The sequence below is a fragment of the Onychomys torridus genome, chromosome 2, assembly GCF_903995425.1.
Source record: "Onychomys torridus chromosome 2, mOncTor1.1, whole genome shotgun sequence".
In the NCBI taxonomy this organism is placed as follows: Eukaryota; Metazoa; Chordata; class Mammalia; order Rodentia; family Cricetidae; genus Onychomys; species Onychomys torridus.
This window is the reverse complement of record NC_050444.1, coordinates 2183569-2327747: the sequence shown is the minus strand read 5'-3', so window position 1 is coordinate 2327747 and position 144179 is coordinate 2183569. Positions and strand designations below refer to the sequence as shown.

General features: G+C 38.5%; 1 protein-coding gene, 1 non-coding gene and 1 pseudogene across 4 annotated transcripts; all 3 read left to right on the top strand.

The window, feature by feature from the left end:
* Positions 1–48355: 48355 nt before the first annotated feature.
* On the top strand, positions 48356–123161 carry Rb1cc1 (RB1 inducible coiled-coil 1). 3 transcript variants are annotated; one of them, XM_036177535.1, is made up of 24 exons: positions 48356–48717; positions 68884–68986; positions 70800–70920; positions 74242–74368; positions 74513–74683; positions 78768–78970; positions 80693–81119; positions 85458–85628; positions 93951–94135; positions 94348–94534; positions 94615–94696; positions 94791–94852; positions 96860–96963; positions 97615–97741; positions 97826–99714; positions 108776–108941; positions 110590–110698; positions 110905–111025; positions 112479–112527; positions 114102–114149; positions 116432–116490; positions 118795–118931; positions 120836–120906; positions 121607–123161. In XM_036177535.1, the coding sequence occupies exons 3-24, from the start codon at positions 70850–70852 to the stop codon at positions 121682–121684; spliced, it is 4644 nt and encodes a 1547-aa protein (XP_036033428.1). In that variant the 5' UTR covers positions 48356–48717; positions 68884–68986; positions 70800–70849; the 3' UTR covers positions 121685–123161. The 3 variants fall into 3 exon arrangements, with proteins under 3 accessions (XP_036033428.1, XP_036033427.1, XP_036033426.1); XM_036177534.1 differs by having other exon boundaries at positions 110785–111025; positions 118795–118922; XM_036177533.1 differs by having other exon boundaries at positions 110785–111025.
* LOC118579014 lies at positions 61639–61772 on the top strand. The gene has a single exon (XR_004944386.1). It is a non-coding gene; the product is annotated as a small nucleolar RNA SNORA8 (small nucleolar RNA).
* On the top strand, positions 114912–116425 carry LOC118577374 (annotated as a pseudogene).
* Positions 123162–144179: the final 21018 nt, after the last annotated feature.

Below are 144179 nucleotides of genomic sequence, written 5' to 3'. Positions count from 1 at the left end.
AGTCATTAAAAAGTTTGTTTTTTTTTTTTTGGTTTTTCGAGACAGGGTTTCTCTGTGTAGCTTTGTGCCTTTCCCGGAACTCACTTGGTAGCCCAGGCTGGCCTCGAACTCATAGAGATCTGCCTGGCTCTGCCTCCCGAGTGCTGGGATTAAAGGCATGCGCCGCCGCCACCACTGCCCAGCCAAGTCATTAAAAAGTTTATAACCAAACCTTATTATGTCTTAATACCATCATAGGGAAGCAATGGTGATTCATGGGAAGAAGGGTAGTCTGTTTAAAATTCTTTGCTGAAGAAATTGGATTCTCATGTACTGAGAAAGGTAAACACAGACCACAAACTGTATGCCTTTCACAAATACTTAATATAAAACATAAAATATAACTTTTAGAAGGATCTTGGTCTTTTTTTAAAGGCAACACAAATTTTATCGTTTATTTATAATAAAATTAATTAGGATAAAAAAAACCAGTATATGCAGCTGTACATAGCCTTTAAGTTATTTCTTTTGTAGAAGTGAAAGGTTAAGACTAAATTTAGACAGACATTTAAAGGAAAGCCATTCAGCTTTAAGAATCTGAAAAACAAACTGTAAGTAGTTCATTCTATAAAAAAGTTACTTTTGTAGGACACATAAACAATTTTACATTATAAACAAATAATGCCACATGTTTAACTTAGAATTCTGTTTGTCTTGTTATACCCTAAGTACAAAAAGACAAAAATAAATTCAACTGGCTTCTAGTCTCAGAAAAGCTTTGTAGCTCTAGCAGACATGGAAAGATGGTATTGAGTCTTTCCTTTGGCTCAATTAGCTAATAAATAAATTCAGCAAGCTTACAAGGACTCTATCATGTTTGCACAAAGAACATACAAATCCTTACTTTTTAAAGATCATCTTGAACAGTAAACAGAACTCAACACAAAATCTTTAGATAAAAAGAGCCAGGCTCCTTGGAGAAATACATGATTCTGGAACTGGGACAGGAAACACACAAGGTAAGTCTGATATATCAAAAGTGAGGAGGTGCTTTTAAAATGCAATGATGTGAAGGCATTCCCTCAAACAAACAGAGCATCCAACTAGGAAACCTCCCAAAGGCAAAAGCTAGAGCTCTGGGAGCAGCAAGGGAAATGACATGCAATTTGATTATAGCCCAATTCTAAAGTAAATGCCTGTAAATCTGAACTGGCATAAATCATTGTGGAGTCTGTTCTCTCCTTCCACCCTTACACAGCATCTGGAGATTGAACTTGGATCAACAGGCTTATACTTAAACACTTTTACCCATGGAGACATCTCATCAGCCCTTAAGTGAATAATTGAATCTGTCAATTAGGAGGAAGTAAGAGACAAGCCTTTGGTGATGAGGAATTTGTCATCAAACACAAGGACAGTCAGAGAAAATCTACCAGCCAGGAATGCCCTGACAAGCACAGTGGCCAGATGTGGGATCCTGGGTAGAATCTGAGAGCAGAAAAAGGAGCATCCTGTGAACACCAGGGAAAGCAGAATAAAGTTCAGACTATAGGCAATGCCTATGTTTTCAGTGCTATTGATTCCCATGTGAATATGTAATATTAGTGACATGGGAAATTGGATACAGGGCCTATGAGAACACCCTCTACAGTGCTTGTAATTCTTTTGTAAATCAAATTTTCTTAAAATAAAGGCTGTAACAGAAGCATAATTTATAAGTCAACTCTAATGATCCATACATATACTGGGCCTACTTTCCATATATTGAGTAATAATCTAAAGCATTATTGTGATTTCACCACTTTCTTCCAAAGACTATTTAATTATTATTATTGAATTACTATCCAGTTAATATCAATATGTGCCATAGCATTTTGAAAGACTTTCAAGACTTTTCAAATGGAGCTTGATCCAAATCTTTACAGGAAGCATATGATAGTGAGTTATAATTAACACATTGCATGGGAGTTACTGTTGTGGAATTTAACCAATATTAGTAAAAACACTTTTAAAAAATCTCACAAATTAAATGTCAGTCCTATAACATGAATTATTTTCCTGCTCCAGAAATGCTTCAGGAACTGGGCACAATGGTATGCCACTGTAACCATAAAACATGGGACATACAGGCAGGAGGGTCAGAAGTTTAAAGCTATTCTGGCTACATACCAAATTTAAGACCATCCCAAGCTACATGGGACTCTGTCTCAAAATAGGTGGTGAGGGGTGGGAGAGGAAAGACCTTAGACAGAATTTTCAGGTATATAATCCTACCAAGAATCTCATTTTTGCTCTTCTTCATCCTGGTTTTTACTGCTTTTACATGTTGAGGTTGCTCTAATATTTTTCTTATTAAACCCTATAAAGTAGTGAGAATAATCACCTCACTGTTACAAGTCAGTAATGGAGGAAGAGCAGATGTTTATGGCCAGAAGCCAACCTATCCTAATCTCATTTTTGTCTTTTTACTGGAAGAAAGTAAATGAAATCCTGTTTGGAGAAATCCCGTCAGTATGTAACTGAGTTTCACTGAGCCTCCTTCTGTTCTGGTAGAAGGAGACCCTGGTGCTAGTCAAAGGTAAATTATCTTATTCTTCCTCTTGCTCACTGAAAAAAGCATGGAGATTAATTATCTTAAGGCAGATTTGCATTGATTATTTGTATTTGATGAAGACTAACAAAGTTATTCATATTTGATGAGTGCAGTGTTTTGAATAAAAGTGGCCCCCAAAGGCTCATATATTTGAATGCTGAGTCACCAGGGAGTGGCCCTCCTTGAGAAGGATTAGAGGGTATGGCCTTGTTAGAGTTATATAGCCTTGTTGGAGGATGTTTGTCACACTTCTACATCTGAATCCAGATATGGAATTCTCAGCGCCTTCTTTAGCACCTATGCTCCCCACCATGATGAAAATGGACCAAACATCTGATACATAAAGGAAGCCCCAAGTGAACGCTTTCTTTTATGAGTTGCTATGGCCGTATGTCTCTTTGCAGCAACAGAACAGTAACCAAGACAATGGGAAAATCTAAATATGGTGTTCATCTTGATTTACAGCTAATTCTTACATCCAGGGGTCCATTCTGCCTCTGCTTCACTCTTAAAAAGATAAGATGACAATTGAGCTCTGTTTATTTCTCTTTTTATTGTTGTTTATTATTTTGTTTGTGTGGGTGTTTTATCTGCATCTATGTCTGTTGATCACATGAATACCTGATGCACATGGAGGCCAGAAGAGGGCATCAGATTCCCTGGAGCTGGGGTTATGAGTGGTCATGAACTGCCTGACAGGCATGCAGCGAATTTTGAACTCAGGTCTTTGGATGTAGCAGTAAGCTCTGATAACTGTTGAATTATCTTTCTAGTCCCTGCTTCTCCCTCTGCTTGTTTTAATTTGCAGTAAATTTCAGAAAAACTTCCAAAGTAAGTTTTCAAAATAATGCTATCAACAATAGAAATAGACAGAATTTACTTCACAATGAATAAGTTATATTTCTATTTCAGAAGAGATTCTTGGTTAATTTCATTATGTGATCAGTATAGGGTTCACGCTATGCCATGCTTTGTTTCATAAGTTGTTTTATTTTGCCAAACTCAGTTGCCAGGCCTGCATAGTTATCAACTTTACCTGCTGCACTATCTCATCAACCCACAGGAAGTACTTTGGGATTGTTGTGCCCATGTCACCAGACCCTGAAGCAAGACCACCACAGAGCCGATATCCAACGTAAAACACACAAGAGTATTGATAACAAGCAAGCCCCAGGCTTGGTCTGTGTCCAACACTCTGACTCAGCGGGTGAAGGAAGACGGCCCTGAGGTCTCAGAGTGAGGAGTTTTTAAAGGGAAAAATCACAAACAGGGTGGTACAAGCCTTTGCATCATATGATTGGATGAGGGTGTGTAACCTTTGAAGTTACTGGTTGAGGGTTACAGTTATCATTTTTGGGCAGGCCTGGCTTTGTCCCAGGCTTTGTCCTTGAGCTGCCATGGAGATTAGCTAGCCTAGCACATTCACAGTGTCCCATGCACATAGCTCTAAGTTGGTGAGGTGTCCCAGACAATAAACAATCAAATGAACCTTGAGTGGTCAGAGTATGTGCAGAAAGGGAGCTACTGCAAGGACTATGTCTTTTGTTCTTGGCCCTCCCAGAAACTGCTTGCTCAAGGCTCAGGAAACTGAAATTGAAGCCTGACCTCTGAGAGAAGACTGAGCAGCCTGTTATGATGAATGCTTGGTCCTTTTAGAATGTAGCAGAAAACTTCTTTTGACTACAGAATACCATTACATCTAGGGAATTATTTAGTAAATAATTTATAATTTGTATGAAAGATTATAAGGACAGATATCACTTTCTTATAATAGCCTTGTCATAGAATATAAAACATGTGAATGATTAGGCCTCCATTTTTTCCCATGATACATCTCAACCCACATTGTAAACATTTGTGGGATTTGTTTTACTCAGGAATAGTAAAGTACTTAGACAAGGCAGGAAGATGTTAATCTTCCCATATAGATAGAAACAGAATGCATGGTGCATCATGAAGAGCCCAATGGAAGGAGCAGGAGGCTGAGAGGTGGAGGAATGTGGGCAGGCCTTCCCTGTGAATTTAGGAGGGCACAGGGAAGTGGCTTCTGTTTGGGACTGTAGATTTTACATCCTTTTCTTTCCTGCCTGCCAGTTCCCAAATAACTAACATTTAATATTAATTAACTGAAACTTAATATTAAATAACAGATTTAATATTATAATTAATATATTCATGATTAATTATTTATTATTTTAATAATTAGAGTAGTATATTAATTAATATTCAACAGATTTCTCAGACTCATTACTAACTAGCTCTTACAACTTAAATTAACCCATTTCTTTTGGGGGGATTTAAAATTTTTCATTTATTAAATAAGAATGGTATTTGGTTACATATTTTTATACAATGTGGATAGTTAGTGTCTTCCCAGAAAAGTTTAGCATTTTGTCAAAGTTGTCAGTTACATTGTTCATTATAATTGTATAATCCATAGCAATGGTCCACTTCTCTTTCTGACTTCCTGAAGGTTATGACTTTCCTCATTTGCCTATGGCTGCAGAAGTATCAGCTACATTGTTCTTCTCAATAAGGCAGATTCTTGTATCACAGTTATTTCTGTGATCTGGCTCTTTTCTATTTCATTTATTTTCACTATTACAACCTAACTTATTATTGCTTTTAGCAGTGATGAAGTATTTACTTCACTTTTTTTATTTAAGTAATTTTTAAAATTCATTTTACATACCAACCACAGATCCCCCTCTCATTCCTTCTTCCACTACCTCCTCCCCCACCCAGTTTCCCTCTCAACCCATTCTCATCTTCTCCTCCAAAAGGGTAAGGCTTCCAATGGGGAGTCAGCAAAGCCTGGTACATTCAGTTGAGGCAGGACCAAACCCTCCCCGCTGTGTCAAGGCTAAGCGAGGCATCAGACCATAGGGGATGGGCTCCAAGAAGCCAGTTTATATACCAGGGATAGATCCTGATCCACTGCCAGAGCCCCCTTAAATTGACAAAGCTACACAACTGTCTCTCATATGCAGAGGGCCTAGTTTGGTCCCATGCAGGCTCCACAGCTGTTGGTCTAAAGTTCCTGTGTTCCCACGAGATTTCCCCATCATGATCTTGACTCTCCTTGCTCATATAATCCCTCTTCCCATTCTTCAGCTAGATTCCTGCTGTGGATCTCTACATCTGCTTCCATCAGTTAATGGATGAAGGCTCTATGCTGACAGGGTATTCACTAATCTGATTACCAAAGTATGCCAATTCAGGCACCCTCTCCACTATTGCTAGTAGTCTAATCTGGGGTCATCTTTGTGGATTCCTGGGAATTTCCCTAGCACCAGGTTTCTCCTTAACCCAATAATGTCTCCTTCTATCAAGATCTCTTTCATTGCTCTCCCTTCCCCCCAGTTTATTCTGGAGATCTCATCTATTTCCCCTTCCCAGGGTTATCCACATGTCTTTCTTAGGGTTGTCCTTGTTAGCTAGCTTCTCTGGAGCTGTGGGTTGTAGTCTGGTTATTCTTTGTTTTACATCTAGTATCCACTTATGAGTGAATATATACTATTTTGTCTTTCTGAGTCTGGGTTACCTCACTCAGAATATCTTCTAGTTCCATCCATTTGCTTGCAAATTTCATGATGTCATTTTTTTTTTACAGCTGAGTAATAGCAGCATTATTCATAAGAGCCAGAACCTGGCAACAACCTAGATGCTCCTCAACTGAGGAATGGATAAAGAAATTGTGGTACATATACACAGTGGAGCATTAACCCATTTTTATTCATCTATGTCCTGCCACATGGCTCATGGCTTATTATCTCATATTGTACATGTCTTCATTTCTTCCCCTCTGGGTGATGACTCTTCTGACTCTGCCCTACTTCTTCCAAGCATTCTCTCTGCCCCTCAAATCCTGCCTAGCCATTGCCAATCAGTTTTTTAATAACAATGAGAGCAATACACATTTACAGTGCACAAAGATTGTTCCACAGCAGTTTCCTAGTATAGTTTTTGGAGTCTGTTATATACAAGATTGTGTCATCTGCAAAGAGTGATTTCTCTTCTTCCATTTCTATTTGCCTCCCTTTCGTTACTTTGTCTTGCTTTATTGCTCTAGCTAGGGTGTACAGGACCATAATGAATCCGAGTAGAGAATGTGGACATGTTTATCTTTTCCTTATTTTAGTTGAAATATTTTGAGCTTGTTCCCATTTAATTTAATGTTGGCTATAGGTTTGTCAGAAAGGGCATTATACTGAGGCATGTTTTCCTCATTCCTAGTGTCTTCAAGAAAGGAAAAGAATAGAGAGAGATTGAGCTTTTTGAAGTCCTCTTCTGCATCTGTGGAGATGATCATGTCATTTCGGTCCTTGAATCTTATATATTTGCATGTTTTTACCCATCCCTTGCATTTCTGGTGTGAATTTTCTTGGTAAATGGTTTGTTTGTTGTGAGGATAAATTCACTTTCCAAGGATTTTATTGAAAAATTTTATAGTCATATTTAACGGTGAGATTGGTCTATAATTTTGGTCTCTCTCTCTCTCTCTCTCTCTCTCTCTCTCTCTCTTTCTGTGTGTGTGTGTGTGTGTGTGTGTGTGTGTGTGTGTGTGTGTGTGCCCATGAGTCTTTATCAGATTTGGGTCTCATGATAAAAATGGTTTTGTAAAATTAGTTTGAGAGCATTCCTTCATTTCTTATCTTATGTAGTGGTTTGAAGAGTATTGATATTAGTTCTTTTTAAAGGTATGGCAGAGGGGTTGGAGATTTAGCTCAGTGGTAGAGTGCTTGCCTAGAAAGCACAAGGCCCTGGGTTCGATCCTCAGCTCTGAAAAGAAAAAAAAAAAAAAGGTATGGCAGAATTGAGCAAAAATACATCTGGACTGTGCTTTTTAAATTAGGAGGCTTTGTGTTTCTCTTTAATTTCTTTGCTTCTTACTATTTTGGTTTCTTATATTTTCTTGGTTGAGTTTTGGTATGTCAAATAGATCAGAGAAATTTATGTTTTTAGATTTTCCAACTTATTAGAATATAGGTTTCAAATACTATCACAACAAATCTGTCAATTTCATTTGTGTCACTCTTTATATGTATTAAATTTTAATTTTTAGTATTTTGAGATGGGTCTCATTTTATAGCTCAGGCCTACCTTGAACTCACTATATAGACAGCTAGCCTTGAGTTCACATCAATCCTTCCTTCAGTGGCCTCCAAACTGCTGGAATTACATGTGATTACCATCATGGCCTTTGGGTGGTCTGTGTTCATTTTATTATCTCACAATTTCCCTTTGATCATATTAACTCCCATTATTCTCTGCTTTTCCTGATCCTTTCCAGCTGAACCCATTCTTTCTCTCTATAAGTCCTGCTTCTATTTGCATATCTTTTAAAACATTCTTTCACACTCACATAAAAGTATGTCATAACTTTATACACACATAAACTACTTTGATCATATTCATTCTCTTTGTGCTATCTTTCCTTCCTTCTACTCCCTATTCTTCTCAACAAGTCTCCCTCCTACTTTCATGCCTTTATTTTAATGGTGGAGCAAATGAGGTAGTTCACTGGGTTACAGTGCTTGCCACCAAGCCTGACTGCCCAAGTTTCAACCGTCATAGTAAAAAAGAACTGACTTTTATAAGTTCTCCTCTGAGCTTAAACTCCAGACATGGCATATATACTGTCCCTTCCCTCCACATATATGCACAAATAAATAGATAGATAGATAGATAGATAGATAGATAGATAGATAGATAGATAGCTTAAAAACTTCATGGCCTACTTCATTTAATGATGGTTTGTATGAGCAAGGGTTAGGGTTTATCTGAGCAAATTTAACAGTGGCTATACCACTGAAGAATATGTCTCTATGAATTGTCAACTTCACAGAGGTCAGAATCACTGGGAGATGGGCCTTTGGGCATGACTGCAGTACATTACCTTGATTAGCAAAGATCTATCATTATGGTCTTTTAATTCCCTAGGTAGAGGATCTGGGATTACATAAGAATGGAGAAAGTAAACTGAGCACCAGTATGAATGTGTTCACTGATCTCTGTTCCTGATTCAAGTTGTAATGTGGCCAGCTCCTTTAATATCCTGGTGCTGTGACTTCTCTGTGAGGATGGACTATGTTCTAGTTTCATGTCTCTTGTTGTGATAAAATACCCTGTCCAAAAGATAGGAGAGGATAAGTGTTTATTTGAGCTACACTACCAGTTTTCACATCATAAATGAGAGGAAGCCAAGGCAAGGAACTCACAGCAGGAATTTATATACATCCATAGCTGTAGTGGTTTGAATAAAAAATGGCCCTTATAGGTTTATAAGTAGTAGCATTATATAAAAGCATTAGGACATGTGGCCTTGTTAGAGTGCATATGGCTTTGTTAGAAGAAGTGTGTGTAGCAGGAATCTTAAAGAGTCTTATTAATAAAAAACAAACCTGGCCAGTTATTGGGGTGAATGCTAGAAGATCAGAGAAGCAGAACAAGCCATAGCCAGTTCCTCAGCTGATCCTGTTTCCTCAGACTGGAAGCTTCTGAGTCCTCATCCAAATGGATCTCAGCTGAACTGTGTTGCTCAAAGCCTAAAAGCTTAACCAGCTCTAGTTCCTTGTCCTCATACCTTAAATACCTTTCTGCTTTCTGCCATTACTTCCAGGGATTAGAGGCGTGAGTCACCATTCCTGGCTGTTTCCAGTGTGGCTTTGAACTCACAGAGATCTGGATGGATCTCTGCCTCCCAAATGATAGGATTAAAGGCGTGTGTGCCACCATTTTCTGGCCTCTGTATCTAGTGGCTGTTCTGTTCTCTGACCCCAGATAAGTTTATTAGGGTGTACAATATTTGGGGAACACAATATCACCACAAGTGTATTTCTGGGGCTTTGAGATTTCAGAAGCGCAAACCAGGCCCAGGTAGTCACTCTCTGTTCCTGCTGCCTGCTGATCCAGATGTAGAACTCTCAGCTCCTTTTCCAGCATATCTGGCTGTATGCCATCATGCTTCCCACCATGATGATAATGGACTAAAAAACTCTTAACCTGTAAACCAGCCCCAATGAAATGTTTTCCTTTATAAGAGTTGCCATGGCCATGGTGTCTTTTCATAGAAACAGAAACCTAACAACGTTACATAGTATATAAAGCTTGCTTAATTTGCCTTACTTGGGGTGGTATTCTTTATTCTTGTTCAGTGAAATCAACATTCTTGGAGTCCTCAGTAAAACCAGATCCCAACCCAATCTCAGAGATCATTCCCACCAGTCCCTGGGATAGAAGAGACACTTCCCTTTGGGGTGCACACCTTGACGAAGTTCTGAGGCCCAGGGATGAGTTCTCAATCCCACAGACTATTGAAGTGAACTACCGAGACAATAGGTGATCGCAAGCACCTGTCTGAGAAGGCCTCGTGATATCAGTATGTCATAATAATGTATCTCCTTCTCTTACATATGGTACTGGTTCTGGTGGCATCCTGTGTGTCTGGTTTGTTTGTTTGTTTGTTTGCAGCTTGGCTCTTGGTCCCCCATGTCTTGTGTGTTTGCTTGTCTCTTCTGTTTCCTTGTCGTTAATCTTCAGTGGTCTGAACTTGGGGCAACTGGATAGACAGATGGGATAACAGAACTAATGAATCTCCACTCCTTTTAAGCTGTGTTTTAAGAAACTTTGACAAACTTTACTCTCCTATAATTAAGCAGGATTATGATTATTTTATCACCCTGATCCTTTTGTGAGCTGGAATGGCTAACATTGGAGATTGACTAGCTCCCAGAGGGTACCTTTGACACCTAGGTGGCCTTGGCAAATGACCAATGTTATCCTTGGTATCTCTAACCACCTTGACTAGATTAGGTATATTCTACTCTGCACAGAACAATGTCCAATCTGCCCCTATGGCAGGTTGTATGGTCCAAAATGGGCAAGGTGGCCACTTCTAGGTCATAGCAAAGAAGACTCCCCATAGACTCCTGGCTAGAGACCAAAATCCCTCCAAAATTCCTGTCCTATAAGACTCACAGGAGGACTCTTTCTTTCCCCCATATATTCTTCTTTACCCACCACTGCCCCCACCTCTCCTGAGCCCATTGTCTGCTCCTCCTCCTCTCCCACAATAATCTCATTGTCTATTTCTTCTGTCCTGACTAGTGCCATTTTCTGTCTTTTCAGGGCCAGCTCGACTTATTTCCATGTCTGTGTCTTACCACCCTGCCCCCTGCCCCGGCATGCTACTTCAGTCTCTGCCCTCCATTGGCCCATGGACTGTTTCCACTCCTATCCCCAAGGAGAAGCAACTCCAGATTCATTCTCCTCCCCAGATTGGCCTGCTGTTTCTGTTTCCACAGCAGAAGCAACGCCAACCCCAGTCCTTCCTTTCTGCCAGGCCCCTGAAAGATGACACCTGTATGTTCTATTTACTACAATGAATTTTTACAACTGGAAAATCAAAATCAGCACAGACCCTAGTTCTCTGATTTCCCTGATTGATTCCATTTTCTTTAACTATCTCCCCACCTATGATGACTGACAACAAATTCTCAGCTCTCTCTTCACTGTGAAAGAAAGAGAGCAAATCCTAGCAGAAACTGCAAAGGCACTACCTGAATTAGGCACTCTTGATAGTGACCAGAGAACTTAAGCAACTGACAAAGCTCTACCCAGGAGACCAGATGGAAACTATGGGACAGAAGGAGGTAGGAAGTTACTTGCTGAATAACACCAGATTCTACTGGAGGGTTTTAGGTGGGCAGCTCATAAACCTGCTAACCTGTTTAAAGTATCTGATGTTAAATATGGCTCAAATTGCCTTCAGCATTTCTTGAGCACCTCCTGGAGGCATGCTGTGTATATACCTATGGATCTGGAGGACTTAGGAAAGCTGACCTTTGTAGCCCAGTCTGTAGCATGAATCTTAAAAGTTCTTATCAATAAGATCAAACCTGAGGCCAGTTATTGGGGTGAATGCTGGAAGATCAGAGAAGCAGAACAAGCCACAGCTACCTCACCTTGCTAGTTCCTCAGGTGATCCTGTTTCCTCAGGCTGGAAGCTTCTGAGTCCTCATCCACATGAATCTCAGCTGAACTGTGCTGCTCCAAAGCTTGAATGCTTAACCAGCCAAATGCTAAACCAGCCAAATGCTAAACCAGCCAAATGCTTCTAGTTTCTGGTCTTCACACTTATATATCTTTCCACTTTCTGCCATCACTCCCTGGGATTAAAGTCTGGATTTCTGGGATTAAAGGCGTGTGTCACCATGCCTGACTGTTTCTAATGTGGCCTTGAACTCAGAGATCCAGAGGTATTTCTGTCTCTGGAATGCTAAGATTAAAGGCGTGTGCTACCACTGCCTATCTTCATGTTTAATATTGTGTCTGTCTTGTTCTCTGACCCCAGACAAGATTATTTTGGGGAACACACAATATTTCAGGGAAACACAATACCACCACACCAGTCAGCCCCAGATTTACATACAGCAGTTCTAAAGAAGGATGGGTTTTCAGGAAAGAATAGCTCAGAATTATGAGAAACAGCCAAAAAAAAAAAAAGTGTTTGACAATAGAGACAACAAAGAAGATTTTCTACAAAGAAAATAAATCAGGCCACTGTGGTAACACTACATGCTTCTGGCACTTTCAGCCCTAGACAAGCCATCTATAAGAAAAAGAGTCCTGCCCCCACCCCATCCCCAAAAGGACAAATGTGCTTAATGCAAGAAATTGAGACAGTCAAAAAATGAATAACCTAGCAGAAACAGGTAGGCCCTCCCCAACCACAGATGAATGTTCCTCAGCCAAAATGAGTCCTGACTCTGAATTACAGAGGGGAGGCATGGCCCTTTACTTTAGGCCCCTGGGATACTATAGTAACCTTTTCAAGTGGTGGCCAACCCATTAATTTTTTGGTAGATATAGGAGTGTCATAGTCTGTGTTACTGAAACTGCTGAGACTCCTTGATAAAAGAACAAGGGAAGTACAGGGGGCTTTGGGGAAAATTAAAAAAAAAAACATATAAGTAGACTAGAAAATGGACTGTTCATTTGAGAAGAGGAACTGTGACTTAATCTTTCATTGTTATTCCTGAATGTGTGTTTCCCTTGCTGGGGAGAGATCTTCTGAATAAGTTCCAAGCAACTGTCTCATTCTCAGGTTCAGGGGAGATGCTTAAGTTACAGATAGGCAATGTAGCCAGAGCCCTGACTGTCACCTGACCCGTAAGAGAGGAATATAGTCTCCTCCAAGGCCTAACCCTAGACCCAGAAGGGGAACTAAAGGAAAAATTGATAAAAGATGTTCCTACTGTCTGAAGATAATTCTTCTGGCCTGGCTAAGCATGTGCCCCAGTAATAGTACAACTGACTTTCAAGGCTATGACCATCCAGATAAACAGTACCCTATTAGTTCAGATGCTAGAGAAGGGATCAAGATCCATATCAGATGCCTCCTTGAGGCAGGCATGCTCAATCCATGGCAGTCGTTTATTACCAGTAGAAACCAATAGACTAGTAAAGATTTCAGGGCAGTGAACAAGCAGATAGAAACTTTTTACCAAACTCTTCCCAGTCCCTATACTCTGCTCAGCATGTGACCACCTGCATGCATATAAGGTTGATTCTGTGCTAGGTCTTTAAAAGATACATTTTTCTCCATCCTTCTGTCAAAATTAAATCTTTCCATTCTTGCATTAGAATGGGCTGATCCTGAACTGTGAATATAGGAACAACTGGCTTGGTCCCAGTTACCTCAGGGATTCAAGAATTGCCCTACCATCTTTGATAAGGACCTTAACCAGGACTTAAGCTAATTTCAGAATGAATACCCAAAAGTTATCTCACTCCAATATGTGAATGATTTATTACTGGCTGCCAAGGATAAAGATGACTGTTAGAGTGTTAGAGGCTACTCAAGCACTTTAAAGGAATATTTGTACGTCACAGGTCACCTATTTGAAATATGAATTAAAAGAAGGGAAAAGACTATTGTGAAAGGCCTGCATAGAGGCTATAATGAGAATCCCTACCACAATCACAAAGAAACAAATTAGGGAATTCTTGAGGGCTCTCAGATATTGCTGCCTCTGAATACTTGGCTTTGCTGAGGTTGCCAGACCTCTGTATTCAATCACTATGGAAGGCAATGCCCCCTTGGAATGGGCTGGGGAGCAAGATCAGTGTTATAGAATATTATTTTAAGATGTGTTACATTTGTTTATGCTGAGGAACATTTGTTTAATGATGCAAAGGTGTTTTTCATTCTTTTCTGTTGCATTTGTTTAACTCTGTGAAGCTGCATTACTGTCTAAAACTGTCTATACTGCATATACCTGTCTAAAACACATGATGGTCTAACAAAGAGCCCTGGAGGGGTCAAATAATCCTTTTATAGTGGTCAGCTAAGACCATTGGGAAACACAGATATTTACATTACAATTTATAACAGTATCAAAATTACAGTTATGAAGTAGCAATGAAAATAATTTTATGGCTGGGAGTCACCACAACATGAGGAACTGTATTAATGGGTCACAGCATTAAAAAGGGTGAGAACCATCGCTTTTAACATGAATTAGAAATTATATTGTGTGTGTCAGCCTCAAAGTTCAGGAAAATTAGAAAGGATTAGTAGAACTATGAATGAAATATTAACTAAATTATACTTGAGACTGATGGTAATCAGGTTGATCTCTTGCCTTATGCTCTCCTGAGGGCCTGTTGTACCCCATACAGAATGAAATTCACCTTATATGAAATAGTCTATAGGCAGTCCAACTCCCCTACCCCCATGATCCTTGGGTACACCGAGGGCTGTTAACAGATTGTCCTACTCCAATCTCTGAATCCTTAAAAGCATTGCAATGAAGTTTGGATAAGATCTTTCTTCAGGTCCAGGCCGCTCAGCCTATTGGGTACCATCCACCTGACCATGTATTTCAGTCCAGAGGCACTTTATCGGTCCACTACTTCAGAAATAACCAGCTTGAATCCAGATGGAAAGGGCCTTACATCATGAGTCTCTGGATGCCCACTGCTGTTATTTCTGGCTTCATCACTCTCAACTCAAGAAGGCACCCGAGGACCCTACAAAAGGAGAAATGGGCCACCAGAAATAGACAGGAACTGAATGTGGCCTTCTTAAAATGAAGATTTCTAAGGTTTAATGTTTTGTTACTAATTTGTTCCTGTTTTCTCTTATTGTTTTGTAAACCACAATCATAATCCTAACCTGTTAGATTGCATTTATGCCCTTAAACTCTAGCAATGAAAATCCTAACAAGAGTCTTACAGGAGAAATTTTGGCTAAAGTCAGGACCCAGGATCAACCCAGGCATCTATTCAGCCTAGGCTGTACTGTTGATGTTTGTCCTAGTTATGCATTTGGCATGGATCAAGTTGCTTGGCACGGTGCCTGCCCAAAAAAGAACATACAGGTACTTGTTACTGTAGCAATCTTAGTCAAGAAAGAAGCCTGCAAGGCACCCAAATTTATGCTTGTCCAGCTCATGGAGATTGCTCTCATACTGAAGACAGTAACTGTGAATAGCACTGTACTTCTTAGAGCTTTGTAACTATTGCCTCCTGGGAAAACCCCCAAACCCTACTGAGATCAAGCCCAATCATGAACAAGGATCATGCACTCCTGTAATCTTTATGCACAAAATGCACGCACTCCTGTAATCTTTATGCACAAAATGCAGAACATATATCATTCTCCCTGGAGTACCAGAGAAACCTGGGGACTTAGGTTATATCTCTCTGGACATGATCCCTGTACCTTAGTTAGAATGCAAAGAGAACAAATTCAACCAGAATTACCAAGCCTATAGGTCCAGATAAAATTTTCCCAGTACCCCAAATTCTCCCATCATGTTCATGTCCCATCATAACACACTCGCAGCCTACCACAGCACACACACATCCTAAGGACCTGCGAACTACTGTCAGGCCTATTTCACTTTCTACTAAGCTACCATTACATATGCATACACTTTCATACACCTTGCCCCCACTTAAAATTCAAAGGACTCCAATACTCACATCTGCTCTTCCAACAGAGGTTCCCCTTTATCTACACTCTCAGCAGCCTTTTCCTTTCTTAATCATTCTGCACCTAACCTAACACAATATTGTTGGCTTTGTCTGGGCCCCAAAGCCCTTTATTATGTGGGGATGGCTTATAACCTATCTATTACAGCATTTCCATAAGTTACTGCTGATACTTGGTTTTGTTCCCAGCCCAAATTAACACAGGTGATACACAGGGACTATACATTATGTCCAATGCATCAGATCACTTGGCATTTCTTTATTTGGCAAATTGTGTGACCATGTATGAAACCTAACTGTCACCAGCTTTGAGAACTAACAACTACTTCTTTCTACTCCTTTAGAAGCCTGATGGGCCTGGACTGATGGAATAATGGGTTGCTTGTCTGTCTCCTGCATTGTACATGGAACACACCCAGTTTTGTATTCTCACTCATATTACCCCTCAAATTATATTTTTGATGAGGATGCAGGCCATTCACATCTAGCTGTAACAAATGGCCATCCAAAGGACCTAGTCAGTGGCTCCCATTTCATTCCACTTTTATTAGGTATAGGAATAGCTGGTTCCATAGCACTGGAAACATCGGCACTAGTTCTACAAGAGTTCAAAACTCTAAATGCCCAAATTAAATTCAGTCTCTGGATGAGAAAAAGTAGATTCTTTGGCAGAAGTAGGATTACAAAACAGGAGAGGTCTTGATTTGCTCCTTATGAAACAAGAAGGGCTGTGTGTGGCCCTAGGAGAAAGTATGCTGTTTCAAGCAGAAGTAATTAGAGAAACTTTAGCTATGGTAAGAAACTATCATAAAACCAAATACTTAGACTACCAAGGAAGAAACAGTTGGCACCAATTCCTATTCATCTGGGCCCCCTGGCTAACCACTCTCATTTCCACTGCTGTAGGACCCTAATATTCCTCATAATGCTGTTCACAATCAGGCCATGTATCTTCTGATGCATTATAAATTTTGTCTCCTACCAGACAGACTGTACCAAAATACATACCCTCCACGGACATTATCAGTCCATGCAACAGACAGAAATGACTGTTCCCTATCAAGGATTTGAAGGAGACATGATCTTTATATATAACCCTGACTTGCCTAGACCTCCATTATGAAGATCAGGCTGGCCCAAAACTCACAGAGATCTGCCTGATGTTGCCTACTGTGTGCTGGGATTAAAGACATGCACCACTGCTCTAGGCTCCAATTTGTCAAAAAGATGTTGTCATTGAGTGTAGATGCCGTTTCTCAAAATCCCAGCTGTTGGCTGGAGGAGACAATAGGTACTAAGATGCTCATAATGGCTGCACTTGCAATCTCAGTACTTGGCCAGTAGGGTCAAAACAAGAGGTCTGCCTTGAGTTTGAGGCCAACTTGGGCTACATAATGACTTCCTTGTCAGCTTGGGCCATAGAGTAAGACTATGGCTCAAAATAAACAAACAAATAACATTTGGAAGAAATGTGCTTCTAGACCAACTATCTACTGCTTTATGTGACAAATACCACCAACAACTACCTACTGCTTTGTGTATAGCATTTCAACCTCCTGTATTTACTTTTTGTTTTTAAAGTTAGTTTTGTCATATTCTGATTACAGTTGCTGTGATACTTCGCAGACTCCTGCCCTTATCTCTTTCTGACCATGGCTTAGTGCTGTCAAGTGGTAAGGAGACATAAGTGTATCCTGGTTCATCCTGGCAAGTATCAAGTATACCAATTATCCATTACATGGTATCAGTGTAAGCAGTCTTTCAAGATTCCTGTAATCTCAGGTTCCTACTTGGCTCTCTCTCTGCCTTGCTGTTTTCTAGAAATTCTATGGAACTTCTATCTGGTCAGATAAATTTTCCAGGAATAAAGTCAAACTTTTTTGTTTATTTGTTATTTATTTATTTATTTATTTATTTATTTATTTATTTATTTTAGATAAGGAATTGGTTATTTACATAGCCCAGGCTGTCCTTAATTTTGGTGTCTTCTAGCTCAGATTCACCAGTGCTGTGTATTATATGTTGTTCCACTAAGCTGGGTACATTTTTTTTCTTTCTTTTTTTTTTTTTGCAGACTAGGTCTCAGGTCTCCAGTTTGGCCTAGAACTCATTTTGTCTAGTCTTCACCTCTGATGTTTGAGATTACAGGCAAGCATCACCACATTCATCTCCTGACAAATTTAAAGCATATAATTTTGAATTCATAAGTTGTGTTTTGTTAAGTGTATGAGGCCATGTAATCACCACCCAAATTATTATATAGGAGACTACCAGTAGTCTCTTAACTCAGCTCAGCTAGATTGACTGCTGTAGAAGAGGACTTTGGGTTCAATTCATGTACCTAAAAACCATCTTGGAGAGGTATGCCTGTAATCCCAGCACTAAAACAGGAGGATTTCAAGTTCAAGGCCATGGTGAGTTACATATTGAGATCTTATCTCTCTCTAACCCCTAAAACTACTATATCTTGCCCTCAAGAAAGTCCCGTTGGAGTCAGTGTCTTGCTTTTCCCTAGAATCCATGGTGTCTGTTTGCTGTTATGAGTTTTCCTTTCCTACAGTGTCATAAAAACAGAGTGAAACATCTTATAATCTGTGACATGGGGTAGGTATAGAATAAAGAGAACCCTTTTACATCTGCCTTCTTTCACTCTTCAATGCTTCTGAGATGCTAATCTTTCATTTCCAGGATCTGTGGATTGGACCTGTAAAAGTTCCAAATCCATAGGAGGCTGTCCTTGACTCACTCACTCATGTACTAATGGACACGGTTCCCGTTTGTTTGGAGCCAAGGCCTTGCATGTCCCAGGGAAATGCTCTGCCATTGGAGCTCCTGATATTCTGGCACTGATTGTAGTGAGCAAAGCTTTGAGGGTCATGCTCTATTCTGTGTGGACATATATATCCATCTGGACAAAATACAAGCATTAAGAGTCTTTAAAATTTTAGCTGTCAAACTTGATCCATTGTGACTGTACCATTTTAAATTTCAGAGGAACATGGAGTTATGGTTGCTTTTTATCTCTGCCAATACTTCATAATTGAAGTTTAGTATTGAGTATAGAGTAGTTTGACTCGTTTCAAGTTGTATTCCCCTGATGACTATCTTGCACACTTAAATGAGAAATTTCCTCCACAGCAGCTGGTATTTGAACATTTGGTTCCCTGTTGGTGGTGCTGTTTGGGGAGGTTGTGGAAGTTTTGGAAGGTGAAACATTTCTGGAGGATTTAAATTTTTGTTAGCTCTTTGAGAATTTTGTATGGTGCGTAGATGTAATTCTAAACAGTCTTATTAAATAAGAAACACAGAGCCAAATAGTTAAAATCCCAAGAGGTCAGAGCACTAGTGAATAGCCTTTAGCTTACAAGCTGTTGCCGTCCTTCCCCTGAGAAAGACACCTACTTCCTGTGTGTCTGTATTTTTATTGACTTTCTGTTCTGCCTTCTCAATGGTTCTAAACCCAACCACATGACTTCTTCATCATTGCCTGTGTATACAGACTTCTAGGTCTCTATGGTTAGTACTTGGATTAAAGATATGTGTCACCAAGCTGCCTGTGTCCTTGAACACACAGACTTCTGCTAAATTGCTTGCTAATAGCTCTGAACCCCAGGCAACTCTATTTATTAACATACAAATAAAATCACATTTCAGCACAAATAAAATATCACCATAATGATGTTTTGATCAGATTTGATTTTCCAAATCCAAACAAATTGTTTAATAGTTTGTTCAACACTACTCAGCTAAAAAATGGTAAAGTTTGATTTAAATACAAACCTACTATTGTACAACTTCCTAATATGCATATATGTTATATTATATTATATTTTATTTTATTTTATATATATAAAATATATATTATAGCCCAGGTGGCCTGGAAATCCTAGAAATCCTTCTGCCTCACTTTCCCAAGTGCTGGAATTACATGCATGAATCACAATGTACAGGTTAATATCCTTTAAACAAACTTTTTAAGATGCTGGGGATTGAGTTCAGTGGCCACATATGTGCTAGGCATCCTTCCCCCGTATGTTTGAGGTTGAGCCTCACTGTACAGTTAGGCTAGCCTGGATTCCTCTGTCTGTGTAATACTCTTGCAATAGAGTCTGCAGTGCTGGAACTGTGGTCAGCACGGAAGGACAAAAGTCCCAGCTCTGGGGTTTCAACAAGCTCAGCTTGGCCTCTGCACCAACACTGCAATTAAATAGACAAAAGCAGAGAGAGAGTTAATCAACATGCTGGGGAAAAGAGCAAATGAAAGGATCCAGTGACCCTCAAGTTTGTGTTTTGGGGTTCTGACATGGCCTTTAGGTTTAGATGTAGTAAATATAGTTACTGGGGAACCAGGTGAGATGTAGACCTATTAGAAGTCTTGGTCATTTGTGTCGTCTTTTGAGCTTTATTTCAGCTCTGGCTTTGCAAGGTGGTATGAAGAACTCCTGACTTGGGCAATCTTGTTCCTAATAAGTTGATTACTCAAGCTACAAGGAGCAGCCTCACATTCTGTGTTAATTATCCTTATCTTCCTGAGGTCTGTCCTATGAGATTTTGTTGTTCTGGGAATCTAAGGTGAATGAAAGTGTAGGAAAATGAGAAGTCCATACCCTCGTCCTTAAAAGAATAAGACCAGCTATGTAGACAAACACTCCTTGAATGATTAACATAACATGCCTGTGCAAGTTAAGCTGGAATCTGAGCCAGAGTGACACAGACACAAAATGAAGGCAGAGATGCCAAGCTTTGGTCTGCTTTCAGTTAATATTGTTGGTCTGAATAAAAAGTCAATGCTTTGCTGGACAGTGGTGGTGCACGCCTTTAATCCCAGCACTTGGGAGGCAGAGCCAGGAGGAACTTTGTGAGTTCAGAGGCCAGCCTGGTCTACCAAGCGAAATCCAGAAATGGTGCAAAGCTACACAGAGACACCCTGTCTCGAAAAACAAACAAACAAACAGTCAATGCCTTTTTAGTAAAGGCAGTTTTTAAGTGCTTATTTCAGGGTTACAGGCCAGCATTAAGTAACTGAAATCCCCAGAAAGAACAAACACCTGCTAAAGATTCTTCAGGACTAATTGACTAGAACCTCCCTAAAGGCTGAGGAAACTCAATTAATCTATCACCACACAATGGAGTTGGGATCCCCAGAACCCACAAATAAAAACTTGATAGCCCACCTGCAATCTCAGCCCTGGGCAGGACAGACACAGGCAGATCTGAGTCCTATAATGAGTATCCTATAATAAGTTCTACCATCACTCAGGACTAGAAAGTCAGAGTAGTCGTATGACATTTTTTTTTAATTCCTGTAACTACTTTCACACTAGAACATGTTATGTGAGGCAATTTCATGTCCACAGATCATGATCACACTTGCCTCAGCACACATGATCATTTATTCCCTTTGAAATGAGAGCTGTGCTTTGTTTCATTGAATGTCCACGCCTATCTCCTTTCTTTTTGTTTTATATATTTTGTTCAGGACATCTAACTGGAGACCTTGAACATGGCGAGTACGTGCTGCAGCACAGAGTTTCGTCCTCACGCCCTCTTGGCTTATTCCAGTATACTTTGAAAGACATCTAGGCATGGGGGTACACGCCTTTAATACCAGCACTCCAGAGGCATAGGCAAGCAGATCTCAGAGCATGTATGTACGTGAGTATGTAAAGACCAGAAGCAATGGATTCTGCTAGAGCCGGAGTTACAGGCAGTTGTGGACTATCTGGTGTGTGGGCTATCTGGTGTGGGTGCTGGGAACTGGACTCCAGTCTTCTGCAAGAACAGCATGCATTCTTAACCCTGAGAGCCACTTCTCCAGCTCCATGAGGCTTCAAAAAAACATTTATTTAGTGTGTGTGTGTGTGTGTGTGTGTGTGTGTGTGTGTGTGTGTGTGTAGGGGTAATAGGTAGAATGAAAAGTGAGCAGGGTCAAGAGTGAAGATCTATGAGCAACTTGTCAACATTCAGTAAATTCAACAATTCATTTCTTCTAATTTCAGGTCTGGCTTTATCTACTGAACTATGAAATTGTATTAAATTTTTGCTGGGAAGGGGATTTTGAGGGCACCTCAAGGTAAACTACTTTGAGGCAATGCTTTCTAAAATTTTAAGTAAGTTTTCTTTTTACTTGAATTAAAATTAGACAATTTAAAGATGTTTAAATATAATATAGGCCAATAAAAATGAGGGAGGGTTAGAAGTAGTCTCATGAATAAGCAAATTTTCAGATAAATCTTGAGAATAACATTAGCTTAACACTTTTAGATAGTGTTAAAATTTCTAGTTTACAGTGACCCCTGGTGTTACAAAGACTTGTGTGTTAGCATCCCTCCCACTCCATTTTGAGACCAGAGTCTGCTTTAGTAACCAAATCTGACCTTGAATTTCTGATCCTCCTGTCTCTAAGCACAACCCACCGTGTTGCTGGCCAGATCTCTAAAATCTTTTGTCTTTTTGATACAGTGTCTCACTCTCTAGTCCTGGCTGGCCTAGAACTTCCTGTAGACCACCCTGGCCTCAGAACTCAGAGATCCTACTTCCTTTACTTCCCAAAAATGCTGGGATAAAAGACATGTGCCAATGTACCAGACTAATGTGGTGCAAGGGACCAAACCCAGGGCTTTGTGAATGCTAGGCACGCACTCTGCTGACTGCGACACACTCTGCAAACTCCCTATCTGTAATCTGACAGACCATTTTTGGGTAGCTGGAGGAATGGATACTGAGAATCAAATCCAAGGCCTTGTCCATGATATGTACCTACTCTATCCCTGAGTTACATCTCCAGGCCCTAATGCCATCTTTTGAAATAGCTTCTGGCAGGGGTGGGCAAATATACTAACTCATTTTTTGTTAAACCTCAACTTTTAAAACAATTTACATAAAAGTAAAATCATGGGAACTCATCTAATGTGGTAGATAGCAGTATCCTAAATGAATGATATAGGTGATTTCATATTTAAGATTTCACTGGTAGCCAATGCTATTCAAGGTTTAGCTCTGGATATGGTTATTCAAGGAATAGTTCTTACTTAAATCTTTCATAGGACATAGTGAGAAGAGAGAGAAAGTCAAAGAAGAAAATTAGAAGAGGGGAAGAAAGAAAACAAATTCTCCCGTCTTCCCTTCCTTTTTTCTTTCTTCTTTCCATTCACTTTTCTGTTACTTGTCTCTACTACCTCAGAAACTTCAGATTGGTCCTGATGATAGAACTGAATTTTTCTCTAGCTCTTGTGATAAAGTATGAATATTTTAAAAAGATCTATACCATGTTCTTTGGTTAAAGAATGCTGCAGTACCTTTTTCTGGTGAATTTTGTAGCAGAAATAAAGTGATAATTGGTAACAAAAAAAAAAGAAAGAAAAAAATCATTTGGTCACAAATTGCATTATAGTTTTGTAATGACAAGAATAGGGGGTACCTAATACAGTTCTTTTTCTATTTTTAGTGCTCAGAATCTAAATTCCTTGGTGATACTTGATGTCTACCCAACAAGACAGTTTTAAAAGAAAGTCAGTTTTCTGTTTTGAGACCAGATATTGGCCTCATACTTGTGATCCCCCTGCCTTTGTCTCTAAAATACTGACTTACTGGTAATCACCATCTATTGGAGCTATCTTCCCATCCCCAAGATCATTGTTTTTAGAAACTGTTTCATTGCTTTGTTCCATTAACTGGTAGAGGCATCTCAGGCACTGCCAGTTGATGATGGAGATTAGGAAATGTGTTCAGATAAAAGCAGACTAGGAGTTTGGCATACTGAGTAATGCTGTTAACCCTATCACTCATAAGTTGGAGGCAGAAAAATCATGGTTTGGTAGCCAGAATAGAGCTGAGCTATCTAGACAAACAAAGATACAAAAATTAGGCTCAGTGGTTAAAAGCACTTGTTGGTCTTGCAGAGGACCTAGGTTTACTTACCAGTTCCAGGGGATCCAATTGGCACATGGTGTATAATATGTGCATGCAGGGAAAACATTCACATGCATAAAATAAAAATAAATAAATGCCTTTTTAAAAGATCAAACCCACAAAAACAAAAATGGAAAGAGAAAATGAAAACAGGCATAAAAGGAACATATAAATGGTTTATAATTATGTGAAGGTCCAGACAACAAAGAAATGACATTTCCAGGGACAAGTGAAAAGGTTCTTCTTCACAAGTATGCCACAGGTGCCCAGTGTAACTTCTAGAAATAACCAATTTTTATAGTACTTCTGTTTTCTAGAAGTGTCTTAGAGCAAATTATACACATTGTATAGATTCCTTAATCTTTTGTCCTGGATACAGAGGATTTATGAACCACAATTTCATGACTCTCTTTTCTATTAATGGACAGTCTTTTACCACAAAACAATATTGCATTGTTATTGTTCATGTTATTTTCTGTGCATGCAGATATTTGTGGATAAATTTGCTACTTATAATATTGCAATCAATTGCCAAAATCTTCTCCCTTAAGGTTGAAAAAAATAGTGCCTGACTTTTTATTCTAATACTTTATCTTATTAAATGCTTTAAAATTTCATTTAAATGTTTCCTACATATGTATGCTGAAGCATGCAGCTCTGGTTTGTGTCTTTTTCTTTATTACAGAGAGGCATTCAATTGTGTGCATGTACTACAGTTTATATCTTCTGATGGACAGTTAAGGTTATTCTCCACAACATGTTTCAAGAGCTCATCATGACTTGTAAGAGGTGAATAAGACAGACTCCAGAGTCACAGTATGCTATGAGGAGAGGCACAGTATGCACCAGAGCTGTAATTAGTTATACAAAAACACCTGTTAGAGTGTCTGGTCTATGACAGGTATTTGTTGCTGAGTGAACTAATGATGAATCAGTAAGACTCTGAATGCAGGGAATGCTGAGTGTCAGTGTGGACACTTGGTAGACTGTGGTTGATAGCCTCAGGAACTGCAGTGCTTAAGGGGACTCATAGACACAGCTGGTGTCCAGAAAGCTCAGCTGTCTGTGGCTTTTGTTTTAAGACTGAGGTGCTCAGGTTGAGAGGGAATAGCCTTTTTCTTCGTTTGCTATGGTAGTTTGAAGCTAGGGCCTCATATTTGTTAGGCAAGTGCTGTACCACTGAGCCATATCCCCAAATCCCATATAACCATTTATTGCTCTTAGACTCTGGTCACTTTTTCAATTTCTTAATTTAAGAAAATATGTCACTAATTAGTCAAAGAAACTACATTACGACTGGTTTTTCTACTCTAATGTAAATAGTGCCTTGTGAGTCATCTTTTGAATAAAAGAATTAGTCCCAGCTCCTAATGGTCATCACACCCAGCTATATTTACAGAGTTAATTCTTAAGGCTAGGTTGCTCTGTGAAAGTGACACACAAGTTCTTTTAAGCTCAAATTCAAGTCTATATATCATGACAAAGAAGCAGCTTCATTTAAGAACTTTGTAACTATACATTAGTATTAAATATTTGTGTCATGGTGTGTTTTGTGGCTAGGGCAAAAGAACATATCATTTGTTAGAAATCCTGAGGCAAAGTGGTCCATACTCTATCACCACCACAGTCAATACATTCCAAGACTTCCATAGCTGTATATTTAAAGTACATTCAGTTTTGCAAGGCAAAGCTTTTGTTTGTTTCTAGTTTGGCTTGCTGTATGACTCAGGAGCAACCATAGCTACCACTATTAGCTCTTGAAGCATTAAATCAAAAGGGCTGATGGTGTAGCTCAGAACACACCACTTCTCTTTTGTGTGGGAGACACTGTATTTCACCCCCACCACAGCGCTCTCATCATTAGTTGGAGACTTACATTTCAAATGTATGGTTAAAAATGGATCATTTACAAATTTTAGCCCACTGCCAGAATATACACCAAGGAAGTAGAGCAGGTCATGATAAACACAATCCATTAATTACACATTTCAGAAGTTAGCAGCTTCCCCGTGTAGTCTGTCTCTTATTTTCACCTTTCTTATCTTAAATTCACAAGTATGCACCCACCTCTCAATTATTCTTTTTCATTTTAAAATGCTCTTTTTGTATTCTCTTTCTGTGCCCAGTAAGGAATTTTTTTTGAACTGACGATCAAACCCAGGGCCTTGTGCTTGCTAGGCAAACGCTCTACCACTGAGCTAAATTCCCAACCCAGGACCATTTTTTAAGTACTTTCCTCCTCTATAGAAGAACATTATTGTTAATTGTTAATGTTTATTATTATTATTATTACTATTTTAAACACAGGGTTTTAGTCTTCTTTCTTTTTTTAAAATATATTTATTTTATTATTTTTTTCATACAGATATTTGTGTTTTAATTTTACATATCAGCCATGGGTTCCCCTGTCCTCCCCTCTCCCACCTCCGCCCCTACCTTCCCCCTAGCCCCTCCCCCCCTATTCCCAACTCCTCCAGGGCAAAGACTCCCCTGGGGATTCAGCTCAACCTGGTAGATTCAGTACAAGCAGGTCCAGTCCCCTCCTCCCAGGCTGAGCAAAGTGTCCCCCGCATAAGCCCCAGGTACCAAACAGCCAGCCCATGCAATAAGGACAGGTCCGGTCCCACTGCATGGGTGCCTCCCACACAGTTCAAGCTATTCAGTTGGCTCACTTATCCAGAGGGCCTGATCCAGCTGGGAGCTCCACAGCTTTTGGTTCATAATTCATGTGTTTCCATTAGTTTGGCTATTTGTCCCTGTGCTTTTTCCAATCTTGGTCTCAACAATTCACACTCTTACAATCCCTCCTCTTTCTCAAAAATTGGACTCCTGGAATGCTACCTGGGGCCTGGCCAAGGATCTCTGCATCCACTTCCATCAGTTATTGGATGAGAGTTCTAGCATGACCGTTATGGTGTTTGGCCATCTGATCACCAGACTAGGTCAGATCAGGCTTTCTCTTGACCATTGCCAGTAGTCTACAGTGGATGTATCATTGTGGATTTCTGGGGACCTCTCTAGCACTTTGCTTCTTCCTGTTCTCATGTGGTCTTCATTTATCATGGTCTGTTATTCCTTGTTCTCCCTTTCTGTTCTTGATCCAGCTGGGATCTCCTGCTCCCCTAAACTCTCTTTCCCTTGAACCTTGCCCTTTATTACCCCCACTCACGTCCAGGTTGTTCATGTAGATCTCATCCACTTCTCTGTCACTGGGCAATCCTTGTGTCTTGCTTAGGGTCCTGTTTTCTAGGTAGCCTCCCTGGAGTTGTGAGTAGCAGTCTAGTCATCTTTGTTTTACATCTAGTATCCTCCTAGGATGTGGAGTAAGGGGAACTCTCCTCCACTGCTGGTGGGAATGCAAGCTTGTAAAGCCACTTTGGAAATCAATATGGTGCTTCCTTGGAAAATTGGGAATCCATCTCCCCCAAGACCCAGCTATACCACTTTTGGGCATATACCCAAGGAATGCTCAGTCATACCACAAGGGCATTTGCTCAGCTATGTTCATATCAGCATTGTTTGTAATAGCCAGAACCTGGAAACAACCTGAAGAATGGATAAAGAAAATGTGGTACATATACACAATGGAGTGCTACTCAGCAGAGAAAAACAATGACATCATGAGGTTTGCAGGCAAATGGATGGATTTAGAAAAAAATATCATCCTGAGTGAGGTAATCCAAGACTCAGAAGGACAAACATGGTATGTACTCAGTCTTCATTCTTACAGAACCTAGGAACACCAGCCTAGGGATGGCACCACACACAATAGGCTGACCCCTCCCACAATGATCACTAATTGAGAAAATGCCTTATAGCTGGATCTCATGGAGGCATTTTCTCAACTGAGGTTCCTTCCTCTCTGATGACTTTAGCTTGTGCCAAGTTGACACAAAACCAGCCAGTACAGTAGGCTTTCCTACCACACCAAACAGATATTGCTGTTCTTTTACTTCAGGGAATTGGACATGAGTCCTCAAGCAAAGAGTATGCCCTCAACCACTGAACTATATTCCTAGTCCAAGAAAATTATTTTATTTTGAAACAGGATTTTTAGCTGCAACTGGTGTTGAATTCCCTATGTAGCTAAAGATGACCTTGAACTTCTGAGCACCCAGCTTCCACCACCTAAGTGCTGGAATTACAGGCATGTGCCACAATAGCCAGTGTAAGACAATTATTTTTCATACTTATGAAATAAAAATGTAAAATAATGTGAATCAGTACTATTTTATTGGTTTTCATTTATATTATTATACAATTCAAACTTTTCCCAGTAAGTTTAAACATGGTGCAAAATAGGGAAAAAATACAATAGATCAGTAGTTTTCTACAATGTGAATGGATATTTTGAAGCTAGGCTGAGGTGGTCACAAGATGTTTAGTAAAATGCTGTAGTTCTGAGGGGCATGTACACAGAATAAGGTTTGAACTTGCTTAGTTTGTGGCTTGGCCATTTTACAGTCATGATGTTACCATTATTTTGAATATGCTGTTAAACTCTAGGATTTAAAGTATCCACAAGTTGGAGACATGAACTGTGCTCAACTCAATTTACAATGTTGTGAGTGTACTCTATATACAACCACACAATGAAAGCTGAGTCCTTCAGATAAACTCATCAAAAGAGTGAATGAGGCTGGACATAGTGGAACATTCCTTTAATCCCACAGGCAGTTGGATTTCTGAGTTCAAGGCCAGCCTAGTCTACATAGTAAGTTTCAGGACAGCCAGGGGCACATAAACCCTGTCTCAAAAAACAAATAACAACAATAAAATAGAAAATAAAAAGGTTGCAGTGGTACACACCTTTAATCCCAGCACTTGGGAGGCAGAGGCAGGCAGATCTCTGTGAGTTCCAGGATAGCCTGTTCTTCAGAGTGAGTTCCAGGACAGCCAAGGCTACAGAACAATACTCTGGAGAGAGAGAGAGAGAGAGAGAGAAAGAGAGAGAGAGAGGGAGAGAGACAGAAAGAAACAGAGAGATAGAGAATTGACTGAAATGGTGTGATTTTTGGTAATGCACCCTTAGATAATTAAACCTGAAAACAATCAAGGTACAGGTAGTGGAATAATTGATTTAATCAAATTAATGACCATATTACCCAACACAATGCAATGCAGTGCCTTTAGAAATCCCAACAATTTCTATAGGCATAGGAAAAAATCTGAAATTTCACTAAGAAGCACTAAAGACCCTAGATTTTCAATGCAATTTTATGAAAAATAACATAACTGTAGACATCATATTTTCTGATTTCAAACTGTATCACAAGGCTATAGTAATCAGCCATACAAAGTTCTGGGCATAAAAGTAGACAATTGATCAACAAAATAGAAAGCAACAACACATGATTTTAGTCCCAGCACCTGGGAAGAAGAAACAGGCTGAACTCTGTGAGTCCAAGGCCAGTCTGGTCTACTAAGTGAGTTCCAGGTAAACCAGGGCTACACAGAGAAACTTTGTCTCATAAAACCAAAACCAACCAACCAAACAGATGACAATAATAATAAAAATAGATAAAAATGTGTAAAATATTGATAGTTGATAAAATTGGCAATACAGCTCATTATCAAAACCAAGGATAAAAATGTTCTAGATCAAAGCTTAGCCACTTAGTAGTATTCAACAGAAAACTAAGTCATTGGTTTAAAAATTAGGTCAGTGGTTCTCAATCTTGTCAGTCTTGACTCTGAAGGGACATTTGAGACTATCTGGAGACGCTAATGGCTGTTAGCAGAAGGAAAGGGTATGCTACTGAAGTTAAGTGGTGAGGGGCACAAAGTGTACTTAATAGCACTGTCCAGTAAAGGATTACTTGGCTTAAGTGGAGAAATGTAATGAAATCTTGTCTTCAACTCCCTGAGTATTTGCTACCATGTTGGGATGGGTGCCACACACTCATCTTTAAAACAGGTAGATTCATCTTTACTGTATTTGAGAAAATATTTTATTCACTCCCTATCTCAGTCTGGCCTGTAACTGAGGGTCCTACTGGCTTAGCCCCTAAATGCTGGGATTTACAAGCATGGGCCACTATGCCTGATTCTTCATGACAGTTCAATGATAAGTTTGGACAGTGTGTCCCTTGTTGGCCACATTTAGGGTAACCATTCTCATACAACTCCAGAGCTCCCATTTACCACTCCTTTTGTTTTCCTTAATGAAGTAGATGCAAGGAGGGTAAAATCAGTTGTCTTAAACACCACTCAATGGTGGTTAAATAACACAGAGCTTACTTAGCAAAGTGGTTACTGATAGCCAGTGAATTTCTTGCTTCTCTTTTTTTTTAAATGTAACTAAAGACTGTTATTTATTATAAATGACATTTGCAATCATTTTCCACTATTTAATTTGACTATTTTTATTTATCTCAAAATAAACAAAAACTATTTGTGTTCTAAGTATTTCTTTGGTAGACTGAATAGCTTGATCATGTTCTATACATTGAAAATTCTATTAATTTGTACCTCTGAGGTATTTTTGAACATTTATTTTTTAATGTAATTATTTAAAAGTCAGGTATTATGTTGCTAAAGTTTGGACAATACATTTTGAAAATGCAATGATTATATATCTAGAATATTTCTTATCAGATGGGCTTGATATGGACTGCCCTAGAAGAGCAGAAAAGCAAACTTTGTTGGATTGATTCCTTGCTACTCTCTTTTGAAAGCAATTGACCACATTTACCATCATCAGTTGATGTTTTGATTGCTTCTACTCTAAAATGCTCTCTCAATATGTTTTTCCATGTATTTGTGTTGATATATTTGGTTTAGTTATAACTTTATTTATTTTAGTTTGTGTGCATGATCTGATGGTGCCACAGTACGTATACAGAAATCAAAGGACAGGGTTCAGTTCTCTCCTTCTGTTATGTGGGTTCTTGAGGTCACACTCAAGTCATCAGGCTGAGTGGCTGAACCATCCTTACAGTCCTTTATTTTATTTTATTTTCCAGAGCTGAGGACTGAACCCAGGGCCTTGTGTTTGCTAGGCAAACGCTCTACCACTGAGCTAAATCCCCAACCCCTCCTTTATTTTTTTTCAATTAAAAAAATTACATGTATAGCCAGGAAGTGGTGGCACACACCTTTAATCCCAGAACTCAGATAGCAGAAGCAGGCAGATCTTGAGTTTGAGGCTGCCTGTTCTACCTAGTGAGTTCCAGGACAGCCAGAGCTACACAAGAGAAAAATCTGTCTCCAAAAAAAGTTGTTTTAAATTACATTTATTTTATTTGTTTCAGGAGTATGTTTGGAGGCCAGAGTTTCCATCATGTGGTCTCAGGGATCAGACTTGGGTCCTGCATTTCATCTCTATGTTGGTATTTTACCAATGTAACTGTTCTGTGTATCATTAAATATCAGGTTATCCTGAAGAAACATTTCATGTAAGAAAGAGCTTTCTTTTTTCTTTTTTTTTTTCTCTCTCTCTCTCCCTCACCCCCCCCCCCCCCTTTTTTTTTTTTGGTCTTCCAAGACAGAGTTTCTCTGTGTCATAGTCCTGGCTGGCCTTGAACTCAGAAATCTGCCTGCCTCTGCCTCCCAAGTGGTGGGATTAACGGTGTGCACCACCACCACCTGGTGAGCCTTTCTTTTTATCCAGTTTTTATAATAGATTCTGAAACTGTTTTTTTTTTTTTTTTCATTGCATTCATTTATGTTGTGTGTGTTGTGTGCTTGTAAATTACAAGACCTGTGGCAGTCACATCTCCACCATGTGGCTCCTGGGGATCAAACTCAGGCCACTAGGCTTGGTGGCAGGAGCCTTGACCTGCTGAGCTATCTTGTTAACCATATTTTTTTTAAAAAAGATTTATTTATTATTAGTTTTCCTTTTTTGATCATTTGTTTGTTTTTGTTATTTGAGGCAGGGCTTCTCCATGTAGCCCTGACTGTCCTGGAACTCATGCTGTAGAACAGGCTAACCTCAATCTTAGAGATCTGCCTGCCTCTGCTTCCTAAGTACTATAAGATTAAAGACATGGGCCAACATTGCCTGGTGGGTTTTGTTTTTTGATATAGTATATCACTACACAGCCCAGGCTGTTCTGGAAATTGAAATCCTAAATGCTGGACCACCAGCTTATATCACCATGTACACCAGAGGTTTTAAGTTTCTTGGGCATGTCCAGTAATGGAACTGCCTTTTGTTTTTGAATCAGGGTTGCATGTATTCCAGGCTAGCTTCTAACTATGTAGGTAAGAATGAGCTTGAACTTCTGATCCTCCTGCCTTCACCTCTTAAGTATTGGGATTATAGGTGTTGGACTGTATGTCTGGGTTATGTAGTGCTGGGGTTTGACCACAGGACTTTGGGCATGCCACAAAATTAGCTTGTTACATGTTTTATATTGTGTTACTCAACTTGACCATATCTGGAATTAACTGAAACCAAAGTTCCTGGGAATACCTGTGAGGGATTTTTCTTGATTGGATCATTTGAGATAGGAAAACCCACCATAAATCTGGGCCACACCTTCCAGTGGCAGCTTATATAGTATGTGGAAGAATCTTGCTCTTTGCCTGCTTGCCTTCATTCTTGCTGGTAAATTCATTTTATTTATTTATTTATTTTGAATGCCAAATGCCGTTTATTGAAGGAGGGAGGAGGTCTTAAATACAGGCTTACAGCACAATGGGAGAACCCCAGAGGGCAGAAGTTTGCTACAGATGTTTTAAATCTTGCATTTAAGCTGTTAACGCCCAATATGTAGAATACACAAACAAGGAACTTCCCTTAAGCATTCAGGAGGGTGGGAACCCAGCAGGGGATTAGCATAGGGAGGATATCAAGGTCAAGGTCAGCAAGCAAGGCAACAGTTACCCAAAAGGGGGGGAGGGGCAGGGACTGACAGGTCCCCCTCTTTTACTAAAAAATGAGCTTCTGACTTAGGTTGCGTGGGACATTAGCAGGTCATCCTACCCGTCATGGAGACACCTGCCCAGGCCACACAGGCTCTCTGTCTTAGGTTGGTGAGTAGGCATTTTCTTTAGGCTACCAACCAGCTTCCTAAATAAAGACACAGAGCCTTACTATTAATTATGAATGCTTGGCCTTAGTTTAGGCTTGTCCCACTAGCTCTTATAATTTGATTTAACCTGTTTCTTCTATTAATCTACATTTTGTCTCAGGGCTTTTTCTTTTTCTTTCATTCTTTAAATGTCTGCTTCCTCCGTGTCTGGATGGCTGGCTGTCTTCTGGCATCTCCTTTTCTTTCTTTCTTGAGCCTATCTTCCTCCTACTTACTCTCCCTGCCTGTAAGTTTCACCTATACGTCCTCCCTCAATATTGGCTATTCAGCTTTTTATTGGACCAATCAGGTGCCTTAGGCAGGGAAGGTAAAACAATAACATATCTTTGCATAATTAAGCAAATGCAACACATCTTTACATAGTTAAATGAATATTCCACAATATAAACAAATACAACACATCTTTGCATAGTTAAATAAATATTCTGCAACATTTCCCCCTTTTTTTCTGAATAAAAAGAAAGGTTTTAGCTATAACATAGTAAGACTATATACAATAAGAACAATTATCCACTAAAAATTACATTTACAATACAAAACCAGGGCATTTGCATTTGCCAAATTCAAAGAAAATACTCCACTATCTATCCTATCTTGGTGAATTCAAAGTTCTGTACCTAATTTACTTTCTATCCTAACTTGTATTACCAGCCCCAAACTATCTTTTTTACTTCAAAGCATTTTCTTAGATAAACAATTTAAGCTTTTATGTTTTTCAGTCTTATAAACTTTACACCTGTTATGTAAGTTTCTTTTCTGAATTTGGTGACAAGGAAAACCATAGCTATCTCATCTTCAACTCCATCATAGACCTGAGGATACAATATTATCTAAGTAAATGAGAAATGCAGAGCAAGCAACTTCCAAAGTTATAAACATGACAGAAGCAGTTGGCTGCCTGGACAGTCACCCAAGGTTCCTCTGCAACAATGGGACATCCATCTTTGGCCTAAAGGCCTAGAATATGTGAAAGATTTTCTTGAAGCAGGAATTTTCAAAGACTGTTCCACTTTGCCTTGGCAAAGTTCAGAAGTCTTTTTTCTTTGTGTCCTGCTTGTCCAGTTTGCACAGTATACTGTAAGCAGTCAAGACAAGGGCAGTTTCTTGCCCAAACAGCTAACTTTGCCACAATGAAAGCTAACTCCAAACAGAGATTCTTCAACATGCATCATCCTTTTATGAAGCAGATTGGTGCTGCCAGGAGCAGATGTATCTCACTGTTATAAAAAACCTTAAATTATTGAATATCCTAAATGCTATCTTATGTAGGACTCTGAAGCATTTGAAGATCACCTATCAAAAATGTATCTGTTTAATTTTGAAAACATAGCGAACATGACTACAAGTTTAATTGTTATAGATAATTACTAACCTGCATTTTTAAATTATTCTAAACAGTTTGTAATAATAGCTTTCAAGGACTAGAACTTTGAATTACATTTTTAAATGAGCTATATAGGTACAATACCTTAAAAGAGTAGAAACATATATATAGTATAACAAAAGCAAATTTAAATTTTGTATCAATATATGAAAATTCATGCCAATGTAAATATTTGAGATGAATAGTTGTCTTTTTATCCTATATTCTTATATCCCTACTAAATGATGACAAACATTGAAAACCCAACGTATGACCAAAAACTACCCACTCCACTGCTTGGGAATGTGAGCATTGTGTTCTCTAGACTGCTTCCAGTTGGCTGGGGCTATGGAAATCCCAAGGGTACCCTGAGAAAATTAAGATAATGGTCAAATTCCATGAAAACTGGTTATAACATTTATTGTCTAATCTCTGTGTAATGGGGAAGTGCAAGGATTATCTTAAGTCCTGGCTAGAATAGTCTGTGAGACTAGACCATCTTAGCTACCAGACTTGAAGTTGTTCTCAATTCAGAACTTCGAGGAAACTGAAACAGAATCATTATGAAAGGCTGGAATACCTGCGTGCCCATTTTCATGGGTTTCTGGTACCCTTGCTCTGAAAAAACTCTAACTTTCAAAGGTAACATACATATCTGCATTTTATGGACTGTGCGTCATACACAAAACAGCCAAGGTTATTTTTTGTTTTATGTTTGAGCAGGCAAAAGACATCTGTCAACTTTATAAGTTTGTTTGGACTGTGTAACCAAACCTCTATCTATGTTACATAAAAGGATGACATGTAATAATAAAAAGTCATGAGGACTTTGTAACCAACAAAATCTATCATGTCTCATCCAGTCTCAAAGCTGTTCTCATGTCAAGGCATCAGCACATATGCCTCCCATCTTGTAGCTTTCTTGGTTTATTTCTTTATGTCTGTAGCCAAGATTTTCATGGGGTCTCCTCAAATAAAATCTGGTCTCTTAATTTTGAAGGAACCCAAAGCCTTCATTTCCTGTAGAAACAAAAGCATAACCTTTCTCCCAACGCAATACATTTTCTGAATTCTGTTTTAAAATTAAGACATCCCTAAAGTATCTAGACTGGTTTAATTCAGCAATTCCTTTTACAATCCCATGTCTCTTGGCAGCTGTCACTTGCTTACCAGCATTCAAAAAAATTTAAAGTCAACAAGGCACCTTACAGGATCCAGACTCCCTGTATATTTCCCATCTTTACATGACCTTTTTTTTTTAAAAAAAAAAAAAAACAACATTGTTTTACTTGCTCTTTAAATACTTTTTTTTTTTTTTTTCCCTCGAGACAGGGTTTATCTTTCTCTGTGTAGCTTTGCTTTTTCCAGGAACTCACCTGGTATCCCAGGCTGGCCTTGAACTCACAGAGATCTGCCTAGCTCTGCCTCTCAAGTGCTGGGATTAAATGCGTGCGCCTTAATTTTTTCCCGTGATTGCTTATACCCATTTTCTTTTCATTCTTAAGCACCTATGCACACTGTAACCTATTTAAAGATTTCTTCAGTCTGGACCCATTTTACTGTGCACCTGTAGCATTCTCTGACCATGTGTGCCAAACCTTAAGCTACCAAGCAGCAGCTAGGCCTTCTGCTATGTGACTCTAGTGGTTGGGTCCATAAGAGCCCAGCATTAACCTGTGTGCCTGGCCTAGAGCTGCATTTAATGGGCCCAGCTCTAGGAAGTTGGTGCCCACATGGTGGCAGGCATTTTTACTTAGCTTGATGTTTCTACTTAGCATGCTAGCTGCTCAAGTGCTTTGCTGCATCACATTGCCTAAAGGATTTGTATCTGTGGGTTTTTTTGTTTTTTGTTTTTTTTTTCCTCAGCTTTCTAAGGTCTCATGTAGAAATCTGGGTCCCACTTTTGGTGCCATTTGTAGTTGGCATTTTCTTTGGACTGCCAACCAGTTTCCCAAAGACACAAGAGATTCATTACTCATTATGAATGTTTGGCCATAGCTTAGGCTTGTCCAACTAGCTTTTTAAACTCAATTTAACTTGTTTTTATTCATCTACATTTTGCCTCAGGGCTTTTTTACCTTTCTTTCATTCTGTACGTCCTACTTTCCTGCTTTGTCTGCGTCTGGCTGGCTGGCCTCTGGCATTTCCCTGGTATCTCTTTTTTTTTTCCTCGAGCCTAAATTAGTCCTACTTACTCTCCCTGCCTAGAAGTTCCACCTACACTCCCTTGCTATTGGCCATTCAGCCTTTAATTAGATCAATCAGGTGCTTTAGACAGGTAAGCTAGAATACACCTTTACATAGTTAAAGCAACACATCTTTACATAGTTCAACGAATATTCCACAACATCTACTACTTCATGATTCCAGTATATACTGAAGACAGAAGAAACATCCAGCTTTGTGGATCAAACTACTGGATTCTTGGACTTTCTGTTGTGAGACAACCATTACTGGACTAAAGCCTGTAAGCCATAAAATGCAACATAAATCCCATATATTTATAGGTGTGTGTGTGTGTGTGTGTGTGTGTGTGTGTGTGTGTGTATCTCTAGAGAATCCTTACAGTAAGTCTATGTGTGGGTATATGTACATGTGTATATAGGTAACTGTGGAGTCCAGAAGAGGGCATCAGATTCCTCAGAACTGCAATTACAGGTGCTTGTGAGCAGCTTGATGAAGGTGCTGGGAACTGAACTTGGGTCCTCTGCTTCTAACAAATGTGTCCTTAAAGTGAGTCATCACTGCAATCCTTTGCTTAAATTCTATCACATACAGTTTATTGTTTGAACATGTAATTACATTTGGTCACTCATTCATTAGCTTAAGTCTACTTGGACCCTCCACCTTTTAGTTATTATGAATTATGTTTTATGAGTGACTTAGGGTTTTTTTATATTGCTGTAAGGAGACACAATGACAATGGCAACTTTTATAAAGAAAACATTTAATTGTGGTATCTCACTGATACCACAGTTTTGGAGGTCCAGTCAATTATCATCATAGCAGGGAGGATGGTGGTATGCAGGCAGATGTGGTGCTAGAGCTGAGTCTTTACATCTTGACTTAGAGGTAACAGGAAGTTGACTGTCACACTGAGTGAAGCTTGAGAAAAAGGCCTCAAAGCCTGCCCCCACAGTGACAAATTTCCAAGAGAAGGTATGGCCTGGATTAAAGGTGCGCCCTCTAGCCTCAAGATTAAAGGCATGTGTCATCCAGTCTCTTCCAACAAGATCACATTTCCTCTGACAAGGCCACACCTCCTAACAGTGCCACTCCCTATGAACATATGTGGGCCAAAGATATTCAAATTACCACAATGAACATTTGTATTTATTATTATTATTATTGTTATTGTTGTTGTTGTTATTATTATTATTATTATTATTACTACTATTACTGGTGTTTCTGAGACAGGGCTTCTCTACACAGCCCTCATTGTCCTGGAACTTACCATGTATTCCAGACTGGCCTCAGTTTATAGAAATCTGCCTACCTTTGCCTCCCAAGTGCTTAGATTAAAAGCCATGTGCCATCACACCTGGAATTTGCATAATTTTGTTGGTGATATGTTTTCATTTACCTGGGGTTGAACTGCTAGGTCATGAAAACAACTATGTTGATTCTTAGGATCAATCACTGAAACCTTTTCCCCAAGTGGTCGTACCATGTTACAGTTCCTTCAGCAATGTTGTAAGGGTTCCAGTTTCTCTCCTTGCAGACATTTGCTTTTGTCATTATAAATTTTGGCTAGCCAAGTACACAAGGTGGCAATTTATTTTCAATCTGAAAATAATCTTCCCTCTTGGCTAGTGGGATTGACTACATTGAGGAAAACATCTCTCCCTTCATGAATTACTACTAATTGCCTGTAAATACGCAAGGAAGGGTGGGTCCTCATAAGTTCCTAATATTCCTTCATGACAAGATGTTGATGGGCCCCATTTTGTGCAGGTCTTGTGCATGCAATCATAGGAGCAGAGAACTTAAGAATGCCATATCCATGTCATGCCTAGGTGATAGCAATTCACAACACCCTCCGTTCTCCAATCCTCTGGCTCTTCCCATTTTCTATTATGAAATGTTGCTTAACCTTGGAAAGGGTGACAGAGATGTCCCACTTATGGCTGAGCATCCAGCAGTCATTTATTATTGGCATTTTGGTCTATTATGAGTATGTAGTCATCACTGACCACGGCAAAAAGAAGCTTCTCTGCTCAAAGCTGACAACAGCATTAATCTATGGGGTATAAACACAATTATTTAGAAGGCAATTTGTCAGGTACATCATCTTCATTTAGCAAAAGAGTTGTAGTTTCCATGTGAGGGTATACGATCTCCTCAGCTACAGGTTTTGACCAGGTTTACAATACCAGATGTGAATTTCCTCCTATGTAATACACCTGAAAACTAATCAGAAAGTCATTGGTCATACTCACAACAGATCTGCCACTACTATACAAGTGGGCACATGTTGCCTGACTGTTCAGTAATGTGCCTTGTAGGACCCACAGTTGAGTAAGACTATTGATGACTTTTCTTCCTCAGCAGCCTGCATAGCACTTTGCATCACTATGAGGACTAACCACAAGTGGGGAAGTGTTCATGTCAGTTCCAACTTTATTTTTCTATGTCTCACTATTACAGTATGGTATACATCAAAACTTAAAACAAACATAAACCTATAACTTAACAAAAGCTGGCTGAGATTATTTCTTGGTTATGCTTATTGTTTTAAAATCTTAAAATGAGATGGGAACATTGTTAATGGGAACATCATTTAGGGAAATTAAAAAAGCATTACATAATACTTGTCTTTGGTCAGCTCCCAGACTCTAGGATAAAAAGGATTCAGAGATGGCAGGCGACAAAAGGCTCCAACACATGAATATAAATGGACAGAAAAATTTTAAAAAATATTTCTCAAAATTTTTAAAAAATATTGTTTTAAGTGAAAGTTGGTGTTTAAACTCACATACATACATCATAGATTTCAAAAACTGCTGGGGTTAATTTTTATTTTACAAGGAGTACTGAGTGTACTCTAGGTTGTATTAGGGAATACATACTTTGGTTTCTAAAAAAGAAGACACACCTGTTAAAGCTTCCACACTGCTCACTAATGGATTACAACTTCTGTGACTATAGGGAGTTGAAATATTGCTGGTCCAGAGCCAAATTATCTTTGGCAATCTATTGCCCCCTGGCTTCCACTAACCCAAAAGCTAAAAATGTCACCTGGTAACATTTGAGACCTACAGTAAGAGATCTCTCCACTTGACTGTAACCCATCTAATCTGATGTTGCTATCAGTGTATTTGGGAAAAAAAAAAAGCTTTGATTTAGGACTTTCTTTTGTTCTAGAATTAAAAATACTTCTTTCAGTCATTTCCATAAAGCAACATGAATCCATGTTCTTGGGTCAGTGTTACTTGACCTTTTTTGAGTTGAGTACTATATAATCTTACACGTAATGTATAGAATCAAGTGACACAAATTTAGGTGTTCCCAGTAGGATTTTAAGGACAATTTGCTGAATAAGGTGGTGCAAATCTATAATCTCAGCAATCAAGAAATTGAGGTAGAAAATCATGAGTTTGAGGTCAGCCTATATAGCTACTCTAAAAGAAAACCACCAGTAACAGTAAGATGGCTCCACAGATAAACTGCTGGCTACCAAGCCTGAAGACCTGAATTTGATCCTCAGAACCCACAGGATGGAAGGACAGAACCAATACCACAAATTGTTCTCAAATGCACACACATGACACATAAAGGTTTTAAATTTTGTTTTGTTTTGCCTCTAATTCACAGATCACCTGCTTCTGCCTTCCAAATGCTGCGGTTAAAGGTGTTTACCACCACACCTGGCATTAAAAATTTTTTTAATACAAGAAAATAACTATACAACAGAAAAAGGGAAATTGATCACCATCCAAATGTAAACGGACCTTATATTTTCTAGCTCCTGTATGCCACCCAATCTATCAGCTATATATGTGTAAGCTACATATCTATTTAAAAAAAAAAGACTAAGGCAGATTTGAGAATGATAAATTCAAATTAATCTTAGACCAACCCTATTAAAAAAACTCAGAAAGCTTTGGGAGTAGATCTGGATTTACTTGAGGTATGCATTTCAAAATGGTATTCCATGGCTGGAGGTTGGGAGGTTCCCAGAACTACTTGTATTAATTGTAGGGAAAAGGGGCTGGCTAAAGAAACCCACCCTGACCCTGGAGCCCAGAATTAGGGAAGGATGGCTCAGATAAAGCCAGTGAGAGAAACACAGTTTAGCTCAGATCAGAGCTACCTCTACCCTTGTCCAACTGACTTGTGAAACTAACCAATCACGGAGTAGGACAGCAGAATTCTGGTCCTAGGGCCCAGGACCAGGTAAAGAAACACAGCCTGTGTTTGGGACCTGAGCCAGAGAAATGAACCAAGGAAACATGCCCTGACTCTGAAACCAGAACCAAAGAAACACTCCTGGCTCCTAGAATCAGTTAGTGAATGAAATGTGTCCTGGCTTTAGAGGTAGTGTCAGAAAGCTAAGGCCAGTGAGAGAAACACAATTTAGCTCAGATCAGGGCCCTCTCTGCCCCTTGCCCACAAAATTGACCAATCCCTGGGCAGAAAAAAAAAAACTAACCAATCACAGTTGACTCTGCCCCCTAGACATCCCATATAAACCGCCCTACCTGGTCAGTTGCGAGCTGTTCTCTCCACCTTGGTAGAGGTAGCTACTCTCCTGGACTCCTCCTTCCGATGTAAACCTCTTTCTCAAAAGAGTTTTGGGTGAAGACCATCACTGGTGCATAGAAGAACCTTGCTGGGACATCCCATAGTAGATTGAGCAAGGGGGAGCTGAACAGAAGAACCCTGCGAAGACGTCCTGCTGTGGATATTGCTCTGTGTAAATAAAGTTCTGATTGGCCAGTGGCCAGGCAGGAAGTATAGGCGGGACAAGAGAGTAGAGAATTCTGGGAAGTAGAAGACTGGAGGAAGACTCCACCAGTTGCCGCCATGAAAAGCAACATGTAAAGACACTGGTAAGCCACAAGCCATGTGGCAAAGTATAGACTAACAGAAATGGGTTAATTTAAGACAGAAGAAGCAGATAACAAGAAGCCTGCCATGGCCATACAGTAGTGGACTGAGCAAGAGAGGGCTGGTAATACCATTTAGGTGGAGGCAGGAGGATCTCTGAGTTTAAGGCCGGTCTGGTCTACAGATGGAGTTCTAGGAGAGCTGGGACTACAAAGAGACACTGTCTTTAAAAAAACAAGTCACAAACCGAGGTACTTTTCAAATGGGAGGAAGCACCGGCATTACAGCAGAGTGGGTGCAGCCTCTGCTATAGGTCTGAGATGTTTGTTATCTGATGACATTCTTACACCCCTAAACATGTCACATAAGTCACAAGACTGATGAGTCAAACCAAGGTAGACAATGAATAGCTACTAAGAGGTTGTTAGCCCAAGAATTTAGCTCTGATGCTGCACTATTCTAGCTCTCCACAATCAATAAATTCTAATCAATCCCTCACACCTTTAACAAAGATATGGCTTTTCTCTGATAAATTCAGTTCATGGCACTTAATCAAAAGGTTTTACAGAAAGACAGAATGAGATGTAAAATGGGTTGTATTTAAAGCTGACTACCAGAAACACATGGTAGAGAATTATGACTGGCATGACAATAGATTCAATTAGGATTGAAGAATTCATGGCAGAAAAGTGAGGAAACTCTCTTATGAATTAAGAGAGATTACTAACCAATGAGAATTGGAAAGATGTAGGGGCTAGGGATCTGAGGATAGTACGGTTTGGAGAGTAGAGAGAAAGTGTAAAATTAGGAATCCAGGTTGGCAAATATTCAGTTTAACATTCCTTTATAGGAAGTCACATTAAAAATGAATGAGAGGCTTGTGAGATGGCTCAGAAAGTAAATATACTTGCTGCCAAGCCTGATGACCAGAGATCAATTTCTAGAACCCATAGTTTGAAGGATAGAACTGACTCCTGCAAGGTGTCTTCTCACCTCCACATGTGTGCTATTGCACATACACATACATAAAATAAATGTTAAAAATGAGTGACTCCTGAAGGTGTTCTGTATGTGTGGACAGCAAGCTGACTAAAACTGAAGGACCATTTGAAGACATAAACTTGAAAACAAACGTTACTAAAATAAATAGATTTCTGCGAACTGGAAAGAAACTTTTAGTTTAGTTTATCAAAAGGCATATAGTTTAGATGTATAAAAGGTACAAACAGGAAAAAAATCACTTTGTATTTTACTTAAACAGTTTTGATTGCTGGGTGGTGCAATCTTTTAACCCAGCAATCAGGAGGTGGAGGCAGGCAGATCTGAGTTTGGGGCTAGCCTGGTCTACAGAGCAAGTTCCAAGCCAGCCAGGGCTACACACAGAAACCTTGTCCTGAAAAATGGGGTATAGATGTAACCAGCTTGTTAAATAAGAAACACAGAACCAATTGCAGAGTTAAAAACCACGAGGTCAGAGCAAGAGCAGAAAACCTTACCCTTCACTGCTTCTGCTGTTCTTCCTCTCCGCAAGAGAGCTACCTCTCTGTGTCCTATCTTTTTTATAGATTTTCTGTTCTGTTTTCTCATTGGTTGTAAACCCAGCCACATGACCTCCTCGTCACTGCCTGTTTGTACAGACCTCCAGGTCTTCTATGGTTGATATTGAGATTAAAGGCGTGTGTCTGCCATGCTGGCTGTGTCCTTGAACACGCAGAGATCTACCTAGCTCTGCCTCCCAAGTGCTGGGATTAAAGGCGTGCCCCACTACCGCCCAGCTTCTGCTATGGCTTGCTCTGACCTCAAGGCAACTTTATTAACATATAAATAAAATCACATTTCAATACAAATAAAATATCACTATAATGGTGAAAAAAAAGTTTTGATAAATTCCATTACTTGTTTTATTTTTCAAAACATACCACTACCTCATGTTTACATCTCCACTTTAGATTTCTTTTAGAAATATTTTTCTTCCTTTTAGAAATAAAATTTTTATAATTTTATTTTCTAATCTACCATTTTTGAAGTTTTACATGTATAGGCAATGAATGGCAAGATTTTAGGATACTCATCAACAGTTAAATGTATCCAGATTTCCAGAGATTAATATGAAAAATTGTGACTTACAGTAGTCTAAATCCATTATCTTCTAATGTTTTTCTGAAATATAATTTCAGTAGCTGTACCATGTCTCACTATATAAATATGCCACTTACTAGTGCTATGAATCAGGAAAGGGGTTGGTTCTTCTGTCCTTCTAGGGACTACTGTAGTATCTTCATAGGCATTTTAAAGTTGCTATGACTAGGAGTGTCACTGTCTCAGGTGACACAGGCCAGAGATGTCAAAAATCCTAAAATGTGGGGTTAGAGGAAGGCTCAGCAGTCTAGAGCACCCGCTGCTCTACCAGAGGGCACACTTAGTTCCCAGCACCCATAGCCATCAGTAATTCCAATTCAGAAGATCCAACACCCCCTCTTCTGGTCTCCAGGCACAAGGCATACACATGGTGCCTAGTCATACATGCAAACTGAATACCCAAACATATAGACTAAATTAAAAAAAAAAAAAATCCTAGCCAGGTGGTGGTGCATTCCTTTAATCCCAGCACTCAGGAGTAGAGCCAGGCAGATCTCTGTGAGTTCAAGGCCAGCCTAGTCTACAGAGTGAGATCCAGGACAGGAACCAAAAAACTACACAGAGAAACCCTGTCTTGAGAAACAAAAAACAAAAACAATAACAATAAGAAAAAAAATTAATAAAAAAGTCCTAACATTCATAGGATGGCCCCTTATAACAAAGAGTTAACTAAGCCAACCCCTCCCATATGCCTCTAAAACAATTCTATCATTGAGAAACTTAGCTGACTGTTAAACTTTCAAGTTCATACCTTTTTCTACCTTTGAACTGATACCAAAGTAAGGGGCAACACTATGTATTGTGGTTATGGCATGTAGAACTAGTTACCTGGTTTTAAACTCTGGTCCAAGTTACTAAGAAACACTAATTAGAAGGAAGTGTACTGATTCTCCATGAATTGTTTCCTTATCTATAAAACTGGGGGCAAATAATAAAATCTGGATTAGTTAAGACAGATAAATAGAACTGTAATGTAAAATCTAAGAGACACAAATATTAAAAACATTTCAGTAGTTTCAATAAGAATGCTGTATTTTAAAGATAAGTATAATCACAAGCGTACTGCTGAAGTATGCAATCAAAATAGCATGGATCTCAAGATCTGGTTCCTGTCACTGAACCTAATATCCTTCAACCCTTAAATACAATGATAAAAACCAGTGGTAGGTCAATACTGGAATTGGGACAAAAAAGAAAATATTACAGTGCCTCCAAAGCCATAGGTATTTTCCTTAGAATTTATGTTTCTTTGATATATAGGTTTGGATGTATTTGGTCATGGTGTTATTTAGACAGAGTGGCCTCAAAATCTTCCTGCCTCACTACCTCAGGCTTCTGTGTGCTAAGATTGTAAGTATGCACTACTATATCCAGCTGGAGCTACAGCTTCCATCCTCCATTTTAAAAAAAAAATGTACATTATAATGTTAGTTAGAAGCCCAATACCCACTTGACACTGGAATCAGTTTTTTTCCCATCTACATAATTGGCTAATTTGTACTTGAAAATATTCCACAAAGTATTGGTGCCACTTCTGGATGTTTTGGTAAATTTTGAAATAATGAATATAAAGACTAATGTTTTATACTCATAGAGATAATAAGTCCTTCATAACCAAAACAAAGCTTTGTCTTACTTTATTGATTTAAATCCTTTAGAGAATTAAATAAACATGGTATAGGTACTTCTTTTCCAAGTGTTTTGGGGCATCTGACAATGTTGGTTACTAGCTCTTCAGGTTCACTACTAGCCTAGAAGACAGTCAAGGTAACTATCATCATTATCATTAATAACATCTATGAATATGAACAAATCAACAGCATAGGGTAGCTTTAAGGTCTGTAAACAATACTGAAATCAGAAAACCTCTTCATAATCAGTGCCCATAGAACTTCAAAAGTGTCTGACAACAGTTGATTGAGTTATAATCTTTTTAAACAAATATTGATCTTATTTTATGTTTATGAGTGTTTTGCCTATACTACATGCATGCTTGGTGCCCAAGAAGGTCAGAAGTAGGTGTCAGATCACCTAGAACTGGAGTTATGGATGTTTGTGAGTCACCAAGTGGGTGTTGGGATCCAAACAGTCCTCTGCAAGAGCAGCAAGTGCTCTTAACCATTGAGCAAGCTCTCTTAAAAGCAAAATTTCAAATAGCTATTTTAACTTGCTCAAAACAGACATAATTTTGATATGTACTGAGTAAAGCCAAATATATAAACATCAATATATACTTTGATTGCTATTGAACATACCTTAATTAGGGCAATAATACTAAGTTGTTTAAGAAATATCAAATAAATGCTAGGAGTGGAATTTCAAATCAGGCTAAGCTGACAAAATAAAGATGTGTTCCACAATTTTCCCAACATCCTTAAGGGATTTTTTGTAAAAGATTAATGACATATAAACTCATCATCAAAGCAGTTTGTTTTACAGAGGCTCAAATCACAGGCTGGTCTCTGGATCACCCCACAGCTAAGGATGTCCTCTTGCCTCTACCTCCCAAGTGCTCAACTATCCCTGCAGCAGTTTTGTTTGAACGGCCCCTGTATTACTACTGGTGGCCTTTGAGACACGTGAGGGCAAGAATTTTTCACAGAAACTTACTTGGCCTTTAACGTATTTACAGAATTTATCTCGTTGTACAAATATTTTATAATGATTTGAGTCAATCTCTCCAGAATACTATGAATTTATAAACTCATCCCATTTAAAGATTCATTGAAAGGGGAGAAAATTTAATCTGGTATAATGTGAAATGAGCTGGTACCTAGTCCCAATCCCAGTAAGATTTGTTGTGCGATGTTAAAATGTTCAAATTGTGTCCATACAGAAAACAAAACCACTAAAAATTCTTAGGAAGGGGAGAAACATAATTAGAATTTTGCATAGAAAAACAATGGAAGCTAGTACAGGGTCAAACATGAAGAGAGGGCCTGAACAAGCTGTGAGATGCTGCCAACAAATGTTAGTCCCACTGTGCAAGGGAAAGAATTATTGTTTAAACAGGAGTTTATAATCAGTGTGTTGGATACTTCAAATGGTGTTGCAGGAGGACTTTGTTCCTGTTTATTATGGAGTGTAGAGTGTTCAAGAGAATGAGGGAAATTGGTTTGTGGACAGAAGACTTATGGGTATGCATGATTAGCAACACTTATCTCCTAGGTACTCAAAAGTACATTTAACAGAATTCATGTAACATGTTTTCACTTAAGTCTTAGCAAAAAATTTGAGATCCATATACACTTTTTTACTTTTTATTTTTTTCCGGGACAGGGTTTCCTTGTGTAGCTTTGAGCCTTTCCTGGAACTCACTTGGTAGCCCAGCCTGGCCTTGAAGTCACAGAGATCCGCCTGACTCTGCCTCCCAATTAAAGGCGGGCGCCGCCACACTATAGTATAAAGCAACAATCAGACATCTGTAGTAATAGTTTCTCAAAGAAGTCAGGGACAAGAACATCTTATTATTTTTTAGTAGATAACCATGAGGATATGTTGTGTTTTAACATTTAAAATTGGACATCATCTGTACTGATGAACACTGATTAACTGCAAGGGAACACCAGGATAAAGCCCTGGTGTGCTCTGTAGTGTGTGTGACCTTCAAGGAGCTGTTTTTCTCCTCCCATCATGTGGGTCCTAGGACAGAAGGAGGGTTGTTAGACTCAGTGGCAGATGACCTTACCCTCTGGGCCATCTCACCAGCCCTGCTTTTCATATTCAGCTCTAGCTAGACTTTGCGTTATCACATAGCTTATATATGTGGTGATATATTGTTTGTAACCTAGGAAATAACGCTTGCCTGAAGATCAGAGGACAGAGCTAGCAACAGAGTTGGGCATAGAGGGCAGGCAGAGGTGGCACACACCTTTTATCCTAGAATTTGGTAGGCAGAGGATTTCTTGTCTGGATTTTTCTGAGTTCAAGGCTACACTAGGCTACATGAGATTAATCCAGTCTAAATGAGAAACAGGGCCAGACAGTGGTGGTACACATCTTTAATTCTGGGGAATCACACACCTTTAATCTTAGCACTAGGAAAGTTGAGATAGGAAGTGATATGGTGAGGCAGAAAAAGGAATATAAGGCAGTAAGAGACAGGAACTCGCTTCTTTCTGGCTGAGGAGTTGGTGAGGTGAGAGGCTGTGGCTTGCTCTGCTTCTCTGATCTTTCAGCTTTCACCCTGATATCTGGCTCAGAGTTTTTATTAAGCCCAATTAGGATTCGTGCAACATATGTTAATTTGATGTGCTAGTAAAAATTTTTTTCTTTAGTCTTACCAATTCACTCCTTTCCCTGGTGTATAATTTTGTGCCTATTTTCTTCACTTTTGCTTTACTTTCCTTGAGCAATATGCTAAAATTCTAATTTAGAAAACAAGTGATATAAACAACAAGCTCCTCTCCAAAACAACTTTGAAATGCAGCTAATGCTTATCAGTTAATGTATTCCAGTCTCTACCACAATACATGAAGAACTGCAGATCTGGCTTAGTTTTATAGCCCTTGTGTCTCATTTTGTCGTGAATCACTCATTGTTGACTTAGAGACGGTAGTCCTAAACTTTTACTTCTACCAGAAATTCCTGGAAATAGCAATTTAAGAAGTGTTTTTGTCACATAATTAATTAGTCTGCATGTAACATCTGCTCATCAGATTTTAAATTTGTAGCTTCAAGTCCTTGCCTGAGCCCAATTACCTTTACAAATGGCAATTTTCTCTCAAACTGACATTTTCATCTCTACTCCTGATGTTATTGACTCATTAGAGAGACACCACGATATTGTACGGGCGGGTCGTGCCGCATACAGTCCAGTCCACTTGGCTTCGGTTCTCCTCTGATGGACGTGCTCTCAGCTTACCTGGTTTGTCTGACTATGTGCCGCCCTACCCTTACAAAGATTCCAGGCATACTTTCCGAGTTGCCTGCCGTGCAGGTGGCCAAGGTATGAGTGTTCCAGGTGACCGTCGGCTGACCCCGTCACAGACCTCAGTCCCAGCACTCGGGGCAGCCGACCAGGGCCCCGGAGCTGTGCAGACGCTCTTCCGCCTCGGGTTCCCCGACTGCGGCTGCTCCAGGTTTGGAGGGGTCGGCCCGCCGCGGCCAGAAGGTCAAGCTCACCTTGGGGCAGTCCACGGAAGGACCGCAATACCTTCCCGGGTCAGAGCAGGACAGACAAGACGCCAGCCACGCACTAAGACTGCGGGCGGAGCCGCGCCCGTCCGGGAAGGTCAGCGACTTCCGGATTTGCGCAGACGCCCGGAGCGCCCCTCCCCCGGCTGGCTGTTTCCCGGCGTGCTCTGCGGCGGAAGGGCCGAGTTGACAATAACAAACCCCGCGGCGGCCGCAACCCGGCCCTGCTAGTTCGGGCTCTATCAGGTCCCAGTGCCTCGGCCCCCGGACCCGGGTCTCCGCGGGGAGCCAAGGGGCCTGAGCAGCGGCTGCGCCCGACCCCGCTACCGCCGAACCTCCGGGCCGCGCCCGGCGCTCGGCGGACGGCCGGGCGCCGACGGTCGTGTTGGTTGTCTGCGCCGCAGGGGCGGTTGGTAGCCGCCGCCGAGGCCAGGGCGGCGGCAGAAGATGGTGCCGGGGGCCGCCGGCTGTGCTGCTGCCGCGGGCGGAGGAGGCGCTGCCGGGTGAGTGCCGCCCCTGCTTCCTTCTGGCGGCGGGCTGGGCGCGGGCCGGTTGGCACCTGACGGCATTGTGGGAGCGGTCGTCGGCACTGGCTCGCAGGGTCGCCGGGCCAGTCCTACGGGGACAGTAAGGCGCCGGCCGCTGAGAGGGTCGTGGGAGCGGCGGAGCGCCCGTGCCCACCGGAGGCCTGAAGCCCGGCCTCCGCTGCCAGCGCTCGGCGCAGCGGCGTGTCGGGTTCTGGAAACCCGAGAGGATTTGGACCGCGTCCGGAGTGCACAGAAGGGAGGAACCTAGAGGTGATGGCTTTGTCTCGACCCCGGAGTGCGAGCATCGGTGTAAAGTTACTCCTCGGAATGACTCAGCCTCCATCCTCTCCACTGATGAATTTGGGGTGGGGGTGTATGCGGGCTTCAAAACTTGGTAAAAATGACAGCTTCCGAACCTAGTGTGTTTGTAGTTTCTCTACAGACGTGGATGTGCCATGGTGACTGTTTGATTTCGTAATTCTGTCCTTTCCGTCATGAGTCTTTAAAGTGTGATCATTCCATGAACTGGTATAGGCCTGGTGCCAGGGAACACTCATGCATTCACACTCACTCATTGATAAAGTCTCTGTAAGACCTTCAGTTGGGTGGGAATGTTGTCAAATCTGTTATAAGCGTTAAAATGCACCCATTTTGCTAACCATTTTCTGTAAAAGGACATTAGGCTAATGTGACTTATTTATCTGAGGGCTTGCAAAGCTCGCCGTTTAGAGGCAGCCTAAATAGACCAGCATATGTGCCTAATCAAATGTCGTTACTGTATTTCAATGGGTGATTTTTTTTTTATTATTGTCTATAAATAGGCTGCTGTTATTGTGTGTGAGAATATCTTTTATTTAGTGTTATTACAAAGTATGTCATGGATTGACGTTTTCCAGGTAAATTTTTGTCATGTATTTTTTAGCGTTTACAGCTGTGTTTAAAACTTTAGCTAGAACCTAGCGTTAGAATCTAGCTGCTGAATTCATCTCAGCATTCCAGGAGGCCGAGACAGGAGAATAGCTTTAGGCTATTTGGGTTACATTGTGAGTTTCAGTGGTTTTGGGAAACATAGTGAGACCAAGTCTTGAAAAAAGAAAAACAACAAAAATGGTATCTAGGTTGTTATGCCATGAGGCACATAATGTATTATTTGCATTGACTACTCTATTGGTGTAATTTGGTTAGTGGACTTAGGCCACATTTTAAAGATAACTTTGTGGGGTTGGGGATTTAGCTCAGTGGTTGAGGGCCCTGGGTTTGGTCCTCAGCTCCGAAAAACAAACAAACAAACAAACAAAAAACCTTTGTTTTGAATTAAAACAAAGTATTAAAACAAGTTAAAACAGGTATTATGAGTCTAATTCTCTATGTTGTTACTGGCAATCAGGGAAGACAATGAAGCAGTCCTCTGCCCAGAGAAAGGAGGCTTTTTGGTTCTCTGACAAACATCAGGGTTAGAATGCACAGCAGATTGGCTTTACACATAAATCCATAAAAGCCAAAGGGAAAAAGATAGAAAAAAATGATCCCTCAGCCCCCATTTTGTTTTGTTTTGTTTTTGTTTCTTGCCTTGTTAATTTGTACTGCTAGGAATAAAACCCAGAGCCTCCAACATGCTCCACAAAGTGCTACAATCAATCCCTGTTCCCAGATTCTTTTTAAAGGACAAGTAGAATCAGTTCTGTGTAAATAAATTAAAGGGCAAGTAGAAAGCTGGATGTGGTGGTGCACGCCTTTAATCCTAGCACACAGGAGGAAGAGGCAGGCAGATATCTGTGAGTTCAAGGCCAGCATGGTCTACATAGTGAATTCCAGGCTAGGCAGGACTCCATACTTAGACCCTGTCTCAAATAAAAATCAAAGGCTTTTTCAGTTAATCTCTAACCCTGTCTACATTTTTTTTTTTCTTTCTGAGACACCAGAGTTTCACAATGTAGCCTAGGCCTACTTGTATCTTACTATGTAGCCTACACTATCTCTGACCTTAGAGCAGCAGTCCTGTGTCAGCCTCCTAGTGCTGGGATTATAGGCTCAAGCCACTACACCCTGCTGCACTTTCCTTTGTTGTAATGACTCTTGAGACTCAATACCTTTCCATGTCCATTATAGTTTTTATTGTATACCTGCTCCATTGAGACCACTAAACTAGCAACTAAGGAATAAAAGGAATGTAAGAATATCATTTGAGGCAGGTTCTCAGTAGCCCAGGCTGCCATGGACTCACTGTGTAACTGAGACTGGTCTTGAACTCTAGTCTTTCTGCCTCTACCTCCTAAGTGCTAGGATTACAGGTGTATAATATGTCTTGCTAAAAATAGAAGAAATTTTTGGAAAGAATTGGATGTTCATAAAAAATGTCATTATTGGAAATTGACTTTTAATCAAGTTTAGTTTAAGGAATTCAGAATTAGCTTGGGAGGAGAGAAGTGATGGATAAGTCCCTTTGTCTTTAAGAACACCCTAGACATCTCAGTTTTATAAGGTTTTGTTTGTTTGTTTTGGTGGGGTTTTGTTTTGAGAAAGGATCTCACTCTAACCCATGCTGGCCTTGGATTCATTGTGTAGCTCAGATTGGCCTCCAGGTCTTGGTCCCCTTTGCTAGGACTGTGGTACCTGATACACCTTGAAGTTGTGATAAGTTTTCAGAAAAAAATTAAGAACACAATGGAACATTATGTAGTGTGTGTGTGTGTGTGTGTGTGTGTGTGTGTGTGTGTGTCTATGTGTATTGGTTGGTGGGCTTGAAACTTTAGATAAGCTGTCTTTTACTGACCTGGGTAAAGACCCAAGAGAATTTAAGAAGCAATGGCTACTTGACCATGGAATACCAGGAGTGAGGGCCAATAGTAGAAAGGGGTACTCCATGTATATTTTAGTTTTACAAATCATAGTTTAAAAATAAAAGAAAGTGGAGCATATGGACCCTGCATGTGTAAAGGCAGAGAGTTAAGTGCCAATAGATCCAGCAAATCTGGGGAATAGTTGGGCTCCGGTATAACCCTCAGATCAAACAGATAAATACACTTGTATCCAATGAACTAGAGTAACACATTTCATAAGTGTGTGTTTATCGGACCATTGGGCATTTTAAAGAAGGCTAAAATGACAATATCAATTGCTGGAAAAAGAGGTTAGAGAAGCAGGCTTTGGAATGTTAGGTTGAACAATGACTTTCTTAGATAAAAATATAAGATTACTTAGCACATTTCTCTAGTCTTTCTGTTTTATGAACCTAGGAAACAATTTGCTTATAAAAGTGGTCATTGTCCAGGGTCCTAAGAGCATTACTTATCCTTTCACTCCAATGTACAGTCAAGATCCTGTGAATTTGTGCAAGTGTAGTAGAACTTGATTGCTCACAAACAACCTTTTATGAGTAGCTTTAACTTTCTCAGATGTTTACTGAATGCCCTTAAGATTGTAGGATCAACAGTTTTATCCCCTATGATTTTGTTCTTTTGAATTCTCTTATATTATTGGTTTTGTAATTATGAAAATAACAGTGATCTATTTTCATATTGTTATTAATTTGAAACTGTCCACATCAGTTTTCCCTTCACTATTCATCAAAAATTGATCAGTAACTTTCCAGAATCTATATCTAGATAATAATTCAATACTATACTGTTATTTCCATGGCCTTTGTTGACTTTGACTGCAAATGTCATTTGAGCATGCCTTTTTGATACTGCCTTATGTTTATAATCTTGGTAATAGAGTAAAGCTAATTCAATATTATATAGGTAGTTTGGGTTTTATTTCATATTTAGTATACACTGTAAAGTAAAATAATGCAACTAGGAAATTTTCTCTAAAGTCATGGATTTTATATAGTTTTGATGAATTAAATAGGACACTAGAATGAGTAGTAAGTTAATGTCCTGATGTGGAATGATTTCTGTATTAATGCAGTCCAGGCAAGGTATACACTAATATGTATGGCATGATGGTAGAAAGGAACATCATTACTTGATCTGTGATCTTCACATGTACTATGCAAATGCATTCACAAAATACAAAAACGTAGTCTTTAAAAATTTGGGGGTTGGAAATGTATCAGCAGTTAAGAGTACTTGCTCCTCCAGAAGGCCTCAATTCAGTCCCAGCACCCACATTGCCTGTAGCTCACAATCCCCTGTAACTTGCAGCTTTAGGGTAATTATAGCACCATCTTTTGATCTCTTTAAGTACCTGAACTCAAATTATAGCACCATCTTTTGATCTCTTTAAGTACCTGAACTCATGTTCACATACACAATTTGTGTGTGTGTGTGTGTGTGTGTGTGTGTGTGTGTGTGGAGAGAGAGAGAGAGAGAGAGAGAGAGAGAGAAAGAGAAAGAGAGAGAGGGGTATTCTTAACTATGTAGTCCTGGCTGGCCCAGAACTCCTCATTTTCATAAAACCAAATTAATTGGTATATACATGTGCCTTCTGTATGCTCAAGAATAAATCTGAAGGATATACTCCTGAATTCCATATTTGGTTTAAAAGTATTTCTGTTCTGGTTTTGGTCAAGAGCTTTTCAGATGTTAGCTCCATCTGAGCATGCTTGTGTCAGAGAAGGCACACACTTAGCACTATGAACCTTTATGAAAAAGGTTTTCTTTTGTAGAATGTGAAGAAGATGCCTGTCCTACTCTTTTCTTCTTGGGAGATAGAGTGTTGTTATATGGGGATGCATCCAATTTGCAGAGGCTAACTAACACTCAGTTCTTGGTCTGGGTCACCTATATGTTATTGTGGTAGATGTTATTTTCATGGATGCAGCAACCACTGAACACTGAGTATAGTAGAATTGCTAAGAATTGCAGTTTGCAGAATTAGAAACGAGACAGAATTATTTCAAATTGCCTTTTTTCATGAGGCCTTTAGTTGGCTTTCTTTGGTAACATCCAGATCTCATGCTCTATTAAATTTGACAGCAATTTGAAAGTATTTATATTCCTAGCATTTAGTACCAGGCCTGGCTTATTTAGATCACACACACCCCACACCCCAGTATTGGGAATCTAATGAGTGTGTTTAGTTTTGGAGATCAAAGTTTCTTCTTTGGGGTTTCTCACTTTTATTCCCCCATATAAGAAAGCTAATTTTGAGGTTTTTGTGTTTTAGAAAGTTGGTGATAAAGCTAGACTGGTGGGCCTTGTCATCACAGTGATAATTTTTCAAGAGGAAATTTTGAATTACCCCAGTTGAAAAGTTGGCTAGATATTTAATAAATTAATTTTGAGACAGGTTCTCACTATATATCTCTGGCTGGCGTGGAACTTGTTATGTAGACTAGGCTGACCTTCAACTCAGAGATTTGAAGGACCTGTCTGTCCTCAGTGATAAAACAACCACCAGGCCTGACATGGCAAGACAGATTTTTTCTGAGTTGGTTTTTGGTTACTTTATATATAGACACGGACATCAAGCAATACTCATATATTCTGTGTAAATATAATGGGGTCATTTTTAATTTTTATTATTTTAGATTATTTTATGTGGCATTAGATATCCTGGAAATGAAGTTGTGGAGAGTTAGGAGTTGCCATATAGATGGTGGGAATTGAACCTGGGCCCTCAGAAAGAACAAATTCTCTTAACCACTAAGCCATCTGTCCAGCTCTTTCCTCCATCACTTATAGCCAACTACAGATTCAAAAGATCTAAGGAGAAGCAAATTGTCCTCTTGTGGGTTTTTTCTCCCACTTTAGTTCATCAATATTATTTTAGCTAAGGTTCTGTATCCCGAGAAGAGAAAATAATTCTGTGGGTCACTTGGAGCTGGGGGGACAGTTTCCCAGAAACGATAATAGGACCATCATTAGGCTTTAAAATTCAGATAAGCAGAGATTGGTGGAGGAAGGATTTTTAACTGGCCTGAAAATGAGTAAAATGTTGTTCGAGTTTTCTTCAGGTATGGGATCCTTTGATACTTCTGAAAGAAGGAAATGGGGTTAATTTTGAAGCTATTAATATTGAAGCTTAATACCCACCACTTTTAGTGATTTTTAATACACTCCTGGGCAGTGTGAAGGATTCTAATGTACATTATTACCAACTCCCCTCTCTATCAACTCTGTAAAAGATTATCATTTCAGGTTGTAGATTATAAACTCAAGTGTTGAAGTTATTGAATCCCAGTGAGTAGGTAAACTCTAAATGGAGATAAATTTTGTTCCAACCACTATCTTTCTGGGTTAATTATGTGTCAGAGTTGTCAAGTTCACATATGTAGTAGGGTTGACAACTAAATAAAGGAAGTAAGTGGAATCATGTGGGTGCTTATCCAGATGTGCTTAGCTAGCATACAAAAGATATCTTCAGAGAAGCTAGGGGAATATTGAGAAGCAGAATTTGATGCTAGCTGGTGGGAATATTAAAGGGGGATTGGAGTGGACTAGAAAGTTAAAGGAGAATTTGCAGACTCTAGAGGTTCTGCCAGGGAGGATTAGGGATTAGATTCTAAAGGAAAACCAGGGAAATGATAGTTTTGTTTACAGTAAAGTGAGGGGAAAGATTTAAAGGAAAAGCATCAAATTAAAATTTGGACTTGTTGGCAAAGTATTGGTATGTAGCTCAGCACTTTATGTGGTTTTAGTTTGTTGTTTGTGTGCTTGTTTATTTTAGTCAGGGTTTCATGTAGCCCAGGTCAGCCTTAAACTCACTGTGTAGATGAGGATAGCCTTGAAGTTGTGATCATCTTGCCTTCACCTTCCCAAGTGTTGTGATTACTAGGGTACTCATTACCACACTTGGCTTGTAGCAGTGTTGGGAAATGCACCCAGAACTTCCTCTGTGGGCATACTGAGCAAGCTCTTTATACCACCAATACCCTTTTGAGCCATTCACACTGTGAGGCGCCAGCTTATTCGCCTTACCCCTGAGTCCCAGGGCTAGGATTCCTGACGTTCGTGACCATCTCTATTGGGTTGAATGTCCAAAACCAGGAAAGATAAAAGAAAAAAGAAATTTAGACATGTATAACAGTAGGATTTGTAGTTGGAAATATTTTGCATCAACCAGTACTATTTCTGAGTTGGGGATAGGTCTGAATTTGTTACCAACTGATGTTGTTTTCATATGTATGTGGAAGAGTTGGCATAATTCTACCACATATGAAGATTATTCTTTAGCTCCTCAGAACTGCCTTGGGAAATAGATGTTCTGTCTCTCTGTTTCTGTCTCTCTCTCTCTCTCTCAAATGAAAGAAAATTGGTAGATGAAGCCAGTCAAGGTCACAGTGTAGGGCAGGGCTTGAATATAGGTTTCTGACTCATCTGTTGTTATTCTTCGGTCGCCTATAGATAACAATTAGAGGAATAAATATGAGTGACCATTTAGGGAAGCCAAGGTAGAACAGGGCTGTGTACAATCTACATAGTGAGTTCCAGGACAGCTAGGGCTACACTGAGACCCTGTCTCAAAAAACAAAACCCAGGAGTGGTGGCATACCAACACTTAATACCAACCCTTGGTAGAGTCAGGAGGATCAGAATTGAGATTGAGGTTATCCTGAGTTCCAAGAGATGCTATCTAAAAATAAACAGGTGAACTTTTTTGTTTTGTTTTTGTTTTTTTTGTTGTTTTGTTTTTGAAACAAGATTTCTCTGTGTATCCCTGGCTGTCCTGGAATTTGCTCTGTAGACCAGGCTGGCCTAGAACTCAAAGATTTGCCTGCCTCTGCCTCCCAAATGCTAGGATCAGAGGTGTGGGCCACCATCACCCAGCCCAGACAAACAATTCTTAGTTTGTATATTTTTAATACACGCAGATTGTCTTAAGAGTTCCACCAACTTATATTTCTGTCAGAAATGTGCCATTAGAGGCAAGGTATGGTGAGTGGTACACACCACAGAGACAGGAGGATTTTTCAAGTCAGCCTCTGCTACCTAGGAAGTTTCAGGCTCCCTGGGCTACCTGAAACTCTTTTTTCCCCTCCTCGGGACAAAAAGGGAAGAGAAGGGGAGGGGAAAGAAAAGGTTAGAAAGGAAAAAGGAAGAGGAAAAGAGCCATTGGGTGAACTGTTCGTTACCTTTTCAACATTTAATACATTATTCCTGTCGTGAGTGGCATTCTGAATGCTACAAATGGTGTCTTGTAATTGTCTTAGTTCTCATTTCTTAGTTTAGTAAGCACATCCAGAGTTTATTTTCCTTATGACATTTTTCTTGCTTTTTTTGTTTTGAGATATGGTTTGGCCATACAGTTCAGGACATCCCCATACTCATGACCATGAGTGCTAGGGTCATACAGGTGCTACATCATCATAATGTTAACGGATTTTTCTTTGGTCTACCAGTTCACAAATAATGACACAGACTTATTAATTATGAAAGTTCAGCCTTAGCTTATGCTTGTCCCACTAGCTCTTATAACTTAAATTAACCCATTTATTTTAATCTATGTTCTGTTGTATGGATCGGTTATCTCTGATCTGTCATATGTTTGACTTTTTAGAGTCCCCTTGGTCTCTCTTTAGAGCACTAGATCCATCTATTTCCTCTCTGTCTTCCTACAAGTCCCACCTATACCTCCTTCCTAGCTATTGGGCATTCAGCTTTTTTTTTTCTCTCTCTTTTTTTTCTGTCTTAAAAGTACTTTTTTGTTTTGTTTTAATAGTTTAAAAATTTTTTTAAATTACCTTACAAAGTTGCCAGTTTTCTTGTGGCATTAAAAAAATATATATTTTGCTTTAGTTGACCCCAACCCCCTACTACCAGCCCCTTTCCTCTCGCATCTTCCTTGGTGACTCCCCCATTAAACCCTTCCACTCCTGGTATTCCCATTCCACTTTCACATCCCATATGGTCTATCATACCCCAAAGCCTTTATTGCCCTCCCTTGGGCTCCCTTCTGGTTTCCTGGCCCCATATGCAATCTCCTCGCCATAAATAAATACAAGTAACATTTAGACGCGACGGTCTACCTCTGAGAGAGATCATGCAGCCTTTGCCTTTCTGAGCCTGCGTCACCTCAATATAATCCTTTCCACTTCTATCCATTTCCCTGTAAATTTCACAATGTCTTTTTTTTTTTTTTTTTTTTGAGACAGGGTCTTTATGTAGCTCTGGCTGTCCTGGAACTTTTAAGTAAGCACAGCTAGAAACCACAGAACACAGTTAACCTTTGTGGAAGGAAGGAGAAGTTTTTAATGCAAAATGAAAGGTGGTTCGGATTAGTAGAGGACAGTGCTAGCTGCAAAAGCTTATTGGGTTTTATAGGGTTATTTGAGTGGGCAGCTCAGATGCTGAAATGGACTCAGTTTGGGCATTCAGCTTTTTTTTTTTTTTAAATAATCTTTTTTAAAAAAGATTTATTTATTGTGTGCAGTGTTCTGTCTGCACAACAGAAGAGGGCACCAGATTTCATTATGGATGGTTGTGAGCCACCATGTGGTTGCTGGGAATTGAACTCGGGACCTCTGGAAGAGCAGCCAGTGCTCTTAACCTTTGAGCCATCTCTCCAGCTCAATTGTGAATAATCTTTATGAAATTTAGGTTAGATCCTATTACCTGTTCCTTCTTTTGTAAAATGCCACTTGACAGGTTTTTGTTTATTTTATTCATTCATTCATTTATTTATTTATTCATTTATTTATTTATTTTTCTGTTATCAGCTTGATGCAGTATAAATTCTTATCCTCATAGTGAAATGTTTCACTGAGGCTTGCCCAGTGACTGAGTAAAACCAAAACTTATTATAAGCCACAGTCATCCTAGGGTCCCCTCTGCTATGTAGCCTCCCTGGGTTGCAGTCTGATTGTTCTTTGCTTTATATCTAGTATCTACTTATGAGTGAGTACATACCATGTTTGTCTCTCTGGGTTTGGGTTACCTCACTCAGGATGATATTTTCTAGTTCCATCCATTTGCCTGCAAATTTCATGCTGTCATTGCTTTTCTCTGCTGAGTAGTACTCCATTGTGTATATATATGTACCACATTTTCTTATTTTATTCTTCAGTTGATGGGTATCTAGGTTGTTTCCAGGTTCTGACTATTACCAATAGTACTGCTATGAACATGGTTGAGCATGTATCTTTGTGGTATGATTGAGCATTCCTTGGGTATAGGGCATTTAGTTTTTTAATACACCAGTCATAGCAATGCATTTTCACACAGTGTACAAATATCCCACAACATCATAATACTACCATTTGAAAAAAATTCATCATTTCTCTCCTCCAATTGAAATTCTGTGATTTTTATAACTTTGAGTTAGATTGCACAACATTGATCTTTGTAAAATTTTAGTAAGACAGTATTAAGCACAACAAGTAATTTTTTTTTTTTTTTGGTGGTGTTAAGGATTGAAGCAAGGGCCTTGTGCATGCTGAACAAGGATTCTTTTAATAAGCTTCCTTTTCCACCTACTAAATGGATGTTAGTTAAAGACAACAAACTTCTGTCTTGCTTATACAGAATATTGTATTTCTCATATTGTGCCTTGTCTAAACTGTGGGCCGGGGGGGATTAAAGTAAAACCTTTCCATTACCAGACACAACTGTGGTGTTTTGAAGCTATGTTATGGCCACCTCAAGCATAGCATCCAGGGGTGAAATAACAGGTGAGATATAGACAGCTTGTCTGTTTGGTGCTGGAATGTGAACTCAAGGCCTTGAACGTGTTAGGTAAACTACCCACTATTGCACTACACATTCAGCCCAGAAATAGTTTTTAAAAGACTTGGTGGTGTGAACACCAAAGTAGAGAGAAGGGGTCTGTGGATATGGCAGCTTTAGGAAGAGATTGTATGATAGAAGAGAATGTCTGTGACAGGAGTTGAGTGATCCTGCTCTGACTGTGACAGAAGACTCATACACCTAGTCCCCTCACAGTGTTATTGCTGCAGAGCTGGCCTCCTCCACATTTTTTTTCTAAACCAAAGATGGTACACCCCTTTAATCAGATAGTCTGAGTTTTGTCTGCTTCCCTATGGACACACATACTTTACCTTATAGACTCTTGAGTAGGTAATTTATATAGTCTCTCTCTCTCTCTCTCTCTCTCTCTCTCTCTCTCGTGTGTGTGTGTGTGTGTGTGTGTGTGTGTGTTTAAAGTAGAAGACTGGGTATTATCCAAGAATAAGATTATCTTGAATACCTCTTACGTTGGTTGGGTGTTGATGTACAGTGGAAGTTTGATTTGTATGTTTCTGTACATATATGCTTATAGGAGGCTTGTATTTCTATTTCATTTACTACTGTTTGTTTTTATAAAGTGTATTTATTTTTCAAACATTGCCTTGGATACAGGATGGTGACAGCCCCTTTGCATTAGATATTACTAGGTACTTGTATTTCTGCTTATGTTCATAGATTGGCTACAAATGGTTTGTTAAGAACTGATACATGATTTAAGAACATGTTGATTCTCCTTGAGATCTTCCAGGAAAGAAAACTTGTAAGTTTAATCATTAAAGAATTGAAAGATGTTTATTTTGAGACAGGGTCTTCCTGTGTAACCCTAGCTAGCCTGGAACTCACTGCCTTACTATGTAGACCAAGCTGTCCTCAAATTCATGGAAATCTACCTGCCTCTGCTGTGACTAAAGGCATGTATCACCATGCCTGGCTTTCAGAGTGTTCTGTACATTAGCATGAGTAAAGATGGCCAGTAAGTATGGGAAACAATTAGTTTTTTTTTTTTTCTATTACGAATAACAGGGGGTATTATGTAGCACATATTTAATATATACACCTAAAGAATAGACACTGTGCTGGTTCATGTAGATCCAGTTCATTCCAGTGGGCTTGTAGGAGACACATTTGCTTTTGAGAAATTATTCCTTTAGTTTTATCAAAAAACAAATAAACAGGCCAATTTACTGATGAAAACTTCTAATATCATTTTTGTCCTGTAGGTAGGGGTAGGAACCTGGAATTTTTTGTAAGCTTTGCTTTTATATTACAGTTATTATTATTGCTTTAAAAAATTTTTTTAACACAAATGAGAAACAAAAACCTGGCTATAGACTGTGTCTCAGTAGCTTCTTTCAGTTTCCACCTTGTTTTAGCTAGACTTTTACCTTCCCTTTTTCTTCTTATTTGGCACTATAAGGAATATATTATCTGATTTTGAGAAGAGGGCTGAAAGTCAAAATACTTTCCTCATTGTCCAGCCTGGAAATGTCAGAAGAGGGATTTGAACCAAATATGTTAACCTTGTTCCTTACCAGTAAGTTGTTTTTATGTCTTTTGGGGGACAAATTATAACCAGGGAGGTAGCAGGCATAGTGGTACATTTCTGTAATTCCAGCTTTCCTCAGGCTGAGGCAGGGAGAGATCACAAGTTCAAGATCAGACCCTGTCTCAAAATAAACAAAAATATGTAAATATAACCAGGAAGAAAGTTTCTGTGGAAGCAGACTGTTTTATAAGACTATTGTTAATCCAGTACGTTGAGGAACATGTCATATTTGCATTGTTTTCTCTCTAAACACTCCCTCAACATTTCTCTGCACATCTGTGATTATGTTATTTATTGGGGGATGGCAGGATACCAAGATTCTGTCTTAGGCTGGCCTGGAGCTTACAACAGTTCTCTTGCTTCAGTCTACCCAGTGCTGAGATTGTAGGCATGAGTCATCACACCTATTTGTGTTTATGTTATGTGTATTGTTCTTTTACAGCATTATTAGCCTTACTAAAAACTATCTGTGTTTTTCTACAATATTTACACCAGAAGAATGAATAACTGCTCATTTATTGTTAATGATAATGGTAAAGTATCTTTTATATGCTTTAAACACTTTGGAAAATTGTTTCCTTTTGCTGGGAGGAATTGAGACAGGGTCTTTGTGTATCCCAAATATCCTAGGACTCACTATGTAGATCAGATTGGCCTTGAACTTGAAGAGAATTTGCTGAGATTAAAGGCAAACACCCCCAGGCCTGGCCATAATTTCCTTAGCATGGGTCCTCATGGGTATCAGTGCTCATTCTGGTATATTCAAAGGACAGTATAATAGAAATTCAATATCTGGCATTATGGGTTTTCTGGGCTTTGTGCTTGTTAATCCTGGTATTTCTATTGATGCAGTCTAAAAAATAATACTAGAAATAGCATTATTACTGAGTTAAGGAAGATCTGAATTTATAAGATCTTTGTTTACCCTCACAAATACAAATTGCTTTCTAAAGGTTATAATTATTTATAATACACTGATTCCTTCATTGTAAATGTTGAATATGATTAAAGTGATTTTCTCCTTTTATATTTTATTGTGGAAATTTGAAAATGCACAAAGTTAGAATATTTAGTGAACGTTCTGTATCTTTTTCACTTGTTGGGGAGTACCATTCCACATTAAATTTATCTACATTTCAACAAAATTCATTTCTGCTAACCTTTCTTGTTTCTTTTTTTCATCATTTGTTTTCATTAGGCTAATAGTTTAAGCAAGTATCATCTTCCATATTAGTTTTTCAGAGCTTATTTTGTCCTAACTACTGTGCCTGCCATTATCAACCAAACAAAAGCAGGTTTATAAGTACTATTTTAGTTTAATGTGCATTGGGTATGCATGCTGATGCCTGTGGAGGACCGAGGCAGTTGATCCCTCGAGAGTTTGAGTTAGGGGCCACCACCCAATGTGGTGCTGGGAACTGAGCTCAGGTCCCCTGGAAGAGCAACAGTAGGAGCTCTTAACCCCTGAGCAACCTCTCTAGCCTTCAGTCTAACAAAATTTTTTAACATTTTTTCAGATGATGGAGGTTTGCTTGGAGTCCAACAAAAGACTCCATGCACCTTGGGCAAGAATTCCCATGGTGACAAACTTCCAGCTTGAAATTTTTTAATACATAGCTCAGGCTTAGGTTTTTATATTTATCTAAAAATTGGCTTTTATTAGTTGCTTTTATTGTTTCAGCCTCCCCCGATACCCCCAACATGCATTTATTATTTTTTTAACTTATTTTTACTTATTAAAAGCTTTCTTTTATTTTGGAAACAATTTGTTGAAGAACCTAGGTTGATTTCCTAGGGAATGGTCATCATTTTATATTCTGTTGATTGTTTTCTTACAATGATTAGTTTTTAATCTACTTTGCATTTACTATATGGCTGATAGGTGTGGAATCTTAATTTTGCGGAGTAGGCAAGAAACTATAACTGTATCCAGTTAAATCATTTGAGATGCTTACATTAGCATGCCCTGCTTAGGGTGAGTGCCGAGTGATCCCTGAAAGCAATATCTTTCAACCTTCCTTGCCCATTAGAAGAATCTGTCAGAATTTCTCTGATTGTTTTAATTAATTCATTTATATATGGATTGCATTTACGTGCCACAGTCCAAGTGTGTAGAAGTGAAAAGACAACTTTGGAGTTGGCTCTCCCCTACCTTTACGTAGTTCCAGAGATTGAACCATGTTGATTGTAGATCTGTTACTTTAGTGTGAAATGACTAGCCCTCCCTGTATTTCATCTGCACCATTGTTGGTGTTTTTCTAATTAAGTAGTCTGTGTGTTATCAGCTAGTGGGTTATCCTGAAGCACAGTTCATGTAAGAAAAGGTAAAAGTTTAATTTTTCTTTTTTTTTAGGTTTATTTATTTATTTTGGTTTTTCGAGACAGGGTTTCTCTAGTTTTGGTGCCTGTCCTGCATCTTGCACTATAAAACAGGCTGGCCTCAAACTCACAGAGATCCACCTGCCTCTGCAGTGCTGGGATTAAAGGCGTGCGCCACCACCGCCCAGCTTACCTAGTTTTTATAATGGGCTCTGAAACTAGTTTACCAATATTTTTATTTCTTTTCATTTTTAAATTTATTTCATGTATATGGTCAGAGGACACACAGCTTAATGTCTGTGGGAATCAGAAGACAACTTGTGGGAGTTGATTCTCTCCACCATGTTGATCCTGGGATTGATCTTGTGTTGTCGGGTTTGGTGGCAAGTGTCTTTACCTGCAGGGCTACCTCACAGCCCCAGGGTTTTTGATTGTTTGTTTGCTTTTTAAGGTATTGTTAGAAACATATGAGTTTTTATGGATTTAAGGTTATTTAGTTTTTTTTTTATAAGATTTATTTATTTGTTATGTATACAGAAGAGGGTGCTGGATCTCATTACAGATGGTTGTGAGCCACCATGTGGTTGCTGGGAATTGAACTCAAGACCTCTGGAAGAACAGTCGGTGCTCTTAACCTCTGAGCCATCTCTCCAGCCCGTTATTTAGTTTTTGCAATCATTTTTTTTTTAATGATTGAACTGTGCCAATGAAAGCCATTATAATGTTGGTTTCTTTGTCCTTATTAGTTTTCCTTGCCCTATGGTGCATTTAGATGTTCTAAGCATATGTGATTGCTACATTTTCTGCTTTAGACTTTTAGATTCAGCCCCATTTAATACCCTTTAGAAACCATGTGAACGTTCAGTGAGTTTTCTAGAGTTAGAAAAGGCACTGAAGACTGCCTTTCCTCTGGAGACTTACTACACTTATGTGGAATAGCTCACAAACTAAGAGAACACTATATGTAATTACAACTTTTACTATAGCAAAGGATGCAAATTAAAATTAGGCTGATACTTACAGAGCTGTGGCCCAGCAGTCAGAAGTCTGTCTGTACACTTTTCTGAATTACTCAGAAACTATAACTTTCCCTTCTCTTCTTTCTGCTTTTTCTTTTTTTTTAAGCATGCTTTCCCCCTAGCATTTTGGCACCAACTCTTCTAAAGCTTGCTACCTTGTTCTATGGTTACTTGTCTGCCCTGTGACTTACCTCCACACTCACATAGTTTAAATGGTATGGCCCTTTTCCTGCATCTTTCCAGGCAGCCTCTGAGATTTACTTGCTGCCCTGGGATTTTTTTTTTTTTTAAAACTTTTCAAAACAGGGAAGGTAAGCAGAGATTAAAATCTGGAAAGGATTGAGACTGAGAGTCTCTGGCTGGCTGTTGTCTTCATCCTATAGTATCTTCTGGTGTCACAAAGATTTCCTATATCCCTCCCAGCCCGCAGTCAGGACAAATCTCTCTTGCCTGAAGTCCTTCAGCCACTTCTAAAATAATCATTCAGAGGCTTAATATTATTTACAAACTGTATGGCATACAGCAGGCTTCTTGCTAGTTATCTCTTACAGCCTAACTCAACCCATAACTATTAATCTATGTATTGCCATGTGTTTTGTGGCTTTACCTGTGTCCCATTACCTTACAAACTTGGATGACAATTTGGCATCTCCCTCACCTCAGCCTTTCTTCTTCCTGTCTCTCTCTTGGATTTCCTACTTGGTTATAACCTGACTCACCATAGGCTGTAGTTAGAGTATTCCTGTCTGGCCCAGTCAGGACAAATCTGTCTTACCTGCCAGTCCCACAGTTGCTCAGACCCAACCAAGTAAACACACAGAAGCTTATATTGCTTATAAACTCTATGGCTGTGGCAGGCTTCTTGTTATCTACTTTTTCTATCTTAAATTAACCCATTTCTGTTAGTCTATACTTTGCCACATGGCTTGTGGCTTACCAGTGTCTTTACATGTTGCTTTTCATGGCGGCGGCTGGCGGTGTCTCTCCCCAGCCTTCTACTTCCCAGAATTCTCTTCTCTCTTGTCCTGCCTATACTTCCTGCCTGGCCACTGGCCAATCAGAACTTTATTTACACAGAGCGATATCCACAGCAATAGGCCAGAGCACAGCTTCTTTATTTACCAATCATAGCAACACATATTAACAGCCTACAGAAGGACATCCAACAGCACAGTCTTCAGTTCCTTTAGAAATATTGGTTACATGAAGCCTATTCAGTGTGAAATTGCAGGAGCCTGAAGATGATTTGATAGATGTCGAGATCAGAGATGAGACCTTTTCAGATAAGATTGCTTCTTCACAGCAGTAGGTACTGTGGGTGCATAAGGCTTTTTTTGCTGCCTTGCTTTTGTTGACACTGTGAGAAATACATACCCTGGAAAGGATTATATACCCTGTTGATACTAACATTTCCAGAGTAATCTTCCCCCATCACTGTGTGGTTGAATTAGGACCTTGGGCAAATACCCTACTACTGAGCTACATTTCCAGCCCTGCCCTTTTATTTCCTTATGTATTATGTGTCTGTCCTCCCCCCCCCACAAAAAAATACGTTTGTTTTGGGGCTTTTCTTGTTATTGTTTTTGGGGGGGTTTGTTGTTATTTTTTTATTTTTTTGAGACAGCATTTCTCTGTAGCTTTGGAGCCTGACCTGGACTCGCTCTGTAGACCAGGCTGGCCTCGAACTCAGAGATCCACCTGCCTCTGCCTCCTGAGTGCTGGGATTACAGGCGTGTGCCACCACCGCCTGGCCCTGTTTTTGTTTTTTTTTTTTTGATAACATTAGATATTGATCATAGGACCTTACAGTGCTGGGATTGCAAGTGCATGAGTGCCAAATTTCCCATTCCTGGCTGCTAATTTTTGATTGAAATTATGTAGCAAACTCACTTCAGTTCAGTCCTTAAGATTTTTATTTGCTGCATTTCTAACTCCAAGCAGGCCAGCTAACTTCTGAATCTTTTTTCATTTTTTTTTTCATTTGCAAATAGAAACAACAATAATACTGTCTTACATGTGATAGATGAGACAGTGTATATAAAGCTATTTACATAGAGGCAGTATATATAAAGCTATTTAGCATAGTGATTGTAACAGTCTTGGTGAGAGCAATGATTGCTAACTTTATGTACCACATTCTTGGATGTGTGGAGAATGAAAAGCATTTGTGGCCAAAAACATGCACTGACAGTTTTTAGACTATACATATGGGTGGGGCCTTATTATGTGACTTGGTTTCTCTCTTGTTCTTGGGCAGGACTTTGTCAGCTGCAATATATGGGCACTCATTAACCTATGATACTAACTCCTTAGTTTTCTTACCATAAAATAGCAATATGATCTTTAGAGTTAATTTTTTTCCTGAAGATCAAATGAAAGTATTTATGGAAACACATGGAAAACTGGACATGGTAAAGACTGCCTATAATCCCAGTATTGGAAATTCAAGACAGGGGAATAAAGGAAGAGTTTGAGGGCAGTCTGGGCTGTATCCTGAGAACCTGTTTCAAAACAAACAAACAAACAAACAAACATGAAAGCATATAGACTAGCTCTTTAGGATGTGGTAATACTTAAAAAATGGTAGCTGCTGCTGTAACTGATTGTAATAAGGTTTACGTAGCAGGAGAGTCTGGATTCACTTAGTGTTTACAGCAAGGATCCTTTCTCTTTTGTCTTTGGTCCTGTGTGCCCCAGGCTGCCCTGTAATTTGCAGTTCTACTCTGTGTCCTGAGTGTTTGTTGATTGAGTTCTACACTGCTACAGCCTTGTAGACCGGTATCTTTGAATGCAGATGGTGAAAGATAGTTTATTAGAGATGAAGAAATCAGAGACAGATTGAGACTCTTGTTGTAAACAAAGAGAATCTGATTTACTACAGTAAATAGGCGTAGGTAATCTATAAATATTTAAGTGTTAGAAGTAATGGATAGATGTGCTAATGTTTGTGCCTGTTAGAAGCGCTAGATAGCATGTGATATACTAGGTAAATGCAGATTTCAATAAGCAAAGAGAAGTGAATAACTAAAAGAAAAGCGAATTAAGAGTTGGGTTTTACAAAACCAGATTGAAGATATAGTATGAAATAAATTGGATATGTTGAGTTTCAGAAGGATTTTATAGACAATTCAAACTTGGGCTAGGTTTAAGAGTTGGTAGTCAGCAATATTAGTATCTACAGCCATAGGAGAAGGCCATATTCTGTTCTACACTGGAAGGAAGCTTGATATTTCAACATATACATTGGAGACCTACATTATTATCTGCCTTATGCTGTGCTCTTACATTAATTTTTTTCTTTCCTAGTCTCATAACATCCATCTCATGCGGTTGTACTGTATTAGTTATCTCTTGCTGAGTAAAAAAATTACTATAAACAAGTTTATTTGAAGCAGCATAAATATATTATTTTATCTAGAACTTGTATCTTGTAGGATGATCAGCTGGGAAAAGATCTGTTCAAAGTCATGTAGTGTCATTGAGAATTGTCAGACTGAGGTTCCTGGCTTCCTGCTGTCCATTAGCCAGGGGCCCTGTGTGTGTGTGGAGTGGGGGAGGGTGCCTACGCGTGCAGAGCTCTCTGTGTGGCGTTTACTTAGCAAAGTTGATAAAGGAAGTAAACTGTAAGATGGAAGGTTTAATTTTAATAACCATAGACTGTCCTGTTACCTTTTGCTATATTTTATTGACTAGAACCATAGGTTTTGCTTACATCTTGAGGCAGTGGAGGGGTGGGTGTTGATTAATGAAAACCAGGATGTGGGGATGCCAGAGATAACTGATGCTTTTTTTCATGGAGGTTGTCTGCTATTAGGTATTCTTTAAAATTTTTACTCTTGTTTTGTGTGTGTATGGATGGATATGAGTATGTGCAAGCCATACTTTATGTGTGGGAGGTCAAAGGATAATTTGAGGGAGCTGGTTCTCTCCACCATTTACCATCAGGCTTGGCAACAAGTGGCTTTATGTAACTCTGGAGCCATCTAGCCCACCTGAGGTACTGAAATGGTTAAATAATATGTCTAAGTATCTTAAAGTAAGGAGGGTACATAAAGAGATGGGTCTTCCATAAGGAGTGAGTATTACTCCTGCAGAGTTGTTTCCCAGCACCCATTTTGAGTGGCTCACTGCTGCCATGCCTGCAATTACAGCTCCAGTGGGATTCAGTGCCTTTGGCATGTGAACCAAGTGCACAAACCCACCTAAAATAATTAAAATCTTTAAAAACAAAAACAAAAACAAAATTTTTATGGGATATTCCCAAGTCTAACCTCCCTGTCTCTACAGCCTGGGCACTTCCTTGTCATTGTTACTTTGACTCTTCTTTAGTGCATCTCAGCATGATCTTGAATAATTTCTGATCCTCCTGCTGTTACCATGCCTGTCTGATCATTATATTTAATGTGTGAAATATGGCTGCAGGAATACCAGTTGTGGAAATTCATTTGGTGACTTTTGTCTTTAGTGGAGCATTATGGGTCTGCATCATAGTTGTGGATTCAGTGAATATGCAGGTAAGAAAAGATACCAAGGTACCAGATTTTAAAGGAAAAAAGAACACTTAACCATATGTTATTTTGACATTGAATTATTTCTCTATAATGACTCTGAAATTTGTTTTTTCCAGTTCTTTGAGATTCACCAATAGTGCCACTCAGTTGCCAATATCAAGCAAACACATATATGTAATCTTTTAAGAAAAGCAGTAATACTCTTCACAGTACCTGGCGGTAAGTTATGTGCACACCTTCAGAACTGCAGTTTTGATTCACTGACACCAGAGGTTTAAAAGTTTGATTTGCCTTTGTCACCTGGAAATTTTATTTGATGACTCCCAGGAGAGAACGTGAACACACCCAGGCTGAGCAGCTCATTTCATCACTTTCATTTGTCTGTAGGACCTCTACCTCCTCCTTGTTCAAAGTACATAAACAAAAATCCAAAAGTATCAAGGTCCAGGCTTGATATTTTATTGATTATGAGACCTTCATAAATGAGTTTTTAAATTGAACAAGTTAATGGCAGAATAGTTTTAAATATTCTCATTTCAAGATCCATCGAGTTTATAGTTAATGGTAGAGGGTGATCTTTTGTTTTCAAGGATGTGTTTGTTTTTCTCTATATATTCTGTGTTATAAGTGTTTGTTTGCATGTATGTCTGTGCCTGATGCCTTAAAGAGTAAGAAGAGAGCATCGGATCTTCTGGAACTAGAATTACATACAGTTGTGAACTACCATGTGAGTGCTAGGAATTGAACCCAAGTCCTATAAGAGCAGCAAATGCTCCCTTAAGCCATCTATCTATCTGTCCAGCTCCCGGCTGCTGGCTTTTAGGGGTGGAAAAGGGGTTGAGCAATGGTTCTTGTGGAGTAGTCTGGCTCATAATGGAGATAGAACACAGGGGAAGCAGCAACCAAGTGGAAGGAATTAGGAGAGGGGTGATTTCTTTTAACCTGAAAGTAATGGCTGCTATCTGTCTGTCTCTGGGTATGTGTGCAGACAGTGTATGGTGTATATGTATGGTCCCATATCCGGTCATGGAGGCCAGAGGAGAATGTCAGTTGTCCTGCTCTATTACTCTTCTACCTTGAGACAAGATCTGTCCCTAAACCTGGAGCTAGATTGGTGGCCTACAAGCCCCAGTGAGCTTCCTGTCTCTTTCACAGTGCTTGGATTATCAGCTTGCTCATGGCCTTCCCTGCTCTTATAAAGTGCTTGGGATCTGAACTCAGATCCTTTTGCTTAAGCAGCAAGTGTTTTTACCTGATGAGCCATCTTCCCAGCCTAGTAATGGCTACTTGTAGTTTTATTTATACCCTGAAATAGGAAGAAGGAGGACCAGTGTCTTTGAGGGTTAAGTTTTTATGTTTTGAGATCAGAATCAATGCTTCCTAGGCTGGCCTGGAACTTAATTAATGTGTAGCCCAGGCTGGCTTTGAACTCAAAGCCATCTTCCTGCCTTAGCTTCCTGATTGCTGGAATTACAAGTATATAAACCTTCTTCCTAAACACACACACACACACACACACACACACACACACACACACGCTGGAATTACACGTATATAAACCTTCTTCCTACACACACACACACACACACACGCTGGAATTACAAGTATATAAACCTTCCTACACACACACACACACACACACACACACACACACACACACACCTTTGATGTTGTTTTAATCTTCAAGGATTAAACCTAGAACCTTTTGTATACCAATCAATTATTCTATTCAACTATACCTCCAGGTTCCTAATTTTTTTATTCTGAATATAGAAAGCAAGAAAAATTATACATATTGTTTTTCTAGTGATGGGCTTTTTTCTTCCTGTAAACAAGTCAACTGTCTGATGTAGAACTGTTACGTTTTTCATTAGTCATTTTTTTAAAAAAATGAGTTGACGTCATTCTTCAATTCATTTATCTTAAAATCAACCTACATTTTATTTTTTTGTTGTATAGTAGGACTGTTCCATCTTGGTGATAAAGATATTTAAAATTATTCTTGAATTACTCCCTTTGTTTTTCCATTTAGGAACTTCATCGGAGTGTGAGGTACAGCTCACAGATTCCAGAAAGATCATCATGAAGTTATATGTGTTTCTGGTTAACACTGGGACCACTTTGACATTTGACACTGAGCTAACTGTGCAAACGTGAGTTGTATTTCACTTATCCTCTGGTTTTCCACCTTGAGTTTATGTAAAAAATTATCTTATTTTAAGAAAACACCCTACTCTGGTGGAGGATGGCACAGTCAGTAAGAACACCTGCCTTGCAAACACAATCTGAGTTTAATGTTCAGAGCTCACATAGGAATAACAGTTGTCACAGTGTGTGGTTATAATCACAGTTTAGGAAGATCCCTGGACTCACTGGCTAGACAGTCTAGCCTTAATTTGGTGAAATTCAAGACAATGAGAGATGCTGTCTCCAAGGAGATAAATCATCTTCCTGAGGATAACATAAAGTTGCAACTTCTTGTGCATGTCATATGTACCCACACACATGTGCCTACACAGATAAACATTTTTTAAAAAAGTATTTCTAAATCAACTTGGAGCTAGAGAGTTGGCTTAGTGATTAAGAGCTATTGTTGCTCTTGAAGAGAACACAGTTTCAGTCTCAGCTGAACTGAACTGAAACGTGGCAGCTCACAGCTATCTATATCTCCAGTTCTAGGGGTTCCAGTAGCCTCTTCTGACCTCTTCAGCACATGTGTAATGTACAGTACACATAAAAATAATCTATACCATCTGAGCATGTCAGATGTCCCAGCAGTCACTGTGGAGGTCAGTGGGTATCTGAGTCCATGTCAGCCAGGGATACACAATAAGACCTTATCTTTAATGAGACCTTGTCTTTACAAACAAACAAACAAACAAAAAACTGGCCCTATAACAAACTCAAGTTTCTTTTTCCTACTTATTATACATAATTATTATCATTCTGAAATGCTACACTCAAATTCCTTAAATTGTGCTTTGTGACTTTTGCATGACTATATTTGTCATAATAAACAAAAAGGGTACTTCCAAACTAAAAGTTCATTAAAGCAATGTGCATCACTTTGCAATTTTCAGTAATTTCTTTGTTTTAAAACTTAAGCTGCATTTTATTTGGGTGTGTGTATTTATGGGTACCAAAGGTGCATGTGTGGAAACCAGAGGACAATTTGTGCAAATTTTGGTTCTCTTTACCATTTAGGTTCTGGGGATTGAATTCAGGTCATCAGGCTTGAGAGTAAATGCCTTTACTTACCTACTGAGCCATCTTCTCCATTTGATACTTTTATTCTGTGTGAATAAAGTCAGTGGGTTTTTTTGGCCTATTAATGAGATTATAAAATAAATGGAACATTCAGATTAGTGCAGCTCATTTCTGATCATTTTCTGCTTTGACCAAGATGTCAAATATTTAGCCGAATATTTTCCTAAGCTTATAAAATGCAAAAGATAGTTCTCAGGGCAAGAAAAAATTAATTTGAGGTCTCATAGCAAGAAGAAACAAGTAGTACACACCATTTTCAAGGCTACTTACTTTATAGTAATGATAGCATTAGAAAATATTGTCATATTACCAATAGCTTGAATAATATTTATTTTGAAAACAGCAGGGACAGGACTAGAGAGATGGCTCAGCACTTAAGAGCACTGTTGCTCTTTTGCAGAGGGGCTAGGTTATGTTCGAAGAACTGACATGGTCACTCACAACCACCTGAAACTCTAGTTCCAGTGTATCTGGTGCCTTCTTCTGGCCTCTGGGGGCACAAGACACACATGTGGTGCACAGACATATATGTGGGAAAAGTACTTATACACAAACTAAAAAGGTTTTTGTTGTTGTTTGTTTGTTTTAATGGCACTAAGGTTGGAGGAGGGCCTCACATAGTTCTACCTCTCCCTGAGGATCCATAGTCAGTTAGTGAGTATTGGAGGCAGGGTGATATTTTCTTTAGTAGTGGGTCCACTGGTAAGTTGCTTATACTCCTGTGCATAACCCTTTACCCATGCTCTCAAAGTAAACCTAATTAAACTTTAAATAAAAAGTCAGCATGACCGTAGAAGAAAGACTGTAAGTAGCTGGAAAGAGGAAGGAGACTAATGAGAATGTAAGGGAGGTAAGAGGGAGAAAGGGAATATGAAAATGTATAAAAGTGTCATAATGAAACAAATTATATATAATTCATACGTGCTAATACAAAGCTTTTGGAGAGCTAGCTTAGTGGGTGAAGGAAGTTTATGCTGTGCAAGCATGAGGACCTGAGTTTGGATTCCCAGTGTCCATGAAAAAACCTGATGTTTCAGTGTGTGCCTGTAACCCAGCCCTATGGGGGGAAAGGGACAGCATAGAGAGATAAATGAATCCCCAGGGCATGCTGTCTACTCAGTCTAGCCAAAACAGTGAACTTTAGGTTCAGTGGGAGATCCCATCTTCAAATATTTGGTGGGAAGCAATGGAGGACAACACCCAGCATCAACCTCTCATGTCCACATACAGGCACACGGAACATACCAAAACATACACCAAATACACATATGCAGGTGCCACTAAGCAGTTATTTTTATTTTTATTTTGTTTCTTACATGGTGTATGCTTGTATACATGTTCATTTGTATACATGTGTATGTACACATATGTATGGAAGCTAAATATAGATGTTTGATATCTTGCTTTGTCACCCTCTACCCATTTCCCTTGAAATGGGGGCTTTCATTAAACCTGGAGCTTTCTGATTGGCTAGCCAGTGCATCTCAGGGATCTGCCTATCTCCTCCCTAGTGTTGAAGTTACAGACATGGACACTTCCTGCTTTTATATATGAGTCCTAGGAATTCAAACTTAGTTCCTTTTGCTTTACAGTGGGCACGGCACTTTACCCACAGAGATATCTCTTTTGCCCTAATTTATGTTTTAAATACATTCATTTTCATTGATTCAGTTTTGCTTCTAAAGGGGTGACTTTTCTCATTATATAAGGCTGGTCTTAAACTTACTCTTCCTTCTGGGAGTGCCGATTACAACATGTTGCTATGGATTATTATGAATTTTTTTAAAGGAAGGAGTTTTCACATGGCTTAGACTCAATATACTTTCTATAATGTATTGTGAAAATCTTAACACAAATTCTGGGTTATGAGGCATTCTACCAAACTAGATGCCATGTGTATGTCTGTTTATACCTTTCACCATTATGCAAAAAACCCAGAAAAGTAATTGTATGTACTGCCTGTATTTTTAGATGTCACACTTTTAGATATGACAGAATAGGCATTTAATTCACTGACAGCCAGTTGACTGTGGTATCTAATTTAAAAAATAGGAAACTATTACTACTGGATTTTTTTTTTTTTTTTGAAGAAAAATGTTAGAATGAAATTTAGTAACATTGTGTGTGTGTGTGTGTGTTATTTTATGAAGTGCTGCTTTTATAAAAGCACTAGGCATATGTAAATAACTGAATTTTGTTTTTCTAAGTGTGGCTGACCTTAAGCATGCCATTCAAAGCAAATACAAGATTGCTATTCAGCACCAGGTGCTAGTGGTCAATGGAGGAGAATGCATGGCTGCAGATCGAAGAGTGTGTACCTACAGTGCTGGAACGGTAGGTGTCAAGGAGTTCTAAATTGCATATTCTGCCTGCTCATCAGATGGGGAAGCAGGGACTCTTTTCTTGTATCAAGAGCAGTGTGCAAGTTCATCATTTATACATTTTTATTTTTATCATTTCTGCATTTTTTTGATACAGGACACAAATCCAATTTTTCTTTTTAATAAAGAAATGATCTTATGTGACCGTGCACCTGCTATTCCTAAAACTACCTTTTCAACAGAAAATGACATGGAAATAAAAGTTGAGGAGTCTCTTATGATGCCTGCAGTTTTTCATACTGTTGCTTCCAGGACACAACTTGCAGTGGTAAGATCTAAACACTCTTAACTAATAGCTTCTAAAAGCATTCAAGTCTAGCTAGCAGAGAAGTCAAAATTACTTAGGTAACATGAAAAATACCCACTTTTTTCTCTTACATTTTTTTGATCTATTTTAGTGTGTGTGTGTGTGTGTGTGTGTGTGTGTGCGCGTGTATGTGTGTGTGTGTGTGTGTGTGTGTGTGTGTGTGTGTGTGCTCGCACATACATGTGAATGAAGAGAACATAGAGATCAGAGACTATCTGGTGGCAGTAGGATCTTTTTCCACAATATAGCTCCTGGGATTGACTCAGCTGCTTGGCAGTGAGTGTCTTTCTGATAGTTGTTTCACAGGCCTCTTCTTAAAGACATGGTCTTTTTAGAACCTCCTCTTCTACCAAAGTGCAGGGTTGAGGGTTGGGGCTAAAGTTGGGTGGAACAATGTTTAAGAGCATGCATTGCTCTTCCAAACAACTTGACTTTGGATCTCAGAACTCATGTCAGGTGGTGCACAACGGCCTGAAGCCCAGCTCTAGGGGATCTGATGCCTCTAACTTCCACAGGAACCGCCACTTATCTGCCACTTATCTGGCATGTACTCACATTCACAATTGAAATTAATAAAAACAAATATTTAATAATTATTTATTCATATTTTATTGTTAATATACCTAGTTGTAAAATTTTAGTCCTCTGCGTTACTAGATAGTGTGAGAAGGACATCTTAAATATGACTTGGCCAGCATCTCCCCAAAATGGGGATAGTCAGGTAATTAGTTGATTAGGTACCCATGTTAGAACACACACTTGAGTAAAACAGTTCCTTTTCCTTCCTCATTTCTAGTTCTCGGAAAAGGAACTGCAATCCTTTCCCATCCATATAGCTTTTACCGATTGATACTTTCAATCCCCATCCATATATTGTTGCTAGTTATTTGATTTTCCTGTTAGAGTATTCCTTTTTGTTTTAGATAGGGTCTCTCTGACCTCTCTGTAACTCTTGCTGTCCTCAAACTGTCAATCCTCCTGTCTTAGCTTTCTCAGTCTTTGAATTACAAGCATGTGCTATGCCTTGTTTTCTCTCTCTCTTTTTTTAAATAAATTCTTTCTTTTTTCTTTTTTTTTTTTTTAAAGATTTATTTATTTATTATGTATACAGCATGAATGACTGCAGGCCAGAAGAGGGCACCAGATCTCACTACAGATGATTGTGAGCCAATTGAACTCAGGACCTCTGGAAGAGCAGTTGGTGCTCTTAACTCTGAGCCGTCTCTCCAGCCCCCCTTGTTTTCTCTTGTAGTTTACTTTTACTTAACTGTAGTGCCATTGACTAAGCGGTCAAGAAGCTGCTGTGTCTTACTTTCAGATACGAAAAACGTATCTTAGAACATGTGAAACAATACAACTTTTATTGTATTTTTAGAAGGTAAACATTTAGTAAAGTTTCAGTGTTGGTTAGTAAAACTTCGGACTGGACAGAAGGTTCTTGTGGCAGGGAAACATGAGAAGAATTCACACGTTATAGCCAAAGTGGCAAACTGGAAGCAGAAGGAGTGAGTGCCGATGAAGCTGCTGTTCAGCCTAATAGTGAGCAGTAGGCTTTTATTTGATCTCCTTGGAGTGGGCTAACCTTTTGATATTTGTCTATTCATTATTCATGGACTTTAAAAGATGCTTTTCTTCTTGTGCACAAGCATAGTGGTTTGGGATTGGCTGGTAATAAGAGGTGACTTCACCCAGGATTATTGAGTCCTCTCTGTTGCTGTTATCATCATCATGATAAAAGACTTGGTAAGGCTTGAATCAGGCTGAGGGCAGGCCCACTTGATGGTGGCATCATCTTCTTGCATAAACCCCTTGGTCTCTTAAGAAAGTGTAATATTAAATATTTAATATATTTTTAACTTAGAGGGAAAGGTGATAAAATATAAATCAACAAAAGCATGGGAAAGGTATTACATAAGGAAAAGATGGCAGGATTACACTCAGGCATTAAGAATAATGCTGTGTATGAGAAGAGATGATTCTTTATTGTAAATGAAAAAATACTAAAAATTTTAGCAGTTGAAATGAGAATGAGGAACATTGGTATTGAGATTCAAGTGAATCAAAACGCCAGTCATTTCTATTCTTATTTTATAGGCTGTTTGAAAATTACTTGGTTCTTTAGGGCCTTGTATGCTTTTAAGTAAAGGAGGAAATTTTCAGTTGCTTTTAAAGTTTTTTGAAAGAAAATTTTAGACACCTTAGTCGCTTAAATAACTTACCTTTGTTAAAGGAAATTGGTCAGCTGTTTTCTTACTTATAGAACTGAGATAAATTTCTCTACCCTGTGCCTGTAGTTATTTTCTGAATATTCTTATTTTGTGCTTATGTATTTCCTGGTTTCTAATTTTCATTTGTGTGTGTGTGTGTGTGTGTGTGTGTGTGTGTGTGTGTGTGTATACACACATGCATATATATGTATATAAATACACACACACACACACACAGAGCTAAGGGTGAACAAATGTCATAGGTGATGCCTGAGCCTGTTGATCCACTGACACTTTTTGCATTTTGCACAATAATAAAACTAGGTTCGCATCTAGGTCCTGTGAGCTTCCAATCATGGATTATTGGCCAGATTTATAATACCAGGCATGCATGTGTTTACTCCTGTGGAACAGAACTCAGAAAGTGGTTGATTATCCCAATAACATTATGCACCTATGGGCATATCTTCAACATTCTTACCCAGTCATCATTGCAGTTCAAGGAGTTTGCAGCTGCGTAAGAATGTGGATACCTGCTCCCCATCCCCACACACAAGTTTCTTAAATAGCAGCTTCCAGTACTATGAAAGCTAGCCAACAGAGAAGAAGGTTCCTGATCAGTACCAGCTTCTCTTCCTTTCCTGTGATGAATGTGTGTGAATGTTTGTATTGCCTTCAGCGTAGGATCCTAGGGTCCCACCACAAATTCTAATGGACAACTAAGAGCAGTGGTAACCTGTATTGTTTTTCTTGGGGGAAGAGATCCTGTGGCACACTACTCCTAACATCTTAATGTACATATTCTATGCATTGCTGTGTTTGTTTATAGTATTGACTGTTTGCTTGCTCCCTTTCTGTCACCTCCCCCTGACAAGCATGGTGTGTGTCTGTCTAATTATCTATGTTTCCTTCATACTTCTGCCACCTAATTGTATTACAGGTTTGCACCACCCTGCTGGCTCAGCGTAAAAACTGATTTCTTTTTTGTTAGCTTTTTGTGAGACTTTAGACTTGTGGCCCTCTCTTCTCTTTCCTCTAGACTGTTGCTAAGAAGTTATATTTTACATTTTCTATTCTTCTCCATTTTATTCTTTTCCAGGCTTTGGAATTTTTCATTACTTCCTAATTTATATCAGTATTTTCTTTGTACCTTCATAAGTAACCTGAACTTAGAAAGTCTTCACTTGTCTCCTTTTTCTTTTTAAGTAGCTAAGACAGAGTGATGTTATATTTTCGGCAGGTCCAGAATCTTCTGTGGCAGGAAACTTCTCTTACTCAGAAATCTCCTGCAGCTTTTTATCACTTTGCACTTGATTCTTTGTAACTGAATTCCAGTCATCCGTTCTTAAAAATCATTTGACTCTCAGTTGGTAAGAACACTTGTTGGATAAGCATGAAGACTTGAGTTCCCAACACCTATTTAAAAATCTGGGAACAGTAATTGAGGGTCAGTAGACAGAGTGTCATTGAGCTTGCTGGCTACCAGCCCAGATCCAGGCTCAGACTTGAATAGAATGGAAGTGATAGATACTCAATCTCCTCTTACTCTTGCTCATACTCTTGCACATGTGCCACATACATATATACTGCAGCATGTATATGCACATACAAACACATGCACACACACACAAAAGTAATAATAATAATTTTATATTTTGAGGACTCTGACCTTAGAATTTCAAGATGTGTTTATATTATATAGAATTTGATAATGCTTTTTCAATCTTTTATGTTTGGTACAAATATTTGTGAAAATGTGTGTGTGTATGTATACATATATATGCAAACATGTATATACAGACCATTGCTTTCTTATATTCTTTTCCATTTTCAAACAGGAAATGTATGAAGTTGCCAAGAAGCTTTGCTCTTTCTGTGAAGGTCTTGTTCATGATGAACATCTTCAGCACCAAGGCTGGGCTGCAATCATGGCCAATCTAGAGGACTGTTCAAATTCATACCAAAAGCTTCTTTTCAAGTTTGAAAGTATTTATTCAGATTATCTGCAATCCATAGAAGACATCAAGTTAAAACTTACTCAGTATGTTTATCATTAAGTGGATTTTTAAAATGCCTTTGAAGTTTGTCAGTTTTTTTAGTTACTGGATGTTTGTTCCTTGGAGACCATATGTTTATTGAAATATGATTAATTTTAGAGTCTTTTGAAACATTTATTATTGTTATTATTTTGTAAGTAAAGGCATGTGTGTTCCATGGTGCTTACGTAGAAGTCAGAGGACAACTTTAGATTTGAGCCTGTCTTTCCAGTGTGGGATTCAGGCCTTTCTTGTTACCCACTCAGCCATCTCATTGGCCAATTTTTAGAGTCATGCTTTAGTTAAGTTGTGGTTTTTGGTTTGGTGCTTTATTTGTTTGTTTGTTTGTTTTTGGAGACAGGGTCTCTCTATGTATCCCTGTCTGTTCTTGAATTCACTGTGTAGACCAGGCTTACTTTGAACTCACAGAGATCCATCTGCCTCTGTCTCTCAGTTGCTGGGATTAAAGGCATGCACCACCATGCCCAGCTCTAAATTATGGTTTTTTATGTATTTTTAAAAAAATACATATTTTGACTCCCACATGCTTTGTTTTTTCTTGAGTGACTTTCTTGAGTAATTTATAAAACTAAAAAATCTTTTCCTGTATTTTTACCAATAGAGAAAATGTAAAATGGAGGAGGAAAAAAAAAAAGACCAGATCCCTCATCTCATGTAAATAAAAAGGCATCAGACATTGGTTATTTTAAAAGTATTGCCATCCTAGTATAAGTTCTTTATATATTAGGCATGTTTAGAAGGAAAGGAAATCTATAATTAATATACACATGAGCGTTAATTTAACCTTAGAATAACTACTGCGTGCTCATATATGTACTTTTCAGATTTTGTATTCTGGTTTTTAGTTTTCTTCTTCTTTTTTTTTTTCTTTGAATTTACAGTAGAGGTGACAGCATATTCTCTTATTTTCCTTCCCTTCCTTAATCTTTGCATTTTTTTAAAGTGATGCTAGGGACTCAGTCCAAGTTCCTTGTTGTGTTAGACAGGCATTTTTACTCTAAGTTGCATCCCAGCCACATGACTCCTTCTTTACCCAATTTTTCTCAGTTTATGGACAAGTTTTGGCCTTCATAGACATTGAAAGAAATATTGATAGGAAAGAGAATGACTAATCAGTATTAAAAGGATCATTCTTAATTATTTATTTCAATAACCTTTTCTGGGTACCTATTTTGGAGAGAGTCCCACTAACCACATCAGTTTACTTTAAGGACCTGAATCTTTTTATGTACAATATAGTTTAATGAGATCTTAAAGATTTCATATTTTTCCCCATATCCTTTAGGAGCTTATCTCTCTTATTTTCCTGATATGGTGAATATAAGAGTTACCCTAAGGCTAAATTATGAATTTTATCCCTGCTTTCAAGACATTAAATATATTTGATTGCATTAAAGGGACTTCTCTGGTCCAGCTTCATTTCATTTCATTTTATTTTTTAATAAAAAGGTTTTATGTGAAAAGCGTTTGATTAAAAAGTCAATGTCTACTTGTTTAGTATAATCTAGGTAGCTTTGCTATAAATTGAAATTTCAGTGTTAATGGTCACCTCTCTACTAAACTGTACATTTAGCTGGATAATAAAAGAGCTATTATGTGTATAATACATGGAGCAGTCGTGAGGCTGGTTCTTTGAAGTACACTGTGATTTTATTGGATGATACTAGAGCACACTTGCTTTACTGACTCATGTTTTGTATATTAAGTTTAGGAACTGCGGTCTCAGTAATGGCCAAGATTCCACTGTTGGAGTGCCTAACCAGACATAGCTACAGGCAATGTTTGGGAAGACTGGATTCTTTAGATGAACATGAAGGCTCAGAGAAAGCTGAGATGAAAAGATCCTCTGAACTGGTGCTCTCTCCTGATATGCCTAGAACAACTAACACATCTTTGTTAACCTCATTTCACAAGTCAGTGGAGCATGTAGTTCCAGATCCCACCAATGCTGAACGTGGCAAAGAACTTAGGGAATCTTGTCAAAGTACTGTCCAGCAAGAAGAAGCTTCAGTAGATGATAAAGACAGTGATCTACCTTTTTTTAATGTTTCCTTGTTAGACTGGATAAATGTTCAAGATAGACCCAATGATGTGGAATCTTTGGTCAGGAAGTGCTTTGATTCTATGAGCAGGGTAAGTAATGTGTGTGTGTGTGTCTGGTGGACTGTTATAGTTGAAACAGAATACCTTGGATTGGAACTTGGAGATTGGATCAAATTACTTGTAACTATGCTTTTGAATTGGTTATAAATTATTTCAAAATATAAATTTTTAGTGCAATGAGAAGGATTACATAGCTTTTGAGTGGTTCAAGAAAAAATCACTACCAACTAAAGTATAGTGTTGAACATTTCCTTCATCTAGAAAGTTGTCTTTTACCACTTAGCACCTCCCTACAAAACATTTGCATCAAAAAGGAAATTATTATTTTACTAACACAAAGTACTACAGTTTTGAAGATTTCAGTTACCCAAATACAAACGCTGGAATAGTTGGGCTTTGCTTAAAGGGGCACTTAGTTGAAAAACAGATTGGGTCCTTGATTGATCAGTTCTTTAAAAAAACCAGATAATCTAGTCTATGATTCCTGGAATAGGACTGCCTACCTTAAGTTATAAGTAAAGTGAATCCTCTAAGATCTTGGTTTCCAGCCAGGCAGTGGTGGTGCATGCCTCTAATCCCAGCACTTGGGAGGCAGAGCCAGGCGGATCTCTATGAGTTCGAGGCCAGCTTGGGCTACCAAGTGAGTTCCAGGAAAGGCACAAAGCTACACAGAGGAACCCTGTCTTGAAAAACCAAAAAAAAAAAAAAAAAAAAAAAAGATCTTGGTTTCCTAATATGTTCATCATCTGTGTCCTTGATAATGTCCAATAGGTAGGTATTTCATTCAGTTAAGCATTTGCCCCAGCAAAAATTATTGTCAAAGACGAATGAAAGCTAGATTGTTTCTGCTTAAATTTTAAACTAGTATTTAGTAGCTCACATTTCCATTTGACTGGATGATCAACTATATAACAGTGATAACAATAACCAACATCATTTTTCATAATTAGAACTTGTTGTGGAATAATCTTTTTTGTACATTGTGAAGATGTGTTTTTGCCAAGGTGCCTTCTTATTGGTCTAATAAAGAGCCGAGTGGCCAATACCTAGGCAGGAAGAGGTATAGCTAGGATTTCCAGGAAGAGAGAGAGGTGAGGAGATGAATCTAGGTGTAGATGCCAGAAGAGACAGAGAAGCAGCAGGGCATGCAGGAGGAGAGGTAGAAGCCATGTGGCAGCACATAGATGAATAAAAATGGGTTAATTTAAGTTATAAGAGCTAGTTAGAAACAAACCTAAGCTAAGGCCAAACTTTCATAATTATTATTATAAGTCTTTGTCATTATTCGGTTGCTGCTACAAGAACTGTATTAGAAGTCACAATAATTTTACATAAAACCTGATGCTTGCTAGGGAAGCACTGTACCACTGTGTTGTATCCCCTGCATTGTTTTGAGACAGAGTCTCATTAACTTCCCTAGGCTGACTTATAACTCACTGTGTAGTCCAATTTAGACATTTTACAATCCTCCTGCATTAACCTTTTCAGTAGCTGGGAATACAGGCCTTGCTACCAGATCCACCATGAGACATTTTGGTCTTTGTGTCTCATTTAGTGAGTACTATTTATCTCATAGCAGTAGTTTTGTTTTCCAGCAATATAATAAATAAAAGGTGCCTAGAGGAGATGCTTTTTGTTTCTGTTTAAAGTCCTTAGTTTCATAGTTTAATCCCATTTCTATTGTTATTCATAATGTATATTTCCAACTGTGAAATTCAGATACCTACCTCTGGAAATTAGTTGGGACATAAGTTTTTTAGATTTAATGTTTGAAGTCTCTCTAATTCCAGCCCTGACACTTGTGAATGTAAGTGTCAGTGTCTCATATTTTTCTTTCTTTTTTGTTTTTTGAGACAGGGCTTTTCTGTGTAACAGTCCTCGCTGTCCTGGAACTTGCTTTGTAGACCAGGCTGGCTTTGAACTCAGAGACCACCTGCCTCTGCCTCCCAAGTGCTGGAATTAAAGGCATGCACCACCACTGCCCGACAATGTTTATAAGTTTCTTAGCAATTTGAATCCCTAGTTTTACATTTGTATACACTGATAGATGATAATTTTGGTAGTTATTTTGTTTGCAACCCAACTTTAATTTATGCATAATACTTAATTGTTGATTCATTTTTTGTAGACTTATATTTTATAAATGAAGAGAATTTATGTTTCTGATTAATAAATGGGTTAACATGTAAACTTAGCTCAGTTTAAACTTCCCAGAGTTTATTGACCCTTAGTGTTTCTAGTATTTCTTTCAAGCAACTTATTTTACTTTATTGTTTATCTATCTATCTGTCTATCTATCTATCTATCTATCTATCTACCTACCTACCTACCTACCTACCTACCTACCTATCTATCTATTTAGTAAGACAGGGTCTCATTATATAGCCCTGGCTGGCCTTGAAATTCTTCTACCTATCTAGTGCTGATAGTAAAGGTGTGCATTGATACATGCAGCTATTTATTGAATATTTTGCTTGTTGTGTAGAGGGTAGTTTGTTTAAAGGTTATATAGCTAGAAATAGAGATTAGAAATTTGGTTTTACAACTTCTCTAAGGCAACTGTTGTATGTTGCCATGTATATGTCAAAGAGAGTTCATGAGTAAAAATCAATATAGCACTAGATGGAAAACTGAACAAATAATTATTAATATGATTAATATTAATGAAAGCTATCTAGAAATTATGGCTTTTATCATCTGGGAAGATGGAATAAAATATTCCACAAATTATTAAATAAGTAAAATTTTATTATAATAAAGTTCTTTTAAATTATGTTAAAGTAACTCAAGCTATCCATTATTTTACTCTTTCTGACTATTGTTTACATTACTTGAATTGTCTTCCTGTTTCACCTTCTCTCTAGCCCCATTTAAAGGGCCTAGTCAGATACCTCATTTATAGATCAGTGGGACAGTTGCAAAGACATCATTGGTCAATGAGATGGCTTAGTGGGTAAAGGATAACTTGAGTATGGTATCTGCATCCCAGATGGTGTAGGGAGGGAATTGGTTGTCCTTTGACTTCCACATGTATGTCATGGCTTTTGAGAGCTCACATAAATGCCCACACATGTACATTTGCTTGCGTGTACACACACACACACACACACACACAGTTGAAAGAATAACTTGGTTGATATCTTAATGTTGATAATAGCAGGCATTGAGAATCACTGTCTAAGGCTTGAAAAACTGCTGCTTTTCCTCCTTTAAAAGTTGAGCTTAGGATCTGGCAATATGACTCAGTGAGTAAAAGCCTGAAAACCTCATTTCAGTCCCCAGGACTCACATGGTGACAAGAGAGAACTAATTGTTAGAAATCGTGTTCTGACTCCATGTGGAGGCTATGGTGTGTCTTTTTGTTTATATGTAGAGCACTTGCTTACCAAGGCCCCAGGTTCAGTCTGCAGCACTGCAATACAGTAATGATGAAGTAATAAAATATTCTTTCAAGGTATTGGCAGTGGCTCTCACCTATAATCCCAACACTGAAAATTTGAAATTAGCTTATGCAATGTAATTTGAGTCCCTGAGTGAAACCCTACCTGAAAATGGATGGATGGATGGATGGATGGGTGGATGGATGGATGGATGGATGGATGGATGGATGGAAGGAATTGTAGTAATTAGAGTCTGAGAAGAAGTCTGTCAAGGAACCAGCAGAGTCTGAAGAGATTGGCAAAGGTGGTCTGCTATGCCAAAGTGCCAAGAGCCTTTAATGAAGCAAGGTTATTTGATATTTGTGACTTGACAGTGTTTACTAAAAAATAGTAACACATTGTGAAATTAAAGCCAGATAACAGGCAAGATTAAAGATTAAGAAAGCATATTGATCTACCCATTTCCTTGCAGTAGAGATTAAGTTTAAGTTTTCTTGCCTTTTTAAAGATAGGGTCTTGCAGAGTTGCTGTGTGAGCCTGAACTTTTAGTCTTCTGCTTTGCTTGCTAAGCTGTGAATTAAGCATATGCCAACATGCCTGGCTGTGGAAGATGCCTGGAGAGAAGTTGAATTGATAAGAATTACTACCCAAGAATGGGTTTGTCATTAGCTCTACTTTATATGACTTTGATGACCTTGAAAAATAACATTTTCTTGGGATATTGAGAATTAATTAAATTATAGCATTGGTTCAGATTCGTGTTTCTTGGAATTATGCACTTGATTTCGTATTGTAGTTTGTTTAGCACCAGTTGTTTAGGATGAGATGAGTCCTATTAAACTTCCTTTGGAAGTATAAGTTGATTCCTATGTGTTGTTTTTCTGTGTCATTTTCTATCACTTTATCTGACCCTATATCCAATTAGTGTGGAATACAGTTGAAACTATTTCTAGGAGATTTTATTCATATATGTTTCCTTTTCATTTAGCTTGACCCAAAGATTATTCAACCATTTATCTTAGAATGCCATCAAACTATTGCCAAACTTGATAATCAGAATATGAAAGCCATTAAAGGGCTTGAAGATAGGCTGTATGCCCTGGACCAGATGATTGCTAGCTGTGGCCGGCTGGTAAATGAACAGAAAGAGCTCGCTCAGGTATTGTATTTGGCTATTTTTTTTTTTTTTTTTATTTTAACTGTAGTGTCTATTTAGTGTGCACATTTATTCACTTTTCCCTTCACAGTTGGTAATGCATTATTTTATATATATATATGTACTAGTTAAGTTTGCCTGTCACTATGACTATAGAGCTAACAAAAAAGTTAAGGGAAAAAAGGTTTATTAGGTTTGGTTTCAGAAGGGTACAGTCTGCAATGATAGTAAAGTCAGGGCACCAGGAGCAGATTTAGAAGGAGCAGCTTCAGTAGTAACAGAGATACAACTTACCTCTTGTCAGGTTAAGAAGAATAGGATCCAGAAACAAAGAATGGAATAGGCAGGGCTGGGCTAGAGATCTAAAGGTCCATACCCCAGTGATCCATTTTTCAGCCAAGTCTTATATCCCAGGGGTTTTATATCTTCTCAGAACAATACCAAGGGAGGGCTATCACTGGAAAAGTGAGCTTGTGAGGGAAGTTCAGATTTATAACAATATACCACATAATAGAGGAGGGAAAAGCTATATTCTGTTGTTATTCCCATTTGAGACAGGGTCTCACTGTTACCCAGCCTAACATGCCTCTGCCTCCTTTCCAGTGTTGTGATTATAGCTGACTACCATGACACAAAGCCAAGGCATTGTCTTAGTGGTTCAGTTTGATAAGTAAAGAGTTCAGGTATTATGGATGGAACTGAAATACAAGCCATGAATGTATTTCCTTAGCTGGAGTGAAAAGATTATTTTTCTTTTTTTTTTCCCCCATTTTTCTTCATTAAGAAATTTTCTACTCACTCCACATACTATCCACAGATTCCCCCCTCCTCCCACCATCCAGCCCTCTTTCCCAAGCCACCCCGCATCTTCACATCCCCCAAATAGAGGTCTCCCTTGGGGAGTCAGCAGAGCCCAGCACACTGAGCCTAGGCAGGTCTAAGCACCTTCCTGTAGTTAGACAAATCAGTCAGGACAAATCTCTCTCACCCACCAGGCCCATAGACGCTCAGACCCAACCAAGTAAACATATGGAAACTTATATTGCTTACAAACTGTATGGCTGTGGAAGGCTTCTTGTTATCTACTTCTTCTATCTTAAATTAACCCATTTGTGTTAGTCTATACTTTTCCACGTGGCTTGTGGCTTACTGGTGTCTTTACATGTTGCTTCTCATGGCAGCAGCTGGCAGTGTCTCTCCCCAGCCTTCCACTTCCCAGAATTCTCTTCTCTCTTGTCCCGCCTATACTTCCTGCCTGGCCACTGTCCAATCAGAATTTTATTTATACAGAGCAATATCCCTAGCACCTTCCCATTGCACCAAGGCCGTGCAAGGTGTCACACCATAGGCACCAGATTCCAGAAGCCTGCCCATAGACCAGGGACAGATCCCAATCCCCTTGTCTGGGTGCCCCCCAAACATTTCAAGCCAAACAACCATCTTCAGTATCCAGAGGGCCTAATGCAAAATGCAATCCCATGGGGACTCCACAGCCACCAGTCCACAGTTCATGGGCTTCCACTAGTGTGGCCAGTCATCTCTGCACGTCCTCCCATCATGATCTTGATGTCCCTTGCCTGCAGTATCTCTCCTCTCTCTCATCAGTTGGATTCCCGGAGCTCAGCCTTGTCCCTGGCCGTGGATCTTTTTATCTACCTCCATTAGTCACTCGAACAAAGGCTCTATGATGACAGCTAGGTTATTTGCTAGGCTGGTCACTAGAGTAGACCAGACTAGGCATCCTCTGGACCACTGTCAGCAGACCAAGGTGGGATCAATCTTGTGGATTTCTGAGAGCCTTCCAAGCACCCTCCCTCTTCCTATTCCCATGATGTCCTCATCTATCATGGTATCTTCCTCCCTGCCCTCCCACTCTGTCCCTGTTCCAGCTTGACCCTCCCATTTCCCTATGTTCTCATCCCCTTCTCCTCACCCTCTGCCAACCACCCCACATCCAGTCCGCTCATGTAGTCCGCTCATGTGTCCCTCTTAGAGTCTTTCCCTGTTAGCCTCTCTGGGGTTATGGGTTGCAGTCTGGCCATCCCTTCCCTCCCATTTAGTATCCACTTATGAGTGAGTACATACTATGTTTGTCCTTCTGAGTCTGGGTTACCTCACTCAAGATGATATTTTCTAGATCCATCCATTTGCCTGCAAATTTCATTATATCACTGGTTTTTTTTTACTGCTGAGTAGTACTCCATTGTGTATATGTGCCATATTTTCTTTATCCATTCTTCAGTTGAGGGGCTTCCAGGTTATTTCCAGGTTCTTGCTGTTACGAATAATGCTGATATGAACATAGTTGAGCATGTGGCCTTGTGGTAAGATTGAGCATTCCCTGGGTATATGCCCAAGAGTGGTATAACTGGGTCTTGAGGAAGACTTATTCCCAATTTTCTGAGAAACTGCCATGCTGATTTCCAGAGTGGCTGTACAAGTTTGCATTCCCACCAACAGTGGAGGGATGTTCTCCAACATAGGTTGTATTCAGTGTTTTTGGTCTTAGCCATTCTGACAGGTGTAAGATGGTATCCTAGAGTTGTCTTGTTTTGCATTTCCCTGATGACTAAGGATGTTGAACAGTTCCTTAAATGCCTTTCAGCCATTTGAGATTCTTCTGTTGAGAATTCTCTGTTAAGCTCTGTAGCTCAATTTTTTAATTGGATTGTTTAATATTTTGATGTCTAGCTTTTTGAATTCTTTATATATTTTGGAGATTAGCTCTCTGTCAGATGTGGGGTTGGTGAAGATCTTTTCCCATTCTGTAGGCTGTCATTTGCTCTTATTGACTGTTTTCCTTTGCTCTACAAAAGCTTCTCAGTTTCAGGAGGTCCCATTTATTAATGGTCATTCTCAGTGTTTGTGCTACTGGTGTTATATTTAGGAAGTGGTCTCCTGTGCCAATTCATTCCAGACTACTTCCTACTTTTCTCTTCTAGCAAGTTCAGTGTAACTGGATATATGTTGAGATCTTTGATCCACTTGGACTTGAGTTTTGTGCATGGCGACAGATATGGATCTATTTGCAATCTTCTGCATGTTGACATCCAGTTAGACCAGCACCATTTGTTGAAGATGCTTTATTTTTTCCATGGTACAGTTTTGGCTTCTTTGTCGAAAATCATATTTTCATAGGTGTGTGGATTAATGTCAGGGTCTTAAATTTGATTCCATTGGTCCACATGTTGGTTTTTATGCCAGTACCAAGCTGATTTTATTATTATAGCTCTATAGTAGAGCTTGAGGTCAGGGATCATGATGCCTCCAGAGGTTGCTTTATTATACAGGATTCTTTTAGCTATCCTAGGTTTTTTGTTTTTCCATATAAAGTTAAGTATTGTTCTTTCCTAGTCTGAAGAATTGTGTTGGGATTTTGATGGGGATTGCATTGAATCTGTATATTGCTTTTGGTAAGATTGCCATTTTTACTATGTTGATTCTACCTATCCGTGAGCATGGGAGATCTTTCCATTTTCTGATATCTTCTTCAATTTCTTTCTTCAGAGTCTTCAAGTTCTTATCAGACAGGTCTTTCACTTGTTTAGTTTGAGTTACCCCAAGGTATTTTATAGTGTTTGTGGCTATTGTAAAGGGTGATGTTCCTCTGATTTCCTTCTCAGCCCCTTTTTTCATTTGCATATAGGAGGGCTTCTGATTTTTTTTGAGTTAATTTTGTATCCAGCCACCTTGCTGAAGTTGTTTATCAGCTGTAGGAGTTCCTTGGTAGAAGTTTTGGGGTCACTTATGTATACTATCATATTGTCTGCAAATAATGAAAGATTGTATCCCCTTGATCTCCTTTTGTTGTCGTATTGCACTGGCTAAAACTTCAAGTACTATATTGAATAAGTATGGGGAGAATGGACAGCCTTGCCTTGTTCCTGATTTTAATGGAATCGTTTTGAGTTTCTCTTCATTTAATTTGATGTTGGCTGTTGGCTTGCTGTAAATTGCCTTTATTATGTTTAGGTATGTTCCTTGTATTCTTGATCTCTCTAGAACCTTTATCATGAAGGGGTGTTGGATTTTGTCAAAGGCTTTTTCAGCATCCTATGAGATGATCATGTGGTTTTTTTTCTTGCAGTTTGTTTATATGGTGTATTACAACGACAGATTTTCTTATGTTGAACCATCCTTGCATCCCTGGGATGAAAACTACTTGGTCATGGTGGAGAATTTTTTGATGTGTTCCTGGATTCAGATAGCCAGTATTTTATTGAGTATTTTTGCATCAACGTTCATGAGGGAGATTGACCTGTAAATCTCTTTCTTTGTTGCATGTTTGTGAGGTTTGGGTATCAGGGTAACTGTAGCTTCATTAAAAGAATTTGATAAAGTTCCTTCTGTTTCTATGGTGTGGAACAATTTAAACAGTATAGGTATTAGCTCTTCTTTGAAAATTGGGTAGAATTCTGAGCTGAAACCATCTGGTCCTGGGCTTTTTTTGGTTGGGAGACTTTTTAACAACCATTTCTATTTCCTTAGGGGTTATTGGTCTATTTAAATGTGTATCTGCTCTTGATTTAACTTTGTTATGGGGTACCTATCCAGAAAATCATCCATTTCTTTCAGATTTTCCAATTTTGTGGAGTACAGGCTTTTGAAGTATGACCTGATGATTCTCTGGATTTCCTCATTGTCTGTTGTTATGTCTCCCTTTTCTTTTCTGATTTTGTTAATTTGGATGCTCTGTCTCTGCTTTTTGATTAATTGGATAAGGGCTTATTTATCTTGTTGATTTTCCTCAAAGAACCAACTTTTTGTTTCATTGATTGTTTGTATTATTCTCTTTGTTTCTATTTTTTTGGTTTCAGTCCTCAATTTGATTATTTCCTGGCATCTGTTTCTCCTGGGTGAGTTTCCTCCTTCTTGTTCTAGAGCTTTCAATTGTGCTGTTAAGTCACTAGTGTGAGATTTCTCCACCTTCTTTATTCGGGCATTTAGAGCTATGAATTTTTCTCTTAGCACTGCTTTCATGGCGTCCCATAAGTTTGGGTATGTTGTACATTCATTTTCATTGAATTCTAGGAAATCTTTAATTTCTTTCTTATTTTTTTCCTTAACCTATTGGTGATTCAGTTGCGCATTATTCAGTTTCCATGAGATTGTAGGCTTTCTGTAATTTTTGTTGTTGAAGTCTAACTTTAAGCCATGGTGGTCTGATAAGAGACAGAAGGTTACTTCAATTTTTTTGTATCTGTTGAAATTTGCTTTGTGACCAAGCATGTGGTCGAATTTCCCTGTGATAAATATGTAGTGTCCTTCCCAATCTCTTTCACTTGATTTTAGTTTGAAATCTATTTTATTAGATATTAGGATAGCTACACTAGCTTGCTTCTTAAATCCATTTGATTGAAATGTCTTTTCCCAGCCTTTTATTCTGAGGTGGTGTCTGTTTTTGAAGTTGAGATGTGTTTCTTGTATGCAGCAAATAGATGGATCTTGTTTTCGTATCCATTCTGTTAGCCTGTGTCTTTATAGGTGACTTGAGACCATTGATGATATTGATGAATATTAATGACCAGTTATTGTTAATTCCTGTTATTTTTGGTGGTAGTGTTGTATGTTTCCCTTCTTTGGTATTTGTTGGTATTCAACTATCTATTGCCTGTGTTTACTCTGTCTATGTTGATTGAGAGTTTTGCTAGGTATAATAGTCTGGGTTGACATCCATGGTCTCTTAGTATCTGTATAACATCTGTCTAGGCCCTTCTGGCTTTTAGAGTTTCCATTGAGAAGTCAGATGTTATTCTTATGAGTCTGCCTTTATATGTTACTTGGCCTTTTTCCTTTGCAGCTCTTAATATTTTTCTTTATTCTGTATGTCTAGTGGTTTGATTATTATGTGGATAGGGGACTTTTTTTTTATTCAGTCTATTTGGTGTTCTGTAAGCATTGTATTTTTATAGGCATTTTCTTCTTTAGGTTGGGAAAGTTTTCTTATGTGATTTTGTTGAATATATTCTCTGTGCCTTTGAGTTAGTATTCTTCTCCTTCCTCTATCCCTACTATTCTTAGGTTTGGTCTTTTCATGGTGTCCCAAATTTCCTGGATATTTTGGGTCATGACTTTGTTGACTTTAGTGTTTTCTTTGACTGATGAATCTATTTCTTCTCTTGTATCCTCAACACCAGAAATCCACTCTTCCATCTCTTGCATTCTGTTGGTTATACTTGAATCTGTATTTTCTGTTCATTTACTCAGATTTTCCACTTCCAGCATTACCTCAGTTTGTGTCTTCTTTATTGACTCCATTTCAGTTTTGAAATCTTGAACTGTTTCCCTCACTTGTTTAATTGCTTTCTCTTGGCTTTCAAAGGATTTACTGATTTCTTCCCATTTTTTGTTTGATTTTTCCTCGATTTCTTTAAGGGAATTTTTCATTTCCTCAAATAAGATCTCTAATATCTTCTTAATGTCATTTTTATGGTAGATATTTTCTGTTTCTTGTGTGTTGGGATGTTCAGGTCTTGCTGATGTAGGTTCTGATGGAGCCATATTGGTTTTTATGTTGTTGACTGTATTTTTGCACTGGCGTCTACCCATCTCTTTCTCCACTTGGTGCAAGTGGTGTCTGTGTCTGAGGGAGCCTCTCTTGGTGTAGCATGAATCTTAAAGAGTCTTATTAATAAAACTCAAACCTGAGGCCAGTTATTAGGGTGAATGCTGGAAGATCAGAGACACAGAACAAGCCACAACTTTCTCACCTTGCTAGTTCCTCCGGTGATCATTTTTCCTCAGGCTGGAAGCTTCTGAGTCCTCATCCCAATGGCTCTCAGCTGAACTGTGTTGCTCCAAAGCCTGAACGCTTAACCAACCAAATGCTTAACTAACTACATGCTTTTCTCCTTCAATTCCTGGTCCTCGCGCCTTATATACTTTTCTCTTTCTGCCCCCACTCCTTGGTATTAAAGGTTGGGTTTCTGGGATTAAAGGCGTGGGTCACCATGCTTAGCTGTTTCTAAAGTGGCCTTGAACTCAGAGATCCGCCTGGCTCTGCCTCCCAAGTGCTGGGATTGAAGGTGTGTACCACCACCGCCCAACTTCTGCTATAGGTTATTCTTCCCATTTTCTAGCCACCATTTCTGGCTCTGTTCTAGTGGCTGTCTGTTCTCTGACCCCAGATATGTTTATTTCGGGGAACACACAATATTTCAGGGGACACAATACCCACCACATCTTGGTCTGATTGATACTCTTGATTGAGTGGGAGCTCTTGGTCTAGTCAGTGCTGATGGACTTTTTGTCTTAGGGAGCAGCTCTTAGTCCAACTGGCACTAGTGGGCTCTGTCTCAGGGAGTAGCTGCAGTCTTCCCGTGTGGTAGATAGTGGTAGTCTGACCTATCTGCAGGATGTCTGCCTGCCAACTGGCCTCTTAGTCCAGTTGGGTGCTGGCAAGCTCTGTCTCAAGAAACAGTTGCAGTCTTGTAAGGTGGGTGGGATTTGGGGGAGGTAGGGCTTGGGTTACAGGGTCTGATGGGGCATGGGAGTAGTCTGACCTGTGTGCAGGAGGCTTGCCTGCCAACTGGCCTGAAACTGGAACTGCAATGGGTGGGGGTGTAGGGGCGCAAGGTTGTGCCCCTGGGCCCAACGCCTAGGGGCTGGGTGTTCGGGTATGAGGATAAAGACTCACCTCTTAGTCCAGTCGGGTGCTGGCAGGCGCTGACTAAAGGAACAGTTTGAAAAGGTTATTTTCAATATCTTACGTACAACTTAGTATCTCATATTCTCCCTCAAAAACAAATAGGACAAGAAAGAGAAGAAAAATAAGAAATATGACCAGTTGTTTCCACCACCCTCAAAGCACAAAAACTGAATTTCATCTTGTGCTGCTATACCTCCTCCTCTTGTTCCCTCCTTCGTGTCCCTCCTCCCCTCTGTGTTTCATGGACTGGAGTTTTACTGTGTAGCCCAGGTTGTCATCTTTCCTGCCTCTGCTTTTGGAGCACTGTGGCTGCTATTGGTTGTTGCATTTTTATTTCTTGTGAGGTTGATGTTTCATGTGCTTGTTTTTAGTGAGAAAAATCAAAGAAATATAAAAGTCTTAGGTAGCTTAAATTTTGTTTCCCTGACATTGTAAAGAATGTGTTTGCTTTGGGCTTGAGTTTGGATCAGTTGTTTTAATACAACTTTCAAGATAACAGATTATTGTAAGTTGGTTTCCGGTCCCTGAACTAGCCATTTGCTTTGTTTCCCCTTTAGTGTGGGATACAGATTTTAGGGCTCAAAATGTAAAGTGGCCCATTATCTGTTTTTCTCTTAATTGAGTGTTTATGTCATTTATCTAACGAAATTAAATATTCTTAAAACTTTTTCTCAAAGGGATTTTTAGCTAATCAGATGAGAGCTGAAAACTTGAAGGATGCATCTGTGTTACCTGATCTGTGCCTGAGTCATGCAAATCAGCTAATGATTATGTTGCAAAACCACAGAAAATTATTGGATATTAAACAGAAGTGTACCACTGCCAAACAAGAGCTAGCAAACAATCTACATGTCAGACTGAAGTAAGAGATACTATCATATTTAATTTAGGCTCTTTAGAGTTCATGCTTTTATCTCCCAGTAATGAATAATTTCCCCTTATGATTCCATCGAAATGCCCATTGATTACCCTGGGATTAGACTTTAGAGTCTTGATCCTCACAGTTTACCTACAAGATGATTTTTTAGCAAATGTTGGGACTGTTGACAACAATGAATCTTGCTGCTTCTGTAGGTGGTGTTGCTTTGTGATGCTTCATGCTGATCAAGATGGAGAAAAACTGCAAGCACTGCTCCGCCTCGTCATAGAGCTATTAGAAAGAGTGAGAATTGTCGAGGCTCTCAGCACAGTTCCGCAGATGTATTGCCTAGCTGTTGTTGAGGTTGTAAGGAGGAAAATGTTCATTAAACACTACAGAGAGGTAAGCAATTCCAATTATTTAGTTATATGTGAACATTAATCACTGTGATATGTTATTAACATAAACCTTCTTCTTTTAAGTGGGCTGGTGCTCTAGTCAAAGATGGGAAACAGTTGTATGAAGCTGAAAAGTCAAAAAGGGAATCCTTTGGGAAATTATTTAGTAAGTGTTAATTTATTTACTCTTTTCCTTTTTAATTTCTTTGGCTCTTAAATATTTCTAAAATAATTGTATTTCTTCCTAATTCTTCATATAGGGAAATCCTTTTTAAGAAACCGTCTGTTTAAGGGACTGGACTCTTGGCCCCCCTCATTTTGTGTATGTATTTATTTTCTAATCATGACTAAATTTGTATATTATAAAACCTCCTTTTTTAGGGATAGAAGCATTTATCAGAAACAGAATAAGTTGTGATAGTTTTAAATCAGCATTAAACGGTTTTGGCTTTAAGGGTTACCTGGTATAAGCTTTAATATGTGTTAATAATTTGTTGTTTTTAAGTTTTGAGGATGTATTTCAATTACAGTATTTATCCTTCCTCTTCCCTCCCTCTAAAGCTTCCTATACACCCCTCCCACTCTCCTTCAAATTCATGGCCTTTTTTCATCAATTCTTAGTGTGTGTGTATACATATATATTCCGAAATATAACTTGATGAGTCCAGATAATGCTACTTGCACGGGTATTTTCAGAGTTGACAGTTTGGCACTGGACAGTTGGTTGGTGTGTTCATCCTTGGGGAAGGTCACCTCTCCTGCTCCCAGCTTTCCTTAGTCCCCTGCAGTTCTTTGTTGAGGCCTCTTGGGTTTTTCCATGTGTTTGTTGCTGTCCTCCTCGTTCACCCCTCACGTTTGGGTATGCTGGTGAGACTTTGTGGCTAAAGCTTCTAGTGTTACTACAAGGTAAATTCCCTAGTCCTCTGTCTCTTACAATCTTTCTGCCCCCCTCTTGACAATTTTTCTTGAGCCTTTGGTGCTTGAATGTTTGTGGATGTACCCTTTGGTACTGTCCTCCACAACTCTTCAAATTGATTGGTTATGGTTTTTCTGTAGTGATCTCTGTTGCAAAGAGAAGTTATGTTAATGAAGGGTGAAGGTGTACATTTTTCTGTGGGTATAAGGACAGATATCTGTAGATTGTTGTTAAGGATGTGCTGGTTTAGCAAATAAATGGTTGTAGATTCTCCTACTGTCATGACTTCACTAGCACTGAGTAGTTATCTAGGTTTCCAGTACCAGGCCAGGTCTCTTTCTTGTTGAGTGGCTCTTATGTTCAATTAGAGACTTGTTGGTTACTGCCAAGTATGTGTGCCACTACTTCATGACCAGAGAGCACACATTAGGCTGTCAAGATCAATGGAAATGCAATTTTTTTTAGCTGTTTTGTTTTTCCTTTTTTTTTTTATACTCTTTGCTGTTGTCTTTTCATCCCTTTGTGTCCACACCACTTCATTACTTGGTGAGTCAGAGTAATTTGAGTCTTCAATAAGTCTTTGTTAAAATTAAACATGATAATATCATTTGATATATTTTAAGGCCAGTTAGCTAGATCTATTCATTTTTAAAATGAAAAGAAACATTTTTCATGATCAAAGAAATTTGGGAAATGCTATGTGCCCCTCCCTTGTTTTAGGATCTCAGTTTTAAATATGTTTCTACAGGGCAATCTTTCTTAAGAATGTACACAAGTAATGTAATTGGAATTCATATACATACTTGCTTATCTATGAACCTATTTTATGTAGATTATTCTGACATATTTAAATCTTTTTGACCAATGATTAAGATAATTGGAGTTATTTTTAAAAGATACCACTCTTGCCAGTATTAAAAAAAAACAACTAGGAGGACTTTAGAATTAATACTTTTTGTTTAAAGTTGACCCATAGTATTTTTTCAAATGAGAAGAGCAAAGAAAGAAATCTTCCTAAGGCATAGCAATAGAATTTACTATACAGACAACTTTTGTGATCATTCTGTGAGTCAGGGGAAATTGGGGCATAGCACATGCACAGTGCAACACATGGCACCATTTTGTATTGATGGGATACCAGAACTTCACTAAAATGGTGCAAGGACAATATGGGAAGAACAAGCATATGAGCTGTCACCAAACAGCTCATTGTCCAGACTGTTAAAGCTTCACAGTTAGTGTGTCCTGTCATCTTTGCAGGGCCCTTTGTTTCATTCTATTGTTTTTCTCTCTTAATTGTGATGACAACATTTGTCACATTTTTGTCATTCTCTTATGTTATATTTAATTATAGCAAGAAATCATATCTAAATCCATCCTTTATATTGGTAAAAATTTTTTTTCCTTTTATAGACTCAGAAGCCTCGAAAATTTGACTGTGAACTTCCAGACATATCATTAAAAGATTTACAGTTTCTTCAATCATTTTGTCCTTCAGAAGTGCAGCCGTTCCTCAGGTAAAGGCCATAGTATATTTAACTTAGTTGATCTTAAAGTGCTGAAAGTTATTTGTTTTCTTCTGGCTTACCTGACTTGGCATATTGGGTTTTGCTGTGGGATATTCTGTGTGTTAAATGTGTTGCTCTGATTGACTAATAAATAAAACATTTATTGGCCAGTAGCCAGGCAAGAAGTTTAGGCGGGTCAAGGAGAGAGGAGAATTCTGGGAAGTGGAAGGCTGAGTCAGAGACACACTGCCAGCTGCTGCCTTGAGAAGATGTTAAGATACCAGTAAGCCACAAGCCACGTGGCAACTTATAGATTAATAGAAATGGGTTAACTTAAGATATAAGAACAGTTAGCAAGAAGCCTGCCATGGTCATACAGTTTATAAGTAATATAAGTCTCTGTGTGTTTACTTGGTTGGGTCTGAGCAGCTGTGGTACTTGTGGATGAGAGAGATTTGTCCTGACCGTGGGCCAGGCAGGACCAGGAAAAGTCTAGCTACAGGGTTTTTTAGGATATAAGCTTCTTCCAGCTTGCCCATCCTTGCTTAAGAAGGACTGGTCATACTGTTGGTTTTGTTTTTGTTTTTTTTTTTTAAGGATTAATTGGTTCACAGTTCTTGTAAGAAACTAAAAATTCAGTTCGTTTGCATTCTTTTTCAGGGTTCCCTTACTTTGTGACTTTGAACCTCTACACCAGCATGTACTTGCCCTACATAATTTGGTAAAAGCAGCACAAAGTTTGGATGAAATGTCACAGACCATTACAGATCTGCTGAATGAACAAAAGGCAAATAAGTTGTTTTAAATATTTGTATTAGTATAAGATGTCTGCATTGTTAAAGATTTTTAAAAGTCTCACTCTGTGTTCCAGGTGTCCACAAGTCAGGCATCCCCACAGTCAGCTGCTTCTCCAAGGATAGAAAGTACAACTACTACCTCACCAAAAACTCCTCCTCCACTAACTGTTCAGGATCCCTTATGCCCAGCAGTGTGTCCCTTAGAAGAATTATCTCCAGATAGCATTGATGCTCATACATTTGATTTTGAAACCATCTCCCATCCAAATGCAGAACAAACTATTCACCAAGCTTCGTTAGACTTGGACTCATTAGCAGAAAGTCCTGAGTCTGATTTTATGTCTGCTGTGAATGAGTTTGTGATTGAAGAAAATTTATCATCTCCAAACCCTGTAAGTGATCCACAAAGTCCAGAAATGATGGTGGAGTCACTTTATTCGTCAGTCATCAATGCAATAGATAGTAGGCGCATGCAGGACACAAGTGCACGTGGAAAAGAGGGATTTGGAGATCGTGCTGCTCTGCATGTCCAGCTGGAGAAGTGCAGAGTTGTTGCCCAAGACTCTCACATCAGTATACAAACCATCAAGGAAGATCTGTGCCACCTCAGAACATTTGTACAAAAAGAGCAGTGTGACTTAGCAAATTCTTTAAAATGTACAGCAGTAGAAATAAGAAACATTATTGAAAAAGTAAAATGCTCCCTAGAAATAACACTAAAGGAAAAACATCAGAAAGAACTCCAATCTTTAAAAAGTGAGTATGAATGTAAACTTGATGCTCTAGTAAAAGACAGTGAAGAAAATGTAAATAAAATTAAAAAATTGAAAGGAGATTTAATATCCCTTGAAGAGGTTTTACAGAATAAAGACAATGAATTTGCTTTGATTAAACATGAAAAGGATGCTATCCTCTTCATGCAACGTGAAAAGGATCAGAAGTTGTTAGAGATGGAAAATATTATGCATACTCAAAATTGTGAAATTAAAGAACTCAAGCAGTCACGAGAGTTGGTGTTAGAAGACATGGAAAAGCTACATGTCGAAAATGATAAGAAAATAGAGTCACTGAGAGCCGAATTTCAGTGTTTAGAGCAAAGCCACCTAAAGGAATTAAAGGACACAATGCATGTCAGGCACACACATGAGTTTGAGAAAGTTATGACAGACCACAAAGTATCTTTGGAGAAATTAAAAAGGGAAAATCAACAAAAAATTGACCAGATACTGGAATCTCATACCTCAGCTATCCAGGAAAAAGAACAACAGTTGCAGGAATTGAAACTCAAGGTTTCTGATTTGTCAGACATGAGGTGTAAATTAGAGGTTGAACTTGCGTTAAAAGAAGCAGAAACTGATGAGATGAAGCTCTTGTTGGAAGAGAGTAGAATACACCAGAAGGAGACTTTGAAGTCTCTCCTTGAACAAGAGACAGAAAATTTGAGAACAGAAATAAGTAAACTAAACCAAAAGATTCATGATAATAATGAGAATTATCAAGTGGGCTTATCAGAGTTAAGAGCTTTAATGACAATTGAAAAAGATCAGTGCATTTCAGAGTTAATTAGTAGACATGAAGAAGAATCTAATATACTTAAGAATGAATTAGACAGTGTAACATCTTTGTATCACCAAGCATTTGAAATAGAAAAAAACCTGAAAGGACAAATAGTAGAACTGCAGAGTAAATTGAACACGGAACTGAATGCGCTTGAAAGACAAAACGATGAGAAAATAACCCAACAAGAAGAGAAGTATGAGGCTCTTATCCAGGACCTTGAGAAAGATAAGGAGAAATTGGTCATGGGCCACCAACAAGACAAAGAACAGCTAATTCAGAAACTCACTTGTGAAAAAGATGAAGCTGTTCAAACTGCACTAGATGAATTTAAATTGGAGAGAGAACTTCTTGAGAAAGAGTTATTAGAAAAAATCAAACATCTTGAGAATCAAATAGCCAAAAGGTAAGTATTAAGCTTAGTATGTGATTGTTACTGATGACTCAAATGTACATGTTAATCATATCTTGATTTATTCATTGTTGTCGTTAACAGAGAAACTGGGATGTTTTCACAAAGTGAAGAAATTTTTACTTTTAGAATATTGTTTATCATAAATGTGAAAACAACATTACATAACTTTACTATTGCTAGATTTGAGTATGGTGGCTTGTGCCTGTAAGCCAAGTATTTTGGGAAGCTATGGCAGGAGAATTGCTATGGGCCCAAGCCTGGACTGCAGAATGAACTTGTTCTAGACCACACTTTGTCTTGAAAAGTAAACAAGCCACAAAATACATCAGTATTTTGGAAACTGTGTATAAGGACTTTTTACTTTTTTAAATTAAAAAATTCTTTAGCTTTTACTAAATTCTTCAATTGAAATTAACTTTGTTCTCTTTCTATGTTTGTATTAGAGTTCAAGTTTCCTCTGCCTATGGTTTAGCGAAGGCTAAATAGATGAGAATGTGCAGAATGTTTCTCACTATTGTTTTCCTGATACTACAGTTTCATTTTTTTTTCTGGTTGGAAAGATAATATTTTTAATTTCCAGACTGGAAATTGTGGATTTCTTTTAATTATATTTTTTATGGTTGCTGTCTGTTAATATTTTTTAATTACCACAGATGGGTTTAGAAACATTGCGATCAAATTTTGCCCAATAAACAGCTTGTGGAGTATGACTAGTATATCATTCAGTCCTATCATTAGTTCTCAGAGTGAATATTTTAAGGGTGTGTGTATGCTTGTGTGTATATGTTTGTGTGTTTAATTCCTGCCTCTTTGCATCACCACATTTAAACACTCTTAATTGGCTGCCTGCAATATAATGCTGATTTTGAAATAGCTTTTTGTATTCTTAAGAGATGAGAGGGTTTAATAGAGAAATAAGCATGTGGGAATGGTTATAGAACTATGGGAGACAAAAATTAAAACAGTGTAATTTACTATGGAAAAGCTCAGAACTAGATGCTAAACTGGAAATAACAGATTATTTATATTAAGGAATTAATTGCAGTAGGGGAAATAAACTGTCATTGTAGAACTGAGTTGCGTTCTAAGTACAGCATGGACTAGTTCAAGTTTATTCTAGGTAATAGGGTCAGGATCAGTAGATGGAGCCCTATAAAGAGAAAGCAATCAAACAAAAGGAAAGTTTAGCCAAACTGACTTACCAAGATTCTTGCTGCTAGCAAACTAGAGTGTTAAGAAACCAAGGGTAGGAGATGAAGAATTTGATCCAATATTGAGAGAGATCAAATTACAGAAGTGGGGGATTTTCTCCAAACTGACTTAACAAACTTCTTGCTACAACTGAGCAGTACAAGCTGGGCAAGAACAGTTGTCAAGGTTGGAATCTAAAGGGCCTAGAAGAGACTGACTAATAATGTTTAGTGAGTCTTTGTCAAGCTCTAAGTGAGTTTCAAGAAGACATACTCTGAAGCCTTCATCAAAAGTGATTCTCTATGGTTCACTGGGAAGCTGCCACAGTACTTAAGAACCTCTGAAAAGCATCAAATGTTGGCTTAATTTGCAACATTAAAAGGAGTAGTTCTCAGTTACTTGTCAGGAAGTTACTGTGAGACAACTGGCTACAACCACTTCTGGAGAATAGGACTGTGTCTGTCTTCTGTTTTCCAAACCTTGCAGGTGTTCTTTGATTGGCATACTTGAAGCTCTTCAAGGGATTTTGGGAAATGCAGTCTCTGACTTGAAGTATGTATGAGATTACAAAAGAGGTGGTAGCAGTGTTGTGGGAGAGTACAGTCTAGTATTGTACCCTGTTTTAAACTTAGTAGTCAGATGTACATATTTCTTTACCCTACCGGTATTGAATGTCCAAACAAAGACAACTTTAATATCATATTTGTTTTACGTGATGCAACTTCTGTACCACATATGCCTGAGATTTCCTTATCCTCTCTCTTTTCAAAAGTAAAACTAAAATTGATGTTATTCTATCCTTCCTTGATTGGACATTTGTTTTCTCACTGTCACAGTCACTGAAATTCTGTAGGATAAAAGCTGAAAAAACTGCAGGGTCTACCATTATCATCTCTTACATCATAAACTGGAAGAGTAGAAGGGGTTAAAAAACAAATGCCTTAGTGTGGATAGATTTAAATACTAGCCTTTATCTCTGTAATTACCCTTGCAACTCTGATAAATATTTGCAGCTTCCTTCTATTATCCACTCCATTCATTACCTTAGCCAGTGCCTTATCTGATTGCAGTTCTTCACCTGACAGGCATAACTCAAATCTTTGCAAAGAGACTGACATTTACTTGTATAATACAGTTGCTGTAAGGTTTTTAATTTAATTAAACTTTTTTGAAATGTGTGTAAAGCACGCGCATGCCTACACCCAGAGCCTTGTACTTGCTAGGCAAGCACTGTACCACTGAGCTATAACCCCATTCCTAGCTGATAGTTTTCTTTTTTGTCCCCTCCATTACTATACATAGTAATGCCTAGAGAGACAACACAGGAAATCTGTGTTATATTAATTGTCTTTTCTGCCCTTATTCTATTGAAAGTATGAAATTAAATCAGTTATATAGTATACTACATTTTTACTCATTGATCCAGTATAATGGGGTACCTTCAGTGGCCAAGTGATAATTCAAGAAATGCTTAGGAGGGGTCACATGTGTTTTATGGCATTTGTGTGGAGATCAGAGGACAGCCTTGACTTCACCTTGCTTGAAACAGAGCCTCTTTTGTTGATATTATTCACTACTATATACTTCAGACTAGCTGTCCTACAAGCCTCCAAGAATTCTTCTGTTTACATGTCCTGTGTTGCCAGTAGGTATGATTGGATTACAGAGGTATGCTACTACACTTGGCTTTACTGTAGTTTCTGGGAATTATAATTTAGGTCAGCATGCTTGTGTAGCAACCACTGAGCTGTCTCAACCCCAAGGACTGCTTTCTGTAGAAGTAGATCACATCTCTAAATGTACATAGGCCAAAATCCTGCTGCTTTTCACTGGACTAATATTATATATACCAGTTTTAAGTTCTGTTTCTGTGACGTGTCATAACTGGGAAAATTGTCACAAAATGGTCTCTGACTCAGAGTATTATTACATTTGGATTTTACTTCATCCTTGCAAAACGGCACTCTTATGAGTCTTCAGTAGATTGGGTCACAGTTGTATCAAGCTAACTGCTTTAGTAATTATATATGAAGCAAGACCAGTGCTTATATAGACATGAGGTTGTGGTTACACGTCTTTATCGGGAAATATCCTTAGTTGAATACAGCTGCCTTTTTTTTTTTTTTTTTTTTTAAGACAGGGTTTCTCTATGTAGTCCCAGCTGTCCTGGAACTGTGTAGACTAGGCTGGCCTTGAACTCACAGAGATCCATCCGCCTGCCTCTGCTTCCAGAGTGCTGAGATATAAGGTGTGCACCACCGCTGCCTGGCAAATACAGCATTTTTTTAAGGTTGAGGAATAATAGTTTGGCAGAAATAGGGTTTGGTATAAAAAATTCAGTCCACGTGGAGAAAAGCTGACCTTGTGGAGTTAGATTAGTGTTCTTTTCATGATGATTAATGTCTAGTTTGCTCAGCTTGTCATCTAATGACTAGGTAGGTATCTACTGAATTACTGAAATGTGATTCCTAGGAGATTTCTTGCTGTGGAACATTTCTTCAGAGCACTTTAAGGACATTCGCATTCCATTCCTATCTTCCGAGATACATCTATAGTCATTTTCTATGAAGTCCTCCTACTCCTCAGTCCCTTCAATATGGAGAATTGAACTAAAACTCTCCATGGCACACAGTCTCAATACATAATGTCTCACTGGTGAGCCACAGTGAGTTCAGCGTGACCAGCTGTACGTATCCTCCCAGATGTCTAAAAAAGGCAGTGTAGTTGATTGCTGGCCCAGGTCTTATAATTCAGTGGAAAATATGATTCTCTGGAGCTAATTAGATTCCCAAATACCCAATTCAAACTTTATTGTTTTGTTTTTACAATTTTAACCTTTATTTAACCCATTGTATGGACTGACGCCAGCTAACATTCTAGGACAAGTCTTCTGATTTCTGCTTTGGATCTGCTACCTGAAGTGGAGCCATACTGTGTCTCCGTGATTTGCCTTTAATTGGCATCTGCCACTGCAGAATCCAGTTATTCCTATGAAATGTATTTACTTTCAGTTCTTGTCTACCTCTGCAAGCTGTGACCTACAGAAAACCATTAGTCTTTTAGTCCTAGGTTTTTTGAATAATTGGGGAAATAAATTTCTTTGAATATTCTCAGGGTGTACATAAGAAATGTTGTCTAATGCCCTCCCTTCACATGCCTTCCTGTAGAGGCAGGATTTTCTTATTTCACGTTTTCTGCTTAGTCCCCTTTTTGCCTGAGAAATATTTACTTGACCCTGAATTATAGGTATATAGCTATACAAGTGAAAAATGTAATAATAAGTCATAAAGAAATCCCCATTTTTTTGCCTGAGAAATTTTTGCTTGACCCTGAATTATAGGTATATGGATATACAAATAAAAATATACTAATAAGTCATAAAGAAATATATTTAAAAACCTTTCTTGGTATACATAGGATTTTACCACACTTAACCTTTTAGCAGTACATTTTGACTGAAATATATTGAAATATAGCATATTAATACATACTTAGGGAATAAATTTGAATAGTCTTCCCATAATTGTGCATATTCTTTGTTAGGAAATTAAATAAATGCAATAAAGGTTGATTCTTCATTGGTTTCTTTGTGTAACATGAAAATGCCAGTGAGTGACCTTTACATAATCTTCACATCCATTAATCTGTCTTGTATATTGAAAGGGTATTTTATTGCCCATGCATGAGTTTGTGAGCATCATGAATTAGTCATTTGGAAAACACTGGTTCATTAAGATATAGACTTTCCAAATGTTGACATGTTGTAAAATACAGCTAGCTCAATACATGCATACCCAAAATATTTGTATAAGTACTTTAACATTAGATACATATTTTATTATACTTTGATTAGTGGCCAAAGGGCTTTATAAATATTTCCCATTTCATGGCACAGAATTTTATTTTTATTTTTTAGATTTTATTTTATGTGCATTGGTGTTTTGTCTTCATTCATGTCTGTGTGAGGGTATTGGATCCACTGGAGCTGTAGTTATAGTTATGAACTGCCATATGGATGCTGGTAATTGAACCCAGGTCCTCTGGAAGAGCAGCCAGTGCTTTTAACCACTGAGCCATCTTTCCAGCCCCAGCATAGAATTTTAATTGATATAAAATACTCAAGGAAGAATGACTTCTTACTATGTCAACAAGAATACCTTCTCCTTTTCCCCATTATCATGAAGAGTAAGTTCTATGTTACTGTTTTTAATCTGTTCTGATGCCTGTACCTCCATCAGTGTAAGTATCAGATGGAAAAGACAAATTATGTTAAGAAAGTAACCTTTAGGAGCAAAGCAACACAGAGAAACCCTGTCTGGAATCTCTCCCCCCCCCCAAAAAAAAGAAAGTAACCTTTAAGCCCACCCTCTGCAGGTGGAATTCCAAAACTTTCAGGTCTAGAGTGGTTTTGTACCCTTTTACAAAGGGCCAGAATATAAATATTTTGGGCGTTTGTAAACTAGATAATCTGTATTCAAACTACTCAGTTGTAACATTGTATCAAGAGAGCACTTACAAAAAATGGGTGGTGGGCTAACTGCCAACTTTTAAAGGATCTTAATACGGTGATCTTACTTGAATTTAATGTTGGTTAGTTGATCTAAGTTTAAAGCAGTCAATTTGGGAGCTTGATAATATCCAGCAGGGAATGTGGGATCTGATCATTGTGGCCATTTATAATTTTGTCCTGATTTAATCCTGGGACTGATCTTATCTCTGCCCCACCTCCTCACATTGGGTGCATTCCCCACCCTATCCTCCCATATTTCTGCCAAGATAAATTTAAGTATGTATGAATGCAAACATTCCTTGGTTAGATAGATGTTTAACTTAACTTGGATACCTGGTTTGAAAGTCTGTAAGCAACTAAATAATGTAAGCAGTTCTTGTAAAGGACCTGAGTTTTAAGAATGGAACCACCAATTGCTCTGGGGGGCGAAAAAAAATCCTTTTCCTGCATGGAAGGGAAGCTGTGTAGGATTTGAAAGGGCAGCTGGGACATGGTCCAAAAGCCCTACCTTCATTGGTCCCTTCATCTTTAAAAAACAAAAAAAATGGTGTCTTGGAATGCCCTGATCTGGTGTTGCATTTTGCCATTTCAGTTAGGTCATAACTGCCATCAAATCTTAGCTCAGTCTGCTTGAGCTTAAACAGAACCACTTAAAGATCTTAGCTGATAACAAATGTGTATATTTGTGTTTGTGTTTGATTTCAGTTCCTCCTTTTTATCACCATAATCACCCCTTACTCAGAATGCATCTCCTTGCTTCCCCAAAGCTATGCAGTGGTGGTCTAGAAAACAAAACTGAACAAAAGGTTGTATCAACAGTTACTGTTTCATTACTGTGTTGGTTAATTCTTTCATCTCAGACCTTAGGGTAATATAAAATAAGACAAAATCATGTACCTGATGACCATGTGAAATAGTTTCTAGCAAAAACTCAATATAGGATATCTTTGGCATGGGATGTGCTTTTGTCCTGAGGCTGGCTAGGGATGATGTCTCTTTGGTAGAATGTTACATAAAGCCCTGGGTTCAGTCCCCACTACTCAGGAGGTGGAGACAGAAGGAAGGCCAAAGTCATCCTCAACAACATATGTGAAGTAGAGGCCAGCCAGTCTAAAACATCCATTTGCATCCCAGGATAATTATTTTTTGTTCTCTGCATCTTAAGCTTTTTTAAATTTTTCCCAAGCCTCTGGGTCATTGTGCAGTAACCTGTGCTAATCACCACAGGCTCTTTTCAGAGGGAATAAGTGTGATAGCTGTATGTGCTTGCTTGCCTAGACCCATCTCTTCTACCTGTGTCATTTATCCTAAAACACAGTACACCTGGCAATATAAAGATGAAAAACACTTAGAATGATAGGTATTTGCACTTGTATGTACATGCCTCCAATGGCACAATTTGAACTATACTGTTCATTCTTTTTTTTTTTTTTTTTTTGGTTTTTCGAGACAGGGTACTGTTTCATTCTTAATAATACAAACCTCTCTTTCAGACTTATTTGCTGTGTTCTGTTCCTTTTATCATGATATCATTCAGAAAGCACTTTGTTACAGTAAAATTTGAATGTATGACTCTTAGTGGCCAGTTGTAACCCCACTTTTTCAGCCCATTCCATACAATTCTGTTTGATTGTCTAATGTGGCCATGACTGTCTATATTCTAAACTATTGCCATTTACCCTCTATCTATAGGGACAATTCTTCAGGGACTGTATTAGCTGATTAGGATTATCTCTCAGTCCTGCCTATGCCTGGTTATCCATTGTTATAGTCCTGAGTCTGTTCTCTCATTAATATTTCCTTTGTGCAGCCCTGCTAACTACATACCATCAGTGATAAAGCTTTAACTTGGACAGCTCCATTTCTTTCAACCCAAAGGAGAAATGGAAATAAATTCTTCACCTTTTAATTGGTTGTTATTGGTTGTAGTATTAAGACAACTCCACGTAGTTAAAAGAGAGGTTTATTTTTGTTGGGTAACTTACAAGTAAAGGGATAGGTTACAGGGTCTGGGGAAGGTGTAGCACAGTCTAGCAGTGTTCTCTGGAAAACTGCTCTGTCTACCTCCAGTATCCAGGATCCAGGAACCAAGAGAGCCAGCACATCCAGATTTCGGGTCTTAAGTGCTCCTGTCTTGGCCGGCCTTGAAGGCATGACAGTTACCGAAGCCTCAGTGGAGGTAGTATTTCCAGGGAAAAGCTGGAACAGCTACCCACTACAGGATGTGTTACATGAAATAGAATATTCTAGCTTTTCTGCACTAAGCCATAGATCAGACATTGTCTCCAAGTGTGTGTAGAGGAAAATTTGCCTGAGTGTTCAGATTTGAGTTAGATTTATCTATAAATTTGGATGTGTGGATAAAAGATTCCTACTGATTTTATGCATAATTTCAGTTGCTATAATATTAGTTGTACATTGCTACCAAAATTATAATAAAAAAAAAATATTTAAGAGTGAACAAACTTTTTACTAAAAACCCTGGTTATAAATACATCTCTATTCCAAAAACATTCCAGTGTCTTTTAAAATCAAGCAAATACACAACAAAAATGAATTCTCTAATAATAACACAATAGCCTCTATTTTATTGTAGTATGTTTTAACACTTAAATAGAGAGGGTTTGAGACTAAGTCTGGCCATGTAGACCAGGCTGACTTATACTATGTGAAACCGAGGCTGGCTTGGGTAAGCTTGGAGAAAACTTGATTGCTGGGTTTATAGACATGAACCACCATGCCTGGATTATCTCAACAGTTTTGAAATTGGTATTTTAGGAATACTTTGAAGGTTGAAAGCCAATTAAGATTTAAGATTAATAACCAGTGTGTAATCATTCACTCATGTTTGCTTTTTCTTTACTTGGCCATTCTCATCTCTGCTGCCTTGTCAGCAACCCCTAAAAAATTAGCAAGTTTTGACTGAAATGAGTCCGTTCAGGAATACATACATTTTCTTTGTCTGGAGAATTCATTTTAGCTTCATTTTTATTCATTGGGTATCCAAATGAGCCAAAATCTATTTTATGAAAATTAAAACTTTCCATCTAAGAAGTCACCAGGTGTGTGCTTCCTTTTCAGTTTAGAGGGATGAATTTTGAAGTGCCTGAGAAGTACATTGGTTTCCTAGGTGCTGGTGGAAGCCCTGATTATGCCATGTTCTTTTGCTGTCATTCATCATGTTACTTAAGACATATAGTTCACAGTTTTCAGTCAGGAACACAGGATTTACACAGAAATATATTTCTCATGATCATGGGTTTCTGTGAGGTAAATAACCTAAGTATGATATTTGATATAGTGTAATCATGTCTATAATTGTCTTTTAAAAATCTCTTTTCAATTTTTAAGTCCTGCCTTTGAATCATCCAGAGAAGATTCTTCAAGCTTAGTTGCTGAACTTCAAGAGAAGCTTCAGGAAGAAAAAGCTAAGTTTCTAGAACAGCTTGAAGAACAAGAAAAAAGAAAGAATGAAGAAATGCAAAATGTTCGAACATCTTTAATTGCTGAACAACAGGTCTGTTTTAGATCTGAGGAAGCTAGATAGAAGCCAGCCAAGCTAGTTCTCTGTGCAGCTAAGGAGGGTTCTTATGTTGTTTGTGTTTCCATTACTTGGCCTTCTTAATGTTTGTTTGACCTTCATAATAAAAGCATTTATTTAAAAAGAAAATTTAAGAATAATATGTCACATGAATGTAGCTAGCAGTCTGTAAGAATTATCAACTCAGGCTGACATGGAATCCCTTCTGTTGAGAATATGAACTTATAGCTTTTTTGGCACAACTCATTCTACATGTTATTAGGCTCTTTTCTCTGCAGATTCTCACTGTGTATGTTCTTTCATAAGAACATACTAAAAGGAAAAACTTGATTTCACATTCACATAATGAATTAACTGATTTGACTGATTGAACCAAAAAGTGTGAGACTAACAACTATCTTAGTTATCCTAAGTTCAAAGTGTTGTTTTAAAGTAAAATACTAGAGAGATGACTTCTAAGCTATGTTACAGTTTCAAGTAAAGGCCAATTGGTTCTTATCTCACTGCTTTTTAATTATAAATTTGCTTATTATAAATGGTAATTACATTTAATCCATTTCATTACATAAATAACAGAGTTCATTAAAATAAACAATGGTTAATATGCTTTGATATGTCCTAATTTCCCACATGTAAACAGAATTAAGTTGCAATTTTTTTTTTTTTTTTTCAAGATAGGGTTTCTCTGTATAGTCCTGGAACTCACGTTGTAGATCAGGCTGGCCTCGAACTCACAAAGATCAGCCTGCCCCTGCCCCCTAAGTGCTGGGATTACAGATGTGTGCTGCCACCACCACCTGGCCCCTAAGCTGCATTATTAACATTCCCTTTTGAAGGGTCTTACAGTGTGCTTCTTAGCCTGAACTTATGTTTAGTTTGTTCTTTACTCTTAGATTTTATCTAAAACTATCAAACAGTTTTCCTGTTAATGCTCTCTTTTACCATTAATGGATTCCTAAAAATGTGGGGCAAGGAGGGAAGCTAAGCTGATAAAAGAGTCAGAGTAGGTCATTTTCTCATGTATGGATTTGTTCTGTTTTAGGAAGATTTTAGTGAACTCTTATAAATGAATTGTTTGACAAATTTAACTTCCTGTGTAAATGAAACTGCAATTAAAATGGCCAGTTATAAAAATCCCTCTAGGGAATTGGCTGTATAAACATCTTGTAATGAGAATGGGTGAAACCTGGGGAATAATAAGTTTAGTCACTGTACAGGTTCAGAGGCCATTGCAAATGTCCAAGTAAAACAGAGAGAAAGAGAAGTACATGCTAGTATGGTAAGCAAGAGTTAGGCAAAAATCAACAATTTCAGAGGAAGGAAAATTACCCAAAGAAAAAGTCATGTATGCAACAGCACTCTTTAAATTGTTCGTTTTACTGCTTTCCCTAAAATATCAAGCATTTGCTAATGCCTTCCTTCTGACAGTACAGGCAAAAATGAGAAAATAAATTTTGTTTTCAAGGTAATGAGTTCTAAGAAAATATAACCTTTACTGGAATACATAGAACTTTTGCTTCATGTGACTCCATAAATATACCTCAGATAAAAGTACCTACAACTTTGTTTTCATAGCATTGGCTGCTAAGTATACGCAGATAATTAACTATTACTGTTGTTTCAGACCAATTTTAACACTGTTTTAACAAGAGAGAAAATGAGGAAAGAAAACATTATAAATGATCTTAGTGACAAGTTAAAAAGCACAATGCAACAGCAAGAGCGCGATAAAGGTCAGTGCTGTCTTGTAACACGATTTTAAAAAGTACTTGTGAAATGTTTTCAGTTGAATAATGATTATTTGAATATGGGGTCTTAGATTTGATAGAGTCACTTTCTGAAGATCGAGCTCGTTTGCTTGAAGAAAAGAAAAGGCTTGAAGAAGAAGTGAGTAAACTGCGTACTAGCAGTTTTATTCCCTTGGCACCTCTGGTTGCAGCCCCAGAGCTTTATGGAGCTTGTGCACCTGAGCTCCCAGGAGAGACAGAGAGATCAGCCGTGGAGACAGCAGATGACCGAAGAGTGGACTCGGCAATGGAGACAAGCATGATGTCTGTCCAGTAAGTAGGCCTACCATCCACTGAGTTCATCAGAGGCATTTCAAGTCAACAGGCCTGTAATCCTAGCTTTGAAGGATGCCAAGGATCACATGTTAAAGCTCTGCTAGTGCTACAGAGTTCAAGGCCAGCTGAAACAATTTAGTTGAGGCTCTGTCTCAGAATTACAAAATATAACAAAATAAAAGGCTGTAGTGCAATTCCATTAAGTTAGAAAATTCTGAAGAAAGGAATTTCTCTGTAACAGTACTGGCTGTCCTAGAACTCACTTTGTAGACAAGGCTGATCTCTAACTCACAGAGATCCACCTACCTCTACTTTACTAATTGTTCTCAGCCTATATGAAAGTGTGATTTTAAAAGACAAAGCATAAACATGCTAAATTAGAAGTCATAAATGATAGAAAGTAATCCAGAGTGGAAACATGACCTGCAGGGGGAAGTAAACCCAAATATATTTTATATTCAGGAAAGGCAGTTAAATAAAACAATGTAGAAAGCTCAGTGTAAGGCTAGGTACATGAGAGCATTTGTCTAATATCCCCGGTGTGATGGTGATGGGGTGGGGGACAGAGGCTGGCAGATCCTCAGAACTCATTGGCTAGCTGTTCTATCAGAATTTATGAGTTCCAGGGTCAGTAAGAAAATGCAAAAATGGTAGTAACAGTCTCAAGAGGGCTCCCAATGTTGACCTCTGGTCTTCACATATATGCACACACATCCACATAAACATGTGCATAGACCACACACACCATAAACAAACAAACAAACAAACAAATAAAAAGTAAATACATAAGTAAATAAATAAATTTAATGATCAATTTTTCCAGATTTTATTATTAACAAAAAGATGGGTCTCCATTTGGAAATTTTAACATGCCTTTATTTAGATGTGTAGTTATTGATGCCCCTAAGTAGGTAGTTATATAAATATTAATATACAAGTAGATATTGGAATGTTGTGGAGTAAACAAAAAGGATCTAAAGCCAAGTACAATCAATGTAATATCTGGAGAGAGCTATATAATAACATCATATACATTTCTTTGAAAATAAATTCATATAGGGAAAAAGTGTTTAATATCTTTCTAATTTCAGGAAGTGTCTGAGTTTGTATACAGAATAATTCTGTTCTATATGGGCTACTTTTGAAATTTTAGTACAAGTTTTTATGCTACTAAAGGTATCTGAATTAGTAGTAATAGTTAAGCTTCTATTATCTTTTTTTTTTTTTTCTTTTCTTTTTGATACTGGGTCTATTGAGGCTGTCCTGGAACTGTGTAGACTACTAGGCTAGCCTTGAACCCACAGAGATCCACCTGCCTCTGCCTCCCAAGCGCCGAGAATAAAGCTGTGCACCACTATGCCTGGTTAAGCTTCTAAAATCTTCTTGATGAATGTACAATTCAAAGTTTTAAAGTGCTTATACTTTAATAACAATCATTCTCTCACTTTAGAGAAAACATGCTATCTGAGGAGAAACAGAGGATCATGCTTCTAGAACGGGTGAGCAGACTTTCTGTGAAGTGCTTGTCTCATATGATAACTACAAAACAAAATTAAATGTTTTCCATTCTGAAAACACTAGGTGTGCTTTATAAATTGTCTTTTTGTGATAGGTTGAGAAATTCTGTCATTGGTTCTCCATTAACAGTCAGCAGTGACGTCAAATCTCACTGTGTAACTTCCCAGGGAATGGCGTCTATGTATGTAAAAAGCATACATTTTATAACAGCTCAGCAATCAACAGTGTAAGATGAATAAGAATTTCAGCACATTTAATTCAAAAACAAAAGTAGATTATCTTTTTTGAGATGAGCAAGAATATAAGAAAATGAATGAAGATTGAAGTAAGTTTTTAATAAATATTAATTGAAATGAACAAAACAAGTTGGCAATAAGGAGCTTCCTTGCAGTTGCATACAAAATAGTATACATACACCCACAGAAACATACACATACACACCAAAAATAAAGAGAGAAAAATTTGAAAATTCATTAAGTTAGAAAATTCTGAAGAAAGGAATTTCTCTGTAACAGTACTGGCTGTCCTAGAACTCACTTTGTAGACAAGGCTGATCTCTAACTCACAGAGATCCACCTACCTCTACTTTACTAATTGTTCTCAGCCTATATGAAAGTGTGATTTTAAAAGACAAAGCATAAACGTGCTAAATTAGAAGTCATAAATGATAGAAAGTAATCCAGAGTGGAAACATGACCTGCAGGGGGAAGTAAACCCAAATATATTTTATATTCAGGAGAGGCAGTTAAATAAAACAATGTAGAAAGCTCAGTGTAAGGCTAGGTACATGAGAGCATTTGTCTAATATCCCCGGTGTGATGGTGATGGGGTGGGGGACAGAGGCTGGCAGATCCTCATGAAACTAGCCATTGAGAGTTCATTCTCTTTTCAAAATACTTTCATTCTTTAGATCATGAAGGGTTTTTTTTTGGTTTTTTTTTTTTGAGATCCACCTGGCCCTGGTGATGGGATTAAAGCCACCACCGCCCGGCTGTTTTTTTTTTTTAATATTTATTTATTATATATACAATTAAATATATATTATATATATCATAACACACACACACACACACACATACACACACACACACACATTATACCTGCATGTCTCCCTGAAGGCCAGAAGAGGGCACCAGATCTCATTACAGATGTTTTTAAGCCATCATGTGGGTCTTTATTCTACACAAGCTTAGCTGTGTGACAGTCCAAAGTCAAATGTCTCGTTTTATTCATATGTGTCCTTTCCTTGTTTCAGTATTAAGCACCTTAGAATCACACAAGATGTAGCAATGCATTGAAGTGCAGGTTCCACCTCTTAACTAACAAATCTTTGAGGATAAATGAAGATATTTATTGTATGTTTAAATTCTACAGCTAATGACAAAATTTGAAAACTTGAGGAAGTAAGTCCTAGGACAGTATAGCTGGTGTTCTCATTCTCATTAAAGTAGTTAGTGGTCAGAACAGTTAGAACAGACTCTGGACACACACAGTGTGAAGATGAGAACCGTGCTAATCACTGAAGGATAACCCATGGCTCTTTCTCTCCCTCTAGACATTGCAGTTGAAGGAGGAAGAAAACAAGCGGTTAAACCAAAGACTGGTAAGAGTTTCTGGTTGTCTCTTTAGTTTGTAGTTTGTTATAGTCACCTTCCACCTGAAGGACACATGCTTTTCTAATCTTTTTAAATACTTATTTAAATGGAGAAGGAGGCATATGTGCCACCATGGTGTGAGTATGGAAATCAGAGGAGAACTTTCAAAATAAGTTCTTGCCACCACATGGGTCTGGGGATGGAACTCAGGTCATCAGAGTGTGGTGATTCCAGCAAGGCATGTGCCACCTCTGCTGTTTTCTTTTGCCATTATACAAACAACAAAAATTAGATGTCCTATACTACTAATTAAAAAGGCTTTAAAGATGTTACCCAATACATTTTATTTTACCCAAGGGAATATAAGCCTCATTTGGCTGAGATTTTCACTAATATCTTGCTGTTTTGTTTTCATAGGGCAGTAGGGTTCAAGAAACATTTTTAGAGTGCTTTGTTTTAGAACCTAGAATAGTAGTAACCAGAGAAGCAGAGAAACTCCGATGTGACCAAGAGTTAGCACATGCATCCAGACCTGGTATCTAGAGAAGTGCACTTTCCCACTTATTTACTGTCTTCACACAGAAATATTTACATGTTGTTCTCCAGACTTAGACCCTTATTTAGAGTGAACCTTTTTTTTTTTTTTTTTTTTTTATTTTGAGACAGGGTTTCCCTGTGTAGCTTTGCGCCTTTCCTGGAACTCACTTGGTAGCCCAGGCTGGCCTCGAACTCACAGAGATCCACCTGGCTTTGCCTCCCGAGTGCTGGGATTACAGGCGTGCGCCGCCACCACCACCCGGCTAGAGTGAACTTTTAAGAAATCTGGGCCGTGTTGGAAGCGCCGGGCTTGAACCATGGCGGCGAGCGCCGGACTGCGGCCGCCAGCGCGGGCTGGGCACACGGTGGAAGTGCGGCCAGGGCTGTATCTGGGTGGGGCGGCGGCGGTGGCGGAACCAGACCACCTGATGGAGGCCGGCATCACTGCCATGCGGACGGTCGACTCGGAACCGGGTTTCCAGGCTGGGGCTGGGTTCGAAGGTCTCCGGAGCCTCTTCGTGCCGGCGCTGGACAAACCGGAGACCGACTTGCTCAGCCACCTGGATCGCTGCGTGGCCTTCATCAGCCAGTCACGGGCCGAGGGACGTGCGGTGTTGGTGCACTGCCTTGCGGGGGTCAGTCGCAGTGTCGCTGTGGTCACTGCCTTTCTAGTGAAGACTGACCAGCTTATCTTTGAAAAAGCCTATGAAAACCTTCATATCTTCAAGCCAGAAGCTAAGATGAATGAGTGATTTGAATGGCAGCTGAAATTATATGAGGCAATGGGATACGAAGTCGATACCTCTAGTGCAATTTATTTAGAAGTTCTAGTATTTTGGATCATAATGAAAGAAATGGGCCAATAGCCTTTGCTCACGAGAAGGGCGCCATCTTTGGTACTTACCACAGGGAGTCAGGCTCAATGTACATCTTACTTCATTGAACCTGTACAGTGGATAGAGGCTACTTTGTTGGGAGTAATGGACGGACAGCTTCTGTGCCCAAAATGCAGTGCCAAGCTGGGTTCCTTCAACTGGTATGGAGAACAGTGTTCATGTGGTTGATGGATAACCCCTGCTTTTCAAATACACAAGAATAGAGTCGATGAAATGAAAATGTTGCCTGCTCTGGGATCACAAGCAAGAAAACTATGAACTTAGGTCAGAGCTTGGAAGAAAACTTGATGAAGCGTACTTCTCTTGATGGTTATCTTTCATAACAGAGTCAAATTTCATTTGGAGTGTCCGAAGATAATTACTGTAGCAGATTTGTGTTGGTAGCTTACTACTACATAGTGTGTGATGTATATGCAATACTTCACTGGTCAGTCCAGGCTTTTAATCATGTAAATTTGATTTGTTACTAAAATCTTTTATACCCAGGAAAAAAAGAAAAAAGAAATCTGTATAAGATTGAACATGCATTAAAAATGGATGATCAGTCTTAACTTTACTGGTAGAATATTTATCACTTTTCTGGTTAATTTTATCAAATTTCTGAAAGCTGATAGTCCTTCCTAGTCAGATAGTAAATTTCATTGTTGCCTAAGCCCTGCTCCGTATGAGTGTTTGGAAGGGAATGGATGAAATTTAGTGCACCAAATTTAGATTTCATTGTTGAATTTACTGAACGTAAATATTATATAAGTGTGGACTTTTCAGCTTGAACACAGATTGAAGTGTGTCACCAGACCTTTCTGAGGATAGTACTTTAGATGTGTGCAGCTCATGAATGGTTCCTTCTTTTGTACCAGATGTCTCAGAGCATGTCCTCAGTATCTTCACGACATTCTGAAAAAATAGCCATTCGAGAGTAAGTATATCACTTTTATTTTGTGGGTTTTAAATCAAATTGTTATTTACTGAAAATGGTATAATCACAACGATCATTTAGACCATGCTCATTGAGCCAAGTGCTTTATGCATAGTGCTAGTGTAAAAGCTCATTGGAAAGAAAGGTTTTTCACAGTTATCCTGGAGCCCCAGAGACTATATTCTGAGTCATTCCATTACAGTTCTACCATTCACACAAAAAACCCTTGAAGCTTTTCTTTCGCTGTCTATTCTGAAAATAACTTTATCTTCCTAGTTTCAAATTGGAAGTTCTTGATTTCAGGTTACTGTGCTTCCTCCATTTTATGTTTATTTATGTGCTATAAATTCAGAGTATACTTTGAAATTTTCATCATTTGAACAGTTTAATATTATAGCTTTCCTTGTACAGATTAACCCATAAAAGTAATTGTTTCTCCTGTGGGTTTTCTGGCAGGAGCTTTGTAGTATAAAGAAAAGCATCATAGCAGTTCATGAACCCTGGGCTGTCGTTCAAGAATTACTGAACTTTAAACACTTATTTATTTGGTTTTCTTGAGACAAGAGCCTTACCTTGTAGCCCAGGCTGGCCTGGCACTCAGCATCTTCTTGACTTGCTGCCTCAAATGTTAGCATTAAAGTGGTAAACTATAGTACCCAGCTTCTGAATTAAATATTTGGAATAGATTTTTGTTGTTAATTGGTTTGAGGTTTTTTGTGTTTGTTTTGTTTACTGTTTTTTATAGTTCTTATATATCTGTTCTGGCCCTAGCATCTCAGATCTCAGTTTTATCTTCTTTGGTTAATAAAATGGCAAGATGGCTCTCTGTGCTTAACCAGCTGTGCATCAAATCATTGGTCTTTGGAACATTAGAGATAAGCTTAGCACATCTACCTCATAAGACCCTTTACCTCCTGTTATTATATTAGCTTTTGGTGTTTAATCAAAACAGTTCTTACCCCTCATTGCAGCAGTGTTTAAAACTTTTCCTACACCATGCGTATGGCATCCTCCTGTAGTCCTCATGCTGGGAAAGTGAAGGCAAGAGACAACTGGCTGCAAGTCAAAGGCCAGCCAGTACGCACATAGCAAGACTTTGTCTCAAAGAAAGGGAAGGGAGAGCTGGAGAGATGGCTCAGCTGTGAAAAGGCTAGGCTCACAACAAAAAAAAAGGGGAAAGGGGAAAAAAACTTGATAGCTGTCCTTATCATCTGGCAAAAACCTAAGCACATAATATTACTCTGGCAACTAAAATCTGAGGCTGATTTTCAGAACCTGTTAATATCTTGAGTACATTTTGAGATGTAGACACTACTAAGTGCATGTAGACAGTTCTTTAAGGTCTGTACTGAGGCTTTCTGAAGCTTGACTGAATACATGGACTTAGTTCAGATGCTTTTTCTTTTGAAATGAAGAGTGTTACACTTAAGAATTGAAATGCCAGGGATGTTTCTTGGTATAAAATGAAACATTACACAGGAAGAATTATCCTGTTACTATATATTTCTCCTACCTGGTACAAAGTATTTTTTGTTTTTGTTTTTGTTTTTGTTTTCTGAACTCTTTTCTTTAATTAGATAATGAAAATTTTATTAAGAATTTTAGTCTTTAAAAATTACCGCCAGCTGGGCAGTGGTGGCGCACACCTTTAATCCCAGCACTCGGGAGGAAGAGCCAGGCAGATCTCTGTGAGTTCGAGGCCAGCCTGGGTTACCAAGTGAGTTCCAGGAAAGGTGCAAAACTACACAGAGAAACCCTGTCTCAAAAAGAAACAAACAAACAAGCAAAAAAATTGCTGGCAGTTGCTTTAAACATCTATACAATTAAATGAAAGGGACTTGGGGGAACCATCAAGCCATCTCTGGGTGTATATCACAGAATGCATAGATTGCCCCCAGCATTGGGTTCCAGGGATTGAACTCAGGACTGCAGGTCTGTCAACAGGTTCTTCTATCCACTGTGACAGCTTCTCACCCCCTCAAGTCCCTTTCATTTAATTGTGCGGTATTTGTATGTGACCTTTGTGCATATCCTACCTACTTCAAATCATCCCTAGATTACTCACAATATGTAATGCAAATGTATTACAAATAGTGTTAACTTGTATCACGTAGCATATTGACAAAGTAGACTTGGGCGAGCATCTCAGTGTAGAGACAGGCTTCCTTTCCACAGGAGTTATGCCTGAACCATCGGTTGAATCCGGTAGATATAGAACCCACAGATTCAGAGCCAGCTGGATATTCTCAAGTTTGTATCACATGTGATGAACTCTCTCTAGGACAGTAACCTTCCTCTCCTTAGTTTTCAGGTGGGAGATTTGGTTCTCATCATCCTAGATGAGCGGCATGACAATTATGTGTTGTTTACTGTTAGTCCTACTTTGTATTTTCTGCATTCAGAGTCTCTTCCTGCCCTGGACCTCAAACCAGGTGAGGGAGGTAAGTGTCACATACAGTTCTGAAGTATTAATCTTGAGTGGAGGACATATATTCTCCTATTGTGTATTAGATACACAAATTAAGCTATTAGGAGGAAAATCTGCGCAATTTTTTTTTTTTTTTTACAAAATTCTGTATTAGTTACATAATTTTTATGGACTATTGCTAAATCTAAAATTGACTGTAGTGTTCTACAGTGGATCAACTGATCAGACTGTATAAGTATTCAACCATTATGTAACCTAATTGCAATATTACTGTCAAAAGTGTCAGTTCATTCTGTTGGCAATTAGCATATGGTTACTTGTTCATGGAGATATTACCCGTGTTTGTCAGATAAGGAGTTTAAGTAGTGTCTTTCCTACTCTACTTATAATTTTGTTTTCTTGCCTTATTCACTCTGTTCATTGAGCCATCATCATCATTGTTGTTTTGTGAGATTTGTTTTGTAGAGACACTGAGCTTTGTTAAACATGCTGAGTAACAATGCCCATTATTTGTTGGATCATTAAAGAATTCAATAGTTTTTCTGGAATTATTAGACTAAAACTGCTTATAAAATGTTTACCAAGCCAGATGTGGTGGACCATGCCTTTAATTCCCAACACCCTGCCCTGGTAGATACAGGCAGATCTCTTGAGTTCTAGGCCAGAGTGAGTTCCAGGACAGCCAGGGGTACAGAGAGAAACCCTGTTCGAAAACAAAGAAAAGAAAAAAGTCAGTTTACCCATATGAACTGATGTTCTTGTTTGGAATGGCCTCTAAACAAAAAAACAAAACAAAACCATTTGGGGGCTAGGGCCGTGTCATTTGACTACTCCATCATGCTTTTTGATGGATAAGCTATTTAGAATATCTGCGGGATGGACAGTAGCTAGATAACCATGAAAAGTGAGAAGATAAACATACAACTTATTTTCACCTTGAAATTTGTAGCATTTTTCTTATTGTTTATTTATGTTTGGCTTTTTGACAAAAAGTCTCATGTGTCCCAGGCTGGCCCCAAACTGTCCTGCATCTGAGGTTGGTCTTAAACTCCTGATCCACCTCTCTGTACCTTCCCAGTGCTGGATTTACAGTCATGGAGCTCTATGCCTGGCTTCATCTTTCTTCTGGCCTTATTCTTGGTTTACTTGTTTAAACTTTTATTTACTTGGTGGACTTTTGTTTTTCACAGTCTGGGGATCAAATCTAGTGACTTGTGTCTAAGTTGTATCCCAGCTTTTTACATTTTTAGCTGAAAATGATTTTTTAAAACCTATAAAGATTCATAAGACAAGAAAAATTCAGATATTGACACAGATTTGTCTGTTACAATTTGCCTTATTTGTATTATTTCATATGTATTTCTAAAAATGTAAATCTGGAAATGTGCATAACTATTATAATTAACTCTAAAAGACAGGGCTTTCCTCCTCATTATTGTTCTTGTACTCTCTGTCATTCTCGGTCTCTCTGTACAGGAAGTCCACTTCAGGACTTAATTTGTTTTTTATTATTAGTTTCTTACTGAATCCCAATTGTCTTGACATTGCTGTGCTAGGGACACTGGTTGTAGGTTCCAACCCACACTGAAGGGCTGCCACTCAGAAGGCTGTTTCACTTAGACCCCTTGAGAAGTGGAGGTCACCATCATTGTTCCTTCAGTAGGTGGCAGTGTTGAGTTAATTAATTGTTCATGATGCCTACTTAGTTTACTAGTGTTCATTAAAGGAGTATCTTTAAAAGCACATGTTAGGAAGTACAACAGATTTTTTCCTTCAGTAAATGAAAAAATTAGTTTCAGTGATTTCAATGGTTTTAAAAGTCTTACATGTTCGTGTGAGACCACCATTACTATTTTGATTCTGCAGTTCTTTTATTCCCATGAACTTTGAAAAATAAATTAACAATTTATTCACTAGCTTCAGGTGCATCTAGAAGACCCTGGGTCCTTGGAAAAGTAATGGAAAAGGAATATTGTCAAGCCAAAAAGGTAAGAACTATACCCTATAATAGTAAACCTAGGAATTTTATTGTATGGAAATGGTTACTAGTATTTTGAGATTTTTGCTCAGTTTAATTAGAGCTTGAGTTTTATTTAATTGAGTCTGGCCAGAAATCTTATAAGTATTGCTATTATATTTAGATAGAAGAGGTAGATTACCAACAGCTAGTGTAATTCATGTTAAAAGCACACGACATAACTGCTAGCAACAGTGAACTCTGTGTCTTTATTCATTTCCATATGCTACCCCATTGCTGAAAGATGCCCTCAAGTCTTTATTTGGAGGCTAAACTGAAATTCACAAGCCAGGATTGGTAGTATACTATAATCGAAGCAATCGAGAAGCTAAGACAGAGACAGAAGGCTAGGTAGTTCCAAGCCATCCTGGGCTTTGAATATATATGCCTGTAATCACAGTCTTTGGGAAGCAAGGCCAGAAGGGATGCTACACATGTGAAGCCAGTCTAGTCTGCATAGTGAATGCCAGGGCATGACGGGTATATAGTAAGACTGTGTTAGAGAGAGGGGGTAGCTATAATACCCGCTACGCCAATGTTAGTTCCCCAGTATATTATCACTTAGTCAAGAGCTCCTCCCCAATATTATAGCAGTAAGCAGTATGATTGAAGGGGACTTGTATAATTTGATTCAGCCATTCAGTGATTCCATTTTTTTCTTTCCCTCTTAGGCACAAAACAGATTTAAAGTTCCTTTGGGGACAAAGTTTTACAGAGTGAAAGCTGTGTCATGGAATAAGAAAGTATAGCCACAGAAGAAATCTGCATCTGATACTATTTTCTGATTTGTCCTCTAGTGCTAATAAATCACTCCAAAACAACCGGCCATCATTTATTAACAAAAGTCAACATGACAGTATGCTTCATTGGTGGACTGCATTTACCTTTTAAGTGGATACATCTTAGGAACAATAAATTCATCAAAATTCTTGGCCGAATCAAAATGGTTTTGTTTTGTTTCCACCCAAATAACTAGAAATGCGGACCAAACTAGTTAATGTTCTCCAAGGGCAAAGCCTGCACTATGGCTTGTGACTAGCCTCATTAATTGCCTGTTAATAAACATTAGCTGAATAGATACCAGTGTTGTTGTTACCAGCATTTGTCCTGTTGTGAACTCAAGAGTCCTTGCACTCTTTAACATGTTCTTTATAAAATGTATAAATCCTTCCAAGCTATTTAAAGAAAGAGAAGTGTTATTGCATGCAGATAATCGTAATTTTGAGTTTGCCTCAGAAGACTGCTAACACAAATTCTTTAATTTTTTTTTAAATACCCTTTGATATTTCAAAAAATTAACAATGTAATTTGACTGACTTTAAGATCGGCCATAAATAATGAGCAATCTTCAAAAGCACTTTCCACACAGATCATCTGGTCTCCCAGGGAAGAAAAGTCTGCACCACTGATATTTTCAAGTGCAGGACTCAGACTTCTCAGCTCTTAGGACTGTTCAAAATAATCATATTGATGAACTGTTAATTCATGATTGAGCTTCAAAAAAGATATTCATTGTACATTAACATTTAGAGGTTATTTAAATAACAAAATGGTGTATTGTAAAGGACCTGTACAATTTTAAGACAATAAAGAATTGAAAATGTAAATATGTGTGCCTTTTGAAGGTTACATTTTTAATCTATTTGAGTGATTGCTGGGAAGGGTGAAAAAAATTGTTCTGTATCAAAGAGAAACATGTTTATTGCAAAAATGTTGTTTGTATCCTGTGTAACAGTGAAGCGGTGTTCTGTGGAAGAGAACCATGTAAACTTAGACTTTAGAATTTGGCACTGAGCAAATGTACTGAAGTAGCTAGTTAATTGGAAAGAGTGTTTTCAGGGTTGTTGCTAGAGAGCAGTAATAAAATGATTTGATTTTTTTCAGAAATATTTAATTTCTTCATAAAAATAAGTTGGATATTTTTATAAATATGTACTCCAATAGAACGAAAATGGAATAAACATAGTGTATAGAATACTGAATTTGACATTAATGAATAAATGAACAAATGATTTCATATGTTTCTGTTCTATCCTTTGATGACATCTTTCTGCAGATACTATAAGTGTGACAAATGACTGTATTCTTTAACAGTTGTGTTTGTGTCTGACTCTGCTAAGGCCATTTTACCTAATTAATGCTCTTCAGATTTAATATATGGTTATTATTCTGTGGAATTATTGGAATTATTGTTGTGACACACTAAATCTCTTTCCTTAATACTGATCTTTATTGTTAGTTGTGGTTGTTGATTATTTTTGTTACATGGTGCGTTCATATTCATCTTGTCACTGTTCACATATATGTTTCAAAAGCAAGTGAAGACTAAAGTGATTTTTGTTAGAAGAGAAACAGAACGTTTCCAGGAACCTAAATTCTTTGAGTTCTTAGTTTTTTCATAAGTAGAAGCAATATGAGCTTTGTAGCTAGAATGCCTGACATTCAGTCTCAGATATGATTTTTAGATAGACTTCCATAAACTGACTCCTCATTTGTCCCATGTTTAAAAGAGGGTAATGGAACCTATATAATATAGTTTGCACTTTTTTTTTTGTTTTGTTTTTGTTTTTCGAGACAGGGTCTCTCTGTGTAGCTTTGTGCCTTTCCTGGAACTCATTTGGGAGCCTAGGCTGGCCTCGAACCCACAGAGATCCACCTGGCTCTACCTCCCAAGTGCTGGGATTACAGGCGTGCACCACCACAGCCCGTCTAGTTTGCACTTTTAATGCAAATTATAAACATTAGTGATTTAAGCATACTGACCTAACAGTGACTTTTATGTTGATCATGACCACACGACATCCATACTCAAAATCTTCAGCTTGCTGAGCTCAACTCGGAGTAGTCCTTTATTTTAGCTAAGGTACTTTCACAGACTTAACATTTAGGATTTGTTTCCTCTGACTTATCTTGTCTCACCAAAACAGCTAAAAATAAACCAGCTGACATACATTGAACATATCCTGGCAACCTCAGCAAGCATGGCAGTTTTGCTAGTGTGGCAAATTGTTTTAGCTGTTTTTAGACATAAGCCTCCACATTTGCAGTCTCCAACAGCATTTTCTCTACCTTTTAAACCTGCAATTAGTCTGTTCTCTATTACAACAGTACGTTCTGGGCTTTTTTGTTTCATCTGGATCTTTCTGTTGGAACTTCTATGTGTCTGATCATTTTAACAGTTTGGGGCCCAAGAACAAAATTTATTTGCACATCTGACAGCAGAAGTGTGTTGATGGGTGGGGATGAATAGTCTATATGGTGGTGTCTTCACAGATTAGATTTAGGAATGCCTTACATAGCCCTTTCGAGAACTGATGCTTACAAAGAGGCAACAGCATTCTGGCAAGAGTGACAACAAAGGCAGAGGTTTCTACCACATTCTTTGGGTCAAACTGGGACTCAACACATAGTTAACATGCTTTGGGTGGGGTTTGTAAAATTACATTCATTTTTAAAAATTGGGCCTGACTTGCCAAAGGCCAGAGCCATGGAGAAGCTGATCTTGGACTGGGTCTATAGAATCCTGAGCCCCAAATAAACCTTTTTCTTTTACAAGCTAATTCCCTTGGGTATTGAGTTACAACAATACTATGCTGACAGAAACATGTTACACACTCATACCCTAACACACTTACATACTCACATACACACAGTCACACACATAACGTGCATTTTTAAGAGTACTACCAATGCTCTTACACACACCCTCACACAAATACTTTTACACACATGCTCTTATACAGTCAGACACAGTCTTACATACACTCTTACACACACACATACTCTGACATATATTCACACATGCTCTTACACACCCATGTGCTCTCATGCACATTTGCATGCTTGCTTTCCTTCATATACCCATCCTTTCTTGCTCTGCTCCAGACTCCAGAATTTCCCAGTCATCATTTCTTTTTCTCTCAAAAATGACAACTGGGTGATGAAGAAAGTGTCGGTCAAATGCTTTCCTGTCACTCATGCTTGTTCCTGTAGTTTAGAAGGCTATTTGTTACGGTAAGCAATGAATAAATCTAAGATGGAGAGGTGTCAGACAGAGTCTTGATTGCCTGATAAGTCCCTGAGGATCTGGGTGGCTCAGGGGATTCAAGGTGGGTGGGGGTGGGAATATACATTCTTGGGGTCTAATTCTCAAGGCTTTTCCACAGATTTGGAGTAATGAGCTACTGGCTTCACTAAGAAGTCTAGCAGGCCAGAGAGATCCAAAGTAACACAGAGCTGGGTTTGCTCCTTCACAAAGACACACCAGGTTCCCTCAGAGTGTTTGGGAGCAGACATGTGCTTGTGATTTGCTGAGCAGTGGGACTGCTCTTCTCAATGACTTTAAGGGTCTTGATCTGCTGGCTGCAGGCTGCATTGGGGGGCAAGGTCAATACATGACTGAGTCCAACATTTATTTTCTATGGACTATTGCTTCTTTGGTGCTTATTAAAATTTGCTTCTTAATGTCTCAAAAACAAATTGGGCCTGAAATAGCTGTTGTCCTTTTAAGATTTAGACAAATTTACAGATAATCCTTGGACTTTTAAAAAGCTGCAGGCTGAGGATACATCTTAACTGACTGCTTAGTTGGCTTGGTCTTCAGCACCATAAGAGCAAAAATATGAATGAATGTAGACTAAAGCCAACCAAAGTTGGTAATGCTTAATCTTTATAAATTTACCTATCTTGATTATTCAAAACTAGGATGCACAACTTATTAATGTCTACTTATCGGTAGCTCTTATGTTCATCATACTCTCACTACATTGTCTTTAGCCAAACTTTTTAAGTAGTATAATTTATAATCTTTATGGATGAGAAGGAAATTATTTCAAGCAGTTCTTAACATAGTGGTAAAGAGATGAAACAGCTGCAAGCTATGTAGTTTACATACTTCTTCGGTGTCTCAGACTTGGCAGCCACTTAGAGTAAGCAATACCTGGTTCTTTCATTCCTGCCTTAAAGCTTGCTAGCAATGGTGTTTCCAATGTTAAGAAAAGGTGGCCACCCTCCAGGTAAATGCAGGTTTCACCTTTCATTTAACCTCAAATCTAAGCAGTAACAGGCATATATCCTGTTAAGAGTGCGGCCCAGGGCTGCCTTGAGAGGGAGAGATTATGCCCCATGGAAACACTGCTGAATTTTTTCTCGAACATCACCACTTAAGTCAGTGCACTGTTATTCCTTGAAGTTGCACTCAACTTCATTTTGACCATTTTAGGGATGCTTCCCATAGCTCTTAACAGTTTTTAGTTTTGTCTTGCTTTACAAATGTTAAGATAGATTTCAGAACTCTGGTTTTGTGGTACCTAAAAAAAGATGCTTCTGACAATCTGATCTCAACATGATGTTATAATCCCCCTTCTTAACTGCTTAGAAATTTCATCATCCAATTCCAGTAGAGCTGAAGAGTTTGTGTTGTTGGTGTACTTGTAATCTGTCTGGAATTCTGCTTTTCCAGTGAATGTGACCTTAACTAGCCCAGGCAATGAACATGAATGCTTATGTTCTTAACTACAAGTCCTCCGAAAATGTATAGCCTGTCTCACAAGCATAAACTGTCTACATTCTCATCATATTCTGTCATGGATTACATGTTTTTCTCCATATGCAACATCTTTCAGTATAACTTCTGAAGGCGTCTTACTGCCTTTAAAGCAGGTTTGAGTTTCCTAATAGAAATATATAGTTTTCCCTTCTGCCATCATCTACTTAATAGCTATTTCACAGAAGTACCACATTTTCATGAGTGTTCCAATTTAGCCTCAGCCAAAGGGAGTGAGGAGCAGCTTCCTGTGGATCTTGATGGTGGTCATTTTATCTGAAAACTTCCAGCAGAGTGCTTGCCTTACAGTCATGAAAGAAATGGACATATTTGAAAATACAGTGAGATTTGATATACCATGGCTATCTAATATTCATGAGAGGCCTGCCTGTATCTGAAGAGAAAGAATGGAGGGGGGTGGGGTACTGGGAAGAACAGAGGGAGGGGAAACTTTGATTGAGATGTAAAAACAAAAAATAATAATAAGCAGAAAATACAGTGAGATGTGCTAGAAGTAACAATGTCCTTCTAAATAAGAACATACAGAAATGCACTGTGGGTTTGAGCATCACTCCAGTCCTGATAAGGCCACTGGGCTGGGAGTAGCAGGTCGTCTCCCAGTTCTAGATCCTGGTTTGCCAACAGATCTCCACACTAACCTGTGCTAACTAGAAACATACATACCCCTCACAGTGGCAAAAGTCAGTCTAGCTGAGACAATTAAAATTTCACATCATAAGCTAGCAATAGTTCTTAGGCCAGAACATCAAAAGCTAGGTAGGGTTTATTAACCTTTGCACTGCTGTAACAGAATGTCTGACTGAAGCAGCTTAAGAATTCTTGACTCCTAACATCGTGGAAGCAGAAACTCATATCATAAAGGCAAAAGTGTGTGGTGGATGTGGCTTACATTAGAGATATGAAACAGGTAGGGTTTGGGGGGGGGAATAGCATATCCCTGAAAACTTCCTCCAATGACCTACCGCCTTCATCTGGTTTCCACCTCCCAAAGTCTCCAGAACCTCCCCAGATCGCTGGGACCAAGGGTTCAAAACTTCCTACTGAGGACATTTCAGGTTAAACATGTAAGGAGACTATGTATATAACATGTTGAAAGGAAATGGTTCTATTCTCAGAACAAACATGAGAAGTCATCTCAACCTGAAATAGTCATCACTTTAATGGAAAGTGCTATTGCAGCCTACAAATATGGCCAGTTTCCTGAACACTTTCATGAATCAATACTAATTTTTTCATAAATACACACCAAGCCAAAAAGATACTTACTTGTTGTAATAAGGCTACCAAGAGAAAAATATTAATGAATTCTTTATCTCTTCTGGAAATCAGAATTATGAAAAAGTTGTCATATTGCTCTTAGTTACTCTCCAACTCTTCTGTTGTTGAAGACACCACATGTTGAGTCATAGAACGAGGAAAAATCAGGCTTCCTTCTTACCTGCTAGCTTTCATGGTGCTGGAAAGTGTACAGTACTAGAAGAGAAAAGTACTTATTAATCCTACCCCATGTTGACTGAGCTTTGAAAATGAATGTCCTGTCAAGATATATCCACTGATGGCATGGAGGATTTAAGAGTAACCAAATTTTTTTTTATTGGACTTAACACCCACTCCATGAGATAGAACCAACACTTGTTATTGGTATTGATGCCAAGAACCTGTAGCTAGATACATCTAGGCCTAGGAGAGAACCCACTGCTACTATTCTGTTAAATAAAGATAAGATTATAACAACTTCTGATGGCATGTCTATGCCCATAAATTAGTACAACCCTCAGCCTTCATCAGAGAACCTTCATCTTATAGTAAATGACAATTAACTCAAAAACAACTACTTATTTTGCAAAGAATAAGAGACTTCAGAGTCCTCAGCCCTAAATGAGACATCTATTATCACACTTCTCCCCTACAAGGCCAAGGGATCATTGAAGAAGAGATGGCAGAAATATTGTAGGAGTCAGAGATGATAGATGACTACAAGCAAATGGTGTTTCATGGACACAACATGGTCATTGGCACATGTGAATTCATATAGACAAAATTTCAGAATGGATTAGGAAGGTGGGCATGAAATCCCCACTAGCTGAAGAGGTATTGGCAGTTAGTAGCTCCTTAGAGAAGAAATCAGTTTTCTCAAAGGGAGTCTGAACACTTTTCAGGACAGGCCCCACACTCAGGACAGCAGAAATTGGATTCCACAAGTTTTTGTTTGCTTGTTTGTTTATGACTGGATCTCTTTACATAGCCCTGGCTGTTCCATAACTCACTATGTAGATCTGCCTGCCTCTGCCTCCAGAGTGCTGGGATTAAAGATGCATACTACCATGCCTAGATGACTCCATAAATTTTTGTAAAATGTAAATGACAGGAAGTTGAGTTGGTAGGAAAGTGGGAGTAGATCTTGATGTTGAAGGGAATATGATCAAACTGCATTTTTATGCAATTCTCAAGGAAATAATAAAAATATTATTTTAAAGGAGAGGGGGTTGCCTGGAAATCAAGAAATAAAAGCAAAGGGTAGATGGTTGTGACAGCCAGTTTGGGAAAGCCATCCGACCTGGGGCATGCTTTCTTGGGACTATTCAGGTGGGCACATCTAACTTTCACTCTGTTCTCTTTTCTAGAGCTCTTCTTTGTCCCCTTTCTTGATTGTTGCCCATCTCACTTGCTTAGGATTTTAGATGATGAATAGCTATACTGTGCCTGTGACAGACCTTGGATAGGCTGCTCATTCCTTTAAAAGCCACATCCCCTTGGACTGTTTCTCTAGTTTACAAGTTATTTTCCCAAAAACTTTTCTTTTTTTTTTTCTCAAGCTGGAGGGGGTGTCTGACTTCCCATGTATATTCTTCATAGTTTTTTTTTTTTTTTAATATAATGAACCCACCTGAAATTGGGAATAGCCCAGGTTATTTACATATATCTTGACAATTTGAACACTTTTGACATGCCTACTGAAGAGCTTATATTGTTTCTATTTTCTAAGTGTAGAAGCTGAGTGTAATAGTATATTAGAATGATGTTCAGAAAGTTCCCATTAAATAATTCCTGACATTAAAGTAACTTTAATGTGTTCATGTGAGGAAATGTAAAAACATTCATTTGACTAGGAGGACTGAGTTCCAAATACAGCTACAAGATGAAAGATCACATATTCAAGATTACTGTAAACCAGGCATGGAAGTGTCTGCCTATGATCCTGACACTTTGGAGACTGAAACAGGTAGATGGCCATGTTTTAAAACTAGCAAACAGATAAAACCACAAAGAAAGGGGCTGGGGAGATGGTTGGTACAGTGTTTGCTACATATGAGACTTGAGTTCCAATTTCCAAACACCAGTGTAGAAAGCCAGGCAGTGCTGGAGAAAGAGTGTAGGATCCTGAAGCTTATTCACCAGCCTGGCTAGCTGAATCAGTGTGCCTAGCTTCAATGAGAGACCTGCTTGAAAATAAAGTGGAAAGCAACTGAGGAAGACACATGATGGATCTCTGGCCTCCATATGCATGCTCACATGCATGCAGGCACAACTATGCACACATGTACACATGAACATATACAAGAAAACTACAAAGTTCACTGTAGTACCAAGCCAAGGTGGGTGTTACTGGAATCAACATTGATTTTCATAATTAAGAGAGCAGCTATTCTTTGGAAAGGACATGGCTAATCACATGTGGAGAATGACAGTGTCTTCTTTATGGGGCCTCTCTCGATAGTCTGAGCTTCTTAGATAAAGTCCACACTTTCAGAGCCAATACTCAAGAAACTTGAGTTTCAGACCAGTTTTGTCTTGGTTCTAAGTCAAGCCTTTGTATTTGAAAGGAATATACCTTTTGCTTTAAGGAACATTCTGGACAAGAGCAAATGAATTGAACTATTTACACACTACCAGCAGAACACAGATGCTGATATCTAAAGCTTGGGACACACACCACAAGCCATATAGTAGCCATTCTTTCTATTCATGTTGGGGTTCCAGTACTCCACCTTGCCCAAGCTACAGTCTTACAGCATCAATGCTCATCATCTAACTTTATCATCAACATGTTCCAGATACTTCCTGGAGAAACCTCAAGCTTTGTTCCTCTAGAAAATCCCAGTGTGTTTTGCAGAACCTGCTGCCTAGAATGATACAATACTGTGATAGCATTCTAGTAAAGAGCAGGGTATCTAGTTTATAGAATTGCTTTAAAAAATGGACTCTAAAGAAAGGACTGCTTAATATACAGGTTGTTTTATTTATTTATTTTTTGATCCCCAATTTCCCTCAGCCTTGAGTACACTGTAGCCACAAAACATATCTGAAAGATAAAATGTATATGAAATGTATTATTGAATTGAATGTGAAAAGTCAAATAAAAACATTTAAAATAAAGTTTAAAAAAAAAAAAAATCCTCTCTGTGGGCAAAAAAACAAAACTTGACCAAAAAAAAAAAAAAAAAAAAAAAAAGATCTATTTATAGGAAAGAATGATACATTGGATTTCACAAAAATAATTTACATATTTTAACTCATAATTCTGACAAATGCACTTTAAACTTTATTGTCAGGTGCATTCATGCTAGTAATTGTCTTATCTTTTTCACATATTTACCATTTAATTTTGTTTGATATAATACTTTTACCTTCATTTTTTTTTCCTGTAGTTCAGTTGGTAGAGTACTTGCCTAACGTGTACAAAATCCTGGGATTTAATTCCGAGCAGTGCATAAACCAGTGCATGCCTGAAATCCACACATTCAGAGGTGGAAACAAGAGGATCAGAAGTTCAAGGTCATCCTCGACTATGTATAGCTAGTTCAAGGTCAACCTGGGCAGTATGGGATCCTGTTTCAAAAGAACCTATTTATTGATCTATCTGTACATACGTATTTAAATCCTACCCTTGTTTTCTTCCTATTCATAGCATCTAGCAGTTTTTTCCATTCCTCTGTTTTTAATCTACTTTGCTTTTAATTGTCTCTTATAGAAAATATACTGAATATACTTTAAGCTTGTATTTTATTTTTATTTTTATTGTTTTTACTTTATGTTCCCATGAGAACATCAGTTCTCAGGATTAGTATTCTTTTCCTTTTGTAAAAAGGAAAAACTACATACTTTGAATGTCTTCCTGGTGGTCATTTCTATTTTATTGAGACCAGCTCATTTGGTTCATATTCCCATAAGTTTCTATGATTTTTGTTTCTAGTCATGCCCCATCTCTCCCCAAAAATATAGTGCTAACAAGTTTATGAACCCCTGGATTTCTCTTGATATTATTCCTATTAGTAATTTTAAGGGTTTTGATTTCAAATTATTTTGACTATCCATCACTTTTCTAGTGTGTCAAGGACCCCACCAACCTGTGATCCAGGTTTGCCATGTTTTTCAACCTGAAATAAGATCTTTCTGTGTGTTTTCCCATGTAAGTTTGCTGAAGCTCAAAGAGGTTAATCTAAGCTGTTTTGATTAGCTTTATATTGTTGTAACCAAATGCCAAAACAAAACAGCTCAAAGAGTGAATTATTTGTTTTAGTGCCTGACTTCAGATAGTTCAGTCCAGATTCCTTGGCTGTTGATTCTGGATCTGCAGTCCAGCAGAAAGCTATGGTAATGAGGGCTTGGTTTTATTTTAACTACTTAAAATTTTTTATAGACATAAATATTAGCTCTAAATTTATAAGACAATTCTGTATATGACATTTAAAATGTTTAAGTTTTCAGCAGTGAACCATAATAATTTGTAACAGCAATGTTTGATGTCTCTAATATAAGATGGGGCCCCACAATAATGATTTTATAGGGATTGTAATAATGCTATTAGGGGGATGAGGACCACACAAGGATCAGTATTGGAATGCAAACTGCTCAGGACAACACTAAGGTTGCTTGTTGAGAGGGTCCAGCCTCATAGGATGCTTTGGCGAGGATTCCATATAAGCTCTGCACTTTCCCATTTCACAGAGACTGGAAAACGAATGTTGCAACTGGTTTTCTCAGGATTTGGCCAACATTTCAATTTTTTCAAGGTATCATAACCCACAGAGAACAGGAAGTAGTTTTGGAGACACAGCGCCCACATTCCTAAGAGGTGGGGATAATGTTATTTGGTCATTTAGTAGGTTATGGATGATTGTCATTGTAATCAAAAGTTTTCTCTGGCCCTGCCCAGCCTCATGGTCCACAGCCACTTATAAAATAATAATTCAGAAGGTTATATTAGTTATAACTGCTTAGTCATTGGCTCAGGCTTATTACTGACTATCTCTTATACTTATACTAACCCATAATTCTCATCTATGTTTAGCCATGGGACTTGGTACCTTTTCTCAGTTCTGCCTTGTCATCTTGCTTCTTCTGTGTCTGGCTGGTGACTCCTTACTTTGCCCTTCCTCTTCCCAGAATTCTCTTCATCTGCTTGCCCTACCTATACCCACTGCCTGGCTACTGGCCAATCAGCATTTTATTAAACCAGTGTACAAGAGCATTATCCCACAACATTTCCCCTTTTCTGTCTAATCAAAAAGGAAGGTTTTAACTTTAACATAGTAAAATTACATATAGTAGAACAGTTATCAAGCAAGAATTACAGTTACAATATCTAGTTGTATTTTTCAAAATTTAAGAAAATATTTTATCTATCCTATATTTGTGAGTCTAAGGTTTCATATCTAATTTATCTTTTATCATTATCAAGGAAATTTATAATTATAACTATCTAGTCTGCAACCACATCAAAGACCCCAGAAGGATATACTATTACCTAAGTAAACAGGAAGAGCATCCAAAAATCTAGAATGACAGAGACAGCTGGCTACCTGGACAGTGATCTAAAGTTTCTCTGCAACATTAGGGCATCCATCTTCAACCTATAGGTCTAGAATTTTTAGTTGCTTCTCCCTGTGTCCTGAAGAATGTGTGGTAATCTCTTATGCAAAGCAGGAACCTGAAGGGACATCTTTGCCTTGTTTTGGCAAAATTTAGTGGTCATTTTTCCATGGGTCCTACATGTTCACTTGACACAACATTTTGTCAATCAGTCCATGCAAAAACAGTTTCTTGCCCTAATGCCTAACTTTTGCCATAAAGAAAGCAAAGTCAATAATGAGTTTCTTCAATGCCCATCCTCCTCCTTGAAGTAATTTGTAGCTGAAGTTTTCTTGGTCCTGCCAGGCTCCCATGGCCCCACAGTCCCACAGTTGCTCAGACCCAAATGAATACACAGAGGCTTATATTAATTCCTAACTGTATGGCCTAATGGCCCAGGATTCTCTCCAGCTAGCTCTTATATCTTAAATTAACTCATTTCTATAAATCTATACTTTGCCACATGGCTCGTGGGTTACCGGTATCTTTACATCTTGCTTCTCCTGGTGGCAGCTAGCACCGTCTCCCTCCTCTCTTTTCTTCTCTCCTCTCTCTCCAGTTAGAATGTCCTACCTAACCTTATTCTGCCTCACCATTGGCCAAACAGCTTTATTTATCAACTAATTAGAGCAACACATATTCACAGCATACAGAATGACATCACCCATCAGCAATTGGTGCTGCCAGGAGCAGATGTACCTCATTGTCCAGAAAAGTCTAAGTTTTTAAAACATTTTAAACAAGTTGCTCCTCTTTAAAAGTAAATTCAATAACCTTCCCTTTAATCCTGTCATATCTATATCATATCCCTCCTTTTTTAGAAAGAGATTGTATTTGTAATCAACCCCTTTTTAATAAAAATAAACATATAAACAATATTTTGGGAATTTGGGTGTAGCTTCTTCTACTACTTTTTCCTGATGGAGATGCTGGTAATTTTATGGGGATCCTGAGAAAATTAAGAATTATAGTTAAATCTTGGCTCTAGCATCTGTGAGGATGGATTGTCTCAGTTAGTTGCTTTGAAGCTGATTTTGGATGTTGGATGATCTGGGCCATGGTATCATTGGAGACCTTTCAGGGGGCCTTGGTTGATCAAACCATATTAGCCTGGAAGCATTCCATAGTTTCTCATCATCTATGGAAACAAGGGAAGAACCTTTTTTTTTCCCAAAGCAACATATCCTTAGACATAAATTTTGAGTCAAGATACCTTTAAATATATATATTGTTTTAACTTAGTAGCCTTTACAATCAAATGGTTTTCTGAAGTTAAAAATTTCAAAGACAACACAATCCAGATTCTCTGTGTTATGTGGCTTATTTTTTATATTACTTTTACTTTCTCTTTAAGGACTTTATTTTTTTAAAACTATCTATCTCTTTATATAACTGTCTATTACTCATTTTCCTCTCTCTTCCAAGCCTACATACATTTTTACACATACCATAAACTGTTTAGTATCTGTCTAATTGTGAATCTATAATCCTTCTCTGACCAGGAGAGATTTTAAACTGTAAAACTGTGTGGCTAGGATGAAAAATGACAGCCTTGGCTGCTGACTCCGCCTATCTCAGCTTTCTAACATGGCACTGGTAATTCACTGACAGCTCTGAGAGCCGTGCTCTCTGCTGACAGGGAGGCAGTGCGTCTATGCCTTTATCAAGGAACATGTAGCCCAGAAACCTCTTTTTTTTATTTTTATTTTTAATTTTTTACATCTGTACTAGCAAAAGCTAAATCCACCACACAGCATGCTGTGTGGCTTGGAGACTTGGTGACATCTCTGTGTACCTCCATGGGAATCTGCCATGCTGTAGGTCAGGCCTAAATGCCACAAACCTATCACAATCAAGGGACATGTCACTGTACCACACAGCCCACCATGAGTGACATCAACTAGGGTGGTGCTCTTTTATAGACATTTATAATTTATAATTTCTTCTTAAGCTCTCTCAGATTTTAGGTGGAAACTCTTGCCACCCCTGGCCCTGCAGTCCGCAGCTGCTTATGAAATAATAATTCAGAAGGTTATATTAATTATAACTTGGTCATTTGCTCAGGATTATTACTGATTAGCTCTTACACTTAAATTAATCCATAATTCTTATCTATTTTAGCCATGTGGCTTGGTACCTTTTTTCGCATGTATCTTTTCTCAGTTTTGCCTGCTCATCTTGCTTTTGCTGTGTCTGGGTGGTAACTCCTGACTTTGCCCTTCCTCTTCCCAGAATTCTCCTTGTCTGCTTGCCCTATACTTTCTGCTTGGCTACTGGCCAATCGGCATTTTTTTTTTAAACCAGTGTGCAAGAGCATTATCCCACAGCATGTTATCACTTTGGGGGTTATTTATTATTTTTAGTATTGGCAAGGGAGGAAATTACACAAATCATATTACATTCATGGATCTCTTTGAGAAAAAAAAGAAAGGAAAAGGGTATTGGAATGATAAGATATAAGGGTAGATTATTGAATACACTTTAAATAATAGGGCAGATTATTAAATCTACCATAAACTAAGGGATAATTATTTGTAGTTAGAGTTTTCCTGCCTGGCCCACAGTCAGGACAAATCTCTCTCACCCACCAGTCCCACAGTCGCTCAGACCCAACCAAGAAAGCACACAGAAACTTACATTGTTTAGAAACTGTATGGCCATGGCAGGCTGCTTGTTATCTATTACTTCTATCTTAAATTAACCCATTTCTGTTAGTCTATACTTTGCCACATGGCTTGTGGCTTACCAGTGTCTTTACATGTTGCTTCTCATCGTGGCGGCTGGTGGTGTCTCCCTCCAGCCTTCTACTTCCCAGAATTCTCTTCTCTCTTGTCCCGCCTATACTTCCTGCCTGGCCACTGGCCAATCAGAACTTTATTTACACAGAGTGATATCCACAGCACTCCTCCCCCCCCCTTTTTTTTGCAGAGTTAAAAACCTCGAGGTCAGAGCAAGAGCGGAAAACCTTACCCTTCACTGCTTCTGCTGCTGTTCTTCCTCTCCGCAAGAGACCTACCTCTCTGTGTCCGATCTTTTTTATAGACTTTCTGTTCTGTTTTCTCATTGGTTGTAAACCCAGCCACATGACCTCCTCATCACTGCCTGTTTGTACAGACCTCCTGGTCTTCTATGGTTGAGATTAAAGGCGTGTGTCTGCCATGCTGGCTGTGTCCTTGAACACACAGAGATCTACAGTAGCTCTGCCTCCCAAGTGCTGGGATTAAAGGCGTGCACCAATACTGCCCAGTTTCTGCTCTGGCTTGCTCTGACCTCAAGGCAACTTTATTAACATATAAATAAAATCACATTTCAATACAAATAAAATATCACTATGATTATTGATCTCAAATATTTTGTATTTGTAATGACTTTTATATATTGACACAAATTTAATTCTGTTCTTGTCTGGAGGATTTTTGTATATTGCTAAAAATTTATGGTTATTTTTGTTACAACATATTGTATATTTGTTTATATTTTGGTTTGAGGTATTGTGCCTATGCAGTTTATTTGGAAATGTAAGGTGAAGTTCTGGTTTTTGAAGGATATTATTATGAACTACATAGTATAATCAGGAAACAGGTTAGTGATCAGTCATTTATAACAATCAAATTTGTAAATATGTTAGGCATTCTTTCCAGACCATATAGAGATATATTTTGGATAGATAGATGGTTTTCAAATCTTTCAAAGACACATAGAATATGGCATTTAAAATGTTTTGTTAACTTACGGCTTTTCATGACAATGAGATACATCTGCTCCTGTTATTACCAATTTACTTCAGAGATGATGGGCATCAAAGAAACTCCTTATGGAGTTTGCTTTCAATGTGGCAGGTAGCCATTTGGGCAAGAAGCTACTCTTTCCTGGACTGCTTGACAGTATGCTGTATAAACTGGACATGCAGGACCTACAGGAAAGTGACTGCTGAACTTTGCCCAAACAAGGAAGATGATCCTTCAGGGTTCTTGCTTCATAGAAGAAACTGCCAGATATTCTGCAGGACACAGAGGAAATTGACTGACAAACTTTGCCAGTATAAGTGGGACAGTCTCAAATTTCCTGCTTCACTAAAACATCTGTCAGGTACTATGGACCTATAGGCTGAAGATGGATGCCTCAACATTGCAGAGGGAATTTGAGTGACTATCCAGGCAGTCTGATGTTTCTCTCATTTCTGGAGTTTTGGAAGTTGTTTGCAATACCCTTTTTGTTTACTCAAATAATATTACCTTCATGGCCTTTGATGAAGTTGAAGACTTAGTTATAGTTGCAGTTTTCCTTAGATTTGATAGAAAGTAAATTAGGTATAAAATTTTGGATTCACTAAGATAGGCTAGATTATGAAGTATTTTATTTAATTTACCAGACACAGATGAATTGAAATTCAGTACATTGTGAATGTAATACTTGATAATTGTTCTTATTGTATACAGTCTTACTATGTTAAAGTTAATTCCTTTAATTTTTGTTTAGACAAAAGGGGGAAAATGTAGAATATTATTTTAAAGTGTGTCACATTTTTCCTACTGCTTTTGTTAACAATGCAAAGATGCCTTAAATTTGTTTGATTAAAAAACTAACCTGTGAAAGGAGGCTGAGTCAGCAAGTAGCTGACAGGAAGTGATAGGGAGGAATCATTGATAGCTAGGGTTCTTACATGAGGATGAAGCAGAAGGATGGTTGGTTTTTTTGGGAAGACATCAGCAAAGGGAGAAGGTTAGCTACTTGCTATTCAGTCTTTCTGAGCAAGCAGAATTCCACCTCAACCTTTGAATCATGAGTTCTTTAGAGGGATAGAGATCTTGACAAAGCTTCCCTTAATATCTTTGAAAAGGGAACCATTGCTAGTAACGGCAGAGTTGCAGTTCTCTTTTTAGGACAGAAGCTGCTTAAGTGGCAGCACTATAAATAATAAAAGCAGGTAACAGCACATATTTTTGTGGAGATTAGAGGGCAACTTGTGAGAGTAATTTCTCTCCTTTCAACATGTAGATTTTAAGATCCAACTTAGAATTCAGATCATCAGGCTTGGTGACAAGTATCTCTTCCCCTGAGCCATCTCAATGATCCATGAAGTTTTTGTTTTGTTTATATAAAAAGGAATATCAATGAAAAGTTAACCCACCCCAGCCAGAAAGGCTTAGTCTCCCCTGACAATATGTCAAAATATCTGCATAGGATAAATAGAGAACTCCAGACATTTGAATTCAAGAGTAGTGGAAACAAAGCACTTCTCAACTTTATTACTAAAGAAAGCAAAGCATGAGGTGATAGTTATAGTTAGCTTAAGCAAATACAAGTACAACAAAGGGATACACCTGATGTTATGTCTTAACTTCTTTGGTCATGTGAGAAGAACCAGAAAGATTCTTTGCCTTCTTCATTCCCAAAGAGATAATATAGACATGCCAGGGCATTCCCTTCATATCCTTGACTTCAAGTGCATTCACTTATCATAGTTTATGCAATTCTTTCTAGAAGGTCACCTTGTCTAGAAGGCCAAATTCTACACTTTGTTCCATCCATAGTTCACAGTAAGTACATGGCTTTCTTACATAGACTCTCACAAATCAATGGGTTAAGGCACAGAATTTACCAACAATTTAATCCACCTGTCTCCTTAGGGATTCTAAATGCTCTTCTGGGGTGAATTGAAGCTTTTAGTAGTGTGGAGATTGCTACATCAAAATGCTTGGTCTACACTCTATTTGTGGTTTTGGAAACTTTGGTAACTTGTCAGTCTGTGGCTTACCCTCAGCTGTCCTTACTTTATAATTTCTCATTGCCCTTCTCATCTGTGAGTCTCTCCCATGCACTGACAGTAGTTTTGAGCTACCAGGTAAACAGACACTCAGTTATGTCATGACCTATGTTTAGAGAGCAAAATTATAGGTGTTGTAATACATTTAATGGCATTTGCCATCTCATCCAACTTGAGTCAGTGTGTGTTGTACAAATTGTTAAGTTATAGTCACTGAAGAGGTTTGGGAACTGTCTCTTCCAAGCTTCCAAGTGCCTTCACTTACAGGCTTTAGAGTAATTCAAGAGCTTTCCATTCCTGCATGGGGCAGGGCTGAGTGAGACTCCCCAGGCTGCCTTTTCTGTTTTCTATCTTTGGAAATTTTGTACTGCACTCCTCCTTTCAACTTGTCCTATTGAATTCACATTCAAAACTCATTGCCACCATCAGGAAGGAAAAAATCTGGAAAACAAAAGTGGTCTGCTATCCATCACTGCTGAGATCAGTTTACAGGAGCCAGGAAACACCCAGAAAGGCATCTCAAGAAGCTGAAGTCAGTCCTTGGAATCAATGCCAGGAAAGAGCTCTATGGGAAACTTTCAATAATGAAAACACCAAAGGAATGCATGTCTTACACCTCTCCTATATAATTTATGAACAATTCTAAAGCAGACATATCGAGATTTAAAGTATTTAATTATCTTAAACTAATAAATTATTGCATGAAGCAAAATGCTAATCTCACAAGCATCTCAGGGCAGGAAACACAAGCCACTAAGTGAGCTCATGTGTAGTTGGGTTATAATTGCCAACTTGACACTAACTAGTATGTGACTTTTAATAAAGTGCACTCCTGTTTCCTAGAGGCACAGAGGCCCCAGCACCATTAGGTCCCTAGTACTATGCCTCAGATAACCACTGACCAGTGAAATAGTGGCACTTTTGTGGCTGCTGCTGCCTAAAAGCTCACTCTGCTTGCTGGAAAATGAGAGTTCTTTGTTATCTTAGCTTCTGTGTGAGAATGAGTGCAGCCATACCAAACAACTGACTTCTCATTTTGTAGGGATGGAAATTACTGTCTGTAGACAAGGAAAGCCAAATGAGTCAGTCTCTCTCAAGTGCCCTTCTATAGCTAGGTGAGCACACCTAATATGCAAAACTGCTGAAATTAGCTTTGGTTAGATGATGAAGCTCGGTCAACAAATGAATGCTGAGCGAGGAAACTGAGAGGCTATAAACAGAGGGTTCAGAGCCTCAAGTCCAAAGAAGCCTGCCAGAAACAAATTCTGCCTCTACTGTTCACCAGCTCTGACCTTGAGCCAGTAACTTGTTCCATGATTCAGTTTATTTACCTATTAAATGGAAATGGAAACAACATTATACCAAGAGCTTGAAGGGCATCTTTGAGGGGTAGGGCTTACCATATTTGGTACTCACAGTGTTTCTGTCGTGGCTTGTGTTAGCTAACAAGCTTTGTCACAGCAGAACCCTTCATAGTCCTCCTTCATGCAGGCACAGGGTACACATTTCAGCATTTTTAAAATCTAACTTATAATTCACATGTTGCTCTCAAATTCATAGACACTAATAGCAAAAGGATTGTGATAGTATTTCAGTACAAACTGCATGCTCAGAGGGCACTGGAGACAATGATTTTGAAAGCACAATTATTTGAAAAATGCCTGAAAGCAAGTAAAAACTACTTTCAGTTTTCACTCATTAAACTTAGCATCTACAAAGATTTGCACTTTAAATTATCTAAATCATAGCCATCAACTTGCTGAAATTGTATACCTGATGATTCTAAGATGCTCTAGAACATAAATTGTAGGCTGGTGGTTTTCAATCATGCTTGTGTTCATAGATATCTTCTCAGATTAATTCTAACTTTCCTTTTATTTAAAATTAGTTTATCACTAATACAATTGCATTGATTATTCTTGCATTGCATTGCTTTAAGCAAAATACTTGACAGAACTTATAGAAGGAATTATTTGTTTTGCTGACAGGCTCAGGATCATATGCATTATGTAATTGGGAAGAATATCATATTTGCCTAGCCATATGGCAGAGGATATTCTTCATCTTATTGTAGACAGGAAGGTGCCAGGAAAAGACTTCCAACAGTGACTAGTTCCTCCAAGAGAGCCCCAGCTACTAAACTTTCCAAAATAGCATTGGAAATACAAGTTAAGAAACAAGGACTCCCTTATTGGGAACAGTCATGATCAGACAAAAATGTAGACATTCCTGGTTTACAGAAATAAATCACAATTAAAAGATATTTTCACACAATAGTGCAGCATTCGATTCTACTAAAGTATTTGCATTGTAATTTCTCCTGGAAGACTTGAAGACCAGTTTACAGAGAGTCCTTAAATATGCAGCTCAAAGTATATTGGCACAGAAGTGTAAAAGGTCAGCAATGTCAATTATTGACCATCAGGAAATGTAACTGAGATTCTAGCATCTGCAACAATACCCTGTGAATGAAATATGTTTCAAATGAAAAGTCCTTTGAGGAGATACCAATGTCTCAGTCATGTGAACTCCTTGGATGGAATGATGAGGAAATACATAAGTGAAAGAGAATTTAGATTCTGGGTGACACGTTTAGGAAGTATGCATTACTGCTGCCCATCTGCTACTTTCAAATATGCCTGGACCCGTTTCCTAGTGGCAGAAGGTGAGTCTAGGCAAAAATCTCACAATTGTCAGAGTATGGTCCCATTGAAGACAATAATTCTCTTTCTAAAGTAAGTGTGGTATGCTTTAATGATTGGTAATTAAGTTTATGATATTCTATTTTCTGTCTTCAATCTGATACCTCTGAGCACTGGCTATAAAAGTGACCATTGCTTTAAAATTAGGCTACCACAAGTGCATATGAAGTCAAATGCTTGAAACTGGCTACTATCCAAATGCAGAGTACAGCAAGCTTCATCACACATATACTTCTAATCTCATTTTGAGTTTAAGAATAATGGATAGAGAATTTAAAAAGGATGAAAACACAGATCAGTTGTAGAGAGTTTGCCTAGCATATACAAGTTCCTGATTCAATACCCAGCTCCACCACACACACAATCTGATATGAGCATGTCACCTTTTCTAATTATCCATATTTTACTCAGGCAATAAATATTTGATGAAATCTACTTATAATTAATAACTTGAAATTTATTTTCTTGACTAGTAGATAATTTATCAGTAAAATTTTAATAAAAAACATCACTATGGATAGAGAAACACAATATACAATGATAAAAACGTCAATTTACCCAGACAGGTTGCAATGTTATACCATTTAAAAGGAAAGCTGCAAAGTATGTGAACTGAGGACATTTCCAAAATAATTATGGAGATGTCAGTAGTTGGCAGATTAACTAACTAGAAACCCATCAAAGATACAGAATAACTCAACAGCCCTCTAACCAAAAAGATTTAATTGACATTAATAGAACAATCTACTTGACCATAGCAGAACATGTGTGCTTTTTAAATGTGAATGACACATGTCCAGATTAATGGTATTGTGACTCAGAAAATAAATTTTAATTTTTTTCTTTGTCATACATCCCAACTTAATCCCCTCCTTGCTCTGCTCTCCCTTGCCTCTCCTACTCCCCCCTCCCAGATCCAATGTTTATGGAGGCCCACAGAGGTTTCCTAGCGAGATCTGAGCTTGCTTTACCCAGCAGGGTTGCATAATGGGATGGCTTGACCACATGTGTGGGTACCAGGTGTGTGGAAAGGTCTGCACTTGGGCACTTTTGCAGGGTTCTATGAGTTCCATCTAATGCTTTGATCTGGCAAGGGAGAGGTATTTTGCTCCACCCTGTGGCATTGTTATAAAAAGCTCTTTTGAAGAGACACAAGGGGTCAGTGGATATTAATCCAGGTCCTCCTAAAGCTATCCTGTGTTTCTATATGCCCCAATCTCTGCTATCTTTCTATCTACAAGTTTCTCATACCTCTCTCCTCAAGAGTACCCTGGGTAAAGTGGGAGCTGGCATCCCATAACTATTCCTCAATTTCCCTTCAGAAAAGAACAAGCCTCCCAGTGATATCAACTGAACACAGCATAAAAAGATGTAGTAAAATTAAGTACAAACTCTCATATTAAGGCTGGATGAGGCATCCCTGTAGGAGAAAAAGGGTCTCAAGAACAGGCAAAAGAGTCAGAGATACCCCTCCTCCCACTGTTAGGAGTCCCACATGAACATCAAGCTAAACCAACCACAGCATATTTGCTGAGGATGTAGAGCAGACCCAGGCAGGCTCATTGGTTGCTGCTTCAGTCTCTGTGAGCCCTATGAACCCTGTTTACTTGATTCTGTGGGGTCATGTTCCCCTGGTGACCTCAATCCATCTGGCTCTTACAATTCTTCCTCCCCATCTTTTGCAGGGTTCTATGAGTTCCATCTAATGCTTGGCTGTGAGTCTCTGAAGCTGCTCTCACCAGCTGCCAGAGAAAGCCTTTCTGATTGGGCTAGGCACTGATCTGTGAGTACAGCAGAATATCATTAGGAATCTTCTCTTTGACAGACATGTTTGGTTATAACCTAGGTCTCTGTACCATCCAGCTTCTGGTTCCTGGCCATCCAGGCAATGTTAGGCATGGGCCTCAATTTTTAAAAGAACTGAAAGCCCACATACTATGCTTCTGAACATAATGTAACTAAACTAGGATTCAGCACAGAAATAGAATGGGCAAACCACATACCTGGAAACTAAACAATTGAATTAACCAAGCATCACTAGATACATGAGTCTGTACTATAAAGCTCAGTGGCTCCACTCTCTGAGGAAACCACAGACTCTTGGCAGGTATAGCTCTCCTCCCTCCTTTGGACCATCACAGCTCTCCTCCCCAAGGCCATCCCCATTCCTTCCTGTCAACACCTAGAGTCACATTCTATCCAGGATCCCCAGTTGCTATACCTCACAGGGACTCACAAGCACTTCCTTCTATGTAACTCATGTCCACCACACACCTAAGATCCAGAGTGGACAACAGAAACCAAGGAATGTAACACCCACCTTAAAAGACAAGATATCAATACCTAAAATTAAAATC

Coding starts and splice junctions, on each gene's coding strand:
- Rb1cc1 (XM_036177533.1), top strand. CDS start 70,850: ATGAAGTTATATGTGTTTCTGGTTAACACTGGGACCACTTTGACATTT. Junction 96,964..97,614: donor GAAGTGCAGCCGTTCCTCAG/GTAAAGGCCATA, acceptor ATTCTTTTTCAG/GGTTCCCTTACTTTGTGACT. Junction 97,742..97,825: donor ATCTGCTGAATGAACAAAAG/GCAAATAAGTTG, acceptor TCTGTGTTCCAG/GTGTCCACAAGTCAGGCATC.